At 38.6% G+C, this 144,179-nt stretch overlaps 2 protein-coding genes across 2 annotated transcripts; both read left to right on the top strand.

Annotated features, from left to right (window-relative positions):
• Nucleotides 1-37,242: 37,242 nt before the first annotated feature.
• On the top strand, nucleotides 37,243-39,405 carry PIG-V (phosphatidylinositol glycan anchor biosynthesis class V). The gene has a single exon (XM_067148763.2). The coding sequence runs from the start codon at nucleotides 37,243-37,245 to the stop codon at nucleotides 38,773-38,775; it is 1,533 nt and encodes a 510-aa protein (XP_067004864.2). The 3' UTR covers nucleotides 38,776-39,405.
• Nucleotides 39,406-60,692: 21,287 nt separating this feature from the next.
• LOC136875041 (dual oxidase maturation factor 1) lies at nucleotides 60,693-141,196 on the top strand. The gene is made up of 10 exons (XM_068227963.1): nucleotides 60,693-60,863; nucleotides 64,233-64,290; nucleotides 81,471-81,614; nucleotides 81,688-81,777; nucleotides 92,102-92,255; nucleotides 99,453-99,664; nucleotides 121,498-121,614; nucleotides 121,700-121,818; nucleotides 123,050-123,168; nucleotides 140,964-141,196. Exons 1-10 carry the CDS (start codon nucleotides 60,699-60,701, stop codon nucleotides 141,010-141,012), a joined length of 1,227 nt encoding a protein of 408 aa, XP_068084064.1. The 5' UTR covers nucleotides 60,693-60,698; the 3' UTR covers nucleotides 141,013-141,196.
• Nucleotides 141,197-144,179: the final 2,983 nt, after the last annotated feature.

Below are 144,179 nucleotides of genomic sequence, written 5' to 3'. Positions count from 1 at the left end.
TTGAAGATTTTGAAAATGTAACCAAAAAACTTTTAAGTCATATTTTTGCCATATTTTAATACATTTTTAGGTCATAAATGCTTGCATATTTCTAAAATTTTAGGTCATAAACATCCGGGCCTTAGTCATTACGAACTCTTGAATTCAGGACAACAAATGTATGTATCTTTGACAAATTTGATGAAGTTGCTCTCACGCTCCTTGCCAAGAACATGCTTCAGTCATTTGGTGTGGAAACAAGCACGGAGCCAGCCTAACATTTTGTCATGCTCAACCTGTGACACTAATGCGGGCTTCTGAAATGGGATGCATTATTCATAAGTCACCTCAATCTCTTTGTAATTGCCATGCCGTCAGCCAAAACTATGCCTTCATCCAGAAAATTATTCTGAAGGAGTTAGGAACATTGCAGAAAACCTGAAACTTCTTTTACTAATCAGCTGGATTTTGGAAATTATGTTTGGGTGTGCTGATGCACAGTTCCTTCAACACTTTTCTTTTTTAATTTTTTTCCCCCATCTATATTTTGGAGATTACCATAGAAGTCTTAAAAGATGAGGTCCATAGAAAGAAGACGAAGGATGAAGAAGCTAGTGAAAATGAAAACCTACAACCTGTTTTCCAGTCAGTGACTGGGTCTGGGATGGGATGAATGAATCCCCCATCTTGTGGCGAGGATAAGAATTGTGCCAGTTGCCGAAGCCTGTCGCACTCCTCTGGGGCAATGATTAATGACTGACAGATGAAATGAAATGATAGTGGAGAGTGTTGCTGGAATGAAAGTTGGCAGGGAAAACCTGAGCACCCGGAGAAAAACCTGTCCCGCCTCCGCTTTGTCCAGCACAAAGCTCACATGGAGTGACTGGGATTTGAACCATGGTATCCAGCGGTGAGAGGCAGATGCGCTGCCACCTGAGCCATGGAGGTTTTAAGAAGCTAGTAATGGTGTAAACAAATGAAATAGGATGGAAGTAGTTCAAAGAAGTAATACGCAAAGACGCCGTCTTAAAGTAGTGCAGACAGAAACTTCTCAGAAAAAGGAATATGTGAAAGGAACCAACAAGACTAAAACCTGCAGAAAAGAGTGCATGGCTTTTATGTTGCAAAACTAAGTCAGGATACTATTAGAGATGATGTAGTAGGAAAATGGAGTGGAAGGAAGGATTGACTGCGATATGGTGAATGAGAAAAATTGGAAGTTGAGTCTTCAAGTAGGCATACCTATTGAGAAACATGAATTAGTTTACAACTGCAATTTTTGGCAATCTGACATTCATTATAATCATTTTTGGCGATCTGACATTTATTATAATCATTTTTGACGACCATGGAAATACAAAGGCCCACATTAGCAGGACAATAACAATACTAACATGGAATGTGGAAGGGCTACGAAGTGTACTGAACCTTCTATCTTCTTCAATGACTATGGTCTTTGCATTCATTTCATCATTTAAGAAAAGGCTACGAAAACAACAGATAGGGAACCTGCCACCTGGGCAACTGCCCTAAATGCAGATCAGTAGTGACTGATTGATTCTCACAAAAACTATGGTTAGAGAGAAATTGAGATTTGATGTCCCATAATTCTACAAACTTTATGCGTATGTAAGGCAATACACAAATACAGGAAGGCCATCCAGAGGCATTGCCTGTATAAGTAAGTCATACTTGGCCTCAATAATCCTATTATGGAAGGAAGAGGACATGCTAGCTGTAGAAACAAAACTCTATGTGCTAGTAACAGCCTATTTTAATACTGAACAAATTGCTACAGACATAATAAGTTATACTGCCTTGGAAAAGCTTTGAATACTTCCTAAGGAACAAGAAAGGCTGTTTTTTTTTTTTTTTTTTGTGCTAGTGGCTTTACGTCGCACCGACACAGATAGGTCTTATAGTGGCGATGTGATGATGGGATAGGAAAGCCTGGGAGTTGGAAGGAAGCGGCCGTGGCCTTAATTAAGGTACAGGCCCAGCATTTGCCTGGTGTGAAAATGGGAAACCACAGAAAACCAATTTCAGGGCTGCCGACAGTGGGATTTGAACCCACTATCTCCTGGATGCAAGCTCGCAGCCATGAGCCCCTAACCGCATTGCTAACTCGCCCGGTAAAGGCTGTTCTAGCTGGTGACCTATTGTAGAATGGATATAACAAATGCAAAGAGTGATGAAGTAATCAACTACCTAAGAATGCAAGGCTTTGAAATCCATAACCAAAGTCAAGACTGGATGTATGGAAGTCACAATGGGGCTAGTACAAAAGACCTCATATGCACCAGAGGAATGTCTGGGAAAATGAGTGCCCTGCCAATACAATATTATCAAAAGGAGCTGCTATCTACGAACATATCCCAACAACAATAACTAACATAACAAATAAGAAAATAAACAGAATTAAAAGTGAGAGAAAAGATGGAAGATATACCCAAGGTAGTGAAATGCATCAAAGAAGGAGATACTGATGACACTGCAATGTGGAACCTAGACTGCGTCAATAGTGCAGCAGCCTCGTGTGTAAAAGGGAGAAAAGCAAAACCATGGTTAGATGAATCATGTAATGTTCAGAGGAAGGAGACCATGAAAAATCTTCACAGCACGAGGGATAAGAAAGACAAAACATTGGAAGAACACCAGCAACAGAGGAAAAGCTATAAAGACATGCTTAAAAAAAAGGAGGGGGAAAGGAAGGAGGGAAAGGGGGTGGGGGGAGGTGGAATACATAGAAGAGTGACAAAGAACGATCATTAAAGTAACCTGTGCAGAAGAATCAAGACCTAAAACCAGACCCCCAGAAGACCTGGATATGATGGAATCCATCACAGGAGAGATTTTAAAGAGGAAACACTGGGGCAAATACTTGATTATAGGAAGGGAAGTTAAGGATTGGAATAACTTACCACGGGAGATCTTCAATACATTTCCAATGTCTTTGGCTTCATTTAAGAAAAGGCTCAGAAAACAACAGATAGGGAATCTGCCACCTGGGCGACTGCCCTAAATGCAGATCAGTAGTGATTGATTGATTGATTGATTGATTGATTGATTGATTGATTGATTGATTGATTGATTGATTGATTGATTGATTGATTGATTGATTGATTCATTCATTCATTCATTCATTCATTGACTGATTGACTGACTGATTAAAGGCTATCCAGAAAATAAGGAATAATAATCTCCTTTGCTAGTTGCTTTACGTCGCACCGACACAGATAGGTCTTATGGCGACGATGGGACAGGGAAGGGCTAGGAGTGGGAAGGAAGCGGCCGTGGCCTTAATTAAGGTACAGCCCCAGCATTTGCCTGGTGTGAAAATGGGAAACCACGGAAAACCATTTTCAGGGCTGCCGACAGTGGGGTTCGAACCTACTATCTCCCGAATACTGGATACTGGCCGCACTTAAGCGACTGCAGCTATCGAGCTCGGTAATAGATCTCCTGGCCTGGATGAAATCGGGACTGAACATCTAAAGCAAACTACAGAAGAACTATTACCAGTATGGACAGGGGTATCAAACAGATGTTTAGAACTTTGACAAATACCAAGTGAATGGAAGAAATCCAAAATTAAGCTATTGTATAAGGAAAAGTGGAGTAGTGATGACTCTAATTTGTCCCAGGGAATTGCATTGGAATCAGTTGCCCTGAAGCTATTAACAGGGATACTGACATTCAGGATAAAAGTAAATATAAACCCACCACTGCCAGAAGAGCAATATGGCTTCCGTAAACAAAGATCAACACTCATGAAAGCAGAGAATCTACTACGACATGTAATACTGATGCTAGAAAACCTAATCGTAAACTTTATGTACTCTTTGTCAATGACAGAGTGATCAATGCATTGACAAGTATCCTGAGCAAGATTTGGGAAGAGGAGAAGCTGCCAGATGGATGGACATCAGCGTTGATACATCCACGTCACAAGAAAGGAAACAAGACATATGTTAACAATTACAGGGGAATATCGCTACTTCCAAAGCCATACAGTATAAGATCTTTTCAAAGGCACTGCTACACAGAGCAGAACAACAATTGGAGGCACAAATTGGCAAGTATCAAGGAGGTTTTAGAAAGGGCAGGTCATGTGCGTAACAAATCTTGAACCTAAAACTGATCATTGCATACCAGAAACAGAGAAACAAAAAAATTGTGCTCACATTTGTGGACTTCAAACAGGCCTATGATTCCATAGAAAGGGAAACATTGATTCATATCCTAGAAGAAATGGATCCAGATAGGAATACAAGAGAACTCATTAAACAGACAGTGACTGGCACAACATCCAAAGTCAAGTTCAGAGGGATCCTATTGGAATCTTTTTGAATTCAAATAGGGGTCAGACAGGGAGATAGACTATCTCCCCTTCTATTCAAGTGCATTCTTGACAAAGAGATTAGAGAGTGGTGCCGCAAAATGCAAGGAACAGGCAGTATACGAAAGGATACAAGAATAAAGGAATTGGAGTTGATTGCTTAGCCTTTGCGGATGACATTGTGGTTCTGTCAAGTCAATAGAGAAGGCACGGAACCAAATTGCCCAACTCCAGGAAGAAGCAAGCGAGGCAGGCCTACGAGTCTCCTTTGAGAAAACACAATACACGACCAACATCAAAACAGCAACCAGATGGATGACAGTTGAGAGAGAAAGGATTCAGAAAGTGGAGAAATTCAAATATCTGGGGGAGTGGATAGACAATAATCTGTCAGAAAATGAGGCACTGTTATCGAGAAACAACAAGATGAACTTGGAATATAAACTAACTATAAACAATTACAACAAGAATATCTCGATCAATGCAAAACTCAGACACTACCAGACAGTGATCTGCTCTGAGGCTTTATTTGCAGCTGAATGTTTGAACCTGATAATAACAGCATTGGTCAAGAAGTTGGAACTGAAAGATACTGGGACCCCAAAGAACAGAGGATGGATCATACAGAAAGAAAGGAAACCAAGAATTATATCTCAAAATGGAAAAGATCTCAGATACCATCCAGAGAGGAGAGCCGCCATGTTCTTCGGACATATCTACACAATGATCCCAGGAAGATTGACCAATTAGATAATAAGATTGTTTGAGATCAGGAAAACTATGGTGCGCTGGAATCAGGTGAAGAAGGACCTGGAAGAAATGGGAATACAAGGAATGGAAATCAACAACAGGAATGCTTACAAGTCGAGGATTAAGGCCATGAAGAGGTTTCAAGAAAAAGTTAGATCCTGTACCCAAGTGCCATGGACAGAACAAAGGAGGAGATTGCAGAGTGAAAGGATGAAGGAGTACTGGGCGAGGATCAGAGCCAGAAACAGATGAAGCTGAATTCGAATTAATGTGGCTCATAGTCGGATAAAATGTAAGAAGTCTGATGATTACTCAGGCTATACTTTACGAACAAGTTAGAAATGCTAATAGGCAGAACAAGAACAGTGTCCCTCATATCAAACATATTAGCAGAAATCTACATATAAGTCTATGACGGAGTTGGGATATCAAGCTGGATAATGCAAATGAATGAAGTACTTCAAGTGCATCATCTTAGCCCTGTCCTATTTAATGTGTCTCACATATGATGTTGGTGACAGAATCCAAGAAACAACAAAAGCTAAATTTTACATATATGCAGATGATAGCTGCAATTGTTACAGAGAAGATAAATGACTTGCAAAAGGCAGTAGACATAATACGTGACTGGACCAAGAAAAATGAAGTTACGATCAATGAGGACAAGATGGAAATGACAACTTTTCAAAACGGTGGTAGGCCAGAAGGTTCAGACCAAGTGATATGCAATGGCTAGGAACTGAAAACAGTCAACAATTTCAAATACCTAGACAGTATTGTGCCGTTTCACAATTCTTTATAAGAGCTAGAGCAACAAAGATGGAGTCTCTGCGGTCAAAATCTCAAATAAAATACATTTAACGTCAGTACGGGCCAAATTATAAGTCCTTTCGTCAGTCGGTTACAGTAATAACCACGTTTAGAAGGCGCAGAAAAAAATGACAGATGGACATTATTTGAAACCATTATTCAAGAAAAAAGATGCTCATCTTTTACTATCTAATCTGACTTCGGTGTATTAATAGGACGAAAAACTCAATTTTAAAGGAATTATTCAGCGGAGCGATATATTGGAGATTTGAAAACGAAGATTAGTTCCCGACTACACTCTATTTGGCAGAGATCAAGATTCAAACGCCGCGCGAGAGATTTAATACAAGAAACAATAAGAGATAAGATATACTACTGTGGAACTACGTCACGCAGTGACGCAAGCCCTTGATGAAATTTGCCCGACACCGGTTAACATTGAAAGACACTTACGGACCAGTAAATTAAATGCATTTAAGCTGATAAAAGACGGCGGAAAGAAATTTATTTTCGAATCAGAACATACTGAATATAAGTCTTAGACAATTCTGGACTATTTATTGATCTAACTGTTTTCCAGTAAAAACCTGTACAATCTGAGCAACGCAAGAGCTATAGTACTTGAAAAAATGTCAGCAATGAGTCAAACATTCTATCATTGTTCTGTTCCATACGCACGAGTCTTCATCATGGGTCTGTAAGGAAGCAAGGCGATGCTGCTTGGATCCTGACGAGGCGAGACGATGTTGGCTATCCCGGATGACCAGTGAGCGATGATGAGAAGCCACGATGTACCCAACCACTGGTGGAGGAACCAGATGACCAGTTCCTAGTCTCAGATGATCGGAGAGGAGGAAACGCCTAGACCATCTTGAGCAAAGTTAAGTCCAATGTCCAAGTCGTTTTCGTAAGTAAGAAGATATTGTTTTCTTTATTTTGCTTTGTAATATTTATTGGTGCGAACACAGTGCGTAAACAAACATCTAGCTAAATTCATTGGAAGTAGGTATTCATCTGTACGAAACGTCAATTCCATTTGTAGGCGTGGTCACCAAGTGATGTTCGTTCGTAATGTTTTCCAGAGACATGCGTGAAGAGATCGCTAAAATTATTATTATTATTATTATCAGTGATGTGTAAGAATGAAGTAGGCATTTATATCTGCGTGTCATAAACTTGAGCAACGTCAAATTGTACGAGATCATGCATAGGATTTGTGTTATGAAGGAATGGCAGTAGACTATTCCAAGTTACGTTAAATTTGGTACTATGACTGTAGTAAATAAAGTAGGCATTTTAGTAATGTCGCGGCACGTTCATGTGCAAGCCAAGGTAATGAATTGCGTGATAAAGTGATAGTGTGGTTATATGAAATAAGAATAATAATTATCGCGTCACGAATATGATATAGAGTTGTTGATGATGTATAATGGTTGTAGTTATTGTTTCTTCGAGAGAGAGTCATAGTTGCATGAAATAAGGTCTCGTGATTTCAAATGTTATAATGGAGAAGATCACTGATTTCTCGCCAATTCCACGCAATGATTTTAAGCCTACGCATTTTATCTAGCTCAGGACATGATCTCAGGACGTCGAGTGCAATGTTTCTTTTATCCATATTAAGTTACTTGGAGAAGCAAATGTTTACTCTGGATAGTTTGGAGCCTTCACTGATTCGATTAGGAAGATCTCGAGAACTCACTGAATAATTACACTTCTGTATGAATTTCAATCTATAGGCCGATCGCTGGTGACCTAGGGTTTCGAAGGAGAATCAATTTCTTTTAGCTGGAGATATTGTCATCCGATTAAGTAGATTTTCCATTGGTAGCATGTGTTATTATAACCTTGTAGAACCAGAGTGATGACGTTTCTTACTATTTCGTACGCACGTAGTCTATATCAATAAGATAAGGTCATATTACCTTACATTCATGAATTAAATCTTGTGAGGATGTTACTTATTGGATGATTACGACTTACAATGGACGTAGCTTAGCTCATGATGTGTAACATAAGGAAATATGAGTGTCTAAAAAAGCAACTAAATAGGCAGAGAACAATATTTAAGACGTAAACCTTATATGTGTGTACTTGTCAGAACAACGCAAGAAGAGTTTAGAATACCCTCGTTGATAGTCTTAAAACTACGGACAGTCAATCAGACAGTTGAATTTTAAGTACTGTGATAGTTTTTTTAGAATAAATATCAAGTGTTAGTTAACATAATCTGATGCGATGTCCAAGGACGGTTGACTTAAACAAATAGAACTCCATTTCTTGACTGAATAATGGCTCAGAAACCCCACATGTGTTTCTTTATTTCTCAAAATAATACAACTAGAAGGACTATAAATAGTAGTTGATAGGAGTTTTCTTTTCTTTTCTGTGGATGCATCCTATATTTTTAATGTAAATAATTTTCATGTTTTATTTTCTTGCCAAGAAGGCACTTGTAAATACTAGTAGCTGTATCCAATTTAATTTATTTAATCATCACCCGACTCGCTAGGTGAATTGAAAGAGAAGGATAGGGCATTCTATTTTTAAGAATCTTCCCACATGTGTCATGTCGTTTACAATATTAATTGATGATTTCGGAGATGAATGAGTACTGTACTAAGAAAGGAAGCTATGTAAGCCGAGAAGACATTCAATCACTTAGGGTGAAGTGAAAAGACGTAATTTTTCCAACGTTATCGACGGATATGGATTACTAGGTCGACGATGAGTCAGTCAATACTAAGGTTACTTCATTAGTAAAATTTTGAACTAATTTCTTGAATATCTGATTTAATATTTAAATAAATTTTGAATGGTGAAACCTAAAAACTCTTTCTCTGTGTTCTTAGCATAAGGTTTAGTTGTAAGATTGTAGTAGTAACGATCGACGACGATTTTCTTAAGAATTAATGAGAATGGTACCTAGCTAAATACGAGTAAGAGACGTCTTTCTACGTTAGTTAAGGAATACCGTTGTTTGACCTGGTTGTTTTTCCGTTGCGGAACTCACACCCGTTGAACTCAGTCACCCGATTTATTGAAGTTAGAGCTAGTCTGGATCTTTTGTGTCCTTGCCTGGACGCAGGATCGGCGCAAGTAGAAAATGTCGCCCAACGTGGGGCAATTCGAGAAAGACACCGTGGTCAAGAACCGTTGGTCGCCATAGAAAAGGGCACCTCAATGTGATGCGAATGGAGGAAAACGCCATGGGAACTGTTGGTTGCAAACCAAACAGAATTTTTTTTTGAGATACTCATGTATGTGGAAATTCAAGAGAAAGTCGTCGTGGGAAGTCAAGAGAAAGATTACGACACAGAACTGTGAAGAGGTCGATTCCCATAGGTAACAATAAGAATGAGGAAAACATCGGGAAACCTAGTAAGAAGATGACAGAGATGATAGTCGAATGACGGGTCTTCGGTGCAATATTAGAGTAAAACGGGAGAATTTACTCAAGAAGTGGGTAAGACGAAGGAGATATTTTAGAAACTAATGGATGAGGAATTATTGATGATAACAGCAGATTGATTGCATGGAAATGGAAATGTTGTACGGTAATTTCTTTACTGGACTGTTAGGCGTTATAATCTTATGGGATCGAAGTTGACACAGCAAGATATTAGACTGTGAGAACAAGTAGATGCCCAGTATAGATAATGGAACAGGAGAAAGAAGAAATGGATGGTTGCTCTGAAGAGGATGACAGAAAATAGTTGGTAGCAGTCAGAACTAGGAAAGAAGGATAAATTATTGCTAATATGTCAATTTATTTAGATGTAACTTAGATATAAGAGATAGATTGTAAGAGGTTATTTGAGTTATTTTCAGTTAAGAATTGGAGTCATAAGTACATGAACAAGTACCTCATATTTCCTAGTGTGATTGGGTCAACATCGTGAGCTGAATCAGATCCAAGTAGTCTAGCCTGCCTGTGTATTCGCTGAATATATATATTGTTGATTGGAGTAGTGGGAGAGACATTGTTGGAGAACTTGAGTTGTGGAGAATTTAGGGAAACCATAGAGTTTATTAGGATTTTTAGAATTTAGAATACTAATTGAATATCGATATGACGACGTTAAGCCATTTGAAAGCTCAATTTGAGGAGTATCAAAGGGAACAACGAGAAGAACAAGAACAGTATCGGAAAGACCAAGAAGAGAAACAAGAGAAATATCAAAAAGAGCAGGAAGAGAAAGAAAGAAGACAGAAAGAAGAGCGCCAGGGATTGTTGCAGGCTATAAAGGAAATGATGGAAGAAAACAGAAAGCGCGATGAAGAAGCTAAAAAAGAGAGATTAGAAGAGAATAGAAAGCGTGATGAAGAAGCTAGAAAGCGCGATGAAGAAGCTAGAAAGGAGAGGTTGGAAGAGAACAGGAAGCGCGATGAAGAAGCTAGAATGCGTGATGAAAAACGCGAGGAAGAAGCTAGAAGACGCGACGAGGAAGCTAAGAAAGAGAGGCAGGAAGAGATGAGAAAGCAGGAAGAGACGTTGAAGAAGATGATGGAAGAAATGAATAAGAAGCAGATGGAAGAAATGGCTAAGAAGCAGGAAGAAGAGAAGAATAAAGAGAGACAAGAACGAGAGGAGAAGGAGAAGAAGCAGGAAGAAGAGAAGAATAAAGAGAGACAAGAACGAGAGGAGAAGGAGAAGAAGCAGGAAGAAGAGAGGAAGAGAGAGAAGCAAGAACAAGAGGAACGATACCAAAGATTTATGGAAGAAAAACATAAAGAAATGATGGAGGAAATAAGGAGAGGTCATCAAGAACAAAAGGAAGAAATGAATAAATATCAGGAGAAGATGGAGGAGATGAAAGAAGAGATCATAAACAAAATAGATGAAAATTGTAAAATGATTCTGAAAGAATTGAGAGGAGTGAGAAGTGAGGGAAAACAAGAAGTCACTCAGGAAATGAGAATGGAAAGTGAAGAACATGAAAGACAACAAGAACTATCACAAGAAGAAGCTGAGAAACCGGAGGAGAAGAAAGAAGAAACCGCACAAAGGAAAGAAGAAACCACGGAGAAGAGCGAAGGAAAGGTACAGAGCATAAATGTACAACCAGAGAAGAATCAACGAGAGCTACTCCGAGAAGAAAGCAGAAGTGGAAGACCAAGAGAACCAGGTATACGAGAAGAATGGCAGCGAGAGCAGCTGAAGAAGATAGTAGGAATGGAGGAGAGACAAATAAAGAGAAGAAGAATGCAAACCAAGGCAAACTCTGTAGGAACCTTGCGAATGCAGAGCTACATAAATATGCATCAAGCAGATATGCATGAAGAAGACAAAGAAATGCATTTACTTGAGACTAACATGGTACTCACCAGACGAACTTCAGAAAAAAATAAGGTTATTTCAGAGGATTACTACACAAACAATTCTGAGAAGAACGAACCATTTTCGAAGGAGAAGACGAAGGCAAGAAGAAAAGAAGATGAACGAAAATGGACGTCAAGATTACCCGGAAGAAGAAAAGGAATGTTAGCCTGTCTGTAGAAAAACTTTGAGAATATAAAGAACGCATTGGATACCAAAATTCACAGTTATACCTTGTATTAATAAAGAAACCCGCAATTTCCAGTGTAACGAACAAAGTCTTTGCGAAATTCCTGCATTTATTTGAAGGACCATTTAGGATTAACCGTTCATTCAGAAATAATGCATACGAAATTCACGACTTAAATGGAAACAGTAAAGGAGTACATAACAGTGCAAACATCAAGTTATATTTCAAAGAATAGGAAAGGGGCAAACCATCTCAAGTGATGACGAGTCAAAGAAGTACAGATTGAAGCCACTTACAGCATGAATAAACAAATTGTTCCAAAGAAAGGAGTAATAATGCAAGAAAAGAACTCATAAAGAATAGTGAAAAGTCCCATTATAAAAAGGAAGACGAATATAATAAATATATAGCAAGCCATATATTTCTTTCAACGTAGGGGAAGTTAATGTGCCGTTTCACAATTCTTTATAAGAGCTAGAGCAACAAAGATGGAGTCTCTGCGGTCAAAATCTCAAATAAAATACATTTAACGTCAGTACGGGCCAAATTATAAGTCCTTTCGTCAGTCGGTTACAGTAATAACCACGTTTAGAAGGCGCAGAAAAAAATGACAGATGGACATTATTTGAAACCATTATTCAAGAAAAAAGATGCTCATCTTTTACTATCTAATCTGACTTCGGTGTATTAATAGGACGAAAAACTCAATTTTAAAGGAATTATTCAGCGGAGCGATATATTGGAGATTTGAAAACGAAGATTAGTTCCCGACTACACTCTATTTGGCAGAGATCAAGATTCAAACGCCGCGCGAGAGATTTAATACAAGAAACAATAAGAGATAAGATATACTACTGTGGAACTACGTCACGCAGTGACGCAAGCCCTTGATGAAATTTGCCCGACACCGGTTAACATTGAAAGACACTTACGGACCAGTAAATTAAATGCATTTAAGCTGATAAAAGACGGCGGAAAGAAATTTATTTTCGAATCAGAACATACTGAATATAAGTCTTAGACAATTCTGGACTATTTATTGATCTAACTGTTTTCCAGTAAAAACCTGTACAATCTGAGCAACGCAAGAGCTATAGTACTTGAAAAAATGTCAGCAATGAGTCAAACATTCTATCATTGTTCTGTTCCATACGCACGAGTCTTCATCATGGGTCTGTAAGGAAGCAAGGCGATGCTGCTTGGATCCTGACGAGGCGAGACGATGTTGGCTATCCCGGATGACCAGTGAGCGATGATGAGAAGCCACGATGTACCCAACCACTGGTGGAGGAACCAGATGACCAGTTCCTAGTCTCAGATGATCGGAGAGGAGGAAACGCCTAGACCATCTTGAGCAAAGTTAAGTCCAATGTCCAAGTCGTTTTCGTAAGTAAGAAGATATTGTTTTCTTTATTTTGCTTTGTAATATTTATTGGTGCGAACACAGTGCGTAAACAAACATCTAGCTAAATTCATTGGAAGTAGGTATTCATCTGTACGAAACGTCAATTCCATTTGTAGGCGTGGTCACCAAGTGATGTTCGTTCGTAATGTTTTCCAGAGACATGCGTGAAGAGATCGCTAAAATTATTATTATTATTATTATCAGTGATGTGTAAGAATGAAGTAGGCATTTATATCTGCGTGTCATAAACTTGAGCAACGTCAAATTGTACGAGATCATGCATAGGATTTGTGTTATGAAGGAATGGCAGTAGACTATTCCAAGTTACGTTAAATTTGGTACTATGACTGTAGTAAATAAAGTAGGCATTTTAGTAATGTCGCGGCACGTTCATGTGCAAGCCAAGGTAATGAATTGCGTGATAAAGTGATAGTGTGGTTATATGAAATAAGAATAATAATTATCGCGTCACGAATATGATATAGAGTTGTTGATGATGTATAATGGTTGTAGTTATTGTTTCTTCGAGAGAGAGTCATAGTTGCATGAAATAAGGTCTCGTGATTTCAAATGTTATAATGGAGAAGATCACTGATTTCTCGCCAATTCCACGCAATGATTTTAAGCCTACGCATTTTATCTAGCTCAGGACATGATCTCAGGACGTCGAGTGCAATGTTTCTTTTATCCATATTAAGTTACTTGGAGAAGCAAATGTTTACTCTGGATAGTTTGGAGCCTTCACTGATTCGATTAGGAAGATCTCGAGAACTCACTGAATAATTACACTTCTGTATGAATTTCAATCTATAGGCCGATCGCTGGTGACCTAGGGTTTCGAAGGAGAATCAATTTCTTTTAGCTGGAGATATTGTCATCCGATTAAGTAGATTTTCCATTGGTAGCATGTGTTATTATAACCTTGTAGAACCAGAGTGATGACGTTTCTTACTATTTCGTACGCACGTAGTCTATATCAATAAGATAAGGTCATATTACCTTACATTCATGAATTAAATCTTGTGAGGATGTTACTTATTGGATGATTACGACTTACAATGGACGTAGCTTAGCTCATGATGTGTAACATAAGGAAATATGAGTGTCTAAAAAAGCAACTAAATAGGCAGAGAACAATATTTAAGACGTAAACCTTATATGTGTGTACTTGTCAGAACAACGCAAGAAGAGTTTAGAATACCCTCGTTGATAGTCTTAAAACTACGGACAGTCAATCAGACAGTTGAATTTTAAGTACTGTGATAGTTTTTTTAGAATAAATATCAAGTGTTAGTTAACATAATCTGATGCGATGTCCAAGGACGGTTGACTTAAACAAATAGAACTCCATTTCTTGACTGAATAATGGCTCAGAAACCCCACATGTGTTTCTTTATTTCTCAAAATAATACAACTAGAAGGACTATAAATAGTAATTGATAGGAGTTTTCTTTTCTTTTCTGTGGATGCATCCTATATTTTTAATGTAAATAATTTTCATGTTTTATTTTCTTGCCAAGAAGGCACTTGTAAATACTAGTAGCTGTATCCAATTTAATTTATTTAATCATCACCCGACTCGCTAGGTGAATTGAAAGAGAAGGATAGGGCATTCTATTTTTAAGAATCTTCCCACATGTGTCATGTCGTTTACAATATTAATTGATGATTTCGGAGATGAATGAGTACTGTACTAAGAAAGGAAGCTATGTAAGCCGAGAAGACATTCAATCACTTAGGGTGAAGTGAAAAGACGTAATTTTTCCAACGTTATCGACGGATATGGATTACTAGGTCGACGATGAGTCAGTCAATACTAAGGTTACTTCATTAGTAAAATTTTGAACTAATTTCTTGAATATCTGATTTAATATTTAAATAAATTTTGAATGGTGAAACCTAAAAACTCTTTCTCTGTGTTCTTAGCATAAGGTTTAGTTGTAAGATTGTAGTAGTAACGATCGACGACGATTTTCTTAAGAATTAATGAGAATGGTACCTAGCTAAATACGAGTAAGAGACGTCTTTCTACGTTAGTTAAGGAATACCGTTGTTTGACCTGGTTGTTTTTCCGTTGCGGAACTCACACCCGTTGAACTCAGTCACCCGATTTATTGAAGTTAGAGCTAGTCTGGATCTCTTGTGTCCTTGCCTGGACGCGGGAACGGCGCAGTATCTTACAGGTTGTCTTTGACTATGTCATAAATAATAGTGTAATACCAAAGGAATGGAAGGAATCTATAATAATACCAATTTATAAAGGAAAGGGTGATAAAAGGAAACCAGAGAACTACAGACCAATCAGCCTGGCCAGTATAGTTTGTAAAATACTGGAGAGTTTAATATCAAAGTACATCAGAGGGATATGTGATGATAAAAATTGGTTCATGAGGAGCCAGTATGGATTTAGAAAGAAATATTCTTGTGAGGCACAACTGGTAGGATTTCAGCAGGACATATCAGATCAGTTGGATTCAGGAGGTCAGTTAGATTGCATAGCCATAGATCTTTCCAAAGCCTTTGATAGAGTGGAACATGGAATATTATTAAAGGAATTGGAGGGAATAGGATTGGACATAAGGGTTACACGTTGGATAAAATCATTTCTAAATTCAAGGGTTCAGAAAGTCAAAGTAGGAAATAATGTATCACGGGAAGAGAAAGTTTGGAAGGGAATTGCACAGGGTAGTATAATCAGTCCGTTACTTTTCTTAATATACATAAATGATTTAGGGAACAATATAACATCAAAAATAAGATTGTATGCAGATGACATAATTGTTTATAGGGCAATAAATAATATTGAGGATTGTTCAGAATTACAAAGGGACCTTGAGTGTATCCAGCAATGGATTGAAGAGAATAATATGAAGGTTAATGGAGGCAAATCGACTGTTACAACATTTACAAACAGGAGTTTTAAAACTGAATTTGAGTATACTTTGGATGAGGCAGTTTTCCCAAAAGATGGCAAGTGCAAATACTTAGATGTGAGATTTGAAAGTAATTTGCACTGGAAGGGCCATGTGGATGACATTGTTGGAAAAGCATACAGATCGTTGCATGTCATAATGAGGCTACTTAAAGGATGCAACAAAGAATTAAAAGAGAAAAGTTACTTAAGTATGGTTCGTCCATTATTGGAATATGCAAACAGTGTTTGGGATCCTCACCAAGAATGCCTAATAAAAGAAATACAGTAGATAGTGTGCAGAGGAAAGCAGCAAGATTTTTAACAGGGGATTTCAGGAGAAAGAGTAGTGTATCAGGAATGTTAAAGGAACTTGGGTGGGAAACTTTAAGTAAGAGAAGGGAGAAAACTAGACTTATAGGATTATTTAGAGCTTATACAGGAGAAGAAGCATGGGGAGATATCCGTGAGAGGCTTCAGTTGGAAAATAATTATATCGGCAGGACTGACCACAAATATAAAATTAGAAGGAATTTTAGCAGAAGCGACTGGGGTAAATTTTCATTCATTGGGAAGGGTGTGAAGGAGTGGAACAGTTTACCAGGGGTAGTGTTTGATCCTTTTCCAAAATCTGTACAAATATTCAAGAAGAGAATAAACAGCAACAGAGAAAATAAATGAAATGTTAGAGGGCATTCGACCAGTGCAGGTTAATGTAAATAAAAAAATATGTGTGAATAAATTAATTCCATCTCCTGGTCTAAGGAGTTTGGACAGCCAAAGTAGGGGACTGCCTGTAGGGGTGAAGTACAGTGGGGACTTCAAGGGCCCTGGGACCGCTACGGTAGCTGTGAAGGCCCTTCAGGAACTCTGAAAAGTGGTGCCAAAAGGGGCTCTGGTTAAGACGCAGCAGGTTGTTATGCTACTTGGGTTCCAGAATGGGTAAAAAAATAAATAAGTAAACAAATGCAATGTAAATTTTAATCTTATACCAGTTGTATAGTATCATTTGAAGTAATTCCACATACTGTAAATCAGTTGACTATATTTTTAAGTAGTACAGGAGATATTATAAGTAGAATTTTGTAAACAATATAAATTTATTAAGGATGAACTGTGTGTTTAATAGAAAAAATTGTTAGCATAAATTGTATAATATTGTATTTTGGAAAAATATTCTTCTCTTGTTAATTTAATATCTAGTGCTTGACAATAATGTATTTTAGTGTACCATTTGCCACCGAGGTAGACACCTCATTTGCAAATAAAGATATTTTGATTTGATTTTGAAGAGGCTTTAGACTACACATAAGATCAAAAACAGCTGCTGCAATGTCCGGCTCCATGGCTAAATGGTTAGCGTGCTAGCCTTTGGTCACAGGGGTCACGGGTTCGATTCCTGGCAGGGTCAGGACTTTTAATCATCATTGGTTAATTTCCCTGGCACGGGGGCTGGGTGTATGTGTTGTCTTAATCATCATTTCATCCTCATCATGATGCACAGGTCGCCTACAGGCGTCAAATCAAAAGATCTGCACCTGGCGAGCCGAACCCATCCTGGGATCTCATGGCACTAAAAGCCACACACCATTATTAGCTGCTGCAATAAAAGCTATAAATGATACTGGACATATAAATATCACATCACTTGAAACAGCAATGACACTTTTCTCAAACAGAGGTACTGCCTGTTCTGACATATGGACTTGTACTAATACGGTAATTTCATAACTACAGGCAACTGAAAGAAATAGAAAAGATGAAATCCAGATTTCTCAAAAGAGCCCACAGAGTATCGAAGACAACCAAATTCAGAATGGCATACGAACTTGCAAGAGAAACATTCCTAATTGTTCATCTATGGATAACTCTGCTATTATCACTGACTACGGAAAGTTACAACAAGCTGCTCTAAGATCTACAAAATAAAAAACGAAACATACCGATGGAATTTTGTACAACAAATACAATGCTAGACAGAAGATGGACACAGCCACTCTGTGAAATGCGATGTCATGACCAGGCTTTCAGTTCGTTGTTTTCACCATAGGATCTGTTCCTGAAAAGTGTTTCATGACCCCGATGAAAATTGTGTGTGTAAACTACTGTATGTTATCAGGTAGAGATTACAATGTATGTGGAATTTATCACATTCCCAAACCGAACCATGCTAACAGTGGAATATAGCAAGGAAAATAATTTCCTAAGATTGCCATAAGCTACAATTATTATTATTATTATTATTATTATTATTATTATTATTATTATTATTATTATTATTATTATTATTATTATTATTATTATTATTATTATTAAATAATATGACGCTCATTGTTAAGAAATTGTTAAGAGATTTATAACTTGAACTCATTGTTAATCGAAATTCAGTCTTCGTATAATAATATATAAGTACGATTCATTTCGTCGTTTGAGAAGCCGCGATTCTTGAAACGTCTGAGAATAATTGGAATACTCCTATCATTGGCTGGAGAGGTCTTGATAACTACGAAATTACAAGATATTAGAAATAGTAAATTATTAACGTTAAGACGTATTTTTACTGTATTTTCCACGTGGCTAACGTATCTGACAGCTGACCTGCCATTGTCGTTGTTACCATAGCAACAACGCGTATTGAAAACTGATTGAAAATGCAGTTATCCAACTTTTGAAAACGTATTACTTTCATGCATCCTATCACTACAGTATAAACAGACACAGTAAGGTGCAATTAAATTTCATTTTATATTCTAAAATACATTAATATTAATCAGAAGTTCTGTTATCACAGAATTTCTGGATTACAACGAGTCCAAGTACAGAACTTCCCTTTCTATAATATTGGACTGCATGGTTGGTTAGCTTGTTATGCCATGTTGTTTGGTTGCGTAGCATCAGCACATGTCCAATACGAGAAATATTCGTACAGGAATTAAAGAAAACTTAATTAATTATTGCAAAAAAGTCCATAATAAAAATAATGGTAGATAGTATTACGACCCTACGGCTCTCTTTAGTGCAGTGTCTTGCAATTGTTCGACGGCAGTTCCTGGAGAAAGGAGTGAGTTTCAGGTTATGTTTTCTTATTATCGTCTTAGTAGTGATTATCTTCAATTTTCACCGGTCGTGGAGATGAAGACGAATCCCGAAAATGATTCTATAAATGCAAAGGGAAAGAAATATTTAGGGCCTATATGAAATCCAAGGGGTATAATTTTATTAACGTGTTAAAAAATTGAGAATAAGAAATATAACCCTCATGAAATGAGTAGGTTATCTGGAAGAATTACATAGGGAGGTACTCGTGAATAAAAAAAAAAAAAAAGAAAACCCATACTGCCAATAATAGCAAAGTTTTGCTAATAGTTCATTCGTGAGAAAGTTCTGGAGTAGGCCTACCTGTATAACTGCCTCACCTCCTTATAATAGTAATAGGTATATCGTCGTTGCGCCTCGAAATATCGTTATGCGACAATGTTGAAGGGAGAAATACTCAACCGCAGCACATGTGTCACTTATAACGAAAATTCGTTTATATAGGTCATGCAATACTGAACCTTTCTGGTCATAGTTCTAAGCTGAAATATTATGACATAATAGTTTTTCTAGGCATAACGACGATATTACCTTTTCTCCCACATTGCACTGTCACAGTAGATTTGCTGTTCTCAACAGCTTCTTCATGAGCTAAGAGATTAATTTTATGGTTTGTTCATGTTTTCCTCATTCTTTCCTCGTCAGTAGTGTCGATTAGACTTCACTTCTTGTAATGTCTATCGGCAGACTAAGAGATTAATTTTATGGTTTGTTCATGTTTTCCTCATTCTTTCCTCATCAGTAGTGTCGATTAGACTTCACTTCTTGTAATGTCTATCGGCAGACTTGTAATGTCTATCGGCAGAGCGATATTCTGGTGCTTATTTGTTCTAGTGGTCCAAGCAAGGTCGGTTTTTTACACGACTATCAATCTTGATCCGGTGCGCAGTAAATACTTTACTTTATCATTGCCCCACTGTTGACTTACAATAATCATTACCTCTCAGTGTACATTGATTGAAATTTTCTTGAAATAATTCATATGAATATTAATATAATAACAACCGAGTAAGTTGGGCGCACGGTTAGGGCCATGTAGCTACAAGATTGCATTTAGAAGATGGTGTGTTTCTTAACCCACTGTCAGCAGCCCTGAAGATTGTTTTCCGTGGTTTGCCATTTATACACCAGGGAATTGCTGGGGCTGTAGGCTACTTTCATTAAGGCCAAGGTTGCTACCTTCCCAATCGTAGTCCTATCCCAACCTTGCATAATCAAAATTCCCACCATCCACAGCCCTGAAGATTGTTTTCCACAGTTTTCCATTTTCACACCATGAAAATGCTGGGACTGTATCTTACTTAAGGCCACGGTTGCTACCGTCCCATTCCTAGCCCTTTCCTATCCTTGCATCACTAAAAAAAGCTTTGATGTGTTAGTGCAACATTAAACCACTTGAAAAGAATCCAAAAATACTGGTAAATGAGCACAATGGGGTCTCCAAAGAATTTGTCAAATTTTGTTGATAATAATAATAATAATAATAATAATAATAATAATAATAATAATAATAATAAAACCAGTGGTAGAAAATTAAACATCTATCTCAGGCCACATAGCCTACATATGCTGCAAATCTGGTATTCTGTTGCCTGTGCCTTACCTGAACCCCCTTTAGAACAATAGTGAAATAGATAGGAGCATATAATCAGGCCACTATAAAATAATTTACATGACAGATTAGTTAACAATATTTATATGAAAATAAATAGGCCTAATACAATAAAAAGAATTAAGACATCGATATTTTAAAAGTGGACAACAATCATTTCTTTTCTTTACTCACAATTCGTCACCATATCTCCTAGCAATTTCTACACCAAAAGCCCAGATAATTGTATCTCATGGCCTTTCTTCTGTGGGTCTCATTCGGTCGTCCTGTCTCTCCAGCTAAGCTTTTCTCATTCACACTACCAGATTTATTCATTCCATTAATTCATTCAAACATTGCAAATCCACTTCCTTGTAGCAATAAGCAGGCTCCCATTCATAAGCACAAAACAGATGGTCATGACCTTCTTATGCAGAGTACTCTAGACATTTAAATCAATGCAATACTCAAAATTTCTTCTTCTTCTCCTTCTTCTACCTGCTTATGCAGGTCGTTCACAGAGCTTTTAACAATCTTCTCTTTTTTCCTACAGTCTGTTGTTCATCACTGTCTCCCATTGTAGTCCTTTCTGATTTATGTCAGCCTCCACCTGATCCCTACATGTTGTTTGTGGTCTTCAAATTGTTCTTCTTCCAGATTCTGTCCATTCGAGAGCTCTTTTTAGTAATCTTTCTTGTCCTATTCTTTTGATGTGGCCGAACCATTTCAGTCTCTCTCTCTCCATAGTTTCTTTTAAGGGGTTGATCTGTAGCATGTTTCGAATTGTTTCATTTCTTATCTTGTCCCTCCTTGTTTTACTCAAGATCCCTCACAGAAAGCGCATCTCTGTTGCATAATCTTTCTTTGTCCAAGTCCACATTCCCATCCATAGGTCAGTATTGGCAAACAATATGATTCGTATATCATGATTTTTGCTTTGGTATGTCATTTCCAATTTCTTTCTGATACATAGTAATACAATTTTGAGCAATTTCCTATCATCTCTGAAATTTCTTCCTTGATGTTTCCCTTCCTAGTTATTTAAAAGCAGGTGGCAGATTCCCTATCTGTTATTTTCCTAGCCTATTCTTAAATGATTGCAAAGAAATTGAAAATTTATTGAACATCTCCCTTGGTAAGTTATTCCAATCCCTAACTCCTTTTCCTGTAAACAGACATTTGCCCCAATTTGTCCTCTTGAATTCCAACTTTATCTTCATATTGTGATCGTTCCTACTTTTAAAGACACCACTCAAATGTGTTTGTGTACTAATGTCATTCCACGTCATCTCTCCACTGACAGCTCAGAACATACCACTTATATATTTCTAAAATAATGTTTTTGAGAGTCCATCTCTTTAATACATTATGTTTTTTTATTGATTTACATAAATATTTTTACATTATTGTTATGTCTTAAGCGGGACATGTTTCGCCTATTTTTTAGGCATCTTCAGCTGCTGCTCCTACTACCTAAGATCAAAATAGCTAGGATCCTAAGTTTTGTTTAATAATAAAATACTAAAAATGGTAAAGCTGACATGAATTGTTTTTACTAACATATATGTTTATTATATATTCTGTATAAACATCTGGCTGATGTAAAAATATTTATGTAAATCAATAAAATAAAAAACATAATGTATTGAAAAGGTGGACTCAAACATTCTTTTAGAAAGATATCATCATCATCATTGTACAGTTCCAGTTTTCTGGGTACTATTAATGAGCCTCAAGCACTTCTTCCTGTCTATATACAACTTGTCATGGAGAACATCATCCACTGTCCATCCTCTGGTAACTAGATCAACCTTGATCATGTCCATCCATCGGGTTTTATGTCTTCCTGCAAGTCTTTTACCCTCCATCTGTCTTTCCAAATTTATTCTGGCTATTCTTGTAGGCTCCATTCTCGTCACATGGCCGTACCACCGTAGTCTGGATGTGCCGATTCGGTCTGATAGAGATGTTTTTATTCCGGCTTCTTTCCTCACCTCTTCATTTCTTAACTTGTCCATCTTGGTCTTCTGGATGGATCTAAGAAATTTCATCTCTGATGCTTGCAGTCTTTTTGTGAGGGTGGACGCTTCAATACCATAGGTCGGTATTGGTATGAAATAGCTGTTAAACATCATCAGTTTGGCTGGTTTTGGAATCATGTCATCCCATAAAAGTGTTCTTACTTGTTGGTAGAATTCTGATATCTTTTGCACTCTGTTTGTAATTTCCTTTCTGACCAAATTATCACTGCAGATTACACTTCCAAGGTAAGGAAAACTACCCACACACTCTAGCTGATGGTCTAGTTTTACACTTGCTGGATGCCCTTCTCTGTTGACTGCTATCACCACTGTCTTGGTCTCGCTGATGTTGAGGTTATATTCCTAGAATTGGGATTTCCATATGTTGAGTCTGGTCTGTACTTCCCCTTCTGTTTCACCCCAAATCATGATATTATCAGCAAAGGCCACTGCATTCAGTTCACCTAACTTTTCCTTGACGTTCTTCTTTATATTGTCCATAACGGTGATGAACAGTAGTGGGGACAGTGCAGTTCCTTGCTGAACTCCACTCTTGGTCTCAAACCATGATGATCGACGTTCCCCAATTTGTACACACCTAGTACAGTCTTTGTACAACATCTGAATTTTCCTTACCAGTCCTTCAGGCACATTTCTTTTCCTCAGACATTCCCAGATCTTATCTCTTATGAAACTATCATAGGCCTTTTCTATATCCAGGAATACAATGACCAGGTTCTTGCCTTTCTCCCAATACTTTTTCATCAGCATGCAGGTGCTAAAAATTAGATCCATTGTTGATCTGTTTCTTCTGAATCCATATTGCTCCTCCTCTAACTGTGGTTCAATGATGGTTCCAAATCTCCTTTCAATGATCTTCTCTAGAATTTTTAGTTCATGAGACAGCAGTATTATTCGTCTATAGTTGGTGGGTTTCCTTCTGCTGCCTTTCTTAAACAGGGGAATTATAACGCCCTTGCTCCAATCTGCAGGTATTTTGTTGTCTGTCCATATGGCATTTAGTACTCTGTGCAACCATTGTAAACCCTGCATGCCTGCTGCCTTTATCACGTCCGCATTCACTTCATCTGCACCTGAAGATTTTCCTTTAGGCATAGATTTTAAGGCTGTCTCAGTTTCTGTCCTGGTGATGGGGGGGTTCTTCATTGTAGGCTTGGATTTCTGGTTCTGTATTTTGCTCTTGAACTGGTCTGTACAGTAGGTGGTCGAAATGGTTCTTCAGGACTTCTCTCATGTCACTTTCTCTCCTAACCAGATTTACATTTTCATCTTCAAGTGCCTTTATGGTATTCATTGGTTTCCTTTTACTTCTGATAACACTATACAGTAGTTTCTTATTGCCTCTGCTGTCTTCCTCCAGTTTCTGAGTGAATATATTCCATGCTTTGGTGTTGTCTTCTATAATTGTTCTTTTAACGTCCAGTTTCTTGTTTCGGTATAAGTGTTCAGGTTTCTGATCTTTGCCTGGTCTCTAGTGAGATCCAGTTTATTTTTCGATCCCTTTCTTTCCGCAAGAAATTTCTTTCCCTGATTGCTACTCTCACCCTTTCATTCCACCCTTATTTTCATACTTGTCTTTCCACAAACTTCAGTTGCTTCCTTAACCAATGTGTCCCTTAGTCTGGTCCATTCTGCCTCTCCATTTTTCCTTTCATCTCTAGGTAACAGGTTTATTATCCGGTTCTGATATCGGTTCTCTTATCTGTTTTCTGGAGTTCCCATACTTTGATTTTTGGCATTTTCTTGTTCTGTACTTCTGGCGCACAGAAGTTTCTCAGGTCTGCTACTAATAGACGGTGGTCTTGCTGGGTATTACTCGACATCTGTTACTATTCTGCTCCTTTCTTCATCATTGATGACATAATCAGTTAGTCTTTTGTAGTCCATCCCAACTGTATCGTGTTATCCTATGGCTCTCTCTCTTCGAACCAACTATTTTTCACCACCAACCCATTCCTCACACAGAAGTCAAGGAGATGTTCACCTTCCATATTTCGTCCACCATATCCATGAGGTCCCATTATGTTCTCATATCCTGTTCTATCCGTCCCAATCTGCGCATTCAGATCTCCTATAATGATTACTCTCTCTTTACTAATAACTTTTCCAAATCATCAAGAAACTGGTTCTTATCCTCTTGACAACATCCAGTTTGAGGTGCATACACCTGTACCAAAGTTAGGTTTTCTTTCCCTAAATGCACAGGCACCTTTATTATTCTCTCACGAACATACTGAATGTCAGCGATTCATTCTAGATCTTTAGTCATGATGAAACCAACATCATTCCTCATCTCTTTGTCATTTCCATGCCAATACAGAGTATACTGATTTCTTAATTTCTTCATTCTTTTCCCTCTCCATTTGGTTTCACTCATCCCCAGTATCATTAATTTCCTCCTTTCCATGAGGTCCACTAGTTCTTCACATTTTCCTGTGAGACTAAGTTGATGGTCCCAATCTGTGTTAGTCTCCTCAGGGGTTTTTGCATTTTTGCAGGACCCTGTCTATCATCAGGCCATAAACCATCATCCCTGACATGAGTTTGCTCATGCTGGCATCTTTAGTTGATAAATGCATTCCGAGGCTCTTATGTGTTTTGAAACCAACTACAAATAAGCTCTTTTTACTGGCTTGCTAGGCCTAATGTAATTGAGGATTTTCTTTTGGGGTTTACTCCTTTGAGGATCCCTCCTCATCCTACAAGGCAGTGGGTTCCATCTGTACTACCCCCAGAGGAATGGGTTGCCTCCTCCACCAGCTCCACTGTACTGATTCATATTCTCCGCTTTTGCTGCCGTTGAGGTCTTCACTCGTTACCCTGAGCTGGGACCCTCTACCAGATGTTACACACCAGGTCAGTGTACTCTGGGACTCACATAGGCAGGGGCACCAGTTCCTGGGCAGGGCTGCCTCTAGGAGGGTCCCTGCCTGTTAGAATTGCACATTTCAGACCCAACGATGAGATTTATATTTTGTAACATACAACTTAGTCAAGCAGCTCGTCTCCTTTCTCCCAAGTCTTCTTAACCCAAACTTCGCAACATTTTTGCAATGCTATTCTTTTGTCGTAGATCACCCAAAACAAATCTAGCTGCTTTTCTTAGGAATTTTTTTTTTTTTTTCCAGTTCTTGAATCAAGTAATCGTGGTGAAGGTCCCATACACTGGAACCATACTCCAGTTGGGATCTTACCAGAGACTTACATGCCCTCTTCTTTACATCCTTACTACATCCCCTAAACACCCTTTTAACCATGTGCGGAGATCCGTGTACTCTTTATTTACAATCCCATTTATGTGATTACCGCAATGAAGATCTTTCCTTACATTAACACCTAGGTACTTACAGTGATCCCCATAAGGAGCTTCTACCCCGTCAATGCAGTAATTAAGACTGAGAGGGCTTTTTCTATTAGTGAAACTCACAACCTGACTTTTAACCCCGTTTATCACCATATCATTGCCTGCTGTCCATCTCACATTATCAAGTTCATTTTGTAATTGCTCACAAGCTTGTAACTTATTTATTACTCTATCCAGAATAACATCATCCTTATCTCTGATTCCACTTCTTTACTCATTCCATTTATACATATAAGGAATCGTAAAGGTCCAATACTGCCTTGAGGAATTCCCGTCTTAGTTATTATAGAGTTAGATAAAGCTTTGCCTACTCTAATTCTCTGAGTTCTGTTTTCTAGAAATATAGCCACCGGGTGAGTTGGCCGTGTGGTTAGTGGCGTGTGGCGTTGAGCTTGCATCCAGGAGATAGTGGGTTCGAATCCCACTGTCGGTAGCCCTGAAGATGGTTTTCTGTTGTTTCCCATTTTCACACCAGGCAAATTAAGGCCACAGCTACTTCCATCTCCTAGGCTGTTCCTATCCCATCGTCACCATAAGACTTATCTGTGTCAGTGCGATGTAAAGCCACTAGCAAAAGAATAAATGTAGCCATCCATTCAGTCACTCTTTTGTCTAGTCCAATTGCACTCACTGGTGCCATTAGCCTCCCATGATCTACTCTAACAAATGCCTTAGATAGGTCAGTTGTGATACAGTCCATTTAACCTCCTGAATCCTAGATATCTGCTATATCTTGCTAGAATCCTACAAGTTGAGCTTCGGTTGAATAACCTTTCCAAAACCCAAACTGCCGTCTATTGAACCAGTTATTAATTTTGCAAACGTGTCAGATATAGACATGATACTGTATAGGCTTTTGGGCTTATGCCGTGTCAAGAAAATAAGGTGAAATTTTTAATGTTTCGCAGAGAACTGTGCTCTGCGTCCTCAGAAGAAATCTCGACTGATTTCTTGTCCAATTCAGCTTGATTATACTTCATTATGAAGTACGAAGGTCGATCAAATAGAAACGGGATTTTTGTTCCTGATCATCAACAGTTGGTAGGACTGGCCCTGCGCTTCTGCTATGCTTAGGCAGGGCCATTAGGAGTGGGGAGAGTGTGCTGTTAGATATTTCCTACCGTTTCGTCAGTAACGCTTACAATGTCCGAGCAAGAGGTGTACACCTCCACTGCGCAACGTATAATTATAAAATTTCTTCCTCGTGAAGGAGTTACAGGGGCAGAAATTTGCCAGAGATTGACGGCACAGTTTGGTGTAATCAAACATTGTCAAGGACGCGTGCGTTTGCCTGGCATAAAAGGTTCAAGGAAGGACGAGAATGAGTGGAAAATCAGCAACACGATCGCCGTCCTCGGAGCAGCATTACAGACCAAAAACATTTGTGCTGTTAAAGACATTATTGATGACGATTGATGGGCGAGAGTATCAGAAATTGCAGAACAAGTTGGAATCAGTTATGGGAGCTGTCAACCAATCATCACAAATGACCTACAGTTCCGTAAAGTGTGTTCCAGATGGGTTCCTCGACTTTTGCCCAAACATCTGAAGTTGAGACGTTTGGAGGTCTGTCAGAGGCTTACAGCAAGGTTTGCGGAAGAAGGTGATGCATTTTTGAGTTGGATTGTAACTTGTGACGAAATATGGGTCCACCACTATACTCCCGAATCCAAACAAGCCAATAAGGAGTGGCGGATGAAAGGAAAGGCAGCACCAGTGAAAGCCAAGACTTGACTGTCAGCTAGCAAGGTTCTTGCAACTGTTTTTTTGCCTTCGGCGAGGCATTTCGCTGATTGATTTTTTGCATGAGCGACACACAATCAATGCTGCTTACTCTTGCAAACTTTTGAGCAAGGTGAGGGTTGCATATCACTGCAAAAGACGAGATCAACCGATTCGACAGGTCATCCTCCTCCACGGCAATGCGCGGCCCTACAGGAAATGCACTGGACTACACTTGATCATCCTCCTTACAGCCTGGACTTGTCACCCTGCAATTTCCATTTGTTTGGACTGCTTAAAGAAGCCTTTTTCTAGTGGATTTACGTCGCACCGACACAGGTAGGTCTTATGGTGACGATGGGATAGGAAAGGGCAAGGAGTGGGAAGGAAGCGGCCATGGCCTTAATTAAGACATTGCCTAGCGTGAAAATGGGAAACCACGGAAAACCATCTTCAAGGCTGCCGACAGTGGGATTCGAACTCACTATCTCCCATATGCAAGCTCACAGCTGCACGCCCCTAACTGCATGGCCAACTCGCCCGGTAAAGAAACTCTAGGAGGGCAACGATTTGAAGATGATGAGAGTGTGGAAGACTTCGTGCGCAACTGGCTGGTGACACAACCCTGTTCTTTTTACGATGAGGGCATCAAAAAGCTGCCCATATACTGGGACAAATGCATTTCCAAACCAGGAAGCTATGTGGGAAAAAATTGTTATTGCCATGTGTTTTTCGATAATTTAAATAAAAAATTAAATCCCATTTATGTTTGATTCCCCCTCGTACTATAGACTTCAAGGACTACACTGTCTGTTATGACACCTTTAAAAAATAACAGCTGTTAGTTCGTGTCTGTCTGGAGAGCGAGAAGGCATTCACTGTCCTGGTACATTATAATAAGAAGAACATTTGCCAGGCACTCATTTCAAGGACACAACGGAATTATTTGATCCACTCTGTTGACATTTGGACAAGTACCTTCATAGGATGAGTTTGTTCAATAAGCTATGTATCATGGGGCAACTCATTCTAAATATGTCTTAAGAGGTAGAAAGCCCATAACTTTGTGGAGGATAAGATCTTTTTAGCAGGATTTTTAACAGCAAGACCATACATGTTAATTGTTTTCATTTTAACTTCATCCAGGAGATCAACGGTGCTTTTTAATATAAACTCTTAAAGTGCTTCCTCAACATTAAGGACAGGCATAACAGCTATTAATGCAATTTAGACAAGCATTATAAAGCAAACATTTTAGTGTATGTGTATGTTAATTTTTTTATGTTTTTAACTATTTGTGCTTTTAATGTAAGTTAGGTTAATTCATCTTAGAATATAAGGAATTTTGGCTTATGATGTCAAATTTGCTGATGAAGAGAGTGGCCATTTCTCGAAACGTGTATGAATAATAAGTGTGTGAACTAAAGAGTTTATAATAAATATTGATAGGACAGACTTAAAAACCATCCAAGGCTTTTTTCCAGCAGCAGTGCATGTCATCTGCAAAACCAAAGTCATTGAGCTGCATGTGGTCATTCCACAAGATCCCAGGACTTGGTCCATTCAGCACCTTCTGTACAACAAAATTGATGTTTAGGAGAAACAGAAAGGATGATAAAAGACATCCATGTCTGATACCTGTATCGTTGATGAAGAAGTTCATTGCCCCACTATCGGCCCTCACACAACAGCTGCTGTTACGGTACAGGCTTTTGAAGAGATTGATGAATTTATCTGAGATACCATAGCTTCTTAGTATGTTCCACGAGTCCTGATGTATGCTATAAAAGATTTCTGGAAATCGATAAAATTGGAAGTAATTGGTTTTTGTAACTCAATACACTGCTTAATAATGTTACGCAGCATGAAGATTTGTTCTGGACATGAGTGGCTTCTTGCAGCAGTTTATCTACTGCTTTTTCCAAATGCCTAAGTAGAATTTTCGAGAATACTTTACCAGGTACTGAAAGAAGAGTGATTCCTCACCAGTTATTGCAGACACTGAGATTGCCTTTCTTGGTTATCTTTACAATAACACTTTTCCACCAATCGTCAGGTACGCATTGTGTGTGCCAGAACTCATTATAAATCTAATTAGCTGTATTACTAGATCTTCTCCACCAACCTTCAAGAATTCTGCTGGGATCTGGTCTGGGCCAGCAGCTTTATTGTCCTTCAGAGCTTTGATCATGCGCCTGACTTCATCGGTTTCAATCATTCCCAGCTTAGTGTTCAGTGGAGCAGTGTTGAAGTCATGAGTCACACCTGGGGCTGGTTGGTTCAGAGTCTCCTTGAAATGCTGCACTCATCTTACCTCCTATTCTTTGACAAGAAGGATACCTTCACAAAATTGATGAACCCCATGTCACCTATACGTCCATGTGAAGAAAAAACTCGGACGAGTTTTTCTTCTCAACCGTTGCAAACAGCTAGTCGTAAATAGGCCCATGAACCTCCAACAACAAAGTGTTCATCTGTGCAAAGTGATTTCCTAACGCAGGACAATTAAATTTATGAATGAAAAATACCAGACCCTGAAGTCAGTGAGTTAAATCAGACCAACTCAACAACTGTAATTATGTATATTCTCGATACTAAATATGCTGCAATATACCCAAAGGATGAAACACGGCTTGGAATTGTAGTTGAAATATTTTAAGAAATCAGGTTAAAGTCAATAAAATTTGTGTTCAGTTATTAGAATCTCTGCAGAATGTTAGATGTACGGGCCAAATGGCTGATGACAAAGGATTTTACTGTGTCTCCACATGTACTTTGTAAGTTAAACAAAGGCAGAAGAATGACTGATTCTTCATTTAATGAAGAAACTCACCTGTATTTAGAGAACTTGTTGTTGTTTTTGTTGTTGTCATTGTTGTTGTTGTCATCTTTAGAGCTGGTGGTTCTTCCCTTTTATTTATATTTTTCTTTGATGCACAGCAGGTTCCTGTTTGCATGTTTATCTGCAGTAGTATAGTCAGTATGCAGAAGTGAAGAAACTTCATCTGTAAACATAAATGTACACTTAAAACATGAACGTTATTTATTAGTACTCTCCGCTACACTAAAAACGAATGGACTCTCGTACAATGTCAAACTGTATACATCATCCCATGCAGAGTTTTATTATGTTAGGAAAGTGATTAGCAGAATTTAAGGCAATTTGTGGTGTATGTTATCATTAAACAGAAGACATTAAGGCATTTAAAATGCTGAAATCTGGAACTTATCATAGGTGTTTGGACGGAAATAAACATAAATATTTCCAAATATTGAATGTGACTTAATACATTCTGATGTTCTTTTAAGAATGGAACATATCATTTTGTTTAATAGCCTGTATTTTTATTCTTTGTTTAATGTGTTTTTTTTTTTTTACAGGTATGTTGTAGTGTAATATTTATATTTAACTTGTGTGTTTGACAGACTGGAAAACTTTTAAATTACATTTAACTGAGGTGACACTGGAAAGTATAGCTTCCTTCTTAAACAAAATATTCTTCCTCTTTCGGTCGCTCTTCTTTTCAAATGTTCCTTGCCTGCAGTTTGTCATTCCGGACCCATTTTCTTCCTCATGAGGAATGCAGACAGGAAGAGATGGCGAGCACTTGTACACCGCACCCGGAAAATAATGATGATGATGATGATGATGATGATGATGATGATGATGATGATGATGAAGATGAAGATGATAGAATGCTGAATATGATGTTAGGTGTTGGTGTTATTGACATCGTATTGATATAATTGCCATCAACAGGAGAAAATCAAAACAGAAATCATTGACCCTATGATAATTTTTGAAGACTCTCTTTCCCAGCCAGATTATGTAGATAAAGGAAAACAGGACACTGATATGTACACCAACAATACCCTATTTTTTTTATCCATGTCCGAAATCACTACCATATATTTACAACTACTCTATTTACACTTTGTTTTTCCAGTATTCAACTGTCGAGATGGCACATTCATTGGCTTCCACCAAATCCTTGATACTACATGGTTTAGGCAGATTTCTACAGATGAGAAGGTGTCCATGATCTTGCTTTTCACCACACACACACAAATCTTGATCACCATACCCCCACCTCTTCAGGTTGGTTTTACGTGTCACTCCAGATCTTAATCTGTTAAGTGTCTTCCAATGTCCATATTGAAGATGATGTCCTTGCAGCTGGCTTCTCTTTCACGTCCCATAATCCTACAGGTGACTTCCTTCTCCAGAGTTCCTTTCGCCGAGATTCGGCTGATGATGGGAATGATTCTAATATCTTGTAATAGAAAAAGATTCCACTCATAAAGAAACGTTTTCCACATTCAATTTCAATAATAGCAGCATTTACCAAATTTCTAATATCTTTAAAAAACACAACATCAAAATAGCATATAGAACCTCCCACACCAACTCCAAACTCATTTTCAATCCACACACTATCAACAATAATAATAACAACATTAATAACAAATATTTGAACTCCAGAGTTTACAAATTAGAATGCCAATCCTGTAATTCCAGCTATATTGGTCAAACAGGCCACAATTTTGTCATAAGATACGCCGAACATCGCAACGTTCTCAAATATAATCGTTTTTCAGCTATGAGTGAACATCATAAAGCATCCAGCCACGAATACACTTCAATAGATAAAGATCTTAAGATCTTGCATTATGAGCAAAAAGGCACCTTGCTCAACATTCTCAAGAGCATCCACATCGATTTAGATCAGTTTATGAACCCCTCTCACAATTTAAATGAAATCAACGAGAAAAAGAACATTCTACTGGAAACATTCATTCCATATATTTGTCAGAACTTCCATAATACAAACAAACCCCACCTCCATCTCTCCAACTCATCACCACCCCCCCTCCCCACACCAACCCTGCATCCCCTTCCCCCTCCGCTCCTTCCATCCTCGCAAACACAGCTGAACCAACAATAGACTCAATTACGCAAACATGACCGTTACTTTGAGAAGGCCAGACCATTCGAGAGAACAACCACCTACTAAACACCGTAAGTTTAAGTTTTCTACACACCCATTCCACACTTTTTACTTATCAGCGCACATTTCTCACACAACCTCATTTTTTTCCATTACAGATTGGAACTTCATTGACGGTTTCCACTAGGTCACTCACAGTTTACCATACATCTGTCATCTCCCTAACACAGCTTCTCAATTTTATGTCGCGGTCCTTCCGACCCTTTATAATAACGCAAACCAACCAGCCAACATTATGAAACAATAATTCAAGAAAGGGACCGCTAGATTAAGAAGATATTGAGAATGCTGCTGTTTCTAAAGCTTTAAATTTCATCGGTGTTTTTTCCTTGTCACAGGCTTTTCGCCTGCACGTTATATCAGGTTTGGTTTCTCAAATTTTTTTGCTCCCACTCCCCTCCTAGCCAATTTGATGTGATGGGTTTCTACAAAGATAGATTTTTTGCCTGAATTTTCGACAGTGATTTCAACCTGATTTTTGTTATTGTTACAAAACTAATATTTTGCAAACTAAGAGGTCCGCAACCTCACCATGTGCACCTACTGTTCATTTCCATGTATCATTTGTTTTCATTTCTTTTCTTCTTAGGTTAACACAGTGTTTAGTTTCAATTATTATTTTTAACACCTGTTTCACTGAATTTTTGTTGCAGCGAGTTGTTTTTTGCTCCACATAATGACGTAAATATTGTATATTTGTGCTAATTTTGTTTCTGTCTAGGCTCTCTCTTGTTTTTTATTTGTTACTTCATTATGTTTTTTTGGCATTTTTTAACTTGTATTATGTAAATTATTTCAACCACCCTCATTTTTCATTGAAGTTAGCTCAAATGAGCCAAAACATGTTTGAATTTCTTTACTCCGTCTAATGATGGAATATATGATGTATTGAATTAGGATACACTTATTTTTTCATCTTTGTAAAGTAACGGGATTGACGTTGTTATTTGTAGGAAGCTCTTCTTCGATTTCAGTCTTGATGGGTGGGCGTGAAGTCCAAACATTCGATGTCTTGGATCTGTTTCTTGCTTCTTCTTCTCAATCTCTGCTGCAACTTGTCTCCTAACATCTGGAGATGCTACTCCCATAAGTGGAAAGATCTTATTAATAGGAGTTGGTCGTAAGCAGCCTGTAACAATGCGACCTGTCTCATGGAGGGCAACATCCACTTGATTTGTATGAGCGGAATTCCTCCAGACTGGAGCAGCATACTCTGCAGCAGAGACACACAGGGCAAGGGCAGATGTACGGAGGACATTAGGCTGTGCTCCCCATGTTGTGTGTGTGAGTTTGCGAATGAGATTATTCCTGCTGCATACCTTCTGTTTGGTATCTATACAGTGCTGTTTATAAGTTAGGGCACAGTCCAACTTTACCCCTAGATATTTGGGTTGATCACAATGATTTAATTTGTGTCCTTACCTTTCAAATGGAAACCGAACTTTATTACTCTCAGAGGTCCGATGCTTGCTTATAATATTCTGAGCTCACCGAGCTCGATAGCTGCAGTCACTTAAATGTGGCCTGTATCCAGTATTTGGGAAATAGTGGGTTCGAACCCCACTGTCGGCAGCCCAGAAGATGGTTTTCCATGGTTTCCCATTTTCACACCAGGTAAATGCTGGAGTTGTACCTTAATTAAGACCATGGCCGCTTCCTTCCCAATTGTACCCTTTTCCTGTCCCATCGTTGCCATTAGACCTGTCTGTGTCGGTGCAACATAAAGCAACTTGTAAAAATATTTTAAAACATTCTGAGCTCAGATTTCTGTAAAGTAGGATGCTACCCTACTAGCTTATAGTCAAAGTGAAAATTTCTCCTTGAATGGATTAGGGGCCTCCAGAGGATTGTATAATCCTAGCAGCCTGAGTATAAGGAGGGCCATGACTCAGAATATGTTAGAGATGTCCACTTCTATTTCATTACAACGTCCCCTGTGAACTATGTAACCTTGCCGTGGTGGGGAGGCTTGCGTGTCCCAATGAAGCAGGTAGCCAAGCCATAGGTGCAACCATATCAGAGGGGTATCTGTTTAAAGACCAGACTAACGAATGGTTCATCAAAATACTTAACATGGCTTAGTTGTGTTGATACAACTACACAGCTGGAAACAACGGGGAAACTACAGCCATAACTAACTCCCGAGGACATGCAGCTCCTTCTGTATGAATGATGTACCGATAATGGCTTCCTCCTGATTAAAATATTCCAGAGGTAAAATCGTCCCCTATTCGGATCTCCGGGTAGGGACTACATGAGAGAAGGTAATCATCAGGAAGATGGATACTGACATTCTGCGAGTCGGAGTGTGGAATGTTAGAACTTTGTGTCCTTGTGGTAGGTTAGAGAATCTGAAAAGGGAAATGGATAGCCTAAAGTTAGATGTAGTTGGTATAAGTGAAGAACGTTGGAAGGATTTGTGGTCAGGCGACTACAGAATTATCACCACAAAATCAAACAGGGGTAATGCAGGAGTTGGTTTAATAATGAACAAGAAAATAGGGCAGTAGTGAAGCTACTATGACCAGCATAGTGAAAGGATTATTTGTTGTCAAGATAGACACCAAGCCAATGACCACCACAGTAGTGCAAGTCTGTATGCCTACTAGTTTAGCGGATGATGAAGACACTGAAAGAATATATGAAGAGATAGAAGATTTAATACAATAGGCTATGTAAAAGATGACGAGAATCTAATTGTGATGGGAGACTGGAATTCAGTGGTAGGCCAAGGAAGAGAAGGTAATACAGTAGGAGAATTTGGATTGGGACAAAGGCATGAAAGAGGAAGCTGGCTGGTTGAATTCTGCATTGATCATAATTTATTCTTCGCTAATACTTGGTTCAAACACCACAGACGACGGCTGTGTACGTTGGTGAGACCTGGAGACACTGGAAGGTATCAAATATACTTCATTATGATTAGGCAGATATTCAGAAACCAGGTGTTGGATTGCAAGACTTTCCCAGGAGCAGATGTGGACTCTGACCACAACCTGTTGGTCATGAAATGCCATCTGAAGATGAAGAAATTGAAGAAAGGAAGGAATGCAAGGAAAATTATCCACAATCTGTAAAAAAATTAGTCTGCAGTTATAAGAATCGAGGGCTTTGAAAAAGAGGCAGCAGTCCAGAAAGGAGTGAGGCATGGCTGCAGTTTGTCCTGACTCCTTTTCAATGTTTACATACAACAGGCAATAAAGGAAATCAAAGAGGAATTTATAAAGGGAATCGAAGTCCAAGGAAAGGAAATCAAAACTCTGAGATTTGCCAATGATATTGTTATTTTATCTGGCTCTGCAAAAGATCTGGAGAAATTGCTGAATGGTATGGACAGAGTCTTGCAGAAGGAATACAAGATGAAAATAAATAAGTCCAAAACAAAAGTAATGGAGTGCAGTCGAACAATTTCAGCTGATGCAGGAAATATTAGATTAGGAAATGAAGTATTATTGGAAGTAGATGAGTATTTATACTTGGTTAGTAAAATAACTAATGATGGTAGAAGGAAGGAGGACATAAAATGCTTACCAACACAAGCAAGGAAGACCTTTCTTAAGGAAATAAATTTGTTCACCTCGGAAGTTGATATAGGAATTAGAAAGATGTTTTCTGGAGAGTGGCATTGTATGGAAGTGAAACATGGAAGATAACTAGCTTAGAAAGAAAGAGAATAGAAACTTTGAAATGTGGTGTTACAGAAGAATGCTGAATGTGAGATGGATAAATCGAATCACGAATGAAGAGATACTGATTCAGATTGGTGAAAGGATATTGATTTGACTAAATTTGATGAGAAGAAGAGATAGAATGATAGAACACATCTTAAGATACCCCGGACTTGTACAGCTGGTTTTGTAGGGAAGTGTAGGCAGTAAGAACACTAGGAGTAGACCAAGGTATGAAATATGACAAGCAGATTAGAGCAGATGTAGCAGTTATGTAGAAATGAAAAGGTTAGCACAGGATAGGGTGTTATGAAGAGCTGCATCAAACCAGTCTCTGGACTGATGGCTGAAACATACAGCCTGCTTAGCTGTTTCAAGGTTCATGAACTAGGACGTGACTACAATAACCCATACCATGAACCACATATCATAAGATATTGAAAATCATATTTTGGACAACTTTTATTAAGTACAATTTTTGGATACAGCTAATAGTAATGAAAAATTTGAAATTATCTGTTTTATTTCCCTTAGTGCACAACTTGGCTCTGCCTGAACTTGCATACTGAGTTTGAAGAAATTCAGTTATGCAGTTTTCACGTAATGCCGTTACAAACAGACAGACAAAAATTGAATTTGACATACTTTCAACTTTTGTATACCTAATCCGAGATGAAATCAAAATATGAGGCAGAAAGTTCAGAGACAAAATTATAATTTTGTTTATAAAGATACTGACCATTTTCCCTTGTTTTCTTCAGTTCGCTGTAGTTCAAACACTCAGGAAAAGAACAATTAATTTATCAAGTGTTGAAGTGTTTTATTGTAGGATATTCTCTGCACCTGCAATGTGATATTATAAAAGTATGTAAACTTACCTTGTGTTACCTCTCACAGATGGCTTCTAAATTATGCTTTTGACTTGTTTGTTTCAGGAAGTCCAGCCACTACAAACAAGGAAGGGATGAGGAAGTAATGACTTAATTAATCACACCACAACTTCCTCAGGTTATCTTCCTGTATGTTGCTCTTCCTCATGTACAAACATGTTGACCTTGAGAGACAAAGTCTGGTGGTTTGCTCTCTCATCACGACTGTTTGTAGTCACTGCCTCATCTGCATTTAATTTCCTCCTACCGGATCATGCTGCTGATGCTTTCGTTAGTCCACATAGCATCGACAAGCAAGAGGAAAGTTTTGGTGATGTCGTTGTAAGACTTCTGTTTGGCGGCTTGATTCGCTGGGATGCACAGTATTTCATGCACATTGCGCTATATGGGTACACTTATGAAAACTGTCTAGCTTTCTTTCCTCTTTTCCCACTGGTTGTTAGATTACTGGCTGGTATATTGTCCTTCATTCTGTATATATTTTTCAGTCAGTATTCTATCTATGTTCTCAGTGCAGTTCTCATCAATGTTGTTTGCTTTGTCAAATCAGCTGTTGTCTTACATGATTTAAGCCTTCAAGTCTTGAAAGACTCACACCTAGCTTATATAGCTGCATTATTCTACTGTATCAACCCTGCAAGTATATTTTTCACTGCACCTTATTCAGAAACATTGTTTGCCTTACTCTCTTTTTATGGTATGCTCATGTGTTCCAAAGGTCTTATCATGAATTGTGGGATACCTTTTGGACTTGCAGCTACAGCGAGATCAAACGGAATTGTTAATATTGGATTCATATGTTATTATGAAGTGAAACGGATTATCAATTTTGTTGTGCCACGTTTACTTAAAGAAACTGGTGAGTTAAGGGTTCCCTTCCTATTGATGATACCTATGTTAGTAGTAGCTGTAGTGGTTAATCTCTTTCCATGTGTGGTAGCTGTTGTCCTTGCTCTGATGCCATTTATTGGCTTCCAGGCATACAGCTACTACAAGTTTTGTGTCCCTCATTCCCACAATCTACCAACATTCCTTGTGACATATGCTGACACTCATGGTCTGATACTCCCTGGATCAAACTTGTCTACTCCTAAAACACACTGGTGCAAGGCGCAGCTGCCGCTGTCATACTCTTACATCCAAGACCATTACTGGGATGTAGGCTTTCTCAAATATTATGAATGGAAACAGATCCCCAACTTCTTACTGGCTTTTCCAGTAATTTTCATAGTGTTTGTCTATTCATACAGGTTCCTAAAATATAATTTGAATGTTTGTTTGACTCTTGGGCTCACAAATCAAAAGTTGGACAAAAGAAGAATTGAGGATTTCATATTTTCAACAGATACTTTTGTATATGTAGCCCATGTTGTATTTTTAACCATTTTTTCTGTTCTCTTCATTAACATTCAAGTGACAACACGCTTGATCTCATCTGCCTCTCCAGTTCTCTATTGGTTTGTAGCATCCTTATACACTGTAGAGAATTCAGGTGCATCACAAAGCTTGAGGAAACACTTGACCAAAAGAGAATATGTTGAGCATCTGGACAATATGTACATTCCTTGGAAAACTGTTGTTATTACTCATTTGGCAGAGCAAAAAAAGGCTAGACTTGTGCAGTATTATTTTCTGACGTACTTCCTGCTTGGAACAGCAATGTTCAGCAACTTTTATCCGTGGACTTGATGTGAGGTTTTTATTATATGTGACAGTTACCTGGAAATTATATTCTAAACTGGAAAAGTAATTTTTTAAAAATCTTATTATTTGATTAATAATATAACAGTTGTTTGCTTGAAAATCAAAAGTCTTTAGCTTGAAAATTGAGCATTTGTCATAAGTTTAATGTTTAGACAGAATTTACAGAATTACTTGTAAAGTGTGCATAACCTATATCGAGGTTTTTTTTAGAAGCTTTACCTGTGCACTGACAGTGCTGTTTGTGCTGCCATTGTGTAGTGTATTGATCAGGCTAACAAACAGCACTGAATAAAGAATAGATATTTCTTACTCATATTTTTTCCCTTGTCCTGTAAAATCTTGCTGTGTGACTAAAGATACGGCTTCCTCAAGAGATGGTCTGTGAAAGGTCATCTGAACCGTCAACATGTGACAAATATGAGGAGGGTATTAACATTCCATTTTCATTAACCGGTCATGTCACCTGTTGACTCGTAAAGTATTTACCAGGATATTTTTTTACATTGTGATTTGAATTTCATGGCATGCTGTGGATTTTCGTATGTCTAGAATTCTATTAACTGTAATCGAGATCAAACTTACAATATTGGATAAAAAAGAGTTAACATGGGACCACTTGACCACCAGTGTTAATAATAATAATAATAATAATAATAATAATAATAATAATAATAATAATAATAATAATAATAATAATAATCTTTCTTTCTTATTCTGTTTACTCCCCCAGGGTTGGTTTGTCTCTAGGACTTAGCGAGGGATCCCACCTCTACTGCCTCAAGGGCAGTGTCCTGGAGTGTGAGACTTTGACTTTGGGTTGGGAGATACAACTAGGCAGAAGGATCAGTACCTCGCCCAGGTGGCCTCACCTGCTATGCTGAACTGGGGCCTTATGAGGGGATGGGAAGATTGGAAGGGATAGGCAAGGAGGAGAGAAGGAAGCGGCTGTGGCCTTAAGTTAGGTACCATCCTGGCATTTGCCTGGAGGAGATGTGGGAAACCACTAAAAACCACTTTCAGGATGGCTGAGGTGGGAATCAAACCCCTCTCTACTCAGTTGACCTCCCGAGGCTGAGTAGACCCCGTTCCAACCCTTGTACCACTTTTCAAATTTTGTGGCAGAGACGGGAATCGAAACCGGGCCTCTGGGAGTGGGGCAGCTAATCACACTAACCACTGCACCACAGAGTCAGACAATATTTATTATTTACATATTTTACGCCCACATTGGAGCACTGAAATCAATACATTTGAGTTAATTTCTTCTTCTTCTTCTCCCAGAACTTTTTCATCCTCTCCGACCTGAAAGCCCTTTGTGTGTCCGATATAGTATATTGTTTCCGTTCAACTGCTTTTAGTTTGAGACTTATGCTTTTGTTCTTCAAAATCCTCTTCTCTTTTCTGTCTTTGATTTGTTGCCGAGTTATACCCAATTCTTCCAAATCGTCCTGAACTTCTTTGAACCAATTATTATTGATTTTATTCTTCAAAAAGTAATCGAATAGTTGTTTCAATATCCTGGTGTCTGCTAATCTTGATATGTGACAGAAAAAGGAAATTCTTCTTTTACGCATTGTAGATATTATTGATTCACATTCACGATAGACAATGTTGTTAGGCAACAATCTCCACTGTCCATCAACTTGGTGTTTTTTATTAATAATTGTTCTAAGAATTCTTCTCTCAGTTTTCTGTAATTTGTCTGTTGTAGATTTTACATTTAATTTGAATAAAGTTTCACTAGCATAGGTTGCCTCTGGTTTAACTATGGAATTATAGTGTTTCAGCTTAGCGTTTATCGAAAGAGATTTTTTTTTATAGGTTGGCCAGGTAAGTCTTTGTGCTTGTTTAAATTTAGTTGTTCTGTGTTCTATTGCTTCTTTTTCATTTGTGTTCCATGTTATTATTTCCCCAAGATATTTGAATTTCTGAACAATTTTAATCTCTTTATTACTGTTCAGCTGAATAACTGGTAAATCAACTTTAAAAGTTGGCATCATTTCTGTTTTTTCAAATGAAATTTGTAATCCCATTTTTTTAGCTATAATTTCTAGTTGTTCAATTTGAAATTTAGCCTCTTCTATTGTATTTGCAAGTAATGCTAAATCGTCCGCAAAAGCAAGGCAGTTGAGTTTAATATTTCTACCGATCTTGATAGTTGGTTGGCATTTCTTGTTCCATTCACGCATAACCTTCTCCAATGCACAATTAAATAACAATGGTGAAAGTCCGTCTCCTTGTCGAAGTCCAGTTCTTATAGTGAATGATTCTGATAATTCACCTCTAAATTTAACTTTTGCCTTCGTATTCTTAAAAGTCATATTAATGAGGTTAACAAGTTTTTGATGTAAGCCAAATTCTTTAAGGCTTTTTAATAATGAGTCACGATGAATACTGTCGTATGCTTTTTTAAAATCTACAAACGTGATGACCAGACCCTTACTTCGAACTCTTTGGTGCTTCATTATCCATTTTAAACTAATGATTTGATCTGGACAGCTTCTACCTGGTCGAAATCCTCCCTGATATTCTCCAAGTTCTTGGTCGAGTTGTTCTTGGATTCTTGTGTATATAATCTTGGATAAAATCTTGTATGTAATATCAAGTAAGGATATCCCCCGATAATTATTTGGATCGGAGCGATCACCTTTCTTGTGCAGCGGGTGGATTATCGCTGTATTCCATTCCTCAGGAAGCTTCTCCGTGTTCCAAATATCAATGATGTATTTGTGTAGGTTTTGAATAGTCTGATCATTAGCATTCTTCCATATTTCTGCTACTATTTGATTCTCTCCTGCTGCTTTGTAGTTTTTAAGTGCATTAATTGCCGTTTTCACTTCATTGTAAACTGGTGGTATAATCTTTTGTAATGGAGTTTTATTTTTTGGGTTAGGATCAAATTCTAAATGTTCCACAGGATCCTCACAATTAAGTAACTCTTTAAAGTATTCTGCAAGAATGTTAGCATTATCCTGATTATTGTGTGCCATTTTACCATTTTTATTTCTTAACATAAGTGTGGGAGGGGTAAATTTAGATTGATATTGCTTGAATGTTTTGTAATAGTCTCTTGTTTTATGCTGATTGAATGTTTCTTCTATAGTGCTAAGCATTTCCTTTTGATAATTCCTTTTAATTGTCCTAATTTCTTTAGCTGTTTGTCTTCTGGCATTAATTAGTTCTTCTCGAGATTTTTCCGTTTTCCTCTGTTGATCATTTATCCATGCCTTGTGTCTTGCTTGAATTGCTTTGTCACATTCCTCGTTCCACCACGCATGTTTCTTTCTCCTTTTGATTGGGGCAATTTCTTCAGCTATGGTTTTAAGTTTGTTGATCATTGTCTCTAATTTGTCATTTAAAGGTGTTTTGGATCTCTCTAAATATATTTTATTATTTATTAAGTAACTGGGATCATAATTTCTCCTTGCTTTGAGATGATTATGTTTGTGTTTCCTTTTTGGTGTTAACTTGATTTTTATTTTTGAGATATAATGATCCGAGTCAATGTCTACCCCACGGAGGACTCTGACATTATAAATTTCTTTATGATAATCTTTATCCATGGCAACATGATCAATCTGAAACTCTCCCAATTTTACGTTAGGGCATTTCCATGTCAGACAATAATAATAATAATAATAATAATAATAATAATAATAATAATAATAATAATAATAATAATAATAATAATAATAATAATAATAATAATAATAATAATACTATCTAGGCCATAAAAGCATAATCTTATCATTAGAAACCTCTATGGGGAAGATACTTTTAGAAAGGCTCCGTTCCTTTCTTTCTTCTTTTCTTTCTTTCTTTCTTTCTTTCTTTCTTTCTTTCTTTCTTTCTTTCTTTCTTTCTTTCTTTCGCTTCCTTTTGAGATGACTCATTCCCAACTGTGCTGAGCTGAAGTAAACTTCAAATACTTCTAAAGCCAGGAGAATATAACAGCATGCTAGAAAGGTGCTGGCAATTAGGAGAGTACATGGCACTTGTAACTCAGTCTCCCAGTAGTTTTTTACACTTGCAAGAATTCTAGTTATGTTTCTTTTATCACCTATCTACTAAAAAAACTGAAGGCAAATTCAATGAAGTGACAGGCAAGCAGAAGCTAAATTTCTTAGATTGTCTCAGAAACAGGCAGACCCTTGCAGGAAACCCGGTGTTAGTAAAGCCGTAATCAGTATCTCGAAGAAATCTAAGGATGAGAATCAGACAGCAGTTTGCCTGGCTGAGTATCTCACATATTAGAGCATTGGCCTTCTGAGCACATCTTGGCAGGTTCAATCCTGGCTCAGTCCGGTGGTATTTGAAGGTGCTCAAATTCGTTAGCCTCGTATCATTAGATTTACTGGCAAATAGAACTCCTCTGGGATAAAGTTCCAGCACTTCGGCATCTTCGCAAAGCATAAAAGTTGTTATTGGGACATAAAACAAATAATAAAATAAAAAGTAGCAGCTCTAAACAGAGTCATAATTTTGCTGTCACTCTCTCCAAAATTCTGACTGAAGAACCTACCTCCAGACAAGGCTGGGAAGGCATGTCGGGAATGTGTGAGGGTTCTGAGATCTATTGAGCTAACAAGAGACAAAAGAAGAGTTTTAAAGGAATTCAAAGACAATTCTGCACTGGCCATTCTCCCAGCTATCGTCGCCATAAGACCTATAGAAAAAAAAATTCTCCCAGCTGACGAAGGTCGTTTGTCAGTGGTAGTGGATGCTGACAAGTACAAGAACAAGATCTTGCCTATGATGTCGGAGCTTGTTTACAGATTGCTCTCACGTGACCTTACTACTCATGTGCCCAATATCCCTGTGAAGCACACAATTCTACCAGAAGAAAATTTTGACATCAGATTTACGGAATATTGCATGTTCTGACTGTTTACAGTGCCATATTTTTGCCTGGTGGCACAACTTGGAACTAATAATTTTTTTGGCATAATTCGTGAGCGCATTTCTTAGTTAGCATATCTACGAAATTTCAGACTCCTACGATCATTATAGACCGTGCTGTACCACGCTGAATATCACAACTTTAATTGTGGACACCTGGTTGATGCACTTTTCTCCAGTTTTTATAACAAAAATCTAAGTTGCATATTTTATGCAAGGAAAAATATGTAACAACAAATTGGATGTATTAAAACAAACACTCTCTAAAGTGTGAAATAACTGATAGCATCAATAGCAATATAGCAAACCACTAGCGACCTATATTGATGTATGGCTCGTAAGCAACAACACTTACTGGACCAACAAAGAGTTGTCTTCAGGCAACAGAAATGAAGTTCCTCCATTCTTGTCTACAAGAAGCAAAAATGGATAAAATAAGGAATGTGGATATCCGGCAACAGCTTAGATTGGAAAGAAGTTTGCTGGAGACTCTAGAAGTGAAGAGATTGCAATGGTATGGTCACATGAAAAGAATGGACCGTCGCAGGACTCTTCGAACATACTTTGACCACAGTGTTCCTGGGAAGAGACCAAGAGGAAGACCTAGTGATGTTTGAGAAAAACAGATATTGAAGGACCTCGAAATTAGAGGTGTGAACTGGCGTCGCATATATGAGCAGCATCTGTGGATGGATAGGACAAACTGGAGGAGGCTCGTACACAACTGCACCAGTATCCAGTATTCGGGAGATAGTAGGTTCGAACCCCACTGTCGGCAGTCCTGAACATGGTTTTCCATGGTTTCCCATTTTCACACCAGGCAAATGCTGGGGCTGTACCTTAATTAAGGCCACGGCCGCTTCCTTCTCACTCCTAGCCCTTTCCTGTCCCATCGTCACCATAAGACATATCTGTGTCGGTGCGACGTAAAGCAACTAGCAAAAAAAAAAATTCAAAACTGGCGGAAGGAAAGATAAATATTGCCAATCCACAACTGAATGAACGAAATTTAGTAAAGAACAAACTTATGAATACAAAATTTCTTCAAATAAAGTTCCTTCACTTTGCACCAGGGTGCATGATCATAGTTTTTTAGTAGAGACATCTATGAGAGAGTATCCACACTTCTTGAGGAACAGAAAACAAAACAAGTTGAAATTCACACAGTACTGGCAACTTCATAATCACAAAATTAAGGTAGTGACATCATCTGAGAAAATTTATGATTTGGTCCAGTTTTAAGTTCCGAGTTTCTCCTGTAGAGGAGATTTTATTGGCGCAAGATTTAAAAGTGCGGCGTAGGGGTGTACCTCCCGGTACAATTATTATTATTATTATTATTATTATTGAATTTTACAGCGATTGTACCCATCATTCACTGGTTAATTAGCCTCCTCGAGAGATCAGTGGTGGTGTCCGGCCTATGATCACAGGTTCGATTCCAACCAAGAAAAGAGAACATTTTAACAGATCTACTAATAAAAAGAAAACTATATTGCTCCTATAACATCAGCCCTGCAGTGTCTTCCTACAAGGATGTGGAAGTAAATGGGAGTGAAATACCAGCACTCTGTTATCTATGTAATTAAGTCAGAAGTATGAGGTGAGGAAGTACGATGAGTAACGCATGGTTGAAAGTTAGCAGTGGCGATCTGATGGACGGAAGCCTAGCACACCTATCACCCCGTGCCCGCTCCTATCTGATGTACAGCAGCAAATCACATGAGGCGAGTCGAGAGGAGAGGGACGAGAATCTGGGCTTCAATATCAGTCTCCAATGCCTTGCTCTCAGGAATACGTGCAACGTTTTTTCTCACCGCTTTCATGTTTTGTAAATGGAACCGTGTGTCAGATGCTTACATTATAATGTGCTTTAGACTTGCATCATTCTCAGCTGAGGTTTGGGCTTTACTGTTAGCCTTGGTAGCCCTCAGCATACTCTACAGATTGGAACTCTTTATCTCCCCTGTGGGTGGAGTGAAAGGATGCATTATATGTACCCCCTGAACGTCATGAGAGGCTACTAAGAGGGGAGCAACCAAAGAATCTGTACTCACTCTCTGGACTTCTAAGCCCCATATCCAGGATTTTCTGCTTTTGCATATAGCGGAGAAATGTACTTATAGTTTTTTTTTATTATGAAGTTGTAGAATGTTCAGCTTTCAGGAACAGATATGGTGTGCAAAGAATCACTTATCAAGTTGTGAGGTGATATGAAAAAGACTGTTTTCACTAATGGTTGTTGTCATCACGCATAGCTCACACAAAATGCAAAATACATGATCACACCCAAATAGTTGAGAAAATTATATGTTCTGTGTGCATATTTATAATTGTGTTTAAAACGTATGGTGAGAATTAACCATTCAGTCTGTTAACACTTTCAACACTATGCCAGAACGAGATATGGGCGAACTGCTTTCCTGGTTGTGGACGGCGCCCGTATCCCATACGGGCGTGATTTTCGTGCGTGTTTATAAACAGCTGTGTGTATCACATATGGTCCCTGTCCGTTGCTTGGTGGTAATAGTCTGACTAGTATCCACAAAAATGCAGCAGTTGTTGGGAAGTTCAAACTAAAATGGTAAAAAGGGTAGTTTCTCCTTCCCGTGCCCTCTACTGAAGCACTCGATGTGCCGGGTGCTGCACGCGCCGAATGTGTTGTGCAGTCAGCTAGCTGTGTTACTGTACAAACATGTCCTCACACCGGCTCAATGATAGTGTTAACTTGGATATTTTATCGCAATCTTACATATCAAATGATTTTTATTTGTTACGTCACTTTCCAATGCACGTTTTTAGCTGCATTATTTTACTCTGAATACAAACATCAGAAATACTTCACCTCTCCAGATATTTGGGCTTATTTTTTTGTTCAGACAAAGAGACAACAGGCTGATGATTTACCTGTACCATGAATAGAAATTAGATGGTGGTGCAAGGAGTAAAAGTTGGACTGTGCATTGCCCAATGTTTCCAGGGCTACTATACCAAAACAAACTATTTCTAAATAGGTAAATTTTGTATTTCAAATATATTTGTGTTTGTTTGTGGCTTCCCCACTGTCGGTAGCCCTGAAGATGGTTTTCCGTGGTTTTCCATTTTCACACCAGGCAAATGCTGGGGCTGTACCTTAATTAAGGCCACGGCCGCTTCCTTCCCAGTCCTAGCCCCTTCCTGTCCCATCGTCGCTGTCAGACCTATTTGTGTCAATAGCAAAAAAAAAAAAATTGTGGCTTAAGTAGCCATAGTAAATAATTCATTTTTATTGTTTGAGCAGGCTTATTGGTGAAACTTGAATGTAAAAGTTTTTTCTGTACATTTTTTATGTTTTATGTCTTATGAAAAACAAGACTAGTACAATTAAATTACATTAGATATGTACTTCCTGATCAACATCATTTTGGATGGCTGACACCTTCATATGATACCAAAATTATGTATGTACTGTTTTTTACTGATGTGTAATAATGTATTAAAAGTCAAGAAGAAGATCCAGTTCACTGGCAGTGTCCATGTTAAAATTTGGTAGTAAGTGTTAATGATTTAGGATCAAGTATTTGTAAGACCAAACCATGTTATTACTGTAAAATGTTACAAAATATAGAATATAAAACAGTTTTCAATAATCTTGTAGTCTTCATTTATTATTCCATATACTGCAGTGGTGTAAAATACATTTTTTCCTGGTGTCATGTTAAAGAAAACTGCTGAATACATTTTTTTGTTATTAATGCATTAATTTTGACATAATTTGTTGTTTAGAAATTAATCGTCATCATCAGCAATCACTCGCGAGTGGGTCCTCATATGTGACTGTTGCAATGGAAGTTTCACAGCAGAGCTGAACAAAAGTGTCTGGGGTATAAAAATTACATTTCTATGTTTTGACTTCTTGTGCTACCTATGGGTCTTCTTGAAACACTAAGTTACACAGCAGTTCAAGTCTTAGCCACTCGATGTCATGAACACTGTACAACTGGTAAGAAAATTAGTGAAAGCTGTAACTGCGGTTTTCTCAAAATACATCAGTAATTAATATCTTCTGAAGTATTACGTCTAGAAGCATGAACTCGTTTTTTTTATTTTTTATTTTATTTTTAATGCTCAGTATTTTATGTCAATCGTAGAACCAAAGAAATCTCAAAAAAGAAAAAATCTGACTTTCAGGTCCTCTTTGCACAACAGGTCACATATTGATGTCTCTTCAGATGGCTGATCAATCCAATCCATGAGTTACATACTCTACGACAATGATGACAAACACATGCTGAGGAGCTTGCTGATAATTGGCCATTTCTCCTCAGGACATCCCTATGTTTTCTCCAAGTGTGCTGCTCCATTGCAATACAACACTTCTGTTCTTCAAAAACCTCTACTCCTTGATGGACAGTGTTTCTTCAGGCTGAACGTTCTACAGTGCACACTTCCCAGTTGTCAGTATCAATGTTACCTTTCTTTAGCGTGTCTTTGATGCAGTCTTTATACAACTTTCGCTGGCCTCTACTATCACAGTGATCCTTACTTAATTCAGAGTAAAGTACTCGTTTTGGGATACAATGATTGGTCATTCAAGCTATGTGTCCAACCCACCGTAGCTGATGTCGGACTAGGATCACCTCTATGCTCATATTCCAGCTTCCTCCAGAATGCTAATATTTGTGCATTTATCCTGCAGGTAATTTTTCAAGATACTTCTGAGACTGTTTGATAGAACTTTTCAAGTATTTTTATGTGGCACCTGTATGTTATCCACATCTTATATTCCCTATACAAGAGTCGGTTCTTCAACAGATTTGTACACAAGTAGCATGGTAGAACAACTCAATTCATGATTATTGAAGACTCTGTGATGCAGTCTGCCAAAAGCTGCCTCAGCACATTTAAGACAGTGATGAACTTCTACATCAACATTGGCTTTTATAGAGAGATGGTTTTCAAGATATGGAAAGCATTCAACGTTCTGAAGTGACTGCCTGTTGATTGTGATCACTGCAGCTGTCATGTTGTCATGGAGTAGTCTTAAGATTATTATGAGTTTTTCTGGACAACTGTGGAGAGCAATAATTTTCCAGGGAGTACCACAATGAAGAGAGTCAAATGACTCCATTAGGTCTATAAAGGTTGTACTGTTCACAATATTTCTCATGCAGTTGTTGTGCTATGAAGATCATATCTGATGTACCTGTGTTGGGTCTAAATCCACACTGGGTTTTCTGCCAGTGGTGAGAGATGGTTGGATAGAATCCGGGCTATGATCTTTCCAGCAGCTGATAAAAGTGAGATTCCACACTTGATCATAAGGTTCTACAAATGGCTGATTAGAATGTTGCCAACTTCCTAAACCCATTTATGCCAGAATTCAATTTTTCTGAGATTATTATTTATATTGTGTTTTACCACATGTTTGAGACCAAAATAAATAAATGAATGAAAGAAGTTTCAGAATTTTGGGAGTGCTAGGTCATAAGATATTTGATGTTGCCATATGGCAATGTTAGGTGCTTGTTCTACCTACACTTTAACAATTAATTTTGGAAGAAGAATTTAGGTTACAAAGTAGTTTTTTGTTAGTTGTGCAGTAACAGTGTTGAAAAATCATAGCATTATTTATTGTAAGAATATGGAATTTCACTTTTAGTCACATCACAGCTAAAACAACAGAATCATTGAACAAAGGACAAAATATTTGTTTGCAGTACAGAGAGATATATGTATAGTTTGTTGCCTGTCAAAAAAAAAAAAAAAAAAAAAAAACATTCGCTGGAACAATGAATAAAATAAAAAATATAAATACGATGAACGAAAGAACTTCTCGCTATAGAGGAACTCCAGTAGTCAATATTTTCTGAGGCAGATAAAAGCCTACCCTCAATACTTGCATGTTAGGCAAGGGATAGAGAATGACAATCCTTTTCTGTCGTCATTATCATCCATTGCAGATTATGAATCTCATGTTAAATCCATATTGATGGTTGAACTTATTACAAAATAAAACAAAACTATTTTAATTCTCCTAGTAAATACTATATATTTTATGCCCAATTAAGTCAAAACTTTACATATTAATAGACATGTTTCTACCCGGCATTGGGTTATCCTCAATAAGACATGTAAATTGAATTAAAAACCTAGCAAACACACAAAATGAAATGTTAATTAAAAAGTTTTTAAAAAACATGGTGAAAGTTAAAAAACTGTGAAATGTTGATCGTTAAAACAGTCTTGAGCTGGAGGTCTTTCTGTTTCAATATTTTGTTGTCCTTTGGTGTGGTTCAACTGGTATCTGTGTAACTGTTGGCTTAGTTGTTTGTGTTTCAGCATGGGCTGATATACATAGGCATTATTGAAGTTGAACCATCTGATTTTAGTCTGTAAAATGGATAATACAAATCGAATTAAGGTTGAAAAATGGTGACTTAACAGGAACAATATTTAGATAAAGTTATGAAGAACGAAAAATGAACTTGCGTTATGAGACCCGCTTGTATCACTCATGTTCTCTGACTGCGGAGTCCAGCTCTCGACTGACTTGCTCCCGCAGTCGAGATGCAAGCCATGTTGCTACAAGGAAGTGCAGTGGGGAAATTGGGGGGGGGGCTTACGGGAGAAAGGGAGTGTGTGGAATAATGGGGGCAGTGACTGAAACCGAGTGTAATAATTGTGAGTTGTTATGTTCCTGTTTTTACTACAAATGATTGGAATAAAAATTTCTCATATTATGTTCTTTATCTCATTTAAGTTGATGGCTGGGTTCTTACATTGATCCATGCTGATGTAAAAATTCTCTAAAATGTTGAGTAGTGAACCTTTTTGTTCACGTTGTAAAATTTTTAAATCTTGATCTATTGTAGTGTGATTGTGATTATAGTCTTTGTGATGGTTACTCATGGCGGAGAAACGATTATATTTTAAAGCGTTGCGATGTTCTGTATATCTTATGAGGAAATTTCTACCAGTTTGTCCAATGTAACTTGACCCACATCTCTGACATTCCAGTTCGTATATCCCAGAATTTGTGTATTTCAATCGCAACGCTTTAAAATATAACAATTTCCCGCAGTACAGGTGTCAAGGAGCTGTTCCCTGGAAGACGGAAGATTCACACCCTCCTATTGGCATTATGAAGAAGGTAAGTTATTGGAATTCAACAGACCATGCAATGCTCTGCCACTGCGCCAATGTCCAGTGACGATGGTTGTGCCAAACACCCCGGCCCTCATAACTATCCCTAGAATATATCAGTGATTCATACATCATCGACGTTAATACATTCATAGGGAATAATTCGAGGCATAAATTTTCGATTAGGAAAGGCGCAAACACGGCCCTGAGCTGGAAACGCACCTCGTAGTTGGTGAACAAGGGATAAGACTATAACTACTAACAATGAACGAAAAATGACTTAAAACTAAGGTTTATTAATAAAATTCAGAACAAACATTAAGACAAGGAACCCGTAAGTGAAATCAATAGGGCAAAAATAATGGTAATAAACATGGACGTACCTTGCATAAATAAACATCTCTGTGTCGTGGCGTGAGCTCAAGACTAACACTCATATGAATACATTACCACACATTTTTAAATGCTCAGCGCCTCTCAATTTCCATTTTTGTTACATCATTGCAGTGTAATGACTGTACTCACCTCACAATCAGATCACCCGTTTTATGATAAACCCATTCATTCACAACATGGATTTTCATACACCATTATGTAATCAACAATGTCGAAAGCTCTCTCAACAATCCGCCCATCGCAAAGAACAAAGCAGATAAGAAGAATGGAGATATCGGCATGCGGCTAAGACCAGCCTCCATGGACCAAAAGCAAATAATGATAGATCAAAGAATACTACAGGTACACAAACGCCTGAAAATCCTTACATCTGATATGTTTTTGACATGCCCTATTGGTGAAAAATATCTAATTCCTTCCATGGGAATTTAGAATTTTCTATTCGGAATTGCTAGGCGGGCAATAATTCCATTGTGGAGATATATCTCCCGTATGCAGTTATCAAACTGTGCCTCATATATAGGCTTCTGATAAGCTCACCTGCATACACCCAGCATCAGTGGGTAGGGTCTGACACATCCCACTCTGATGAGTCTAGTGTCAGACCTAAGACGAAACGCTGGTTAATAGAGCAAACGCCTGAAAAGCCTTACATCTGAAATGTTTTTGACATGCTCTATTGGTGAAAAATATCTAATTCCCTCCATGGGAATTTAGAATTTTCCATAAGAAAAGATAAGACGTTAAATTAATATTTATGACACAAAAACGCTACTTCAAACATTGTGGCTTCCATTGTTGTTATCTGCCACATATACACAGAGAAGATGAGCTCCAAAGAGAAAAAATTGCCGCTCTCGCAAAACAAACGACCTTTCATTTTAAACACAGTAGGTGCTGCGCTCTACTGTACAATACTTGACATACATAGGTAAATATGGGAAAATGAGGGTGATAGAAGCCATTTGCATAAAGAAGTGTCAAATAAATGAACTTGCAACAAACATGGTTCATGGTCATGTGCCCATTTCAGTCGTAGTTGCCGATGTCGTGGTGTTAACATTGGCACATACATGGATCGTCAGCTGCGAAGGTTCATCCGTAGGAGTGTTCGGTGCACTGTGTGTTCAGACACATTTGCAAACTTTCCAGCATTAAAGTCTGAAGTTATTCCACCACAGTTTGCCGCCTGTCCTGTTTTACCCGTTTGCCCAGCCTGCGACGTCCGACATCTGTAACGAGGGGTGGCCGCCCAACCCCTCGGCGTTTGAAAGTGGTTTCACCTTGGTTTCACCACTTGTTGAAGACACTCACCACAGCACTCCTCGAACACACAAGAAGTTGTGCAGTTTCTGAAATGCTCGTGCCGAGCCCCCAGGGCATCACAATCTGCCCTTGGTCAAACTCAAATAGATCGCGTGCCTTCCCCATTCTACACACGGACAGCACGCTCGCTGATACTACATGCACCGTGTGTGTGTCTGATTAGCAGTCATTCCTCGTCAGGTGATGCTGCTATCGCCTAGGTGGGTTTATATTGATAGTAGGTAGGTAGTCGTAATGTTCTGGCTGATCAGTGGCTGATCAGTGGTCCAAGAAGGACACTGGTGAATTATTACAAAAAAAATTGAGATCTTCCTGGAAATTTGGGACATTCACAGCAGTGAATTCAAAGACAGAATTAAGAACACTGCTTTCAGTACCAATACGAAGGAAAATACTGAGAAAATGGCACGAACTGAAAAAAAGAAAAAAGAACAGCTTTCCTAGGAAGTGAAGAAACTTGTCAAAATAAAAAGATGCTCCTCATGGATAACAGCCAAGTCTCGGTGGTCATATTTTTCAAGGTATGAAATTCATAATGAGTAGCTCAGCATTGATTCAGACAAAGTATATTCCTTTTTTTTTTTTTTTTTTTTTTTTTTTTTTTGCATCTGACTAGGGAATATCGGCAATGGTTAAGTCTCTGATCACGATGAAACTTGGAAAACACATTGAGGTACTCGTAAAAAGATGTCAACATCAATTTTGTGTGCCGACATTCATTAGGGTTTTAACTAAGGGGCCTAAAAGTTGCAACATTTCAAGTTCCACGCGAACAGTGATGAATACCTGCTGACCAATGCTAAGCCGGCACACTGCCTGCCTCCTGCCAGACCTCTGCACTTCCTCCCCTCCCTCCTGCTATTGATCCACCGCCACACGTTTCCCTTCTCCCCGCGCCTGCCCGTCTGCGGGACTGGCGCTATACTTTGCTTCTTTTCATAATATAATATTGAAATCCTTTAAATAATGTTCCTTTTCACACGTAATTATAATAAATAACCTAAAATAATATACCCATATTTTATTCAAATTTTATACTTTCATTCCAGTTAATTCCGGTGAGTTGTCACATTCTGGGTACAATCCCGAGTTAAGCACCATCAGGCGTGGTCAAACGTGGGATGGGGTTCTGCGTCCGACCTATGCTTAAATGATTATTTACTTCTACAACCGCCATCTAATTTTTGATCTGATTTTTGATATGCTCTATTGGTGGAAAAGAATCTAATTCCCTCCATGGGAACTTAGAATTTCCATTTGGAATTGCTAGGCGGGCATTAATTCCATTCTGGAGTTTTATCTCCCGTATGCAGTTATCAGACTGTGCTTCATAAATAAGCTTCTGATAAGTTCACCTGCATACACCCCAGCGTCAGTGGATGGGGTCTGACACATCCCACTCTGAAGAGTCTGGTGTCAGACCTAAGACGAGGCGCTGGTTGATAGAGCAGACGCCGGAAAAGCCATCCATCTAATTTTTGATCCGCCTTAAAGCTGTCGGTAGTGTCCTTTAGAGTGGACATGCACATGAAATTAATTAAATTAAACCACCCATCATTAATTAAATCACCCATCTTTAAACAACGTTAAATATCTTTTTATTTAAAGAAATTACGTGCCAGGTAGAGGATTTCAATTAATGTAATGAGATTTGGAACCTCGGGACACCAAAACCTGGTTAAAGATCCAGACCGTCTTCTTATGCCTGCTCCCCCCCACACACACACTTTGTGTACGCTATCAGTTGTGTCATAACAAAATCACGGACAACAACAATGATAAACACTGAGTTTGAAACCACTGGTATTTTCCATATTGCTTACTCTGGTATAAGGAATCTAGGTAGAATGTTTTTATTTGTGCTTGTACTAAATGATTTATTTATGTTTTGCAGTGACAGACACAACACATTTCAATTGCAGCAACGGTTGCCGAATATAAATCAATTTAATGCATAGACAACTTTGATACAAGTATGACATGGAATGTAGTAAAGTTTGATGTAATAAGAAAAGCCTTGAAAAATAAAAAAAAGATGTGCATTCATATATGCAGTAGACATACAGTAATCACAGGCAGACTTGTAGTTTTACTTTACCGATACTTTTGCTTTATTGCTGACGAAGGTCTATGTATTCAACAAGTACTGATATTAAACTATCACACTACAGTCTTCTGGGTACAGTGGCAGTTACACATGTAAAAATTAAAATGGCTATTGTAGAAACTGGTAAAACAACTGGAATGAAAGTATAAAATTTGAATAAAATACGGGTATATTAGTTTAGGTTATTTAGTATCATTATGTGTGAAAAGGAACGTTATTTAAAGGACTTCAATAATTATAATACGAAAAGAAACTAAGTATAGCGCCGGTCCCGTTCAATGGCTAAGGAGACGGGCAGGCATGTGGAGAAGGGAAATGTGTGGCGGCGAACCAATAGGAAGGGTGGTGGGAGGAGGTGCAGAGGTGTGGCAAGAGGCAGGCAGTGTGCCGGCTTAGCATTGGCCAGCAGGTATTCATCACTGTTCATGCAGAACTTAAAATGTCACAACTTTTAGGCCCCTTAGTTAATGCCCTAATAAATGTTGGCACCCAAAATTGATGCTGACATCTTTTTACGTGTTTTCCAAGTTTCATCGCGATCGGAGACAATCATTGCCGATGTTCCCTCATGAGAGCAAGATTGTGGGTTCTGTGTTCCCTTTACAGAATATATATTACTGTAGCTGCTTGTTGAGATGCCAATGTACTGTGCATTGGGTTTTGGACTGTGATTATATGAAATTTTGCACCTGTCTTATTTAGGAGATGAGGTGAGTTTTGTTAGGGTAGGTCCCCAACTACGTTACGTTTAAACTATCACGTAACATAGCAGTATTTCAATGGGATTTCTCATAAGCCGCTTGACCAAAGCAGCAGCTGCATTTTCGGATAAGGAAAATTCCAGGTACTGGGTGCTGGAGTATTTTAGGCCAAGGGTAGTAATACCACATGACGTAAAATGTGCCCAAATGCAACTGATGTAAAGTTGCCAAAATGTAGGAAATTTAAATACTTCAATTAGTAAAATAATATTTTCTAGCCATGTTTTCCAAACAGATTAGTATCTCTTTGTCGTTTACCGCGGGTATGAAGTGGCTGGGACTGTTTATTATGTGAGGAGAAAATCATACACAAACTTCGTCAGGTAGCACATTTCCATGTTCTAATTAATTTCAATAAACACTCCAGATCATTTGTAGACATTCTACAAAAAATTTGAAAGCTAGCTGCATTCTCTACTCTCAGTTCGTGCAGCAGATTATTGTGGTCTTCTGAGTACTCAGTCCCAAACCCAAGCCTTCCTAACTCTCCTCTTTTTCCCTCCTTCGTAAAAATTAAGAGAGCTGTAGCCCATCTGATCTGCCTGTATGTCACCATTTTGGATGACTGGTGCTGCAAGCACATGTAACCAGTATCTGCAAGTTATTGCTGCATGTTACTTGTGAGAAACTTATACGAGGAAGTTGATTAGTTTTCTTGTATGAAGTGTAAACTTGGCAGTAAGTGCCTTGCAACAAATTGCAGAAGTTACTTGCTAGTGTAAACCTAGCCTTAGTCTCAGCATCATGAGTTGTTTGTTAATACCTGTAGGGATTTCAGGGAGACAATGTAGTAAAGCATTCTTGAAGGCAAATCTCGTACCATATACGAAGGGGGAACAAATATAAATGGGATTTCATTTTTTATTTAAATTCATTTATTAAAACACAAGGCAGTTACCATTTATTTTTCCACATAGTTTCCTGCTTTGGAAATGCATTTGTCCCAGCATATGGGCAGCTTTTTTATGCCCTCATCATAAAAAGAACAGGGTCGTGTCACCAGCCAGTTGCGCACGAAGTCTTCCACACTCTTGTCATCTTCAAATTGTTGCCCTCCTAGAGCTTCTTTAAGCGGTCCGAACAAATGGAAATCACGGCGATAAATCCGGGCTGTAAGGAGGATGATCAAGTGTAGTCCAGTGCATTTCCTGTAGCTTGGGGACAGTTAGAGCTGCAGTATGGGGCTGCACATTGTCGTGGAGAAGGATGACCTGTCGAATCAGTTGGTCATGTCTTTTTGAGGCAATATGCAACCCTCGCCTTGTTCAACAGCTCACAGTAATAAGCAGTATTGATTGTGTGTTGCTCATGCACATTGATCGTCGTCGATAATGTCTTTAACCACACAAATATTTTCATCTGTAATGCTGGTCCGAGGGCGGCGATCGTGTTGCTAATTTTCCACACGTTCTTGTCCTTCCTCGAACTTTTTATGCCAGGTAAACACATGCGTCCTTGACAGTGATTGATAATTGAACTGTGCAGTCAATCTCTGGCAAATTCCCGCTGCTGTAACTTCTTCACGAGCAAGAAATTTCATAATTATGCATTGTGCAGTGGAGAGGTGCACCTGTTGCTCTGACACTGTGAGTGTTACTGACGAAACGGTGGGAAATATCTAACAGCATGCTCTTCCCACTCCTAACAGTCCCGCCTAAGCATAGCAGAAGCACGGGGCCAGTCCTGCCAACTGTTGTTGTTCAGGAACAAAATTCCCATTTATATTTGATCGACATTCGTAAGCAAGACTCATCTGACGGTTTTCCTTTCCAAAAAATTTATATCCTCCACCTATTTCTGTTCTCTGTCCTTCATCTGCATATTGGATTTCAGAGAGCGCAGCTACATTGCTGTTGTACCTTTTGAGTTAACAAGCAATTATGGCTGTATGTCAGTCATTGTTTGGGCTGTCTAGTAATGTCCTTATATTCCATGTTGTAAAATACGTTTTTCAACCGCAAAACGGTGAAAATCACTGGATGCGGTTTTTTCTAGTCAGTCAAATAGATGAGACTGGCTATGTTTAAGGCACCTTTCCTAGCCCCCTCCCCACTCGGGGTGAGCAGAGTGAATCCTAAATAGGAGTGCTCAGTCATGAATGCAGCAGCCGAGTTGCTCTCCAGTCTCAAATTCGCAGAACAAAGCAGCTGGTCACACATCTGCCACCTATGTATCAGTTCGTAGCTAGGAGCTTCCACACTTCACAATCCTATCCCCATCGCCATTCCCTGAATGCCGGAGGACTTGGAAGATACCTGTGTGTGTATCAGTTTAATGTGAATATGCTGCTGCATAGCAACAAATGCATAGTGCTTAACGGAGTAAGGATGTTTCTAATGGCCTGCTGGACCATGACGATCAGGCAATCCTTAAATTGCTGCAGCCTTCTGCATTTAGTGAGCCTATTGTTTTGAGGGACAGTTCTTCTACCTCTTGTGTCATTGGGTAACTATAAACCTCTTCCACCTTCAGAGCCATTGACCGTCCTGGTATAGAAAGTAGGAATGAAGAATTTCTAGCTCACTTAAGTTATACATATTCAAATTAGTTTGTCCTATTTAAAATTAGCGCTTTGAACAATGAAAAAATATCAATGAGTGGAGACTGAGCAATTAAAAGAATGTTGCACAAACTAATGTTGACCATGTTAAGTTTGTTCATTAACTTCACTAACAGAATCTTCATTGAGAAATAAATCTACAGTGCTTTGTGCTCTCCTTCTGTGGTGGATGATACAACATAAATGCGGAACTGGAATGATGAAGATTCCAACTGTTGGTGAAGTCAAGGAGCCTAATAAAATAATGTAATATTGCCAACATTAGTTTGAGCAACATTCTTGTAATTCTTCAAGAAATTAATTTTATAGAGAGCAAATTAATTTTAATATTTATCTTATAACATAGTTTAGCTACAAATTCTTCAGTCTGTTTCATATCTTGGTGAACTGTGAAGTTTCTTGGTTGCTGATAGCTCAAGGAAGTGAAACATGTACCAATTATGTAAAATAATCTGAGATTTTATTTTTACAATTTGCTTTACGTCGCACCAACACAGATAAGTCTTATAGTGACGATGGTAGGAAAGGGCTATGAGTGGGTAGGAAGTAACCGTGGCCTCAATTAAGGTACAACCCCAGCATTTGCCAGGTGTGAAAATGGGAAACCATGCAACACCATGTTCAGGGCTGCCAACAGTGGGATTCGAACCCACTATCTCCCGAATGCAAGTTGATAGCTATGTGACTCAAACCACGCAGCCCCACTTGCTGTGTATGTATTGAATAGGTGGGCACATAGATTCTTCTTTTGATATTGAGGAAGTGTTATGTTGATTGATATTGTTTACTGTCACTTACATTACAGGATACTGACTTCCTCTTCCTGGATATGAATCTAGTTCCTGTTACATGTTCATGTATCTAAGGCACAAATTCAACAGCACATTCACCAAACTGGAAACTATCGGGAAGGCTTAAAATTTCAATGTAAAATATGTAATTAATATACATGTCCTTTGTCAGTAATGAAATTTATTTGTGGTTGACTGATACTGTTTGTAAATAATTAGTACTGGTTATTTATATGATTGTAACAGAAATATATACAAATTTGTGAAGACCAGGGGAAAAGGAAGGTAAGTCACAAGACTCTATTTAAAGTAATATTTATTTACTAGTAAACTTATTTTCCAGAAAGATAACATATTTGTTTGCCTTGAAACAAAATATGAAACCAACTTACAATGAAAGAATATGTCATATTTTACAGCAGTAAGAGGAGGTAACATCATGATTTACATTTTGCTCCCGTCATTCTTGATCGTTTCTTAGGCATATATGGTAGAATATTATTACTGTCAACAATCTGTAAACTAAATGTTCAAAAAATAGACAACAATCACCTTCATACAGGGTTGCCAAAAGTAACATTATCCTTATAAACATGATAATGTAGCTTTCGCTACAAAATGTAAATAATTTTTCCTTGTCTTCTTGACATGGCACAAGCCCAAAAGCTGCACTACCATAAGCTCTGAAAGCATCAATCTAAATAATTATTCATATAACCAATAGACTTTAATTCATATTACTTTTAAAGTACGTACATGGAATCTGTGAGGAACAAGCCTTCTGGACAAACAGAGTCATAGACAGCTCCAATGAGCAGTTAGCACAAAAGGAATAAGGTGGGAGAAGTAGCATAATACGTTGAAGCAGAGAACATGTAAAAATGCAAAAATGAAACCTGTTTCATATTGAAAATAAAAACCACATACTCATCATCATCATTTCCCTTTATCCAGCTGTAGCCAGATAGGGGCAAATATGGTTCTTCTCCACTTTTCTCGGTCTTTTCACCACTCCTCCTCCAACACTGTGTCCCAGTCCAGGTTTTTTTTCTATAATACTGCAAGGATTGTGTCCTTCCATCTCAATCGTGGTCGTCCACGGCCTCTCCTTCCTTGCATTTGCATTTCCATCACCTTTTTTGGCATTCCTTCATCACTCATTCGCTTTATGTGCCCAAACCATCTTAGTTGGCTCTTCTCTATTATATCATTCATTTTTTCCACTCCAATTTCTTTCCCATTTTCTCATTCCTTATTTTGTCTCTTCTACTCTTCTGTATCATACTCCTCAAGAACTTCCTTTCGGCTGCCTGTATTCGACTCTCAAGTCTCCAAGTTTCTGCTCCGTAAGTTGTTATGGGAACGTAATACATCTTGTACATAGTTTCCTTTGCTTCCATTGGCACATCATTGTCCCATAACATGTTTCTTACACTATGATAGAAACTGCTTCCAGCTTGAATCCTCTTACTAATCTCAGCTACATACTAATATTTTTAAATGACGATAGTCTAAGAGAACTTAGGTGCATTGCACCAGAGTTTTGGTGCTTTTCAGATCTGCATCATGCAGGAACCGGAATGTGGGGCCTTCAGTGTGATCTGAATTCACCAGCTTCCTCCTCGAGACTCACTGTGCGAAAGTAAAGAGGCTCCGTACTCCCCCGAGTGATGTTATGTGTGACCGTACTACACAGATTCTCTGTACAGTCTTTATAGTTGGAGTTGACCATATTTTTTTCACTGTTCACTACAGACCTGCCTCCTCCTTCCCCTCCAATGGGTATAATCTCCCCTCCCATTTACTCTGCAGTTTAGGCCATGTTAACCACATCACTCAGGTTATTGTGTAAGTGTTCTGTGTGATTGATGTAATACTCTTGTAATATACAAATCAAAATATCTCTTTTTGCTGTATTTTTCTAACCTTGGAGACAGTCAATCATGGAAGGTCTGTTCAGTTACTCACGCAAGGAAGGTTTCCCAACCTCGTACGATGAGAAGAAGACTGCTGTCACTGTAGATGTACTGGAGGCAGGATGGATCCTGGCGTTCGTGTTCCTTGCCTTCAGTTTCTACCTCGTAGTCCCTGGCTCCCGAGGAATGGCAGTAAGTAGTGTATTATGTGTACAGGTTGACTTCTTTCCTCATTTAACTTATTGGCATATACTCACATCTCTTAACTGTGCAATAGTATACAAGACACGGCGTATATACACAGCTGGCAGCCGTGTGAGTTCGATCACGTTTGAGCATGTATTTCAAGTGTTCTGCCAGGAGACGGCATGACTTGTTATATGCCATTTTGATTTGAAAGAGGAGAATTGCTGTTTCTCATGAGAATGATATTTTCAGATTATGTTATACTGTATAGAGTAATAAATAAGTTACAAGATTGTTAGCAACTGCAAAAAGACCTCGACAGTTGTGAGATGGACATCAGCAAATGGTATGATGATAAACAAGGTTAACAGTCAGCATGTAAGTCTCACTATTAGGAAAAGTCATTTCAGTATTAATTACTGCACTGGTGGGCTGAAATTTCCTTACGGGAATCACTTTAAGTTCCTAGGTGTTAATATAAGGAAAGATTTTCATTAGGGTAATCACATAAACAGGACTGAATATAAAGGGTACAGATTCTGCACATGGTTATGAAGGTATTTAAGGGTTGTAGTAAGGATATAAAAGAGAAGGCATATGTCTCCGGTAAGACCCCACCTAGAGTTTGCTTCCAGTGTTTGGGACCCTCACCAGGATTACTTGATTTGAGAAATGGAAAAAATCCAAAGAAAAGCAGCTTGATTTGTTCTGGGTGATTTCCGACAAAAGAGTGGCATTACAAAAATGTTGCAAACTTTGGGCTGGGAAGACTTGGGAGAAAGGAGACGAGGTGCTCGACTAAGTGGTATGTTACAATTTACAAACTTCATCATATAGATCCGTATTTATACAGTTTAAATTAAGAACTAATGTTAGGTTTAATGGTCTACCCAATCAATACACTTCACGTTACAAGTGAAAACTATTTAATATTAAAATATATTAAACATACTTTGGAACATGTTTTGTCTTATTTTAAGACTTCTTCAGCCATAACGTCTCGTAACAAATTACGATACACATTGTTGCTGTCTAATAATTTAAAAAATGGAAGAACCCATGTCGTTTAAGAACTGTTTGAGAATACACTAAAGACAATAAATTATATTTACATAAAATTGTCCATCACTTCTTGTAAAAAAATTCTCTTCAATGTTAAAATTTGAATGACTTTCTTGAAAATATGACATGCAATGCTGGTAACTGGTAGCTTCAATGTACTGACTGAGGGAGATTTGAATTCTGGTCTTAGAATAGGAAAATTGGACCATATCCCCATCAGAATACTTGAGAAAATTCCTTTCAAAAAATAAGCTATTTCTGGTAGAAGGAATCTAATGCTTCTGAGATAGTCTATCGTATTATAACACACGCAGTAGCGTGGCAAGAAGCAAGTCAGAGCAAGGCTCAGATGTGAGCCAGCTGTAGAGAGTTTCACCAACTTGAATGGTAAGCTTTTACGTCATGCATTTGTGATAGAAACTCATTTCTTAAATTTCCGAGGGTTTTAAACCCATTAATCTCTTTCTTTCCAGACAGTGCCTTTTGAAAGGAATATTCATAACAATTAAGCTATCAATATGGTGGTCATGCAGTGCAGATCTTTGTCATATGATTTTTTATACAGACTATTTCTATCAAAATATGACTACAATATTCATGGGCTACATATGATTCAAGTTTTTCTATTGATTTTAAAGGAACTCTCTGCCATTCATATATATTATACTACTACTGAATCATAGCCTCAACACGCTATATTCACCAAATTACTTGTATTCATAACACTCAACATTGGTTTTATGGTTAATTGTTTAATATATGACTTCCAAGTTTTTAAACGTGGAAAACAGTCAGTACACGCCACTCAAATTTATACTTGTTAAAAAATAGTGCTTGTTGTAATATGGATATCCATTTTTAAGCTATTTAGTATATTTTAGCCAAAGGGCCTACTATGTTTATATCCACTTTATATCTTTGTAAAATTCCCTATTAGGCTGATGATGTCATTCACTATGCCAAAACCTGGTACCATGTAATGAATAAATAATAATGTGGTGATTTAAAAAATTCTCACATTATTTGTATTGAATAGGTGGATCCCATATTTTAATTTACTACTTTGTGAATCTCGATTCAATACGGACCTAACATGAAATTCTTAACGTTGAATATATCTTTACCAAGCTCTATAGCTGCAGTCGCTTAATTGCGGCCAGTACCCAGTATTCGGGAGATAGTGGGTTCGAACCCCACTGTCGGCAGCCCTGAAGATGGTTTTCCGTGGTTTCCCATTTTCACACCAGGCAAATTAAGGCCACGGCCGCTTCCTTCCCATTCCTAGCTCCTTCCTGTCCCATCAACGCCATAAGACCTGTCTGTGTCGGTGCGACGTAAAGCAATTTAAAAAAAATTAATATGTCTTTATGACAATGTCAGAAATTAATGCGAGTTATGTGTGGGGATTTTTTTTCCTGCAATTCAAATGTTAAAAATGGAGTGCGAGATATATGCGGTGGCGAGTTATATGTGAGCAAATATGGTATTACTAAGATCATTCATTAGTGTTCTTTGAAGACATCAGTGTACCAGATGGTGTCACTCTGTTTATAGTGAGTAGGTCTTGTCGCTGCCACCAGCATTCAGTCATCAGATGCCTAATTTAACTGAGCGAATGAAGTACCAAGCTGGCCGCATGGTGTAAGGGTGTGTCTTACCCGGAGACCCTGGGTTCAATACCTGGCGAGGTCAGGGATTTTTATCTGTATCTGTGGGCTGGTTCGAAGTCCAATCAGCCTTTGTGTCAGCAAATGAGGAGTTATCTGAAGGTGAGATAGCGGTCCTGCTCTAGAAACCTAAGAATAATGGCTGAGAGGATTCATCGCACTGACCAAGCATCACCTTATAATCTGAAGGTCTTCGGGATGACCAACAGTCATGTGGTAGGTCAAAGCGTGTCAGGCTGTAGTCTGATTAACTCATGAGCAGCAGGTTTCTCATTTTAATTTTCTATACTAATTATTATAACTACTGAGCATATAGCTGTACAGTTTGGTCATATAGCTGTCAATTTGCCATCGGGAGATAGCGGGTTTGAACCCCACTGTCATCAGCCCTGAAGATGGTTTTCCATGGTTTCCCATTTTCACACCAGGTAAATGCTAGTGCTGTACCTTAATTAAGGGTATGGTCGCTCCCTTTCCACTTCTAGCTCTCCTAGCCCTTTCCTATCCTATTGTTGCCATAAGACCTGTCTGTCGGGACGACGGGGAACCAAATTATATATATATTTTTTTAAATGCCAAGTTAACACATGAGCACCCCTGGTCTCTCATTTTGTCGTGCACTTAAATATTTTCCCCTTCATTCCAGCGCCTCTTCTACTCCATTTGGATCACCATGAGTCTCTTCTTTGGTGCAGCAGTCATAAGTAAGTTTTTATTTATGTATTTATTGGATCTAGAATGTCCCAGTCTTAAGTCAGTTTTTAAGTTTATTTTTATTTTATTTTTTATATATATATTGGATCTAGAAGATCCCAGTGATCTAGTGGCTCAAGGAGAGATTGACCTTTACAACCATGGCTCGGCAGCTTTCAATTTCAGTAATTAATATTTTTTTGACTATTTAACAAGTCAAGTCAAGTCAAGTCAAGTCAAGGTTTGCATAATTATTACAAGGCAAATTTTAAAAATAAAACAATTGATTTACATCATTATAGATGTAAAAGACAGAAGACATTTAAAATAAACTTAGGTGGTAAAATGGATATGCAATGGTTATGCATATAATTTTCAGCATACTGTTCAAGGTACTTCCTTTTGATTTGTTTCAGTTTGAGAGGTAGATTGTTATAGGAGATTCTTGCTGAATAACAAATGCTTTTTAACACCATATCAAGTAGTATTAGTGGAATCTATGTAATACTGGTTAGTTTTAATATTAATACCGGTTCTAAATATTTCAACTAAGCCAGTGTGATTTTCTTATTCTTGTGCATAACAAGTAAATGACTTTTATGAGTTATATTTTTCAGTTAGTTTCAAGTAGTGGAATACGATATATATTTTGGCATGTATAACTCTGATGCTTATTGAGATATGCCATTACCATTGTCTTAAGAAATTGGTTAAGGTATGACTGAAGAATTGACAGAGGATTTTTAATCAGGAATTTGTATGATGACTCATTCTTCTAAGCTGGAGAGTTCACACTGCATCCAAAGGGCGACATGAGATCATGTTCGCACTTGTTCACTCAAACTATCCCTGGTCCAGGTCTCAAACTCCACTCTTTGTGACTTATTGAGCCTTAGTACTTGACTACCCCAAAGTTAATGTTATTGAGAGCATCTTGAAATAGGAAATGTGGCTTTACGAACTCCCTGTCCCCGAATATAATGTTATTTCTCGCACTGGTAGGGATATCGCGATTGTCCTCCAGTGACTAAACTTTCTAGACTGACTGCCCGCACCTATGCTATAGCCCTGACAAACTGATTTACATGGTACACCTAACTGAACAGATTGGTGACCACTGCATTGTCCACGAACCTACAGGGTCTTTTCTTAGCATGCTCGGCAGTACCACTCAGAGCACAGCACGGCTGGTGCAATGACACTCGGTCGCTAGCCGGTATAATGTGCGCTTCTCCTCCCCATTACTCACAGCAATTCACACTTATTGAAATCCATTTCTAGAGAAACTATTAGTCTAAAACCTACCTGGCATTACATTTGATGTTCAAAATGTTGTCCCTCAGCTGTCAAAAACACCTCGTAAATAGGTTTGCAGACACTCGACAAATCTCAGCTTGTGTGATGTTCGAAATAACTTGTGTAATATTCTCTATTAGTTCTTCTCTTGTGTGAGGATTGTTCACATACACTTTTCCCTTCAGCATTCCCCACAGGTAATAATCACAGGGATTTAAATCAGGAGATCTAGGGGGATAATTAACCACATGATCTTCGAAAACTTCCCGTATTACCTCCATAGACCGATTAGCAGTGTGCGCCGTCGCATTATCTTGCATAAAGTAACCATTACTCCTTTCTTCTTCCGTCAGCTCTTGAAAGAATGGTCTGAGAATGAGGTCTATATATCGATCAGCATTTATTGTTTCGTGGAAAAATATAGGCCCCATAATTCTGCAAGCACTTATTGCGCACCAAACTCCTATTTTTACATCATGAAGTGGATGGACATGCAGCTGGGGGGATTTTCTGCACACCAGTAGCGATTGTTTTGACTATTTACATAACCACTTAAGTGTAGCCATGCTTCATCACTATAAAATAAAAGTTCTGGGTCAACCTACCCATCGTGAACTGACTGAAGCAACCAGTTACAATATCAAACCCTAGCGAAACTGTCAGGTCTTCTTAAATATTGGGCAGGGGTGGGTTGGTACGGTTTTGCTTTTAACAGTTTTGTTGCTTTGTGGGCAGAATATAATGACACATTAGCTTGTACGGTGAGACACGACAGGGAATTTGTTGGAGTTCTTTCCAAGAGAGCTCCTATTTCGTCAAGCTTTTCCTCTGTTAAAACGGTTCGTCTCCTGCGTGATTTCTTGTTAAAATTGGACCCGGTGGTGCGGAACTTCTTTACTAATCTACGTACCGTACTCCTATGGGAAGGGAGGATTCCAAGAAATTTACAAATGAATCGAAAGTGGCATTCTGTATAAGAAGAATGCTTTGCATAGCACAACACAATGAATACATGCTGTTCTACTGTATACATCACTCGTTAAACACATGATTAGTATTCCTACAGAAACTACGCTATTTTAAAGCGAACACATTGAACACGCTACCAATGCTGCAGGTGAACTGAACTATTGCTGTGTGTGAAGCAATGATTATCGCTGCCGTACTGCATTAGATCATCTTAGCCGGTCATGAAGCAATATATCTCTCGGCAAATGAGTCACCCGGCCATGCTATTGCCTTCCGTGCGTGTTCTCCTGACACACGGAGCAGGCCATAAAAAAGACCCTGTACTATGCTGGCATAGTAGGGGGAGAGGTGGTAGTCCCACATGGCACGTCCCAGGTGGCAGATAGGGAGGTCCTAACCGGCTTGCCAGCGGACTTGAGCGAAATAAAATAGCTTTCATGGACCAAACACACATCCCCCTGTGGGTGGGGGACACAGGTGAAGAATACACCCATGATATCCCCTGCCTGCCGTAAGAGGCAACTAAAAGTGGTGACCAAGTGATGATCGAATTAGAACCATGAGAGTACTTGAATTTGGTACCACCATGCGGGGAACACCATTGGTTGCTTTTACTTGCACGTAGTATCACTATGTTAGATACACAATAAGTTTGTGATAGTAATGACAGTATGCGAATGAGGGTGAGTTTTACAGTACCTGTGATTAGTAACATTCTATGAGTGACACCATGGGTCTGCCTTGCCTATGATTAGTACCCACTATATGAGGAACACCACAGGATAGTATGAGTCAGTCAGTCAAATCAATCAATCAATCACTACTGATCTGCATTTAGGGCAGTCGCCCAGGTGGCAGATTCCCTATCTGTTGTTTTCATAGCCTTTTCCTAAGTGATTTCAAAGAAATTGGAAATTTATTGAACATCTCCCTTGGTAAGTTATTCCAATCCCTAACTCCCCTTCCTATAAATGAATATTTGCACCAGTTTGTCCTCTTGAATTCCAACTTTATCTTCATATTGTGATCTTTCCTACTTTTATAAACACCACTCAAACTTATTCGTCTACTAATGTCACTCCATGCCATCTCTCCGCTGACAGCTCGGAACATACCACTTACAAGTTATAAATCTCATGTTTAGGTCCATATTGAAATGTACAATGAAGTCAAATAAATATTAAAGTTTATTGATTCCACCTGTTCAATACATAAGAAGAGATAATGAATTAAATAAAATTAAAGGAACATGTTTTGCCCTTTAATTAAGGGCATCTTCAGCCTTAAATCTCAAACTGAAAGTTGATTAATCAGGTACCTGATGGTGGAAATGAGCGAAATGGTCTTAATATCAGGCCTTACCTTCAAACACTCTCCCTCACTCTTACATGCTCTGGAAGGTCTAAACTTACCTAAAATAAAAAATTAAAATAAAATAAAATTTAAAAAAAAAATTGCTTTACCAAATTATTAATGCTACAATTTGATTTTTATACCATCAACCCTTTACAGAACATCTTTTAATGAAATTAACCGAGTCCTTATTGAACTTTATAATTTTGGATGTTTACTGTCACACTTTCCCTCACTCCCTCATTATAATTCAAGACTAAGGCTAATTTTTCTCCTCACAAAAGATTGACTATAGACTGCTTATAACTTTTATTTGAATTCCACTTGATACTGATGATATCGTTTCTCTTTATTTTATTCTTAGAATTGAACTCATTTCCCGTTACCCGCCACGGCCAATAACATATAAACTGAACACACCGCTTCGACTCTCTCCTCCTTTAATCTCACATCATCTGTAACACTAGTAACTTAAATATCAGTCATTTCAACGCTACCATAGCAACTATTTAATATTATTACAATTAAAAATAAAAGAAATTACACACAACGTTTTCTCACCGAATCTTCTTTACGTCAACCAATTTCAACGTTAATAAAAAGGTATGTGGTTTTTCACACTTTGATTTCTCTTTAAACTCTCCTTTCATTCAAATTAATTCTTTAACACATAAATGTCCTATTGTTACAGACTTCAGTCCATTCTTCCCTTACAACTCTACACAAGAGACTACAGCCGTTCCTTCCTGCTAACATTTTACACAGCAACTTACCTTCAAGCACCCTTCTTCTCTCATGCTTCTAGAAGACTACAGTTTTATCACTTCAAATTTATTATAAACCCCACTTGATATGAACAGAAGAAACGTCTCTTTACCAATTTTTTAATATTGTGTTTAAACTCCATTCTAAGTTATTAACTACATTCTTCTTCGTTATCCTAAGTTTGAACTGTTTAACACCCGATAAAATTTCCTCTACGTCTCTTTACCAGCTTTAGTATGTATTAATACTCCTTTTGGAATCACCAACTACATTTTATTATTATTGTGACATTCATTCTGTTTAAGATCCAAAAGTTTCCTCAAGTGTATAAACTCACGGCTATTTATATTTTAAACTTTATTAAGGCCTCATTTCAAGAATTCTTAACTACATTCAAGATAGTGTATAAATTTACGTCTCTTTACCGGCCTTAATATATATTAATACTCCTTTTGGATTCAACTACATTTTATTATTATTGTGACATTCGATCTGTTTAAGATCCAAAAGTTTCCTCTAGTGTATAAACTCATGACTATTTGTATTTTAAACTTCATTAAGGCCTCATTTCAAGAATTTCTTAACTACATTCTAGATAATGTATTAATTTACGAATATTTGTATTTTAGAATTCATTAAGGCCTGATATTAAGACCATTTCGCTCATTTCCACAATCAAGTCCCTGATTAATCAACTTTCAGTTTGAGATTTAAGGCTGAACATGCCCTTAATTAAAGGGCGAAACATGTTCCTTTAATTTTATTTAATTCATTATCTCTTCTTATGTATTGAACAGGTGGAATCAATAAACTTGAATATTTATTTGATTTCAACATACCACTTAGTCGAGCAGCTCTTCTTCTTTCTCTCAATTCTTCCCAGCCCAAACTTTGCAACATTTTTGTAACGCCCAGAACAAATCAAGCTGCTTTTCTTTGGATTTTTTCCAGTTCTTGAATCAGGTAATCCTGGTGAGGGTCCCATACACTGGAACCATACTCTAGTTGGGGTTTTACCGGAGACTTATATGCCCTCTCCTTTACATCCTTACTACAACCCCTAAACACCCTCATAACCATGTGCAGAGATCTGTACCCTTTTTTTACAATCCCATTTATGTGATTACCCCAATGAAGATCTTTCCGTTTATTAACACCCAGATACCTACAATGATCCCCAAAAGGAACTTTCACCCCATCAATGCAGTAATTAAAACTGAGAGGATTTTTCCTATTTGTGAAACTCACAACCTGACTTTTAACCCCGTTTATCAACATACCTCCTGTCCATCTCACAACATTTTCGAGGTCACATTGCAGTTGCTTACAATCTTGTAACTTATTTATTACTCCATAGAGAATAACACCATCCGCAAAAAGCCTTGCCTCTGACTCCATTCCTTTACTCATATCATTTATAGCCTATATATAAGAAAATATAAAGGTCTGATAATACTGCCTTGAGGAATTCCCCTCTTAATTATTACAGGGTCAGGGTCAGATAAAGCTTCACCTACTCTAATTCTGTGAGATCTATTTTCTAGAAATATAGCAACCCATTCAGTCACTCTTTTGTCTAGTCCAATTGCACTCATTTTTTCCAGTAGTCTCCCATGATCCACCCTATCAAATGCTTTAGACAGGTCAATCACGATACAGTCCATTTGACCTCCTGAATCCAAGATATCTGCTATATCTTGCTGGAATCCTACAAGTTGAGGTTCAGTGGAATAACCTTTCCTGAAACCGAACTGCCTTCTATCGAACCAGTTATTAATTTCATAAACATGTTTAATATAATCAGAAAGAATGCCTTCCCAAAGCTTAAATACAATGCATGTCAAACTTACTGGCCTGTAATTTTCAGCTTTATGTCTATCACCCTTTCCTTTATACACAGGGGCTATTATAGCAACTCTCCATTCATCTGGTATAGCTCCTCCGACCAAACAATAATCAAATAAGTACCTCAGATATGGTACTATATCCCAACCCATTGTCTTTAGTATATCCCCAGAAATCTGATCAATTCCAGCCGCTTTTCTAGTTTTAAACTTTTGTATCTTATTGTAAATGTCATTGTTATCATATGTAAATTTTAATACTTCTTTAACCTTCCTGCTGACTGAACTGCCTTTTGAAGATCCTCCCCTTGTTCATTAATTATTCCTGGAATGTCCTTCTTGGAACCTGTTTCTGTCTTAAAATACCTATACATACCCTCCCATTTTTCACTAAAATTTGTATGACTGCCAATTATGCTTGCCATCATGTTACCCTTAGCTGCCTTCTTTGCTAGATTCAATTTTCTAGTAAGTTCTTTCAATTTCTCCTTAATTCCACAGCCATTTCTAACTCTATTTCTTTCCAGTCTGCACCTCCTTCTTAGTCTCTTTGTTTCTCTATTATAATAAGGACCGAGCTCGATAGCTGCAGTCGCTTAAATGCGGCCAGTATCCAGTATTCGGGAGATAGTAGGTTCGAATCCCACTGTCGGCAGCCCTGAAAATGGTTTTCCGTGGTTTTCCATTTTCACACCAGGCAAATGCTGGGGCTGTACCTTAATTAAGGCCACGGCTGCTTCCTTCCCACTCCTAGCACTTTCCTGCCCCATCGTCGCCATAAGACCTATCTGTGTCGGTGCGACGTAAAGCAACTAGCAAAAAAAAAAAAAAATTATAATAAGTTGGGTCTTTACCATTCCTTACCTCCCTTAAAGGTACAAACCTGTTTTCGCATTCCTCAATAATTTCTTTAAATCCATCCCAGAGTCTGTTTACATTTTTATTTACCGTTTTCCACCGATCATAGTTACTTTTTAGAAACTGCCTCATGCCTGCTTTATCAGCCATATGGTACTGCCTAATAGTTCTACTTTTAAGACCTTCCTTTCTATCACATTTATTTTTAACTACGATAAAAACAGCTTCATGATCACTAATACCATATATTACTTCAGTTTCTCTATAGAGCTCATCTGGTTTTATCAGCACCACATCCAGGATATTTTTCCCTCTGTTTGTTTCCATCACTTTCTGAATCAGCTGTCCTTCCCATATTAACTTATTTGCCATTTGTTGGTCATGCTTCCTGTCGTTCGCATTTCCTTCCCAATTGACATCTGGTAAATTCAGATCTCCCGCTACAATCACATTTCTTTCCTTGTCGTTTCCTATATAGCTGATTATCTTATCAAATAATTCATAATCCGTGTCAGTGCTACCCTTTCCCGGTCTGTACACTCCAAATATATCAAGTTACCTATTATCTTTAGAAATGAGCCTTACCCCTAGAATTTCGTGCTTGTCATCTTTAACTTTTTCGTAGCTTACAAATTCTTCTTTCACCAGAATGAATACTCCCCCTCCCGCCATTCCTATCCTATCTCTATGATACACACTCCAGTTCCGTGAGAAAATTTCTGCAGCCATCATTCAACTCCTATTACAACATCTGGTAAATATATACCTATTAAATTACTCAATTCTATTCCTTTCTTTACAATACTTCTGCAATTCAACACTAACAATTTTATGTCATCCCTACTTGATTTCCAGTTTCCTGTTCCCTTATCACCGCTCCCTAGGCCACCCCATTTCCCTGAATGTACCTCCCTATTACCCTTCCAAACAAATTTCCTAACTTATACGTATCACTGCGGTTAAGTGAAGGCCATCTGAGCGTAGATCCCTATCTTCTACCCACCCATTAAGATCTAGAAATTTCACTCCCAGTTTCCCACATACCCACTCCATAGTCTCATTTAAATCCCTAATCACCCTCCAGTCAGTATCCCTCCTACACAGTATTCCACTAATAACAATCTCCGCTTTCTTAAACTTCAACCGTGCTGCATTTACCACATCCCACACATCTCCAACTATGTTGGTACTTATATCAGCTTGCCTTACGTTGTTGGTACCAACGTGAAACACTACCACTTTCTCCTTCCCCTCCTCCCTCTCTTCCTGTCCCTGTGATTAGTACACCTATGCGTTGCCTGTAAATGGCATCGCAATGCTAGAAACACCATAGGTATGTGTTACATGTGTGCATTACATTACCTGTGAGTAGTACCATAATGTGTGGAATACCGCGAGTCTACGTTACTTTTGATTAGTACCGCAACGTGACAAATGATATGGTTCTACTTTCCTAGTGATAAGTACCATTATGAGGGGCCAATGACCTGGATTTTGGACCCCTTTAGACTACAAGAATCATTGATTCAGTATTTGTGCTTTAGAAGCAGTCCCTTGGTCAGTAATACTATTGTTTAATGCTAGTTTCTGGGAATGTAGGGCATTATGGATCAGATCCACTGATTGTTTTAAATTCACATCACATCACATCACATCACATCACATCACATCACATCACATCACATCACATCACATCACATCACATCACATCACATCACATCACATCACATCACATCACATCACATCACATCACATCACATCACATCACATCACATCACATCACATCACATCACATCACATCACATCACATCACATCACATCACATCACATCACATCACATCACATCACATCACATCACATCACATCACATCACATCACATCACATCACATCACATCACATCACATCACATCACATCACATCACATCACATCACATCACATCACATCACATCACATCACATCACATCACATCACATCACATCACATCACATCACATCACATCACATCACATCACATCACATCACATCACATCACATCACATCACATCACATCACATCACATCACATCACATCACATCACATCACATCACATCACATCACATCACATCACATCACATCACATCACATCACATCACATCACATCACATCACATCACATCACATCACATCACATCACATCACATCACATCACATCACATCACATCACATCACATCACATCACATCACATCCAATCCAATCCAATCCAATCCAATCCAATCCAATCCAATCCAATCCAATCCAATCCAATCCAATCCAATTTTGCGTTCTGGTCAGTGGATGATTTTAGACTTTAAGTTGTCATTACATTTTGTCTCATTTCATTCCATTTCATCTCATTTCATACCATTAGGGGCAGATGAAACAGATGTTAGGCCCCTTTAAACAACAATCATCATCATCATCATCATCATCATCATCATCATCATCATCATCATCATCACTGCTGCATTGTGTAGAGGGATGACAGTTAAAGAGGTAGTTACAGGGGGACTGAAGTGTAACCATTTGTGGTGGGTCATAGTGACCCACCGTGACCATTTTCGGTTTAATATCATGAGCCTCGCAACTGAAAATATGTTCATATAATTTTGCACTGTTATTTGTTCAAGCTGCAAATCCAATATCACCTTACTGTACTGTATTGTAGGAATGTATGTTTGTAATCTTTATTCTGGTTATTTAATAGGTGGCAGATTATTGATACATTTTAAATCAAAATACACACACAGACATCCATCATACACAAACTGACATACTATGAAGCAATTTATGCTTCAAGTAATGCAAAACAATGTCTTTAGATTATACTGTTCAAAGTTTGTGCTCATCAATGTGATCCCTTTTTGCTCTGATTACTGCTTGACAGATACTTGACATTCTTCTGGTTAGTTTTTCCAACATCTCTATGGTTATAGTTCCCCGTGCTTGCAAAAGGCATTACCAGAGATCTTCACAACTCTTGACAGAAGATTTTTTTGCTTTACTGTCGAGTTTATCCCACAACAATGTGATGGGTGATAAATCGAATGACTGAGCGGGCCAGGTCATTACTTGTAGAACAAACCCTCTTCCAATAAGTTGAATTCTGGAGGGTAATGCGTTATTCGATAGAATACCTTCCACTCTCTGTAAGTCTCCCACCTTACTGTTATGAAAATAACTCCAAACCATAAAGCTTCCACCCCTGTGCTTCATGGTTGGTGTTAGTCAGTCTACTAAGCATTCTTTCTTTTGGTTGATGGCAGATATACCAATAACGATTTTACCCAACCTTCTTAAATTTTGACTTATCAGTCCACAGCACATGTTTCTTGGCCCAATGAAGTCTCTGAGATTTCTGTCTGCATGTTAAAAGTGGCTTTTCAACAAATACACATCCACACAACCCAACATCACGTAAATGATATTTCATACTCAACACTGACACAGGTTGTTCTCTAGATCTGTTGATTTCAGCACAGACGTCCTCAGCTGTAAGCCTTCTGTAATGCTTTCTTAAGATCGCAATATGTTCATCTTCAGCAGCAGATGTTCTTCTAGGGCATCCACTATATAGGTACTCAATCTCTGTGAGTTTTGACTCTTTGTCTTCTCTTCAAACCTCAGACCAACCACATACCATAGCACACTTTATTTTTTTTAACTTATGCTAGCTTTTCTTCCCCGATTTCTGCAGTGAGTCTCTATCCTGCAAAAATTAGAGCAGTACAGGAGAGAAGTCAATGTTTGAAAAAAGTCTAAACTAACAAAGACGTTCAAAATGGAGGGAAAATATTTTGTATTATAGTTAACAATAATTAACAATAGATTATTGCAACAACAATGACAACAGAGTCTATTAAAGTTTATAAATTCTTTGGTATAGCAATATAACAGGATCTGACTACAACAATGACAGAGAGAGAAAAGGAATGGAGGGGTAAGAAACCTAGACCAGTTACATTGTGTAATGCCAGTTCCGGCAGAAGACTAGGAGTAAAACGGTGCTACATACAAATACAATGTAATATAACAGCATGGAATAAGAAGAGTAAAACAGGCAACTACACTTCCCAGTATAATTTTTGTCATAATCATAACTTATTCTTTAAAAGTCAATCTTGGAAATATTCACAGTCTGTCCAAATAAGGTAAACTCTTCTTAATACTATTACACCCAGAGCTTACATGTCAAGCTGACTGTCCTGTAATTATCCACTTTTCCTTTGTACACAGGGGCTACTATAGCAACTCCCCATAGCTCCTTCATGCAATTACTTCACAGAACACAAATCTCTAGGAAAACACTGATTTTTTTTTTTCACATGAGGATGGAATGATACCTACCAAATTTTTCAAGAGACATTAAGTAGCTATCATCACTAAATGAGATTAAACAAACTTTCAAAATGACTGCTCCCAAGCAAAGTTTGCGTCACATTCGTGTTTTCATTATTAGCAGGATAATTAATTAATTCAAAATTTTTACTCAAATAGGGTTTGAAAATTCCTTAACCCCTTTGCCAACACATGTTCATTTCAGCTGCATTCCAAACCTCAACCAGTAACCACAACAAGCTGCAAGTAAATGAACAAGTGCACGTTTATACCCTTGGTGCGATGCCTTGCAAGTGCTGGGGCGGCAATGTTGCTAAGCTCTTGATACAATGTATATTGATCACTGAAATTTAACAATTACAATTTTATTACAGAAGTAAATTACAAGTGAAAAATTACATTTTATGAAAAGTAACGATTATGAGTAAAAGTTACTAAAAATCGAATTAATGCAAGTACGGTAATTCATTTACTGTTACTCAATTACTTCCCAACTCTGAGTAAAAGTGATTGTCAAAATTGACTTGCAGGCAGCCAAAATGGGGTAAAATCAAAATGCCAACACACAATCGCAGAAGACATCTATGTATTAAAAGAGTTCACTAAAAACGGCTTTGGCAAATCCGTGTGTCCGTTCTACTCGACCAGTTTGCTTCATTTTTGTTTTATTCTCTCCGGAATTACCTGCCGGTGAATCATGAGATACTGATGGGTCTCTATGTTCAGAAATCTTTGAGTAATCATAAAATCAAATCATTAAATGATCACTCCAATAATTGCAGGTGAAGGCTTACCGTGACCTGTAAGACATTTCGTATTTAGCAGGTTGCTAAGAGACCAACACTTTCATTAATATTCTGATATATGTGATTTTCATCCTTAGTATTGCCACTGAATGCAGTGTTGTTTGATTACTACCTGCCAAGCCAGAGAGTATACACTTCCTCTGATCACGGAAGAATACTATTCCCTGCTAGATACTCTTTGATTCTCTAACATTTCCCAGCAACAGATGGCACAGTGTTCCTAATAACTTCCATGCTGATGAGAGAAAAAAGTCTATGTATAAACAAACCCCATCATCTGGGAGCACCTATCGAAAGATAACCTAGCTACACTAGAAAGAGTGAAGGCCACGTATCTTAAAACAGCTCTCTGCCTGGCAAAAAATGTTCCTTCAAGACTAACCCACGAACTCACAAAGCAACCGTTCTATGTAAAAGAACTGCGATTAAAAATATCATTGTCTTCTACATCACAATACCAAGCTTTACATCAAGAACTGCAGGATAAAAAAGCAAATATATGGATAGATTTTTATCAGACAGATGGCATGATGCTGTTAGAATGGGTGAATTCTGACTACAAACTGCAACATTCCATAATGCGCTTCTTTTTAAATGTTCATGGGTCCTCTATTATTATTATTATTATTATTATTATTATTATTATTATTATTATTATTATTATTATTAAAATGGAGCGATATTTTGGAAGCTCTAGAAGAAACTTTCAAGCTACCAGAATATCTCGTGTATATACTGCGATACTATTTGAAAGACCGTACATTGTTATACGACACGGAAGACGGTCAGAGAAGGAAACGGCTCACAGCTGGTGCAGCGCAAGGCTCAATTCTCGGACCACACCTTTGGAACATCATGTATGATGATTTGTTACGGCTGGAGATGCCAGAAGATGTAAAACTTGTGGGTTATGCTGATGATGTGGCTGCTGTGATAGTAACCCGTAACCTAGAGCTGGCTCAATTTAAACAGAATCAGGTGATGTGACGTGTCAAAGAATGGATGATAAATCACAAGTTAGAACTCGCAGATCATAAAACGGAAATTGTCCTCCTGACGAGGAAAAGGATTAATACTGTTGTACCGATGCAGATCGGACAGATAGCCATCGAAACAACTAGGAGCACAAAATATCTTGGTGTAACGCTTGATACTAAGCTTACATATTGGGACCACATCCAACGGGTAACAGATAAGGCAGCGAAAACCATGACTGCACTGAGTAGACTCGTGGGAAATATCAAGGGACCGATATCTAGTAAAAGGCGGCTTCTCATGTCGATTGTTCAATCGATACTGCTATACGGTTCAGAAATTTGGGCTGAATCGTTAAAAATTGTGAAATATCGGTCAAGAATTGCGGCTGTACAACGGAGAGCAGCTTTACGAATTGCTTGCGCATATCGCACAGTATCAGAACCTGCGATTCTAGTAGTAGCAGCAGTAGCTCCCATTGACTTGTTGGCCTTCGAAAGACAAGAAATTTGGCTCACACAAGAAGAGCTAGGAAGGAAAAGAGCAAAGGCTTTGGCTCATAGTCGCAGAATGCAACGATGGCAAACAAGATGGGAAGATGATTCTAGAGGGAAATGGACGAAAAGACTGATACCTTCTCTGGGCGTATGGGTTGCCCGAAATCATGGTGAAGTGAACTACTATCTCACACAGTTCTTGACAGGTCATGGATACTTCCGAAAATTTCTTCATAGGCTAGGGCTAGCAACTAGTCCGGTGTGCATATACTGCGGTGATATCGATGACGTATCACATACTTTCTTTGTGTGTGTTCATTGGCTGCCACAAAGAAGATGTTTAGATGTTATGCACGGAGAATTGACGCCAGAAGGGATCGTGTCAGTAATGCTACGAAGTCGAGAATCTTGGGACCAGGTGGCAGTCTACGTAGAAAATATTCTGCGTCAGAAGAAGAAGGATCTGGACGATTACGACAGACAGTAAAGCAGAAGAAGGAAGATGAAGCACAAGATGCATTAAGCACGACATCCGCCCTGAAGTAATGCGAGAGTGGTTTCCGGGGCGGAGATAAACGTCGTGGGAAAAGGGAGTGTGGTTTTTAGTGGGTAAGAATCTCCACACACTTGTTGAGTGCGGACCCTCGCAAGCGTCTTATGAAAGATTTTCCACACTCCCTCGCAAAAAAAAAAAAAAAAAAAAATTATTATTATTATTATTATTATTATTATTATTGCTCAGATGTTTAGGAAAAGTCGTATTTTTTCTTTGTCTCTATTTTCTTGTCTGATTGGATTTCGGTGCAAATCAGGTGATTATCGTCACAATTAAGTGATTTTAATTTGTCATTTAAATGCATATTTTGGCAATTTTTTGCCATAAAGGTCATATTTTGAGCTATTTTAGTAGAAACGTCATATTTCGGTGGTTTGATGACAGCTGTAGGTGTGCAAAATCATCTTCAACTTACCGAATGCGAACTAGTGTTTACAAAACTGCTTCTCGATATCACGCTGTTGATACAAGTCGAATAGTCGAATAACCAACCCGCTGTACTCGGCAACCCGGTCTCCCAGGTAGAGACAGAAATAATCTGGAAAATCCCGTCCCAGCAGTGAGCTAATTACTTCTGGTAATCGCTCACTTGTCTTTGTTCAGATATTAGAACTTCAACCTCCTTTCACTTACACAGCCGTTAGTTTACATTAAATTGTATGCCAGCACACATTCCAGTATGCCTAAGGAAAAGTCTTCTACTAGTGTTTAGTTAGAAAGCTTTGTTAAGGAATTTGGAGAAGAATATTTCTGTACAGACGGTTTAGTTCTATTTTGAAAGTTGTGTGAAGTGAAAGACGTGGCTGAAAAACGTTTTAATGTGCAACAACATTGTAACACGGCGAAACACAGCAACAAGTCAAACGACAACATGTCGATAAGAAGAGGCAGCAATTGATATTCGATAAGGCTGTTACATCTTCAGCGATAGACTGATGTTCGGATTTTTCAAAGGAACTTTGTTAGATGATGGTGTCTGCAAACATTTCTCTAAACAAGATGAACAATACCCATTTCAAGAATTTTCTGGAGAAATACACTAAAAAATCTGTTCCTACAGAATCAACACTGCGAAAAACTATTTATCGTGTTGCTATGAAGATACTCTAAATCGAATACGACACAGTGTAGCAGACAATAAGATTTGGATATCTAATGATGAGACGACGGACACTGCAGGCAGACATATAGGGAATGTAATTATTGGAACACTCCGTGCTGATCGTCCTGGGAATATTTTTCTACTAACCTCAGAAGTTTTAGAGAGAGCAAATCATTCAACGATTGCAATTCTTTTTGACAATGCACTAAATATTTTGTGGAAGGATGAAATTAAGCGGGAAAACGTTCTTCTCTTTGTTACCGATGCTGCTCCATATATGGTGAAAGCTGCTGAAGGCCTCAAGCTGTTTTATCCAAGAATGATTCACGTCACTTGCCTTGCGCATGCTCTGCATAGGGTGACAGAAGAAATTCGTGGACATTTTCCTGAAGTCAATAAATTAATACCTAGTGACAAAAATTTTTTTTTGAAAGCACCACTGCGGGTTGCAACTTTCAAGGAGTTAGCTCCTTCGACGACACTCCCTCCACAGCCAGTTCTTACTAGGTGGGGGACGTGGCTTGATGCTGCCGCGTGTTATTGCGTAAACTACTCCACTATCAAAAACATTGTTAACGGCTTCAACAAAGATGATGCCTCTTCTATCAAGATTGCCCAGGAATTGTTTTCCAACAGTTTGTCAGATAGTTTGGCATATATTAAATTGAACAACTTTGGAATTATATTGAGTGCAATTACTCGTTTAGAATCTGCTGGCTTAGAAATTCATGCAAGTATTGACATTGTGAGAAGTGTTGAACTTTCAGTACAACAATCGCATGGAATAGTTGGTGACAGTGTAAAACGGAAACTTCAAAATGTGCTTAATCGAAATGATAGTTTTCACCATGTGTGCAAGATAAATGATGTTCTTAGAGGAGAAGGTACCAGTACAATTCAAGATGAGTGCATACTCGACAGCAGTGATTTAACATTATTTAAATATGCACCAGTAACGTCTTGTGATGTAGAAAGGAGCTTCTCCTCTTACAAGAATGTGTTAAGTGATAATCGGAGGTCTTTCGCGCCTGATGCTTTGAAGATGAATCTTGTCATACACTTCAGTTCCTCCCGCGGAGAAAAGGTATGTAAGTTTGCACTATAGGCTCTGATGCCCTACCATAATGTACTGAAAGACATCTATTTAATTCGTTTCTTGGTGCTCAGTTTAAACTTTAATGCATTTGAATGATGTTAATGAAATATGGGCTTAAACGTTCCAGAATATATTTTTCAAATATATTGATTTCTAGTTTTTTCGTATTTCAAACCACCAATGCAGGGTGCAAACTTGGACTTTTACAATGTTGTGTGATCTGATAATCTTAGCGAACTTAGTTCACAAAAGTTTGATAAGTGAATCAAGGATAATAGACTGTGAATAATTGCTGCACATGTATATTCAGAAAACTAATATTAAAGTAAGAATAAAGAATTTAGTTAACAAATATGTATCAGAGGAATTACTGTTCCGATTTATAATTTATTTTAAAATGCCCATATTTTGATTAATCATTTTCGGGTCATATTTTGTCATTTTTACATCATATTTCATCACTTTTGAGGTCATATTTCCTCATTTTTGAGGTCATATTTGCTTGCTTATTTGGGCTATTATTATTATTATTATTAATTGCTTTGGTTGATTGGCTTGTAGTTTATCTCACCAGCCCACCTGTTTTCCTATCTTTGCTTCCACAATTAATTATCAATAATTTAATTACATATACATTTGAACATGTTTTCAGCCGAGTCTTTTCATTGATTCGCAAGTTTGTTTGGAATTCTCTGAATAGTGCTCTCTTTCTCTCACCAGTTGGCAACTTTGGTCAAGAATGGGAGGTAGGCCAGATCTCTACTGTTACACCATATAAGGCTGGCAGTCCTTCTGAGATCAATGCTACCATTGGCATGAAGCTGGGTCTTCGTTCTGTGAACATCACTTTGAAGAGGATAGGCAGTGAGTTTTGTCCAATGTTTACTCTCTGCTGTGACATTTCTTCCACTTTTTCATTATTGTGTGTATTTTTTAGGTGCTTTGATCCTGCCAGATGAAATCATTGATTACAACGAAAGGTTCACGTGGGCTTGGGATCAGGGAAGATTTGGTTTTGGTCCTTACGGTATGTTAAAAACGTTTGTTCATTGAACTGTCTCCTTTCTATGTTCGCTACTACATGATGTTCAGAAATATTTGCTATGAGGCTGTGAAATTCCTACTCGTAATCTACTCCTTTCTCTACCATCTACTGTCAGATCTCTCCTGGTTATCTCTTGATCTCTTCTTATTAGAGCTTTAAAAATAAATCCTATGCTTCCTGCTTCTGAAATCTCCCATATTCCATTACAGTATGATACTATTCTTATCAACATAAACTGGCTGATAAAGAGATGAATAGAAATAAAAACAGAAAATAAAAGTGTTCGATGGCAGATATTTGAACTATTAAATTTATCCTCACAGTTTTTACATTATTGTGTTCAATAGTTCCAGTATGATTTTTATAACGTCAGGTCAGAATCATCCTGCTACTGTATGTGACAGTAGACAGTACTACCTGCGACTGTCTGGCCAAGGGTTAAGCGGCCATTACCAAACTTCACAACACTGAAATGGAGGACTAATGGCTACAAGCGGAAGAGTCCTCTCTTTGGAGGCCAGGTGAAGCCTTTGTGTAGGAAATGACACAAAAATTCACCAGAAAGGAGAACATGTTCAACGGTCTAGATGGCAGAAAATGGAAGAACTTTCTGCTGTCAGCAACATTTGCACCTCAGAGAAGCAGTTGCAAAAGGCGTCTGTACACCGGAGGAGCACCTGGCAGTAGGTATAAAATGCCTTTGGGAGTGGTGACCCCACTGTAATAATAGCCTATACATGATATGGCATTTTGGAACCTGTCTCTGCCAACTGTGAAAAATGGGCAATCAGTAACCACGTCGTGAAGGTGGGCATCATCAACCTTATGACCCTGACAGGAAAGGCAGAAGAAGTGGTGAATTTTATGGAGAAAGAGGGAATAGAAATGATAGGGTTGAATGAATAGAAGGAGAAAAGAAAGAGGAGAATGAGGAAACGATATACACTATACTGGAGTGGCCAAAAGGCAAAAGATGGTGTGGGCTTGATTATCTCAAAACAGCTGGAGAAGTATGTGGATATGGTAGAGTACATCAGCGACAGGATAATGAAAATTAGACTGAGAATGAGGAATGAAGCGAAGGACTTCATACATGTGTATGGACCACAGAGAGGAAACAAAGAGGAGCATATTGAGAAATCATTGCAGAAACTAGAAAAAGAGATAACTGATGTGGAAGTGATTATCATGAGAGAAATGCACAGGTGGAAAATGAAAGACAAAGAAACAAAAAAGTAATCCGACCATGTGGATGTGGGAAAAGGAATGAAGAAACCAGTTGGATTTTGTGAGAGGAATGGAATGATTGTGGGCAACACATGGTTTCGAAAGAAAAGCAGCAGGAAAATTACAAGATATGGCTAGGGTGACAGAAGAATAAAATCAGTAATTGATTATTTTCTGGTGGAATGCACAAATTGCAGACAGTTGATGGATGTAGCAGCTTCATCAGGAGAAGCTTTCGATGGAGATCATAGAGTTGTGATAGCGAAACCGAGAGTGGAGAAAACGGAAAAAATTAAAAGAGATAAGAGATAGTAAAATGTGAAAACTAAAAGATAAGCATGTACAGGAAGAATTTCTGGAAAGACTGAAACAACTATTCCATTTACTGAGGTAGAAAATGTGGAAGATGAATGTTCCAACTTCAAAAGGGCATTTGTAAGTGGGGCAGAGAGTGTCTGTGGCAGAACATTGACAAGAGTGAAAGAAAAGAAGACGTCATGGTGGAACGAGGAGGTGAGAGAAGCGGTGAAAGAAAAGAAGAAAGCAAAAGGAAGTATCTTGATAACAAAAGGAAAAGTAAGAAACTGGTGAGAGAAGAAAAGTTGGAAAGAATTTACACAAAAGATGGAAATAGATGGAGCTGGCAGTAAAAGAATGATGTATGGATGGAATTAAATGAGATAATAGGAAAGAAAGAGTATATACAAAGCTGATGAAAGAGGAAGGTGGTGATATAATAACACATCCAGAAGAAATAAAGAGAAGATCGAAGGAGTATTTTAATAAACTGCTGTATGTGAGAAACTGTGCAGAGGAGACGGTAGTAATACGATGTGATGACTTAATAGTAGAAGATGATATAAAGAGGTGGAATTCATAGTCTCTAAAATGAAAATGGGGAAGACACCAGGAATGGATGAAATTAGTGTGGAAATGATAAAGACTGCTGGACCTGTGTGCAAATCATGGGTGTACAGATTGTTAAAGTCAATAGAGAAACATGTGCCAGAAGACTGGGAAAAGTGAATAATAATACCAGTTTTTAAGAAGGGGGACCAAAATGTGTGTTTTAACTATAGCAGAATCGCACACTTTTCACAAGTGGCAAAAATACTGGAAAGAATATTAGAAAGGAGAAGAAAGGTAGAAGGAGAGTTGCAAGAGGAACAGTATGGCTTTAGAAGTGGAAGATCTACAGTGGACCCAATCTTCAGCATGAGGAAATTAATGGAAAAGAGTTGGGAATATAGCACATCTCAGCAAACTTTTAACAGTAAACTCATGTCCCCATCTTGAGGTGGTGCAGCTCATTTGAGACCGACCCCCTATGGAGGTGAGCTGCATGTCCTATTTTAACAACATACCAGCCCCACTCCCCCTGCCACTCTTAAACATCTGGGAATCAAACCTGAGCCTCTGAGGACAGCACCTAACAGCACTAACCGTTTCACTATGGAGGCATACACTTTTGATAGTAAACTCAGTCTTTCACATATCATGATGTCTCGGTGAAACAGTGGTAGAGTGTGCTTGGTTCCATGGCTACATGGTTAGCTTGCTGGCCGGATCCCTGGTTTGATTCCCGATCATGTGGGGGATTTTAATTTTCATTAGTGCATAGAATATAAATTTCATGGTTTTGATTCATATTGAATTGTGATCACAATAATAATTAAACTTATGTTGTAATGGTCCCTGGCACATTCTTAATTTGTAGCTGGTAGACATTCGGAATTCAGTGTAGTGTCCATGAAGTTAACCTGAATAAATGATAGATAAAATTAATGAACTGAAGGAGAGAGAGTGCTAATCAAATGGCACAGGTTATGTAAGACTTGCCTTTCGTTGCAGCATGTGTTGCATGGCCTACTATTGTGTGCCTCATAGCAACGGTTGTAAGATTCAAAGAAAAGAGAGAGGGGAAGGGGGATTAAGGCAGGGCCGAAGGATGTGGGAAAACAGATGGCTGTTGACGAAAGGTGCTGTGAATAGTATGAAAAACTGAATTACGACTTCTTGGTTTGACGTTTCTAAAAATGGGAATTAGAAGGTCAAACAGGATACAGTATTTGGGTTTTCTGAAATGTCATTAAGATTATAATTTGGGGTTGAAATTTTGATCTATATGTATGAAGCAGCTTTCCATAAAGTTAAGGAAGGGTCCTTTATTGATGATTTTGAGAATTTCCATATCTTGTTTTATGTCTGTGAATTTGTGATTATAGTGATGCATATGCTGTCCTACAGCTGAAAATATACTGTACTTCAGGGCATTAACGTGTTCCGTGTACCTTATATTAAAGCTCCTCCCAGTCTGTCCGATGTAAGAAGAATTACAACTGTTGCAAATAATCCTGTACACTCCTGATTGTGAAAAACTATTGAACTTGTTTACGGATGTCACATTATGTAAAGACTTCTGCATTCCTATTATTGAATTGAAAAAGTGGACCATTACGACATAAGTTTAATTATTATTTCATCCGTGCATCTGGGATTCAATGCAACACCGGATAATACATGTAACGGTGCTAACAGAGGAAATTTTGAACATTTCATGTAAGAAAGAGTTTCATGTGCTGATACTGTGTAGATTTGTAGAAAATTAGTTCTAACATGAAAAAAAAAAAAGTTTGTAGACTCTCATGATACAACATTTTTATCTTCTTCATTAATGATTTTGGTACATTCCTTTTCAGTAGGCATTCCTATGCATGTTTTCTCTTAACTGTATCATAAGCTTTTTCCAAATCCAAAAATACGAAGATGATTTCCTTATTCCTTTCATTGCTTTTCCATTATCGTTCGCACTGTAAATATCAAGTCTATTGTTGATCTATTTGGTCTGAAGCCATATTGTTCTTCCTCTAACTGTGTTTCTATTATATCCCTCTGTCTTTTGTCTATGACTTTCTCCAATATTTTTAGCCCCTGTGATAATAGGGTATTACCTCTATAATTTTATTTCTTCCTATTTCCTTTTTTGAACAGTGGTATAATGCTTCCTTGTTGCCAATCATCAGATATCCTTTCATCCTTCCATATGGCATTCAGGGCTCTGTATAACCACTGTAGTCCAATGCTTCCTGCTGCCTTAATCATATCAGAGTTGAATTCATCTTTTCCACCTGCTTTACCTTTGGTCATTGCTTTCACTGCCCTTTCAAGTTCCAACAGTGTTATTGGGTTCTCTTCCTTTTCTCCATCTATTATATCCATTTTCTTATCTCAAAGTTTTTCAAAATACTTCGCCATCACCTCCTGAAGACCCTTTTCGTCATGTACTATCGATCTATCTTCTCTCTCTAATGTCTTGATTGTTTCTTGATTTATTCTTTTTGATTTTATTTCTCTGTATAATAGTTTCTGATTTCCTCGACTATCTTGCTCAATTTTATTGGTAAACTCTCCCCAACATTTCTCCTTTTCTTCTTTGATCCTCCTCTTTACTTGTAGTTTCAATCTTCTGTATTCCACATCTAACCTTTCTATCTTATTCTCATCTCTCTGATATGTTTTTCGATTTTCCTTATCCAACTTTATCTTGCTCCTTTCTTTTATTTTATTTTCTATTTTGTCTGTCCACCACTGTGTCCACCTCTGCTTTTGTTTTCCTCGTACACCTCAATTGCTGCTTCCACAAATGTCTGTCTTAAATTGTCCCACTCTTCTTCTCCACTTCATATTTCCATGTTAGGCAACTTGCTTTTTATACAATCTTGGAATACCATTCTTTTATCCTCCTATTTCAATTCCCAAATCTTCAGTCAGTCACTACTGATCTGCATTTAGGGCAGTCGCCCAGGTGGCAGATTCCCTATCTGTTGTTTTCCTAGCCTTTTCTTAAATGATTGCTAAGAAATTGGAAATTTATTGAACATCTCCCTTGGTAAGTTATTCCAATCCCTAACTCCCCGTCCTATAAAGAAATATTTGCCCCAATTTGTCCTCTTGAATTCCAACTTTATCTTCATATTGTGATCTTTCCTACTTTTAAAGACACCATCCAAACTTATTCGTCTACTGATGTCCTCCCACGCCATCTCTCCACTGACAGCTCAGAACATACCACTTAGTCCAGCAGCTCGTATCCTTTCTCCCAAGTCTTCCCAACCCAAACTTTGCAACATTTTTGTAATGCTACTCTTTTGTTGGAAATCGCCCAGAACAAATCGAGCTGCTTACCTTTGGATTTTTTCCAGTTCCTGAATCAAGTAATCCTGGTAAGGGTCCCATGCACCGGAACCATACTCTAGTTGGGGTCTCACCAGAGATAAATATGCTCTCTCCTTTACATCCTTACTACAACCCCTAAATACTCTCATAACTATGTGCAGAGATCTGTACCCTTTATTTACAATCATATTTAGGTGATTACCCCAATGAAGATCTTTCCTTATATTAATACCTAGGTATTTACAATGATCCCCAAAGGGAACTTTCACCCCATCAACGCAGTAATTAAAACTGAGAGGACTTTTCCTATTTGTGAAACTCACAACCTGACTTTTATCCCCGTTTATCATCATACCATTGCCTACTGTCCATCTCACAACATTATCGAGGTCATTTTTCAGTTGCTCACAATCTTGTAATTTATTACTCTGTACAGAATAACATCATCTGCGAAAAGCCTTATCTCTGATTCCACTTCTTTACACATATCATTGATATATATATATATATATAAGAAAACACAAAAGTCCAATAATACTGCCTTGAGGAATTCCCCTCTTAATTTTTACAAGGACAGATAAAGCTTCACCTACTCTAATTCTCTGAGTTCTATTTTCTAGAAACAGAGCCACCCATTCAGTCACTCTTTTGTCAAGTCCAATTGCACTCATTTTTGCCAGTAGTCTCCCATGATCTACCTTATCAAATGCCTTAGACAGGTCAATCGCGATACAGTCCAATTGACCTCCTGAATCCAGGATATCTGCTATACTGTATCTTACTGGAATCCTACAACTTGGGCTTCAGTGGAATAACCTTTCCTAACCCCAAACCACCTTCTATCAAACCAGTTATTAATTTTGGAAACATGTCTTATATAATCAGAAAGAATGCTTTCGCAAAGCGTACATACAATGCATGTCAAACTGACTGGCCTGTAATTTTCAGCTTTATGTCTATCACCCTTTCCTTTATATACAGGGGCTAGTATAGCAACTCTCCATTTATTTGGTAAAGTTCCTTCATGGAAACAATAATCAAATAAGTACTTCAGATATGGTACTATATCTCAACCCATTGCCTTTAGTATATCCTCTGAAACCTTATCACTTCCAGCTGCTTTTCTAGTTTTCAACTTTTGTATCTTATTGTAAATGTCATTGCTGTCATAGGTAAATTTTAATACTTCTTTAGTATTAGTCACCTCCTCTATTTGGACATTATCCTTGTAACCAACAATATTTACATACTGCTGACTGAATACTTCTGCCTTTTGAAGATCCTAACATACACACTCCCCTTGTTCATTAATGATTCCTGGAATGTCCTTCCTGGAACCTGTTTCTGCCTTAAAGTACCTATACATACTCTTCCATTTTTCACTAAAATTAGTGTGACCACCAATTATGCTTGCCATCATGTTATCCTTAGCTGACTTCTTTGCTAGATTCAATTTCCTAGTAAGTTCCTTCAATTTCTCCTTACTTCCACAGCCATTTCTAACTCTATTTCTTTCCAACCTGCACCTCCTTCTTAGTCTCTTTACTTCCCTGTTATAATATAGTGGATCTTTACCATTCCTTACCACCTTTAAAGGTACAAACCTATTTTCACATTCCTCAATAATTGCTTTAAACCCATCCCAGAGTCTGTTTACATTTTTATTTACCATTTTCCATTGACCATAGTTACTTATTAAATACTCCCTCATGCCTGTTTTATCAGCCATATGGTACTGCCTAACAGTCCTAATTTTAATCTCTTCCTTTCTTTCACATTTCTCTTCAATTACCACAAAAACAGCTTCGTGATCGCTAATACCATCTATGACTTTGGTTTCTCTATACAGCTCACCTGGTTTTACCAGCACCACATCCAGAATATTCTTCCCTCTAGTTGGTTCCATCACTTTCTGAATCAGGTGCCCTTCCCATATCAACTTATTTGCCATTTGTTGGTCATGTTTCCTGTCATTCGCATTACCTTCCCAATTGACATTTGGTAAAATGAGAATGCCCGCTATGATCACGTTCCTTTCCTTATTGTTTCCCACATAGCTGATTATCTTATCAAATAATTCTGAATCAGCATCTGCGCTACCCTTTCCTGGTCTGTACACTCCAAAGACATCAAGTTGCCTATTATCTTTAGAAATGAGCCTTATCCCTAGAATTTTGTGCTTGTCATCTTTAACTTTTTCGTAGCTTACAAATTCTTCTTTCACGAGAATTAATACTCCCCCTCCTACCATTCCTATTCTATCTCTACGATACACCCTCCAGTTCCATGAGAAAATTTCTGCATCCTTTATATCATTTCTCAGCCATGATTCAACTCCTATTACAATATCTGGTAAGTATATCTCTATTAAATTACTTAATTCTATTCCTTTCTTTACAATACTTCTACAGTTGAGCACTAACATTTTTATGTCATCCCTACTTGATTTCCAGTTCCCTGTTCCCTTAACACTGCTCCCTAGGCCACCCTGTTTCCCTGAATGTACCTCCCTATAACCCTTATAAACAAATTTTCTAACTTATATGTACCACTGATCTTTGGTTTTTCCTTCAATACAATTTTAGGGATTTTTACCTGTTTTAATTCCACAATTAATAATCTATGATCACCTTCCATACTTTCACAGGGGATTATCTTCATATTCATGATGTATCTTCCCCATTCTTGGTCTGTTATGATAAAATCGATGAGTGTTCCATACTGTCCATCCCAACTATATCGGCTGATCTTATGGCTATTCCTCTTCATAAACCATGTGTTCACCGAGCTCGATAGCTGCAGTCGCTTAAGTGCGGTTAGTATCCAGTATTCGAGAGATAGTAGGTTCGAATCCCACTGTCGGCAGCCCTGAAAATGGTTTTCCGTGGTTTCCCATTTTCACACCAGGCAAATGCTTGGGCTGTAACTTAATTAAGGCCACGGCCACTTCCTTCCCACTTCTAGCCCTTCCCTGTCCCATCGTCGCCACAAGACCTATCTGTGTCGGTGCGATGTAAAGCAACTAGCAAAAAAAACCATGTGTTCTTTATTATCAGGTTATTTCTGATACAAAAGTCCAACAGTTTCTCCCCATATTCATTTCTATCGCCATACCCATGTGAGCCCAGAACATTCTCATACCCCATTCTATCAGTTCCCACATGAGCATTCAGATCTCCCATTATCATGATCCCATCTCCAACAATATGTGCTTCCAGTTCATTGAGGAACTCTTCATTTTCTTCCATGCTACATCTTGTCTGTGGAACATACACCTGTATTATCTTCAGTAGTTCCTTGTTTACATGTATGTGCATTATTACAATTCTTTCATTTACATACTCGACTTCAGCTATTGGTTCAACATTCTTTTTCACTACAAATTCCACTCCATTTCTTTTTTCTTTACTGTTACCCATCCAGTACAAGGTCTACCCCTTTCTTAGTTTCTTCATTCCTTTCCCTTTCCATTTTACTTCACTTAATCCCAGGATGTTGAATTTTTGTCTCTCCATTAGGTCAGTCAATTCATTTTCCTTCCCATTCATTGTTAAAATATTTATTGTTCCAAATCGGGTTTTGTTCTCTGTTCTAACACTTGCACGAACATCAGCCAGCATTACCATCATACTGTGCAACTGTAGTGAGAGACTTGTCAATTCCATTTCCATTTTTAAACTTCCATCAGAGGATTGTATTATAGTTGAAAGCAAGTACTAATTTACTAATCTGCTGAACTGCTAATCCTAACGCATCTGAGGATTTTTTTGGGGGGTTTACTCCCTTAGACTTTGAAGATCCTTCTTCTCCACAAGGCAGTGGTTTCCTCTTCTAATTTTCCACAGAGAGGATGGGTTGCCTCATTCACCATCTTCACCATTCCAAAGGTCTCCTTCTCTACCAAGATGCTGTTAAAGTCTTCACCCGTAACCCTGGGCATGGGTTCCACGTTATACTCCGTGAGACTGGGTCCCTGCCTGAACTTAGCTCTCCTTCACACTGACCTACTGATGTGGAGGGTACCCACCCCTGCAACGTGGATGCGCCAGACAAGAATTAGATTCACAATTAAGTATTTATTTATTTTCCACCTAGTCTATACAATGATTGCTTAAGGCAATTTTTAATGGTCAAAAGTGGTACATGTTTCGTATATTATCAACATCTTCAGCCACATAACACTGTTTAGATGAAAAATATATAAAATTGACAAAGTAATGCTTTAGAGGAAGTGACCTTAAAATTAATTAATTTTATATATTTTTCATCTAAACAGTGTTATGTGGCTGAAGATGTTGATAATATACGAAACATGTACCACTTTTGACCATTAAAAATTGCCTTAAGCAATCATTGTATCGACTAGGTGGAAAATAAATAAATACTTAATTGTGAATCTATTGAAGTGCGATACGGACCATGAAGCTGATTTTATGTAAGACAAGAATTACTCAAGTGAACAATATGGAAGATGGCTCTATCTCCCTTGAGCCAACCAATGGCTTGGTATAACCTTTAATTTTTTCTGGTTAGTCCAAACTAATTTAAAGAAATATACTCTGCATGGTTATGCATTACTTTTAGAAAATAATATTTTAAAGGAAATGTGTTATAAATTGTGCATTTTAAGAGTTACATATTTTGGAATGTGAGGAAGTGGCATGCCATTTATTGTGTACTTCTAATAATAATTTTGCTCATCTGTGACAGTGTGTTGCCATTATTATTTTCTTGATAACTCTCAAAACAGTTTGTGAAAATTATACCGTCATATAGTGTCGGTATTTTTCACTAGACTTATTGTCTTACGTTCTGGGTGCCTCCTGGTATATCAGCATACTGTGTGACAGAGAACATTCAGAGTTGTATAACAGTTTGCAAATAATTTCATTTATTCCTGTAGCTGGACGACTGCAGCAAGAATTTCGTGAAGCTCAGATGAAAGGACTTCCTCTTCCAATTTTGTGGGTTGCTGATTATTTTGTATGGGACGGTGAAGGGCTGCGATTTGGACGTTATTACAGGACAGCAGGATGGTATGCTCATATAGCCCTGTGGTAAGTTTGCAGTACTAAATGCTTTGCTTATTTAGAACAAGTTTGATTGAAAGAGAACTATGTTATTGTTGTTGTTATTATTATTATTATTATTATTATTATTAAAAAGATCACAATACAAAAAGGTATGAGACAAGGTTGTATCCTCTTTTCAATCCTTTTTTAACTTATGATCTCTCTATATTTTGAATTGTCTTTGATTAAATTGATAAAGGAATCACAATACTGAGCGAGTCAGCTGTGTGTTTAAGGGCAAGCAAGCTTGCATTCAGGAGATAGTGGGTTCAAACCACACAGTTGGCAACCCTGAATGTGGTTTTCCATTTTTACACCAGGCAAATGCTGGGGCTGCACCTTAATTAAGGCCACAGCCGCTTCCTTCCCACTCCCAGCCCTTTCCCATCCCAGCATTGCCATAAGACCTATCGGTGTCATTGTGACATAAAGCAACTAGTAAAAAAAACCACACATTCAACAGGATGCAAATAAACACCATCCGCTATTAGATTACATCGTGATGCTTGCTGAAAATTTACAAGACCTGCCATTCGTTCTGAACAGCATCTACAAAGGAAGCAAGCAGTTCGGCCTTAAAATTATACCCATTCAGAAAATGATTGGTAATCAGCAAACAGAAAATCACCAGCACAGATTTACTCTGAACAGGTGTCACATTTCAAATATCTAGAAATGGGATCCAGATGTAGAAATCAAAAACCAGAGTCAGCATTAAAACATCTTGTGTACAACTGTGATCTCTGATTCGACTAGGTGTTACCATTGGTACTTCACGGTCGCAAAGTGGCTTTGTCAATGACAGGTAAAATTTCTTTTAAACCACAAAAGCTTGACCCACCAATTCACTATGATACAAATGACATTCAATAATACAGGGTGGGCAGAATAAAACTAGCCTGGAAAATATTTACTATAGGACTGATCCTTGTTAATGAACATCACAGAAGATGCTGGAAATGGCCTCATCTGAAGAAATGAAAAACTGACGATCCAAAAGTCCTGACTCCACATCATCGACCATCTCCAGTTGCCCGGGTGTGGTATACGAACCCCCTCCATCTTCGTCTGTCCATGAATCACTGTTCTCTTGTAATCTTCTCCAAATCTTGTCCTCTCTCCTTGACATCTTTCTTCACCAGATCAGTCCATTTTCCTCTGGGTCTGCCCACTGGTCTGTTTCCTTTTACTTCTCTTTCATATTCTCTTCGTGCAGTTCTGCTTGCACTCATCCTTCTTAAATGGCCAAACCATTTCAGTCTTGCTTTCTGGACCCTCTGAGTAGGGAGTCTCCTATTCCCACCTCCTCTCGGACTTTTTCATTCCTGAACTTGTCTTTCCTGGTCTTCTTTATCATGGTGCGTAGGAATTTCATTTCTGCAGCTTGGAGTTTTGAGTTGTCTTGTCTCATTAACGTGGTAGTTTCCAAGCTATACGTGAGGATAATATGATTTATATAATACCCTCTTAGCTTTCAATGGTACTTGTTCATCCCACAGCAGTTGTCTTACTTGGTGGTAAAATTGAGTTGCCTTGCTTATTCGACTGTCCACTTCATATTTTGCAAGGTTGTCTCTTGAATCTATACCACCCAAGTGCTTCAACACTGAAACACTGCCAGTTTGGTGTCATTTAGTCTGATTTGTAGTGTGTCATCTCCCCTCTCCACAGCAGTGCCAACTCCAAATAACTGGGAGAAGGTCATGAAATAAAGAAAGTTAAGGAGTTTACAATCAGAGTCATCAGAAAGAATTTTCACCATAAGTATGTTGCTGGTAGGTTAGGAGAGGTGGTGGTATACAGGGTCTCTCTTATGAACCCAGACCGTCCAGAGGCATTTCTACTCTCCGAGACCTAAGCAATTGTACGGGAGGTGCGTACATAGTTCTTGCCCTTGCAAGGAGCGTGCACGTGTTTGACCTAGCATCAATAACCAGGCCGAATCTCAGCTGTTAACATGGTGAGAAAGTTATCATAGCAATACTGTAGTTTTGTATGTAAAAGTTACTTTAATTACGAGTTTGCTCAACAGATATGCAATTGTTCAGCAATTTCGTGAGCTCAGATTCACATCATTGTAAATAAATTTGAAACTACTGGCTCAGTGCTCAATAAAAAAAGCATGTGCGCACACAAAGAGTTTTTAACAGAGGCAAAGCTAGATGACATTGGTGCAAATCTTGAAATGTCACCGATTAAATCACTCACAAAATTAGCACAAGTAGGGGTTTCGGTTTCCTCTGCACACAGAGCTATCAAGCTGTTAAACATCAAATTGTTTACACGGGCCCATTGTTTAAAACGTGTTCATCCATCCACAAGAGTGAGATATTGTGAGTGATATCTTGCATCTTGAATGATCATTTATTTGACCCACAGCTTGTGTTCTTTTCGGATGAGGCCTGGTTTCATCGTATGGTTGTGTGAACAGTCATAACTCTCTCTATTGGTGTGTGGAAGATCCTAATGGTGTTTATGAAGTCTCTCATTATTAAAGATGACACTCCCAGCATCTTGTATAAGGTAAGATTTCATATACACATGCTTAAAGCAGTGTGGCCACACGTGATGTAAGTTGGGCTGAGGCAGGTGCTGAAGCACAGAATACAAACACTGTGTGCTCAGTCTGGGTTCATAAGAGAAACCATGTATAATTTCTAATCACTAGGTTATGTACCAAAAGCCTGGATTCATTTCCAAAACTCTTCACAGTGCTCATATGGAGGGAGGGCATATGACACTGCTGATGGTGATTCATCCGTTGGATGGAGACTTAAAGCCATGAGCAGACCCCATGGTGTTATTCAGCAGGAGTAGGCTATGTGCCAGCACTGGGTTTCATCCTCCCCCCTTCCTACAACCCTATATCACGTCCTTCATTTCATCTCATTAACTCCTCTGATGAGTGTGACATCACGGAGGGCATCCGGTCATAAAACTTGCTACAAAAATTAATCTCACCCGCACATAAACAGGAGAAGTGTTGAACATACAATGACTTTACAGTCGGTTCTTTGCAATGTCTCCGATCGATTTATTGGCTCTTGAGGATTGGGTTTTTGTGCTGTCCCCAACATTTCTGAACTCACACAGCACACACAATACTATCCTTCATCACACCAATGCACAGTTTTCAATAGACGGCAGATGCCGCTCACCCTTATCGGAGGGCCTGCCTTACAAGAGTTGCGCCAGGCTGCAATAGCCACAAAAATTATGATAATTATCACTATTATTAGTATTATTATTATTAAAGATAGGCTCATTGTTATTTAACTCCTGAAACACACGGCCCTCTTGTGCAAGGGGCTCAAGTCATTGACATGAACCTTTAGAGTATCATTTCTCTAGGTGTGGGTGGGGGCAGTGGAATAACACACATGGTATCCCCTGCCTGTCTTAACCCTCTTGGAGTCAGGAGCCGATCTGATCGGCCGCTCACCATCAGCTGGAAGAGGCCAGAGCTCCGCCTCCACTCTACTACTGTAAAGTGCCAGGCTGTTTTTAGTGGAAATACACGCATTTTAACATTCATGTATATCTATCGGTGGATGTGAAATACCGGCAAGAAATTTTTTACGTGTCGATAAAATAAACAACTGATTTATAGTGATATAAAGAATTAGAAAGTATTTTTATTGCTATTATGGTTGTCGATAATGTTTATTTTTAGGAAGAGAAAAACATTTTCGCACTTTCTCTCTCAACATCTACTTTGAAAATATCATCTACGATGCAAAAGAATATACTTGATACTGTAGAATTTATTTCTAAACATAATGCTATAAAATAATTAACTTGAACGGGAGAAACAAATATATAAAAAATTAAAATTCAAACGTATGTCACTAATAAAAATAAGACAATTTTACTCACCAATAAAATTCATGTATATATCGATGTATGGCAAATACCGAAAAGAAATTTTATATGTGTGGACGAGATTGTATAAAAATAGTTCTGAGTTATTAAAAAGTAAAAAAAAATAGTTGAGATTATAGTTTTTATTTTCACGGAAATCCCTTTTTCTAGTTTTTGGTTCCAGTATTATTTTTAAAAAAATTTTTCAATACAATACAATATGCATAATTAAAACATCTATGGAACTAAAGCCCTGATGGGCCTTGGTCTACCACGCAGCTGCTGCTCAGTCCGAAGACCTGCAGTTTACGAGGTGACGCATTGTCTGAGACGAATTCTCTCGTTCATTATTCTTGGTTTTCTAGACCAAGGTAGCTCTCTCAGCTTCAGATATTTCCTCGATTGTAATCACTTAGGGTCACTTAGTTTGAGTGGACCTCAAACCAACACTCAGACCCAGGTAAAAATCGTTCACCTATCCGGGAATCAAACCCATGACCTCCGGGTAAGAGGTAGGCACATTACACTTGACCCGCGGGGACAGGCATTCATGTAATAATAGAGAATTTATTTCTGAACAGAATTATAATAATGGCTCTGAACGAGAAAAAGAAAACAATAAAAATGCAAATTCAAATTTATTATGTCACTAGTAAGAAGGAAAATGACAAAATAAATTTACGCACCGAAAATTATTGAGAAGAAGTCTCATCACCAGCTATATAACATTGTTCAAAGTTTGAGACCACTGTTGAAGCACTTAAGGGCATTTACACTAACACTAATCACTTATCACTAACACTAATAGGAACAATGAAAAGCGTAATGCAACGTTGTAAAAAATCTCTGTTTTTTGTTCAAATACAACTTTAAATATATTTTGTTTATTTAGGGAACTTATGAAGAGCTGCACATTAGTATGCAGGCCTTTATTACACTTGATGCATACAGTTCGCGACCTCTTCCTCCGTTGCGGGGAACTTCATACAACGCACCATCTTTCTAATTTACCTGACAAAAGTTTTACACCACACACAGGAATATTCGTGATAATTTTTTGTCTATTCTCAAACCATTCAGCGCTCAGAGATTCAATTATACTGGAGTAGAACTGGAGCCTAGTCATTTTCTTTCCATTACAGTTTTCTAAATACATCAAATAAGCATTTAAGGCCATTCTCGAAATTATATTGAATGCAACTTTTTTCCAGAATATCAAAGTTCTATGTTCATCTAAACAAAAATACACCATCATGTCATTTGTATCAATGCCCCCCATACAACGATTATAGTCTAAGACATTAGGTTTCCTCTTGGGTTGATTAATGTTTCTAGCAGTTGCAGGCACTTCTGTTTCTATTGCAGCTCCGCGTGTACCACCTGATTTTTCTGTTTGGATCCCACTAGTAAAATTGACCCCTGTCTGAAATATTTATTATAAACCAATTTAAATAGCTTTTTCACAGCATCTGGTAGTCCCTTCCTGTTTCTTCGTATAGTGCCGGTAATAAATGTTCCAACTGAATATAAATGTTTTGCAAGGGGATTGACATAAAATAATTATCTGCATAAACATGAAAACCTTTCATAAAAGAATTCCCTAGAGACAGAAGTTTCGTCACTACAGTGTAGGCCAGTCCATTAATTCTGATTTTGTTTCCGTCTTCAGTGGATCTTGCTCCTCGGTAGGTATAAAAACCAACACAATACTTACTAACTGCATCACACAACATCCAAAAGTTGACTGACTGGTCAGCGTACTGGCCTTCGGTTCAGAGGATCCCGCGTTCGATTCCCTGCCGGGTCGGGGATTTTAACCTTAATTGGTTAATTCCAATGGCACGGGGGCTGGGTGTATGTGTTGTCTTCATCATCATTTCATCCTCATCACGACGAGCAGGTCGCCTACGGCCGTCAACTCGAAAGACCTGCACCTGGCGAGCCGAACATGTCTTCGGACACTCCCGGCACTAAAAGCCATACGCCATTTCATTTTTCATCAATTGTAGTGCAACTCCAACATCAAGAGTGGGAACTGGGTGACAGTTCATTACAAGTAAGGAGTTGGTCAGCGTAGCGATCGGTCTCTGTCTCGGTCTCTGTGACTATAAGTTTTAGCAGAGAAAGAGTGAAAAATAAATTGAAGTTTGAGTGGAGAATCAGGCGGAGGGGCATGTTTAGGTCCAGGAAGTTCCATGAATGAAATAGGAGGCTGAGGAATGTTGTCAGGTTCATTGGGAGAAATTTCCACAAAATGTTCTCCAGAGACATCATCATCATCATCATCATCATCATCATCATCATCGTCACTAGTTTCATCAACTACAGTATTCACAGTAGCTTCACTGCCAAAACCAAACCAAACCCCATGGCACTACAGCCCTTGAAGGGCCTTGGCCTACTGCCATTAGAAACAAATAAACACCTCTTCTTTATGGTGATCCCAGGGACATGTCTGGTATAATTTCATCACTACTCTCTGAACTAAATTCACTATCGCTATCCGATAAATCATCCGCGTTCACTTCGCATTGTTCCAAATATTCCATTCATTTATCATCATCAATACCTGCTGAAAATATATCACATGAACCACTTGCTATCTTGCTGCCACAAATCCACTTACTGCAAGGAGCAATCTCGTACTGACCGGTTAGCGGTATTTCTAAACACAGGAAACAACTCTTGTGAAAGCTAGAACACCCTCTTAGAAATTCCAAAGCAAGGTCAGGCACACAAGAACTTGTAGTCCCTTTACTATAGGTTGTCACAAAAGTATGCACGTCACTATAGGCTGCCACAAAATTATGTATATCATAGAATTTTAAGCCGGCCGATGTAATCGGCTCTGGCAACCTCCGACCGGATATTTAAAGGCCGACCTGATTGGCTCTGGCAATTTAAAGGGCAGGTGCTCGCAGTACCACCTGGCTCCAAGAGAGTTAAAAAGCGACTAAAAGAGGCCCCAGAGGTTCTTACCTTGGGAATGTGGGTTGGTGACCACAGGGCCCTTAGCTGAGTCCTGGCATTGCTTCCACTTACTTGTGCCAGGCTCCTCATTTCCATCTATGTATCCTATTCAACCTCCCTTGATCAACTTTAATTCTTTTCTGCCCTAACGGTATCAAGGCCTAGGGAGTCTTTCATTTTCTGACCTTTTGTGGCCCTTGCCTTTCTTTGGCTGACACTTTCAAGTGTCAGATCCCTTCAGTTTTCTCTTTCTGAATTAGTGTTAATAGAGGATGGTTGCCCAGTTGTACTTCTTCTTAAAACAAAAATCACTATTTCTGTTTCTACATGTTCTCTTCCACGTTGTTTCAGGTCTGCATTTCCATGCTGGCTGTTGGCAAACATTTTGTTCATATTAGAACCTCGATATGGAGGATATTTCACAGCACTGGTTGGTAGTTTGCAGTTACTAGCCTGCATTCTGTGGGCTGTTATCAGAAATCCACTGCCTCTCAGCATACCATTTGATGGCAAGGAGTTGACAACTGTCTATGGAAGTAGCTTCTGGCTGACAATAGTGTCAGGTAAAGAGCTTCTTCCTTAACCATTTAAGTGATGATTTACCAATTTATTCTTTGCTACTTAAGTGCTCAGATTTTTCATTGGTATGAAAGGAGAAGGAGAAAAAGAAGAAGAAGAAGGAGAAGAAGAAGAAGAAGACGAAGAAGAAGAAGAAGAAGACGATGTTGCAACTTTTAACTTATCAAGGGAGTAAAAGGCTTAAAATGTCAAGAAATATTAATTCTTTATTAATCCAAGTGAAAAATACCTATACCGTTGTTGAATTTTTTATAGACATATTAAAATATAATTTCTTGTATTCTTACCTACATTATATTTATACAAATATATTATTTCTGTAGGACAGACCCCTTCTGCAGCCCTCACAGCCAACTAATCTTAACAAATGAAGTGTAAAATGAAGGAGAATTTCCTGCACTTTCACTTTATAAATATTAACTATTTGTTTAAAAATTGTCTCATTTTTGCAAGAAATAGATAGGTGTGCAGGTTACTTTCTCTGCCATCTACTGCTTCCCAAGGAACTACATGTAATATATTGTTGATTTGTCATAAAGGCCTTCTTTTAGTACCAAATTTGTCTGCTTTTATTTGTCATTGGTATGTTTCTCATCCCATTAAAATTGCCTGTGCTATGACCATTAATATATCACAAGGACAAACATTGCAAACAGCAGGGTTGTACTTGTTCAATCCAATATTCTTGTATGGACAATTTCATGTAGCTTTCTATGGAGTAAAAAGGTTTTCCTAATATTTTTGTATTAAGGAAAGCAAAAACCAAACTGTCAAGGAAGACTGTATCATTACTTCCAATGCTTTTTTTTAAGGAAGTGTTATAAACTATTATCCCCAAGAAATTTTGTAAATACACTGCACTCCCAATAATTCGCATGCGGATAATTTGCTTTGCGGTTAATTCGCAGGTCTCGGAGAGTTATTTTTTAAAGTACAATATTAATTCTTCCACCCACTAATCATCACGCTGAGTAAAATTATCTCTGCCTAGTTTAAAAGAATTTTAATGCGATTCGTGGAGACGAAATCTTTGATATTTGAGGAGACTGGACTTCATTTCACTACAATGTAGCAGTAGGCCTATATGCACACTGCTGCCAGAATGCTGCAAACTTGGAAACATTCGAGCATGTTGCTACCCGAGGTACAGCACAGATTACCGTAATCTTGGAAGCAGAGACAACGAAAGGGGAATGCACTTGCAATTTACCCTCCCTTTTCCCACAGCCCAAGGTCGCTGAACTGTAAGCCAAGTGAAGGGTAGGTGCGCCGGCAGCAAGTGTATTATAGGCTACTGTACTTGAGAAGTGTGAACGGAGTGCAGAAGTCTTTTCAAAGTTTCGAATAAGTCAGTAGTAAGAGTTTTCAATATGAGTGGTCAAAAAATGAAATATAAAAGGTTAACCATCAGTGAAAAACTGAAAATTATAGAAAGACTGGAGAAAGGCGAGGTGTTATCAAAGTTAGCCTGCGAGTTTGGTGTGAGTGAAACAACAGTGAGAGACATGAAGAAGCAAAAGGAAACCATCGTCAAATTTTCTGCTAATTGTGATCGTTCATCATCCCGGAAATCAATGAGAACATCGGACTATGCAAATCTAGACGAAGACGGTGGTTTAATCAAAAACGAGCGGAAGGTATTCCTGTGTCCAGCCCAATGTGTGCTGAGCAAGCAAAACATTTTCATGATGCTCTTGGCTTAGAAGGCTATTTTAAAGCATCTTCTGGCTGGCTTATGCGGTTTAAGAAACGCTATGGAATACGAGAAATTGCTATTCACGGAGCGTCTCAGCGCAGACACGGGTGCTGCTGAAAAGTTTGCTCAGGAATTTCGATTATTCATTGAAAAAGAACAGCTTGACCTTAGACAACTTTACAATGCAGACGAAACAGGGTTTTATTGGAAATGTTTACCGTCCTGAACATTAGTGATGCAACAAGAACAGTAAGCCCCAGGCCGCAAAACATCCAAGGAAAGAATAACCATTATGGCGTGTGCTAACGCAAGTGGTGATCATAAATTAAAATTATTAGTGATAGAGAAATCCAGAAAACCCCGTTGTTTTAAACGAGAGAATGTACCTTTGCAGTACTACCATCAAAAGGCAGTGTGGATGGACACACAGATATTTAATTTTGTGAAACAAGTGACGGCCTACCTAATTAAGCAGTCACTGCCAATCAAAGCAGGTGCTCTTGATTGACACCTTTCAACACGAAAGTGAACTTAAAGAAGGTGATATTTATGTGAAATACCTACTCCCTAATGTAACTTCTATTCTCCAACCTATGGACCAATGTGTTATTGCTGCTTTAAAGAAGAACTACAGGTCATCTCTGTTACAGCAATTGGTTGAGGAAGGCATCGATATTACAACATTTTGGAAGGACTTCAATTTGTTGGATGCTCTTCATGCAGTCAATATGTCATGGGACAAAATTACCGCTACTACGCTCGCACAATCATGGAAATCTATTGTAGGTGAAGAGTAAGCATTTGCCGGCTTCAGTGACAATGATATTTCGAACAGGCAATGTAGTCTCACTACGATGATATCATTACTGAAAAACCTGGATTAATGCCAAGATGCAGAAGAAAGCAACATTATTGGGTGGTTAGACGTCGATAACGACGATTATAGTTTCAGACGTGAAAGTGAGGAGGATATTGTACGGAATTTGATGGTTGGCGAGGAAGACAGAGATTCAGATGATATAGAGTGTGGGAGAGATGCAACGGAAACTCTGAAAGTTTCTCACAGCCAAGCCAGTGTCTCTATAGACACACTTACCTCTTATATAGAAAATAGAGATAAATTTTCATTTTCAGATATTGTTTTCTTGAGAAATGTACAATCCAAAATTAGAAAAAGTGAACAATCGTCTATGAAACAAAAAGTGATGACCGATTTTTTTCGTTAGATACAAAGTTTGGCATAATCCACGTGGCATTTTGTAATTTTTCTCTAGTGTGTCTTACAATACAATGTGAAGTGTTATAATTATTTTCTGCTTGTTCATAAAATACATTTAATTATTTTAACCTATGGTTTTGCTTTTACCAGGCTTAAAAATGACTGCAGATAATTTGCGGTTTTCGATAATTCGCGGAAGTGCGTGCATTAATTACTGCGAATTATCGGGAGTGCACTGTAGTATCGAATAAACATTTGTGAAAAATTGTTTTCAGTAAATTATAATATAAATATCATATATGAGATCAGCAACCTCAAAAAAATTGCCCTAAAAATAGGATTACAAATATCCTGCAAGAAAACTGAGATAATGCCCATGAAACCCCTGAGCATAAATAAAGTTTTCATAAATGATCAAAAAATGAACATAGTTCTACAATTTAAATATCTTGGAGAAATCACCACACATAACTTAAAATGAGAAAGAGATATGGATAAACAGAACTAACAAAATGTAAACGGCCCAATTTCTGACCTGGTCAATGTATAATAAGAAATGCCTGTCAATAGACACTAAGATCCAACACTATAAAACTGTAACTCTGCTGAAGCCACTTATGATTGTAAAACCCTGTTCCAAATTAAAAACTGCTAAAAACTGAAAGAAGAATCATCAGAACTTGCATAAATAGAAAAGACCAGGTCAAAGGAGTCTGGAGAATCCTTCCCAATGAACCTATCAAGAGACTGACCCAATCACCAGCACAATGAAGAAGAACTCATATTTCTTTCACATCTTGCGACTGCCAGGAAACAGTATTTTATGATAACTGATGATGAGGAGTCTTGGAAAAAGGACAGGAGGACAATAGATCCATGAAATTCAGTAAGATCTCAAAGAAGTTGAACTTGAGATAGTGGATGCAGATAAAATTAACACCCTTCTTAAGAATCACAAGAACCAAACAGTACAGCCTTCCAAGAGAAAGCGAATGTGGAACAACGCAAGTGGAACAATGTAGCCAATTAAGTTGTTGTTAATAATAATAATAATAATAATAATAATAATAATAATAATAATAATAATAATAATAATAATAATAATAATAATCATCATCATCATCATCATCTTACCGGGCGAGCTGGCTGTGCGGTTAGGAGCGCGCGGCTGTAAGCTTGTATCTTGGAGATAGTGGGTTCAAATCCCACTGTCGGCAGCCCTGAAGATGGTTTTCCGTGGTTTCCCCATTTTCACACCAGGCAAATGCTGGGGCTGTACCTTAATTAAGGCCACGGCCACTTCCTTCCAACTCCTAGGCCTTTCCTATCCCATCGCTGCCTATCTGTGTTGGTGCGACGTAAAGCCACTAGCAAAAAAATGTATATATATTTTAAAAACCCTGAAAGAACAGGGACTAGACTCTAAACTTGACCAAACAGACCCTTACCGACACGAAGTTAAGAGTGAAATTCACGGGAGAAATCTCAGACGAATTCCTGATAAAAACTGGTGTCTGGCAAGGAGATGGATTGTCACCTCTCCTCTTCAACCTCATCCTAGATAAGGTGATGAGGGAATGGGAAAAAGAACTGAAAGCACAAAATAGCTGGAACCCAGTAAACATTCGGACACAAAGTAACAAGCTTGAAATTCCATGCTTAGCATTCGCGGATGACCTGGCCCTTTTGTCCAGCGATGAAGTCACAGCGATAACACAAGTTGAAATTCTCCAAGAATGTGCCAAAAAGGTTGGACTTCATATCTCCTTCCAGAAAACTGAATTTTTCTGTTCGAAACTAGACATCCATAATCTCAATACAAAATACAGACAAATCAACAGAGTCCCTCACTTGAAATACCTGGGCAAAATCCTCGAACCAACCGGACAAGAAAAAATAGCCCAAAACAACCGTGTCCAAAAACTCAGAAGAGCATATGGGAGAACAAAAGAAAACTACAACAAAAAATGTAATCAAACTGTAATCAAACCTAAGGCTTTATATTTAGGGGAAACTCTAATGCTTCATAAAGAGGGCGAGCTCGAAAATATCCTAAAGGAAGAGCGAAAATTCATGAGGAAAATTTTAGGACCAAGACATGCAGAAGAATGGTACCGCCTCCAATCCTGGAAATTCACAGAAAAATGAATATTGCAGCAGACTTCAGGAAAAGAAGGGTAAAATTTTATGGGCATGTTAAGAGGTTTCCAGAAACTAGACTAACCCACCAAATTATTTGAAGAGTTGATAAACTGAAGAATTTCCCTTGGACACAACAAACAGTAGCAGACATGAAGAATGCACAAATTCAACCTGAAGAAATTTTGAATCGAAATATATATAGAAAGAAAATTGACAAGTGGGGAGTTACTCCAGAGAATGAAGTACCAAAAAGAGCAGGTACCAAGCAGATGGAAGAAGGAAAGAGGATCTTTAGGGAACAGGTGAAAGCTTCCTGGATCCTCCACAAACGAAATCATAAATAAACCTTTGTGTGTTCCAAAAGGAACCATTCACCATTGAATTGAGTAGGGGTTAGGCATAACCCTACGCGAGACACTGGGGCGGGGGCCCTCAACCCCGACACGGCGCGTCCCAATGGCTGATAGGGAAAGTTCCTGCAGATATGCAGGACAGGTGTGAATAAGGCCTAGCCAAATAAGCACCCGCGGATCAACTGAGGGAATGCGAATATGGTCAACGGCCTCGACGGCAGAAGAGGATATATCCCAATGGCAGAGAGGGCGGATGAACTTACTGAACACAAACCATCTAGCAGCGTCTGTACCTCATGTTAGAGGCAGCTGTGAAAGGTGTCTGTACCCGATGTTAGGGGCGGCCTCATTAAAATCCTGGCAGTAGGTATAAAATGCAACCCATCATTGATGGAGGAAATGAATAATAGAAATGAGCCTCGGAAAAGGACGCTACCCGAGGGTCGTCGGGGCACGCTTGGAGCTGGTGCTGAGCGTGACAGCAGGCAAGCCACCAGTGACATGATGCTGATCAGGCGGGCACATGTCGGGTCACCCGAAAATTCTACAGCCGACAATTCAGCTAGGAGAACTCAACAGCTACCTACTCCTCCTGCCGAAGATGTTTCAGAAGTTCAGCTGACCACCAAGGCAGGTAAACCGAGGCAGCACTTGAAATGGACAGATGATATGAATAAATTCATAATGCGCTCCTACTTTATAACTACGAACTTAGAGAAAGACCTTACAACGTACAGGAAAGATATGCACAGGTTGTTTGTGGACAAATTCCCCCAGTACTCTTTTGTCACAGAACAAAGAGTTGCAGACCAAAGACGTGCAATAGTAACCAACAACAGACTTCCTGCCACAATAATTCAAAACCTTAAGGAAGAAGCTGCTAAAATTCTAGCTACGAGGCCGAGCAGTGAAGGCAACTCTATCTCAATGCCTCAAATTCGTCAGGATGATTCTGGAAGAAAAGAACCACAGGAAGACAAATCTGTGGAAATAAGAGAAACTGGTGATTTCTCAGGTGCTGATGAAGCACGTCGTGCTGAAGACATGTTTAAAGAGGCGATGGCGGAGTTCGTGGGTCTCAAAGTGAACTATAGACCAAAACTGCCCAAAATTCGAGAAACACCACTGAGCAAAAACCTTGTAAGTACTGTAAATAACATCCTACAGCAGTATATAGAAGAATCCAGTAGCATAGAGGAAACAAACACCCTCGTTTATTGCGCAGCAGTAACTGTGGTTAGGATGAACAACCAAAATCTAATACCCATCTCCAGAAGCTCTTGTAAGAATGCAGATTCAGAATACATTCCACCATGGCAACGTCGATTACAAATTGATATCCAAGAGCTAAGAAAAACCATTGGTCAACTTTCCGCATACCTCTGTAACAAAACTAAAACAAAAACTAACAGAAACTTGAGGAATGTGTTCAGGAAAATCAACACCCACACAAATGAACCCGAGCACAGAGAAAAGGTCAAAGAATACATTGACACCCAAAAACAAAAGTTGTGTGCAAAAGCAGCAAGGCTCAGGAGGTACAAAGAGTCTCGAGCTAGGAAAATGCAAAACAAACTTTTCTCCAAGAATGAGGGCCAATTCTACAGAACGCTCAAGAAAAATCGGCAAACTAAGGCAGAAGAACCTCCAAGTATGCAGGACACGGAGGACTTTTGGAAACGTATTTGGTGTACCAACACAGTCCACAATACAAACAAAACATGGATTAAGGAAGAGAAAAACAACAATGGTTATGCAGAAATGAGTTTTGATACCATAAAAGAAAGCCATGTGAGTAATGCTGTCAGGAGAACTCAAAGTTGGAAAGCACCAGGTACAGACAAAATACAAAATTTTTGGTATAAACATTTCACTTGCGTCCACAAGAAAATAGCCCAACAATTCACTTATCTAATGCATCATCCTGAAGAGTGTCCTGAATTTCTTACATCAGGAATTACATACCTCCTACCTAAGGAAGGTGGAAATGCTAAAGATCCATCATCTTACAGACCAATAACTTGTCTACAAACGATCTACAAACTTTTTACATCCATACTCACAGAAGAAATGTATAAACATATCAGCAACCATAACATTCTCACTGAGGAGCAGAAAGGATGCAAAAAGTCATCACTAGGGTGCAAAGAACAGATAATCATAGACTCCGTTGCAACACAACAGGCAATACACTCACAAAGAAACCTGTACACAGCGTATATAGATTATCAGAAAGCATTTGACTCAGTTCCCCACTCATGGTTAAAAGAGGTACTTCATGTGTACAAGATCAGTCCTGCCATAATTCATTTTCTTGAAGTTACTATGAACAATTGGAAGACAATGCTCTGCACTAAGACAGAAAATAAATGTATCATGTCCGACACAATTAAAATTGAACGTGGTATATTTCAAGGAGATTCATTAAGTCCTCTGTGGTTTTGCCTTGCAATGAATCCACTATCCAATCTTCTAAAAGCTACTGGTTTTGGATTTGATATTAAATATAACAATGGGAAACACAGAATATCTCATTTGTTTTATATGGATGATCTGAAAGTGTATGCCCACAATGAAACACAAATGAACGCCCTACTGAATTTAATAGACTCTTACTCATCTGATGTGGGAATGACGTTGGGAGTAAAGAAATGTAAGCTGCTAACAATTGAACGTGGTCGGTACACAAACTCCCAACCATATGAGCTCCATACCGGATCTTTAATTGAGGAAATGACACAAACAGAGACATACAAGTACCTTGGATTTGCTCAGAATACAACTCTGGAGCACAAGAAAATCAAACAGGAACTCACTGATAAATATACATCGAGGTTGCATCAGATTTTGCGCAGCTACCTAAATGCCAAGAACAAAATTAAAGCAATAAACACGTACGCTATTCCAACACTTGTTTATTCATTCGGAATTCTGAAATGGTCTGCTACAGAAATAGACAGCATAGAAAGAAAAACGAGAACTTTGCTCACCACCTATAGATTACATCATCCCAATTCATGCATGGAAAGGGTCACTCTCCCACGAAAATTGGGAGGCCGAGGAGTACTGAATCTTCAAGTCATGCTCCTGAATCAGATAAAGAACCTACGGAGATACTTCCATAAAAAGCAAGAAAACAGCCTTCTCCATAAAGCTGTAGTACTTGCTGACAAGTACACTGTTCTGTATCCATACAATGCCTCTGACCCACATGCAAATCACCAAGTATCCCTGCAGGAGAAAGAAAGGACATGGCGAGAGAAGACCCTCCATGGAAAATACTACAGCAATCTAAACCAACAGAGCATAGACAAGAATGCGTCGTGTATGTGGTTACAAAGTGGGCGCTTATTTGGGGAGACAGAGGGATTTGCAGTTGCTATACAAGACCAAGTAATAGCTACAAACAATTACAAAAAGTGTCCGACTCGTTGGCTGAATGGTCAGCGTACTGGCCTTCGGTTCAGAGGGTCCCGGGTTCGATTCCCGGCCGGGTCGGGGATTTTAACCTTAATTGGTTAATTCCATTGGCCCGGGGGCTGGGTGTTTGTGCTGTCCCCAACATCCCTGCAACTCACACACCACACATAACACTATCCTCCACCACAATGACACGCAGTTACCTAAATATGGCAGATGCCGCCCACCCTCATCGGAGGGTCTGCCTTACAAGGGCTGCAATCGGCTAGTAATAGCCACACGAAATTATTATTACAAAAAGTACATCATCGAAGACACCAGCGTACTCTCCGACAAATGCAGACGATGCTCCGTTCATCTCGAGACCATCGACCATATCACTGCGGGCTGCCCAATACTTGCCCCCGTAGAATACACGAGACGACACAATCTTGTCTCGGGAATCATACACCAGGCACTTGCTCAGGAAAACCAATTAATTCAGGAGCGTATCCCTTATTACAAGTACCATCCAACACCATTCCTGGAGAACGAGTCGATTAAGCTTTATTGGGACACTGCTGTAGTGACAGATAAAACAGTCAACCATAACAGGCCAGACATAATACTGGTAAACAAGAAAACTGGGACGACTTTCATTATTGACATCGCTATCCCCAATGACACCAATATTGACAGGAAGTACAGTGAAAAAATCTCCAAGTACAAAGAACTTGCAGAAGAGATAAAGAGGATCTGGAAGATGAAACTGGTACGAATAGTTCCTGTGATTCTGTCAGTCAACGGCCTCATTCCACATACACTTCACAAGAGTCTGCGAGAACTGGGTCTTCCACCGAACATCTACAGAATTATGCAACATTCTGTCCTCCTGTCAACATGCAACATTGTGCGATCGTTCCTCTCGCAAGAATGAAGATCCCGTGATCTACAGTTTTGTATATACCTGTACATCAACGTTTGTATTATAATGTGTAAATACTTTAATTATGTAAGGCACTTGGTGCATCCCGTGCCCCATTACTACCCATATTTCTTTGTGGAGAAGTGTATGAATAATAATAATAATATTTTTTGTGAAGAATAAATGTTTGCCATATATGAAATGTATTGCATTTGATTTTGATTTTATATTCCATAAGTAAATTAAGGTAAGGCTAATATTAACTTTTTATGAAAATAAATATGCTTTGCAAACTCTTTTACCTGTTATATGGATGTGGGATGAAAGGGAAGGGGGTGGGAGAGGGCCGGATTTCCACATGGGAGAATTTTCACACGAGTATGCTAGTGACAACTGACTAATGGTTATTTCACTCCCCCTCATTGAGGAGCAGGCCTACAGTCCAAAAAGGTGACACTTTAGCCAATTGTATTAGGAACTGTTTCTTTGAATAGTTTTTTAAAAGAGATTAAGTGTGCTAATTTCACTTGTTTTATTGTTCAGAGGGTCCAGGGCTCGATTCCCGGCCGGGTCGGGGATTTTAACCTTAATTGGTTAATTCCAATGGCACGGGGGCTGGGTGTATGTGTAGTCTTCATCATCATTTCATCCTCATCACGACGCGCAGGTCCCTACGGGAGTCAAATAGAAAGACCTGCACCTGGCGAGCCAAACCCGTCCTGGGATATCCCGGCACTAAAAGCCATACGACATTTCATTACTTGTTTTATTTAAGGTTTAGTCTGTTCTGGCATAAAGGCTCCTCCCCAGGGCCTACTCGCACCACACCCACTCAGGTTTTCCTCTGCTGTCCCCTTTTTATTGATCATTGTATATTTTTTTGCAATTCTTATGACAATGTTCTGTGCACTTAAAATTATCATATTTTTAAAGTTAACATAAATCTATATATTAAAAACTGCTTTTTCAGTCTGTGCAGCCATTCTTCGACCTTCCCCAGCTTCTAAATATACTCAACAGGTGGCAGACCGTTCCTAATAACTTACATGCTACTAACAGAAAACAGTTGACGTATGCACAGGCGGGAAAGTATCAAGTTGACTAGCCTTTAGTATGTCCATGAATATGGAACAGGGACAAACTCTTGAAAAAGTGGGTGTTTACTTACCCAAACCAGTATTCATTTTTTTTTTTTTGCTAGTTGTTTTACGTCGCACCGCCACAGGTAGGTCTTACGGCGACGATGGGACAGGAAAGGGCTAGGAGTGGGAAGGAAGCGGCCGTGGCCTTAATAAACCAGTATTCAAACATGGCCAATTGTGTGTTGTATTATCTTAGGCAAGATCATTTGAAAATACGCCCAAATGATCAATGAACAGTGAATATTGTTTGGAAAGAAGTATTATAAACTACATCATGAATGAATAAATTATTATGTTCATAAAACTATTGAAAAGTGCAGGCAAAACAATACGACTACAACAGGCATATCAAGACAAGTTATCTGACCTATTTATAACAAATGCTGTGGAGCAGCGCGGGTCGACTTTGAAATACATTATCATAACTTAAATGTATTTATCTTGAAGTGACTTAACAGACTGTTTTTTATTACAAGTGGTCAGCAAGCATTGCTTTGAATGAAATTAATTGATATTCCTAATCTGTTAAGATTCTTAGTTGTGATAATATAAATTAAATAAAAACATACTGTTAAGACAAAAAAAAAAAAAAAAAAGCAATTGTCTAATTCTTCTCGAAACACTTTACAGTGATTTTTCAATAGATGGGGGTGGTACCACTGGGAATGTGCTCTAAGGTGGCGGAGGAAATTAATAACCTTGCTGAGGGATGTGCAATCTGTAGTGGTATGTTACTTGATAACTTAAAGTGTTTAGATTTACCTGAAGGCAGATGATGTGGGTGGGAAGAGGTGTTTAGTGGTAGGTGTTGGTTGATTTATAAGGATACAGTTGGTGAGAAGCCTGCCTAGTGGCCATGTTAATTAAAGTGTTCAAGTCTAAAGGATCTGACACCGTGGTTAGCAGGTTCGAGTCCTGTTGGTTGAAAACAATTTTTCCATCAGAATGTTGGCTGGCAAGGTAGGAGAGGTGGTGCTGTACAATGTCTAATCATTAGAGTGAATGCCAAAAGCCTGCATTAAATCCCAAAGCTCTCCACAGTGCTCATATGGAGTGAGAGCATATGATGCTATTGACAATGATTCGTCCATCGTATGATGATGTTAAGCCTTGAGCAGACTCCTTGGTGTTATTCAACAGGAGTAGGCTATGTGCCAGAACTGGGTTTCACCCTCTCCCTTCCCACTATCATATACCACGTCATCGATAGCTTGTGTCGTGCTTTAAATATAGATATCGGTGGTTGTCTTGAACAAACTTTTAGCAAGGTAATGTGTGGTTAGTTCCGCGACTAGAAATACATTTAGATCTGCTCCGTGGACCCAAGGCGAACAGGGATTGCTCCGTTTATCAGGAGGTATTTCCAGGACTTCGTTCACCAATAGCCGGCTGCGAGACATATCTTCACGGATGGTTCTAAAATCAGAGAAAATATTGGTTGCTCTTTCGTCACTGATGATATCAGCATGAAGATCTTGCTTGCTAGTGTATCTAGTGTGTATACTGTGAAGCTTTACACCATCTTAGACGCTTTGCACTGGGTGATAAAAGAAGCCACTTTCTTATGTGTACCAATTCGTTAAGCTCTCTGCAGTCTATTGAAACCTGTTCCTCGCAACATCCACTGGTGCAGCAGAGTCATGACCTTCTAGCCATGTTAAGTGATTCTGGCACCAGAATCACTTTCGTGTGGCTTCCAAGCCACGTTGGGATTGTGGAAAACGAACTTGCGGATGAAGCTGCAAAGGAAGCTGTACTTTTACCTTTAAGACCTATCAGTGTACCTGCTCAAGATATTTGTTCTCAGCTACATCGAACCATCGTGGCGTCCCGGGAATCGGAGTCGCTAGCTATCCGAACTCTCAACAAGCTGAGAGCAATTAAGAAGACAACTACCATGTGGCAGTCCTCTTTTTGGCCTTCATGGAGAGAGACCATAGTATTGTGTAGGTCATGGACGAAGTACGCAATCTTATATCCTAAATAGGGAAAGACCCCCCAGTGTGTTCTTGTAGTGTCGACTTCACCGTGGAGCACACCCTCACAGAGTGCACCAATCTCTCTGGCCTAAGACGGAGCCTCGGCCTGCATGAAACACTCAAACGCATACTAGCCGATGATGCGACTACTACTGATCTCGTCATCCGCTTTATGTGCGACAGTGGATTAATCAAGGGTATGTAAATAATAAGTGTACTGTTACTTAGGGAACACACATTCCCTTGTGATTCATTAGTAATTTTTCGGCCTAATTCAATAATTTTTTATTTTGTACTGTTTTTTTCCAAATTCCTTCGTTGAATAAATAATTTTCTTTTATTTTAATTTTCTTTTCCACTAATTTGTTCAGAGAGGATGATTACATTGATTACCTACTTGTACTTCCTCTTAAAACAAAAATCACCACCACCACTACCACCACTTTGACCTGCCAACCAACAGAGGAGGTGAAACCTGTGGTATTGCCTTTTTATAAATTTTGTCGAAATTTACATTCCACTTTGAGTTATTTTGAAACATGATACCTAGGTAGGTGAGGGTGGAGATTTCAGTTAGGGATTGGTTATTTAGGTTAGATGGATTTGGTATCAGATGGCATCTATTTTTACAATTACAAAAGTTTATAATTTGTGTTCCAGAACATTAATTCTGATTTGCAAAATATTTAGCGATTGTTGAAGCTTATTTAAGTAGGATTGTAGGCTGGTTTGTAGGGATTGATTATTTGTTTCTAGAGCCAGGGGTATGCTAGTAAAAAATGAAACAAAAGAGTTACTTATTTCTACCCCTACTGTAGGATGGCAGGTGGTCCACCAGCTGAACAAGTAACTTTTGGGCCAGTGAAAAGTTCGATATTACTATTCAGGTATGTACAAAACATACACAATAACTTCAATGTTACAGACTGCAGACCTCACCACAACTGTCAGAGCCTGGTCCGACTATTACTGTTTACTTTCAGCAATTTTACAGGTTTTATATTTGTTTTACAGTATATTGATCATTTTTTTGTGTCCAAATCATTAATGCTTGCTGTTTACTTATCACTAGAAATGTTTTTGCACTTGGTCACAATAATAAAATACATAGTAGCATCGTTTCATTGGTTCATCTGTTGGTAGAAAATAGATCCTTGGCACTGTTCAAGAACAAAAAATATCAAACTAGCATAAAATAAAATTTTACAATTATAATCGAACACTGGCGTAGTATCCAAGATGTATATAAAATTAAAGTATTTCCTTGTACCATTTTATCTTGACACTATTATATTTTACTGAATTTGTTACAAGAATAATGATGAGCAATAAAACACAGCTGGTGGAGAATATTTTCACACCTTTTTTTAAGGTCATGCTTCTGTCACCGATCATTTCAAATTTCACCATTTTAAGTTTTTGACAATGAGCTAATAAGCTGATGTCCACAATACACATGGCCCAGAAAAAAGGTCTAATGGTTTTTGAAATTAAAAACAAGAAGATGTACTTAAATATATGTTGATATATTTATTCATTCATTCATTCATTGAAAAAAAAAGAATTTTGCCATTTAATAATGACCAGAAAGAAATGTCTTGGAACAACAATTAAGTTTTTAAAATAACACCCTCCTAACGATGTCCATTGTTTCTCATGCACTCCTCAAACCAGCTTCTGAAGTTCTCCATAACGCGCTGTTACCATATCTACCGGTATCACCAAAATTTCATGAAAAATTGCTTCCTGGAGATCATTTGTTGTGCAGGGTTTGGCCTTATAAACCCTCCCTTTAAGGTAGCCCCAAAGAAAATAATCACATGCCTGGAGATCGGGCAAACGATCAGGCCACAGAACATCACTACAATGGAAAATGACATGTCCAGGGAACATGTGGCTTAAAACTGCCTTTGAAGCCCTAGATGTGTATGTTGTCACACCATCGTTCTGGAACCAAAGTTGACATGAATCAATATGGCGTTTGTGTAGTTCTGGTGCCAGAAAGTTACTTAACATTGCAATATAGTGATCTGAATTCACTGTAACAGTATGATCACATTCATGAAAAAAATATGGTCCAATTATCCCAAACCTGCTCACACCATAAGGTCACACGTTCACTGTGAAGGGGATGCTCATACAGGATGTGTGGATTCTTATCTGATCAGTATCAAAAGTTCTGCTTATTTACATAACCAAACAGATGGAAATGAGCCTCATCACTCATCATTTCCAGCATTTTCGCTGAGAAAGCTCTTTGATCTTCGCAATCACAAGGACTCAACTTCTGTGTAGCCACCAGTTTGTAGGGGTGAACTAGGTTGTTCACCGAGCCTTCAGCATACCTAAGTCCAAGAAAGATCTAAAGAACGAACTTAACACAATTCGCGGAATTGCAAAATACAACGGCTTCAGCAATCATTTTATAGAAAGGATAATCAATAAACACAAACATCGCCCTACAACTACCCTCAAAAAAGAAGTGACTAAACCTCTAACATTTTCCACCTTCACGTTCAACAATGATATCTACAAGTTAACCAATATCTTCAAGAAACAAGGCGTTAAAATAACCTTCAAAACCAACAATAAGAACACGAACGTCTTACACAATACTTCACACATCAACAAGACCAGCAGTTTTTTAAAATCAGGAGTTTACAGGATCAAATGCAACACCTGTGAAAAATCCTACATCGGACAGACCGGTAGAAACTTCAATACCAGATACCACAAACACACTAATGCAATAAAATACAACAGGTTTTCAGCCATCGGCCAACACATGCATGATTATAACCATTATTTCACCAATATCGAACAGGACATGGACATCCTCGAATTAGCAAACAAAGGCCCTTTACTCAACATAATGGAAAATTACTACATACACCTAGACCAATACTTCAACGCCAGTCACAGTCTCAATGAAATCTCAGAGAAACCCAACATACTCTTTGATCTATTCATCACTTTCCTCAGAAACAATAATGCAGCCAACCAAAACTCAATCCTAAGTCTAATCAAAGGTACTTTTCCGAGACAATTACCCTTTCTCCCGCACCCTTCAGCCCCGCCTTAAAAGCTCCCCACCCCCACCTCACCCCAAGCCACCCCCACTCTTCCTAACCCCCTCCTAACCCGCACGCGCCTGTCCTCCTCTCTGCCCACACTTCTCTCCCCGCCACCAATCGCACACCATCAGCTACACTACACACACTGCAGCGTGAGGTAAGCATCCTTTCACTTTATGTTAACCTTTTCCTATCTCCATTTTTTGTTTTTACCGACTTTCTCCATTTAAACAGGTCCAATTTGGTTTCCGCTAAGAACTGAGAATCAATATATCCACACGCAGTTTCCACCTTCTTCTCAACCAGAAATTCAAAAATAACTTCACGTCCAACAATCAACAACGCAACCGATCAACACAGCTTTAATACACCAAATGCCTAATTTCTCCGCTTAAGTGATCAGTGTCAAGCCGACTCGACATAAAAAGAGTATCACTCTTTACTCTCCAGACTTTGTACATACTTGTATATATGTTTATATGTGTTATTTTACATTGATTCTTTAGTATGAGGACTACTGACATCCAAGAGGTTATATTTTTACAACTCTAAGCACCCCACTTGTACTTTGTTCCAAACTTGTTTGTATATATATTATTATTTACTACTCACCTGTACCATACTAACATTTCTCATCTCATTACCACACTTCACTTTATAAATTATAAATCCATACGAATATTACAGTTAAAAATAACATGTTTTAGGATTCGACAAAAACTTATGTATGCTTTAATATGGCTGATGATGACCCCTAGGTGGGTTGAAACTAGTTCCATGTAATTTATAACATTGTAAATACATATTAGTACTGAATAGGTGGAAACATTTACTGTGTTACTATTCATATGTCATTCTCAGTTCAGTACGGACCAACAACATGAAATTCATAACCCTTGATTCTATTTGGATGTCGATGCAGTTGTTCTAAAATTGTTAACCCACAACATTAATGTTTCTCGGCTGGGAATTCAGCCATGTGGACCCACACTGAAATGTTGCTGGAATCTTTGCTGTATAACATAAAAATTGTCTCTATAGCAAATGCCAAATGTGTAGTGTTCCACAGCTTCATCATGGATAAAATGATGTGGAAAGTGGAGTGAATACCCTCTCTCCCATCTGTATGTGCCTCTCCTAATCGAAGCTACAGACAGTCTAAAAATGACAGATCTTTTTACCGGACCCTGCAGAACTTCACAAGCTGGTTTTTAATCAAGAGATGTGACAATACTTATTATGTGAAATATATATAACTCCAAACATAATAAACTTTCTACTAGATTCCTACAATATATTATGGGACTTTTTAAAATTCTAAGGACTACAAATCCAATTTCAATATGCATACATCATCATTATAGACTGTTATGCCTTTCAGCGTTCAGTCTGCAAGCCCTTGTGTATTTACTAAAACGTTGCCACAATCCTGTACTTGCAACTAGTGCTGTAGCCTCATTTACTTCTATACCTCTTATCTTCAAATTGCTAAAAACCGAGTCTAACCATCGTCGTCTTGGTCTCCCTCTACTTCTCTTACCTTCCATAACAGAATCCATTAATCTTCTAGATAACCTATCCTCCTCCATTCGCCTCACATGACCTCACCACCGAAACCAGTTTATGCGTACAGCTTCATCCATTGAGTTCATTCCTAACTTAGCCTATATCTCCTCATTCCAAGTACCCTCCTGCCATTGTTCCTACATGCTTCTACCAGCATTCACTCTCACTACTTTCATGTCCGTTACTTCTAAATTATGAATAAGATATCCTGAGTCCACCCAGCTTTCACTCCCAAAAAGCAAAATTGGTCTGAAAACAGACTGATGTAAAGATAGTTTTGTCCAGGAACCGACTTCCTTCTTACAGAATACTGTTGATTGCAACTGCGAGCTCACTGCATTAGCTTTACTGCACCTTGATTCAAGCTCACTTACTATATTACCATCATGGGAGAGCACACAACCTAAATACTGGAAATTATCTACCTGTTCCAGCTTTGTATCACCAATCGGACATTCAATTCTCTTGGCTCTCTTACCTACTGACATCAACTTGGTCTTCGAAAGGCTAATTTTCGTACCATACTCATTGCACCTATTTTCAAGTTCCAAGATTTTAGACTGAAGGCTTTCGGCACAATCTGCCATTAAGACCAAGTCGTCAGCATAGGCCAGACTGCTTACTACATTTCCACCTAACTGAATCCCTCCCTGCCACTTTATACTTTTCAGCAGATGATCTATGTAAACTACGAACAGCAAAGGTGAAAGATTACAGCATTGTCTAACCCCTGTAAGTACCCTGAACAAAGAACTCATCCTACCATCAATACTCACTGCAGCCCAATTGTCAACATAAATGCCTTTGATTGATTTTAATAATCTACAGTTAATCGCTTAGTCCCCCAGTATGGCAAACATCTTTTCCCTCAATATCCTGTCATATGCTTTCTCTAGATCTACGAAACATAACTGTCTATTCCTCTCATAGCATTTTTCAATTACTTGGCGCATACTGAAAATCTGAACCTGACAGCTCCTCTGTGGTCTGAAACTACACTGGTTTTCATCCAACTTACTCTCAACCACTGATCGCACCCTCCCTTCCAAGATGCCAATGAATACTTTGCCTAGTATACTAATCAATGAGATACCTCGATAGCTGTTGCAATCCTTGCTGTTTACTTGCTTATAGATAGGTGCAATTACTGCTTTTGTCCAATCTGAAGGTACCTTACCAACACTCCATGCTAATCTTATTATTCTATGAAACCATTTCATCCCTGCCTTCCCACTACAGTATACTTCATCATTTCAGGTCTAATTTAATCTATTCCTGTTGCTTTATGACAATGGAGTTTATTTACCATCCTTTCCACTTCCTCAAGCGTAATTTCACCAACATCATTTTCCTCCTCCCCATGAGCTTGGTTGTTTGCGACATCACCAGGAAGATTTCCGCTTATATCGAGGAGATTTTCAAAATATTCCCTCCACCTGTCCAGTGGTTCTCTGGGATCTATTATGAGTTCACCTGAATTACTCAAAACACTGTTAATTTCCTTTTTCCCTCCCTTCCTAAGATTCTTTATTACTGTCCAGAAAGGTTTCCCTGCTGCTTAACCTAGCCTTTCCAGGTTATTACAAAATCTTCCCATGACTTCCTTTTGGATTCAACAACTATTTGTTTCGCTCTGTTTCTTTTATCTACGTACAAATCCCTGTCTGCCTCAGCCCTTGTTTGGAGCCATTTCTGATAAGCCTTCTCTTTATGTTTACAAGCTGCTCTCACTTCATTATTCCACCGAGATGTTCATCTTTTCCCAACTTTACACACAATTGTTCCTAGGCATTTCCTTGCTGTTTCTACTACAGCATCACTGTATGCCACCCATTGTCTTTCTATATCCTGAACCTGCTACTGTCCATTGTGTGGAACTTCTAATTAATCGTATCCATGTACTTCTGTCTAACTTCCTTGTCCTGGAGATTTTCTGCCCTTATTCATTTGCAGACAGATTTAACTTCCTCTATCCTAGGCCTAGAGATAATTAGTGCACTAAAGATCAGATAGTGGTCTGTATCATTGAAAAATCCCAGGAAAACTCGTACATTCCTAACAGATTTTCTGAATTCAAAGTTGGTTAAGATATAGTCAATCATGGACCTTGTACCCCTACCCTCCCATGTGTAGCAGTGAATAGCCTTAAGCTTGAAGAATGTATTCATAACTGGTAAACCCATACTAGCACAGAAATCCAGCAAACACTTCCCATTCCTATTAGCTTCCATATCTTCCCCACATTTACCAATCACCCTTTCGTATCCTTCAGTTCTATTCCCAACTCTCGAATTGAAATCACCCATTAGCACTATCCTATCCTTGCTGCTGACCCTGACTACGATGTCACTCAATGCTTCATAAAACTTGTCAAATTCATCCTCATCTGGATCCTGACATTGTGAATACACTGAGACATTTCTCGTCCTAATTCCTCCGACTGCCGAATGTACCCACATCACTCGCTCATTTACGTGTCTTAACAGAAATAATGTTGCGTTCAAGAGTATTCCTGATGAACAGCCCTGTCCCACACTCTGCCCTTCCCTTTTTAACACCCGTCAGATACACTTTATAATCTCCTATTTTAACATTTTATTATTATTTTTTTTCATTTTACAACATTTTGACTCATTTCTCACAATGTTTTTTAAAAACCGTTATAACAAACTATATTAAAAATGAACCTTTTTATCACATCTGAATGTAACATTCTGATGTTTAGATAATATGTACATTTCATCTCATATCATCCAATGTAGCTGAAGATGGCCGAAGAAGGCTGAAACTTGTCCTAATTATGTAACGATTTTTTGCAATTTAAAAAATGGTATATAAATGTAGGTGGACAATTACATAACTATATTCTATTCCATTGTCAATTTTCAATATAGAATTATGATCAAGTTGATCATTTGGAAAAGTATGGTAGGATGGAGTGAAATGAAGTAATTCAAGTTTTGAATAAATTAGATGAAAATTAACTAAAATCTGGAAGAATGGGGAAATTACTAATAATACAAAAATCCATCTTGTTGAAACTCATGTATTCTCTGTTTTCTCATATGACTATGAGACCTAGACCATAAAAGCTTTGGACAAAACATGTGTTGATGTCTTTGAAATGTGGTACTGGCTTAGAATCCAATGCCAGAAGCTTAAGATTTTAAAACACCTTTCTTCTCATATCAGTGAAAGAATACTGCAGTTATCTGGACAATTGCGAGAAGACCTGGAGAAAATCTAGAGAAATTAGACATGATATAGGCTTTCGGGCTTATGCCATGTCAAGAAAATAAGGTGAAATTAGGGTGAAATTAAAATAAGAGAAATTATTCGTGGAAAGGAAGGTTGAGGGCAGTAGACTGCAACCGAATGTATAGGACAAGTGAAGACTATCACCGGTTTATCTTTCCAATGTGCCCTTAGTAAAACCAAAAATCGTCTGGGATGGCGAAGCTACGGCAGTAACCAGCAATGTCAGTGTAGTCATGACACCCAGAAATGAATAAATCAGTTCTTTTCTTTTCCTTTTTACAATTCGCTTTTATGTCGCACTGATACAGATAGGTCTTATGGCAGCAAAAATCTGTTTGTGATGATGATGATGAGGAGATGATAATTTCATCACACCAAACTACTACTACCGAGATGGTATTTATCTTCAATAAGTGAAGGGAAATCTGATGTACAGCAGAAGGAATGAGTGTGCACAGTGCATGTGTGACCAAGTACCTCGAAGTACATGGCCTCTTTCTCGTGAACTAATCAGCCCATTAACCTGGGATTTGTGCTAAATGAATCGTTGAACTACCGTCTCCTACTTTTCTAAATAAAATTTCTGAGGCAATGATAACATTAGTTTTTATTCCATCCTAAGACAACCCTTGCAAAAACAAGAATACCATTGTCATTCTGTCTAAAATATGTTTTTTTTTTTTTTTAAAAGAAAGAAGCCATACTTTTAGTGTCGTCTCAGTTAATACAACTTTAAAGCTTTTGTATCTGTTGAAACACTAATTATAACACATATAACATTATAACATACCTGTAAAAAGTATTTATTATTATTAGTGTGTCATTTTTGTTTTAAGTATGAGTAGTCCTAGTGGTGGAGAGTTCACCAATCTGTAATTTATTTGGAAGTGTAAACTTTTTAATCGGTTTGTGAAATACTATAAAGACTTTTGCCCAGTTTACAGGGGAGTTTATTCGTTCTTCCTCTTTGAATGATCAGAGTTCAATCTTTCGGTGTGAATGGTGCTTCTGCTCCAGCAGTCTTCATGAAGACAATTGATTTTGGTCATGGTTTTTTTCCCTAGGTATATTGGCAGTACTAATGGGCTTCCTTGTGATTCTAATGGACTTGCTCTTCCCAGATGAGACAACAATATTCTTTGGAAATGATCCTCTGATAGTTTATAATGAATCGTATAAAAGTAAGTATGGAATAAAAAGTAACTCTCGATGTTCATTGTTTGTTACTTGTCAGCTGTACTACACTTCTGTTGTTTTAATCCGTAGCCTCTGCGGAGATCCAGAATTTGATGGAGAAACAGAAAGATGATATGCCATCCGATGTAATGGAAATGAATCCAGAATACGAGGGTGTTAATTCTAACCGTCAACAAGAAGATACTCAGGTAATATAGCATAGACACATAATTTAGACTTGAACCAGAACTTGGTTAACTTAGGGTGCAGAAACATGCTTAAGGGAACAAAAGAATTCATCATCATTAGTCTTCAGTTCATTTCCCGGATACTGTTGATAAGCCTCTTCCCCTCTCTTTTACTCATGAATGTTGTGTTTCAGTGTCCTTTCCATAGCTGCAATATCAGTCTTGACCCTAGCCATCTAGCTGGCTCCGAGTGCACTTAGGCTATTCTTGTTGGCTTCATCCTCATCACGTGTCTGAACCATTATAGTCTGGATGTGCTGTAATTTTTCTTTTCGTCTTCTCTCCTAGCTGTAAATGCAGGTGAACTTCAACTGTTCCCCTCAGTTCGGGGTCGGTGAATATGGAGAGAGTACTCTCTTCGTTGGTGTACTATCTCTTCTGTAATATTTTGTTTCTTGAACAGCTCTTCACAAAATCTTTTCCACATAGCTCTTGATCTTCCTTCATCAGCTGTTGGTTCAATTCCCAAGACTCGATGAACCAGATGATTTTCATTTCTCCATTGGACATGACCATACTTCATTTGGTCAATCTCGGATTTCTTTAAGATATTAGTGACGTCCATTGACTCTCGAACATGTTTGTTCTTGACCCTATCTTTGACGGTTCCACCCATTGACCAGCAGGCATTGGCTGGTTTTGTCTAGCTAGCCTTGCCCATGTCATTATGGATCTCACCCTTGTCTTGTAGATCTTTCCTTTTAGTTTAGCCAGCATTCTTTTTGCATAAAACATCATTAGTTCTTTTAGATATAAGTAGCCTATCCTCATACAAATAGTTCAACTAATTTTTCAATTCTTTCATCCTCCTTACTGGATTTTTTGAAAACAAAAGAAGACGTGTTTCTTTATTTTTAAAGGAGATTCTAAATACCAATTTTCACATCCGTAACATCTTTAATTTTGACTGTACCTTTTGAAACAAACAGCATTCTTTTGTCGCACGGTACACCCTGATTCAATGTTTCACATCACTGCTGTCACTTGGGTGTTGATTACAGAACCCAGAACCTTTATCAGGGACTCGCCAGCAAGAAAAATTGCACATAGTGGGCCAAACTGCAATGAATTTTGGAAGTGCTGTCTAACTGTTGTTTAATTTTATCACACACACACACATCTGTTAAGAAGACTCCATATTTGCAGGTTCTTCACTGAAGAAAAATTATTATAACTAGTGATATATTTGCAGGTTGTGCTGATCAGACGTTCTACACTTCGTAAAGCTCAGAAGATGCTATTTCGAAAACCGGCTCCTCCAATTCCTCTTCCAGAATACGACTCTGAGTACTCAAAGGTTACTTTACCTGAGTAAGTACTGTTTTCCATAATTAACTAAAGATTATACATTTCCAAAAGAGCTTCATTTATATTCCTGAAGAAACTGAAGATTTTACTTTTATGAAACTAGTGATAATTATGATTATCTTAAGTAAAGGAAATTGAACCAATTTATATGAATGCACCATTGCATAGAAACTAACATGAACACAAGATTTTCCAAGGCTTTTTATACGTAATTGAGACAGAATTGCGTTCCTGCTTTCAACCAAATTACACTGTTGGTGTATGACAGCATTGTTGGTAACTAATTTGGTCAATGGTCGAATGTCTCATAGTGAGATTATTTACGTTTTCAGTATTGTGTTGTGTTAGTTGCCACCTCATAGAAACATTAAAAATTGATCAGTTCTATGACACAAACAAGTGATGTTGGCAATGCTACAGTGAAGTGAATCTGAGAAACTGGGTCCCTTTTATAGCTAAAGGAAAAGAAGAGAAGATACACCAAAAATTGAGATATAAGTTGGACTTACATTACAGCTGTTTGGACCGACCGACCGACTTAGAATTAGTTAAGTCACTATCACAGCCAAGCTGTTAGTTTTATATGTTCTATACCCACAGCTGTTTTCAAACAAAACAAGAATTTGTAAATGAGATTTTATGACTGTAATTATAGAATCCAATAGTACATTTTTGAACATAATCAGGATCCTGATTTGATTTTGAGGTGCAATTGATGGCTGATGATGCCTGACAAACGGGCGAAACATGTTCCAATTAGACAATTGTAATAAGGATTAGGTCCTAACTATAAGTAATTACATGTATTGAACAGGTGGTTTGTTCAAATAAACATTTGCATTTTCAGAATTATAATGAATTTCAATACGGACCCACAATGAAAATGATTACTTGTAATATTAAATCCAACCAGGCTAATATAAAGCAAATAAGTATCTCAACCTCAAAGTTAAAATCAGCAAAATTTTTAAAGACATAAGTTTCCGAAAATATTGTTTAAAAGTTAGATTAGTTCCAAAATTGTTAAAACCAGTTCAAAGAAAAAGCATTCCAACTACCATTCTAATTGGTACCCAAAATAAAGTCAATGAAATCTGGTTAAATAATGAGATCAAGTTGCTTTACAAAAAGAAGTCATTCCGTAATTTACAACTATACCGTTCACATTTATCTATCTCCTATTACTTATCCCCATTAGAATGGAATTCTTTCCAAATGTACGCTAATAATAAGTTGACATATTAAGCAAGAAACAAAAAATGTTAGACAGCAAACTCGCTCACCTTAAAGAAACCAAACCGAAATTATCTGAACAAAACACAGTAATAAAAAAACCCATTTCACCTTTAAATAACATTCCTACCATAGTTAATTTATCAAACATTTGTTTCTTAAAATCTTTTTGGTGTCAATACAGAACAGCATGTATGAGATTGATCAATTTGCTTTACATCGCACCGTTTTTCAGATAAAGAAATGTATCTTCTCAACAAAGGTTTAAAATTCAATTGGCCCAGTTCACGCAAGGAAAATGATGTTATCACTGCAATAGCGGAGGTTGAGTCCAATATAGCAAAACTTCCTTTGAAACAACAGAACGCCACTAGATAAGAAATAAAAAAGAAACTCCCCACCTTGGTCAAGGAAATACACTGACTGACAGAGCAAATGCAACACCAAGAAGGAGTGGTCAGAACTTTATGCCAATTGCAGGGTAGACTGACGTCACTGAGGTATGCTCATGATGTGAAATGCGCCGCTGTGCTGCGCACGTAGCGAGCGATAAATAGGACACGGCGTTGGCGAATGGCCCACTTCGTACCGTGATTTCTCAGCCGACAGTCATTGTAGAACATGTTGTCGTGTGCCACAGGACACGTGTATAGCTAAGAATGCCAGGCCGCCGTCAACAGAGGCATTTCCAGCAGACAGACGACTTTACGAGGGGTATGGTGATCGGGCTGAGAAGGGCAGGTTGGTCGCTTCGTCAAATCGCAGCCGATACCCATAGGGATGTGTCCACGGTGCAGCGCCTGTGGCGAAGATGGTTGGCGCAGGGACATGTGGCACGTGCGAGGGGTCCAGGCGCAGCCCGAGTGACGTCAGCACGCGAGGATCGGTGCATCCGCCGCCAAGCGGTGGCAGCCCCGCACGCCACGTCAACCGCCATTCTTCAGCATGTGCAAGACACCCTGGCTGTTCCAATATCGACCAGAACAATTTCCCGTCGATTGGTTGAAGGAGGCCTGCACTCCCGGCGTCAGCTCAGAAGACTACCATTGACTCCACAGCATAGACGTGCACGCCTGGCATGGTGCCGGGCTAGAGCGACTTGGATGAGGGAATGGCGGAACGTCGTGTTCTCCAATGAGTCACGCTTCTGTTCTGTCAGTGATAGTCACCGCAGACGAGTGTGGCGTCGGCGTGGAGCAAGGTCAAATCCGGCAGTAACTGTGGAGCGCCCTACCGCTAGACAACGCGGCATCATGGTTTGGGGCGCTATTGCGTATGATTCCACGTCACCTCTAGTGCGTATTCAAGGCACGTTAAATGCCCACCGCTACGTGCAGCATGTGCTGCGGCTGGTGGCACTCCCGTACCTTCAGGGGCTGCCCAATGCTCTGTTTCAGCAGGATAATGCCCGCCCACACACTGCTCGCATCTCCCAACAGGCTCTACGAGGTGTACAGATGCTTCTGTGGCCAGCGTACTCTCCGGATCTCTCACCAATCGAACACGTGTGGGATCTCATTGGACGCCGTTTGCAAACTCTGCCCCAGCCTCGTACGGACGACCAACTGTGGCAAATGGTTGACAGAGAATGGAGAACCATCCCTCAGGACACCATCCGCACTCTTATTGACTCTGTACCTCGACGTGTTTCTGCGTGCATCGCCGCTCGCGGTGGTCCTACATCCTACAGAGTCGATGCCGTGCGCATTGTGTAACCTGCATATCGGTTTGAAATAAACATCAATTATTCGTCCGTGCCATCTCTGTTTTTTCCCCAACTTTCATCCCTTTCGAACCACTCCTCCTTGGTGTTGCATTGTCACTGTCAGTCAGTGTAAATACCAACTCTGATCTCACCCTTTTAAAGTTAACCCATGAACTAAACACCAAAATAAACTATAATAATATCATTGTTACTAAAGCGGATAAAGGAGGGACCACCATTTTTATAAACAAGAAAGATTACAGTAGAAAAACTGAAGGATTTTTTTCATGTATGTCTTATTTAATTGTAAATTATAGTTAAAATTCAACAGAATTTAAAAACACTACATAAAAACTCAACGTTTCTGCTTAAGGAACAAGAGTATCAAAAGTTAATTAACATGAATCCAAATTTACCCACAGTAAAAGCATTGCCTAAAATTCATGAAAAAGAAATACCCATTCGACCAATCATCAATAGTAGAAATAGCCCTACATATTACACCCTTCCGGGCTTCGAATAGACGACCCATGCATAAGACTGCCTCTGCGTAACCTGGTACACAACCACAGATGAGACTATAGTGAAGAGCGGCTCGGAATTGCCTAACGAGCTTCGAACCGCTCCCCCTCCTACTTTCTGTGCTGGCCTCGGCAGCTCGAGCACTTGGGAAGTGGTACGTTCGCAAGAAAAAAAAAAAAAAACAACAAATAGTTAAGATGGAGCCTTATGTAATAACTAGCGATGTACCCGTGCTTCGCTACGGTATTCTACATTGTATTCGAATATCGAAGTAAATAGTGTACATGCAGTAAATAAGATTGTTTTAAAATTGCATGTCTCTTAGCATTATCCGAGAAAGAGCATGGGGTGGTCCCCGTACGTTGTTTCCAATGTAAAGTGTTTGTTACGGATTTGTGATATAATGGCAGGCTCACTTGCCTACTGCCATTCACAATCGAGTTGGGAAGTTTACATTATAATTGCAGGCCCCATTGCCTACTACGCGGACAGAATCGATTTGGGGAGTTTTTGTTAAAATGGCAACCCCCCTTTCCTACTTCCAGACAGATTACAGTTGAGGAGTTTCTATTATAATGGCAGGCAATTACCCTACTATCACTCGAAATTTAGTTGTGCAGTTATCATTATAATGCCAGGCCCATTTTCCCACTGCCAGCCAGCTTACTGCCAGTCTCACTAAGTTGGTGAGTTTCTATCAAAATAGCAGGCCACTATGCCTAATGCCAGTCACATTTTAGATGAGGACATTTCTTTATAATGGCGGGCACCCTTGCCTACTGCCAAACACAATCGGGTAGGGGAGTTAAAAAAAACTGCATGCTCACTTGCCTTCTGCAAGTCAAATCGAGAAGTGAACTATTCATTACAATTGTAGGCCTTCTTTACTAATGACAGTTACACAGGAGTTGGGGAAGGAACCCTTTCCTACTGCCAGTCAAAGTCGGTGTGTGGAGTACTGATTACAATAGCAGACCCACTCTTTCTCGATCGCTACAAATCGACATCACTGAATATATATAGATCGACATACGAAAGTATATGCGTGTTTAAAATATTGAAGACCTTCATTTACAGATTAACCGCTACTAAACGTACGTCATATCGACAAAGGATTATACCATAAGACACGCCGGATTTAGTGGCCTAAATGGCTGGTCCTATGATATGTCATCTATTCTTGGGTCAAATTGAGTTAGAAACGTGGAACAGGGTAAAGGTTTTGTAAGGTTATCTCACATTACATTACTTTTCGGATAATTATGTGACAGCTACATACATAGCATTTGGCTCACATATGGCTACTGGGTGGGCCAATTTTCGTGAAGAGTTTGATGATTCTGTATTTGATATAAGTAATTGAAAGTATGAATTATGCATGTGAAAATTCCAAATTGACTTAACATTGATTAATAGAGAAAAATCAAACGTAAAAGGGATACAGATACGGCAAAGGTCATAAGACCAAGGTTGTAGATCATTCCAAATTGAATGGAGATTGTGCAATCCGTTATGTGATAGGAATTTCCGAAGGTCTGCACTATCATTAAAATTGCCTGCATATTTCGATATTCTTCGCGGATAAAAAATGAAAAATTTAATGATCTTGGATGTTTTCCGTTCGTTACAGGCTAAAACGTATAATTTTGTCAAATTTCAATTATCTTCTTTTTCTTTTGGCAGATAATGCAGCAATCTGGATTTTGAGCGAGGCAGGTAAAAATTAGGACTTTCAGGAAACTAAACCAAAAATTATGGAGAATGTCATTATTACCCCTTAAACGGAAAGCTGTACGAAAATTTCGCCAAAATAGTCAGTGTAGAGGCACACAGTCGTTACGATTTAATTTATATAGATAAGGAATCTGCTCCATGTAAAACACCTTTTGGGCTATGTCCCCTGGACTTAACCTGCAAAAGTGACCATTCATGATATCTCCCTTATGAATCCTCCTGACGAAAAAATGCACACGAAAAAAAGGTTTAGAGGTGGAATTCCATCACGTTTGGTCGATTTCCAGTCAGGTTGGTCTTGTTCTGTATATATTGTGGAAGAGTAAAATCACCATTTTGGTTCCCTATAAACCGCCAGTCCATTCCGGAACATGAAATGTTATTTACGTTTAAAACCTACCTTTGGACAGGTGGATGCTAAATTTAAATTTTGGTTCGAATGTCTTCAGTAGTTTTCAAGTTGTAAGGAATACGCTTTACACGCACCCGCTCGTGAGTTAAGTCTGATGGGACTTGTACAGAAAAACGGTCCGTTAATGGTATCTCCCTTATTAATCCTCGTATCGAAATGATGCACATGAGAAAAAAAGGTTTAGAAATTAATTTCTACCAAGGCAGGTAGTTTTAAATTAACGTTGGTTGTGTATATTTTGTGGAAGTGCAAAATCACTGTTTCGGTTTCGTATAAACCCCCAGTCAGTTCACGGATTTAGAAACAATATTTGCCCTAAAACCTATCAAGGACAGGTGTATTCTAGATATGAGTCTTGGTGGAAATACATCCAGTAGTTTATAGCACTCGCGTACATACGGCGTAATTAAGGAAGAAAATAATACAGTTAAGAAAGTTGAAAGTAATAGAAAATGGATTATAACTGAGGACAGCCGGATAACGACAAATATGTAAATGCCAAGTTAATGTATTGGAAAATCAAATGCCCCTCAATAAATTATGCTAGTGTGAGTTATGGATATAATAAAGCGGTAACAGAGGAGAAATTTAGGTCCAGTGATTCCTAGCTAAACAAATAATAAGAAGATGACTAATGGTGTTATTACTTAATCTATTCGAGGGCGGTTATAACATCCAACGATATTCCGCCAATATCCCGCAGATAGGCCGATTGACGCCTCTCTTGCCTTCTACCCAAGGAACAACCACGAATTTAAAAGCATGATGAGGAAAATGGCAATACGTTACTTCCCTGCTGGCATGCAGTCAGAGACGTTGCTATGGTAACCTGTAGGTTCGTTGTCGGTCTGTCGGTCACTCAATGCAGAGCATGATACCAGCGGAAAATTGTAAATTTTCCGTCATTTGAAGAGTAAGGTAAATTATGAACATAACGAAAGTTGTTTATAATGAAGAGACGTTTCACGTACGGTAAACGAAGTTTACAGAAAATCAATAGTATAAGAGAAAATGGAGGAAAACCATTCTGGTTTTCCTATAAACCCCCCATCCATTCAAAGATTTTAAAATGATATGCATATTGAAACCTTCCCTGGGATGAGTATACTCTAAATATGAAGTTTGGTTGAGATCTATCCAGCCGTTTCGTAGTGATGGTGGAAAAACCATTCAGGTTTTCCTATAAACCCCCCGTGTATTCAAAGATTTTAAAATGATATGCATATCGAAACCTTCCCCGGGATGAGTATACTCTGAATATGAAGTTTGGTTGAGATCTATCCAGCCGTTTCGACGTGATGGTGGAACAGACAAACAGACAGACAAACAGACACGAAACGTAAAAACCACCGATTCGGCCTTGAGTTGACCTAAAACGGATAAATATCTGAAAAATCGGCAAAACAAAACAAATTACAGACAGCGGACCCCCTACAATTTTATTTATATAGATATGAAAGTAGGATTCTCTGGGTTCAACTGCCTACTGGATACTGCTTAGCACTGCTACAAATGACAAGAATCATATAATGGGGGTTACGAATACTAATTTATTCAAAAATGACATAATTAAAAAAAATACATCCCTATACAATGAACTCTCCGCATACGGGAGGAAAAGAAAATAACTAACACTTTAAATTCGACTTGCCTGAGGGCAAGAAGTAAGTATAAATAACCACCTAATCGATTAGGTGGTTATTTATACTTACTTCTTGATTAAACATCGATACGGTCATGAAATGGACAACTTGTAATTGCCTGAGGGCGTCGTCTGCACAAAGGTATAATTGAGGTTTTGCGACCACTATCATCTATCTTTCCCTCATTAGTTCATACCGTTGTCATTACATTTTAATATTCTGTTGATCACACTCGCACCGTGATATGAGCTGATGTCCCCCTACTTGATACATACTGTTCTTAGCACGTAATTAACCGGTTCCTGCACTACATGATTACCATATTAAAAGAGATATTTACATAATACATGGACAAAAACACACATCCCATTGAGCTAAACCCCGGACTTCCCTTATCTGCCACCAGGACAAACAACGTTGAACATTGGTTCTGCTTGAACTCAAACAAAGCACACATCATGCATAAATGGGGCCCTTCTTGTAAGAAAAAAACATGGTTATCACTGTCTTCTGCCCCGGCGCAACTTAATGGAAGCTTGCCCAAGGTGGCTCATTCTGACCCGGGGCTCGAACTGGACGACTCCCAACGGAGAGGTACACTCCTGAAATCCCTAAACTAGATATGGTCTCATACTACTGGATGTTGGGGGAGATCCATAATCATTTATTAATTACCTTCAAAATCGCCGTGATATTATCATTGCATAAGTGTTCTTAGCTGAACCATTTAAAACAAACAAACGAGCATGGTGTGGAGGCCTAGAGCCGAGTCTTACGACAATAGCCCGGCAGGGCCACTCTGTCGCGAAGGGAGAGGAGCAAACACGCACAAAAAAAGAAGGTCAGGTCATTCGCTTTCGTACTACCATCACTCATTCATTGGCCACGCCAGATTTTTCTCTCAATTACAATGTCCAGCCCTCCTTTCTCGGGTATGGCCCACTTCATTTGTTTATTCATCTTACCGCAGAATTCCCAAGAGATACTCATTTACTCTCTACCTTCTCATTCTTATCGTTGAGCGCCGAATGTGCGCAACATCACTTCCAAATTATCTCATCGTAACATTATCTGGGCGTTCGGACCTCTCATTACATCTCATATCGCGTATCTTCTTTCCTTGGGCATAGGACTCTCATGATTCCTCAGTTCCATGCTTCTCATCCTCTTCGCTCAGCGCCCAAAGTTATGCACATTTTATATTTTGACCACACATTAAAGACTCTGGCTTCCCTGGGTCTCATGCCGGTTACAGACAAAAACTCCAGACAATTCTGGTTAAATAATCAAGAACCACGGAAAACTTGCAAACACAATTTACACCATGAACCTCACAATTATACCTAAATAACACATTTATGTACCTCACTCGGTCAGGATCTCTTCTCTCTTGCTGCACATGCAATTATTATATGTATAAGCTCGCATGCATCGTCTGACTGACCCATGAGTTTCCCCAGCTTATACGATAGCCATCTTGGACATTAGCTAACAGCCTTCGGACATGGGTTTCCCTGCTCATCAACACTATTGTTCCAACCACCCCTAGGGGAACTCAAATATTCTCCTATCCTTGTTTCCCATACTTGCTAGGATATTCTACATATTACTAACGATAATCCCTCACGATAAACTAATCATTAAGAGAAAAATGGGTTGTCCAGGGAGTTAGCTCCCTTGAATTTACGTTAACATGATCAAGAACAATAAAATTTCCATATTAGGACATGCATTATTTTACAGCATTTAAGTATTACAAAGGAAAAGCTCATCATACGCCCCGGTTATACTATAACGTGCTAAGAAAATTATATTTGACATCAACTCATCTGTTTGGTGGCCGTGGTTTTTCCTTCCATGGGAGACCCATGGTGGAGCTTACTGCTGCATGGCCTCGGCGCTGGAGTCGAGCGTGCTGTCCTTCGATCCTCGTCCACACAAGTCCGTCATCCTGGTTAGCTCGTCCAATGCTGAAATCTTAGAGTAATCCAAAGGGTAACACTCCACAACTCGTCACACGGTCCTCTGTTTACCGTGACACACACACAGAATTCACACCATGAACAAGCAGGTCATTCTAATCACAGCGGGTGCGTTCACAGCATGAATCGGGTGGCTCACGAGACTCGAGAACCCTGATTCAGAGTAGCGATTTGGATGATACCAATTTATTGATATCACGTACTCATCTAGGCCGGCATTGTCCATAGCCAACTCCCGCTACTCCTTTATGAATTATGCTCGCGGCTTAATTAATTGACACGCGGCATAGAGACATTTGCCAAGGCTCGCTTGGCTTCCCATCTACACTTCACAAGGCTTTTGTATTTCACGGCCGCGACGGACACAATAACACTGTCTTAGTATGCAGTCAATAGGTTTCGGACTGTAAAAACTGGAACACAATGTAACACACTGTCCTCTCTCAGCGACCCGCTAGGAACTGTCTCCAGCCAGGGCCAGCCCGGCTTTAATTATCTTTACACCGGAAGACTGGGGGTGTAAACGTTTTACGGTTCATTAAGGATAACAGCTCCTTTCATCCCAGGAATTCAAGACATTTAAATGGTGCGTATTGTAACCCTCTCTTTCATCTCTTATTTGAACCAGGTGTGATCTACTGACGATCGGCAGTTCTTACGTAATTTGGTTCCCGCCTTTTAATTATTCCATTAGCGTCTTCTGGTAGGTAGAGTCATCTTTGAGCGTGATTCTTAGCTTGGGGGACGTTTTACATCCACACGTGTTTGCAATCTGTTAGCACTGGATATCTGGTGACCTCCTTTCATCCCTTGAATAAAGTATTCCATATTTTCAGTCTGGGATACGCAGAAAATTCAGCTCTATTCATTGGTGTGCCTCCCATAATTTTCCCATGTCTAGATCAAAATATCCTATAATTTTTACGTGCCAAAATTCGACGTTGGCACCCGTGAAACGTGCATAAAAAACAGAAATTCCTTCTGTTAGTTTGGAGCCCTGGGAAACTAGGCCACACCTCGGGGCGTGTTTGACTATCGTAGCGTCGCGTCATATCTCCAACTCTGTCTGCGAGTTGAGAGGGCTTTTTCACAAGGGCTTGGCTCCAGCCCAACTTTTGCTTTGTTTTCCAGGCGATCTTTCGCAGGTTCCGTTCTGGCCAGGCGCTGCTCGATCCCCGTCGCCCATCATCCTACCAATGACGCGACTTTTAGAAGTGATTTTAATAGGGTAGAAAGGCACCTATGATTTCAGTGAGCTGTAGAGGACACTGTACGGTTTCATTATAAAACTTCAAAATTCATACACAGTTTTCTTAAAAAGCATTATAAATTCAATAATGATTCCCCAATTAGAAACTCAATAGATTTTTGCAAAAGATTAAATAAATTCAACCTACAGTACAACCCAATCACATCACACGTTCTTTTGACATTACAAACATGTATTCAAATGTTCCAACCAGTGAAACCAAAAATATTATTAAAAGTAATATTTCTAGATACAGCAACCTCAATAAATTTGAAATAGAAGTATTCATTAAATTATTAAATTTTGTGTTAAATAACAATTATTTTACCTTCATCGGTAAGATTTACCATCAAAAAGGTTTAGCTATGGACGATCTCATTTCAGGAATTTTAGCAGATATATACATAGACAGTTTAGAACATAATACAATAGTGACAAAAATAAGAGGGCTCAGTTTATGGCTCTGGTATGTAAATGACACTTTTGTAATAATGAACAAACAACACAGCAATAGTGATGAAATTCTTGACTTTCTAAATTATATAGTTCACAACATAAAATTCACAAAAGAAGATGATAATAATGGCTTCAATTTTCAATATAATGCAGCAATAATAAGTTTGCGTTTCAAATATACAGAAAACCAACCCATGCCCCAATAACAATAAAAAATAACTTTCTACATTCAAATTCCCATAAACAGCCTAGTATACAGAGCATTTAAAATCCCCCTCTCGCCCAAAGATAGGTTTTATGGTGATGATGTTATAGTAAAGGGCTAGGAGTGGGAAGGAAGCAGCCATGGCCTTACTTAACCCCTCAAGCTGGCAGTGTAATCCCCAGCTGCTCACTTCGCAGGCGGTGTTTAGAAGCTCAATAGATGTTTAGAAACCAAGTTAAAGAATTCATAATGTTAAATATACGGGTACAAAACATAATGTAATGAAACTTTTAGGACTACCTACCAGTGTTTTTCAGTAAATATATGATGACAGCAGTTCAGTGTTGTCCGTAACCATTGGCAATATTAGCAATAAATATATAATTGGGATGAGTTTCACATTTGTTACCTAATTCTTTCGGGAATATTCACAAAGCAAGAAATATTTTCGTTGGCAGTCTGAAAATTTTTAAGCATAATTTCCAGGAAAGGATGATTTTTAAAAGCCTTTTGGGCTCCGTACATGTATCCCGTGTAAAAAAAAAAAAACCAAACTTAATATCACAAGATGAGTTCAAAGCTGTCCCATGCCATTGCTTGAAAAAATGCAGGAGCTTCTGAAAATCCACCCCTGGTGAAATGGCTTTTCAGCATGGGTTTCTGCATTATCCCCATCAACATTACAAGCCCTAAAACACATAAATGTCCTCCCCTGTCACTGGCTCACACTTCTTGGTGCACAACCTTCGTTTTAAGAGGGCGCCAAGTATGCATTTTGTCTCTCGAACAATTAGGGCAATCACTTTATTGCCAAAAACCTGCGGAAAAGCATCTAAAACAAACTCAAAAAGCTTTTTGGTAACCGGCACACCCGTGAGGGTGATCTTTTGTGTGCTCGCGACGAAATCTACCTCTTGCTGCAACCAGCGAACAGCGACAAAGTTATTACATTTGAAGCTGTTTCTTCTTCATCAGCGCTGTCTGCCACTTCTGCAGTAACCTCTTGCTTTGCATAGACACTGTCGTATCACTACTGAAAACATTTCTTCCTGTACATCACTTCCACTACCGTCATCTATCAAAGGAATAATCTCTGCGCGCATAAGAGAACGAGACAGCCTCGCCATTCTTCTGCAACTGAGTAGCCTATAGGCTGTGAAGCAAAAAGTGCCTGCTAAGTACTTTCGGTACTTCTCCTTTATAAGTGGCAAGAATTTTCAAGTTTGATATAGTTCACAAAGCATTCTCGAGATGGCAGGAAAGGACATGATATCTTCTAAAGCAATTTCCTTGAAACTGAACAGAGCACATTTCATGTTCTATCCCTGATTGATACGAGTTAAAAGCAACATATATTTATCAATTTTGTATCAGTTCTAACTATGGAACAGAGAAGGCAGGAAAGTACACAACTTCTTAATTCATAAGGTGAAAAAGGATCCCAGAAAGCAACAATGATGTGTGTGTAATAGGCATTCTAAATTCCGCCTCCGCTGGCTGTTTATGGAATGTCGAACTGACTGAATGAGTGTAGTCCACCAGATGTACAATGAACACTGAACCACCTTGAGTGGTTAAGGTACAGCCAAAGCATTTGCCTGGTGTGAAAATGGAAAACCATGGAAAACCATCTTCAGGGCTGCTGACAGTGGGGTTCAAACCCACTATCTGACGGCTACGTGACCCAAACCGAGCAGCCACTCACTCGGTCTAGAAAACAGAACTCAGAGTATAGGTAAAGCATGGGTGTTGAACCTTGCCTATGCTAGCAATACGTGTACACGCGGGCGCAAGGCTCTTCCACTCAGTCGGCTTTTACAACCCTATGTGGGTGACTTATGGCTGTGCACGTCTACAACTGACAGGCTCTACACGTAATGGTTGAAAAATTGAGGAAGCATACAGTAATGATAAATGGAAGACATCTTCCAAATACACTGAGGAATGATTATTCCTTGTCCTAAGCAGCACAGTTCCTTGTATATGGAAAAAATATATCATATAAAAGAAGTTAAATATCTGGAGGCACTATGAAGTGTATCTCGTGACTACAAGAGCATTACAGGAGAGGACAGGAAAGTCTTAAGAGCCGAATTATCAAATGATGTTTAGTCTGTGAGTGTACTGTATTATAGAATAGTTTATAAAAGCATGACGTTTTTCTACAGAAGAGATGTAATAGCAGCATAGTATTCGGTATTATTTTGCTTCACAATTATTCATAGCGGAGTTGAACATGTTGATCCCTGAAAAAAGCCTTTCATTTCGTATTTTGTTGTTTATGTGAACCTGCAAAGTAAAGTATATATTTTCCTGGTACTCGGTGATTACAAAGCATGTTGTTTTGTGCATTCTATGCAAATTTATTAACTTAACCATTGTCGTTTGCAAATGCCATGGTGAACACATTTAATTATGTATGCTGGACATTATCCTTATATACAACTATCTTTACACACTGCTGACTATATACTTCTGCAAGTCCTGATATCTATGCTCCCGTTGTTCATTGATGATCCCCAGAATGTCCTTTCTGGAAACTGTTTCTGCCTTAAAGCACCTGCACATTTCCATTTTTCCCTAAAATTCACATGACTGCTCCAGTGGCAGGGAGGGACTCTCCTCAGAGGCACCCCTACCCAGTGAGTGGTGCCCCTGCCTATTTGAGTCGCAAAGCACACTGACCCAGTGTGTAACATCTGGTAAGGGTCCCAGCTCAGGGTTACGAGTGAAGAACTCAATGGCATCTATGGCGGAGAAGGTGGACTTCAGTACGGTGGAGATAGTGGAAGAGGCAGCCTTGGACTCGGGAATAAATAAATGTACAATTTAGAGAGACCAATGGCTTTGGACAGATGAGGCTCTATAGGCGCGTTGATGTTGTTGTTGTTTGAGTCATCAGCCCATAGTCTGGTTTGATACTGCTCTCCATGCCACCCTATCCTGTGCTAACCTTTTAATTTCTACATAACTACTACACTATATCTGCTCTAATCTGTTTGTCATATTCCATTCTCTTTCTTTCTGACCTAGTTATCGTCCATGTTTCACTTCCATACACTGTCACGCTCCAGACAAAAGCATTCAAAAACATTTTTCTAATTCCTATATTAATGTTCGTGGTCCTACCCAAGTAACAATATTTGTCTCCTTCCTTTAAGACTTCATTTCCTAATCTAATATTGCCTGCATCACCTTACCTTGTTCGACCGCACTCCATTACTTTTGTTTTTAACTTATTAATTTTCATCTTGTATTCCTTCTCCAAGACTCTGTCCATACCATTCAGCAATTTCTCCAGATCTTTTGCACAATAAGATAAAATAACAATATCATCGGCAAATCTCAGGGTTTTGATTTCCTCTCCTAGAACTTTGATTCCCTTTCCAAATTCCTCTTTGATTTCCTTTATCACCTGTTCTATGTAAACATTGAAAAGGAGCGGGGACAAACTGCAGCCTTGCCTCATTCCTTTCTGGATTGCTGCCTCTTTTGCAGAGCCCTCGATTCTTATCACTGCAGACTGATTTTTGTATATATTGTAGATAATTCTCCTTTCTCGGTATCTGATCCCAATCACCTTCAGAATCTCAAACAGCTCGGTCCAATCAACATTATCGAATGCCTTCTCTAGATCTACGAAAGCCATGTACGTGGGCTTATCTTTCTTAATTCGGTCCTCTAAGATCAGATGTAAAGTCAGAATTGCTTCATGTGTTCCCACATTTCTTCTGAAGCCAAATTGATCTTCTCCCAACTCAGTTTCAACTTGTCTCTCCATTCTTCTGTAAATAATACGTGTTAAAATTATGCAGGGGTGAGATACTAAACTAATGGTACGGTAGTTTTCACACTTGTCAGCAGCAGCTTTCTTGGGAATAGGTATAACAACATTTTGCTGAAAATTGGACGTTACTTTTCCTATATCGTACATCTTACACATTAAACGGAATAGCCTCTCCATGCTGGTTTCTCTTAAGGCAGTCAGTCAGGGTATGTCATCAATACCCGGTGCCTTGTTCCTACTTAGGCCTCTCAAAGCTCTGTCGAATTCTGACCTCAAAATTGGGTCTCCCACGTCATCAGTATCAACCAACAGCCTCTTCTTGTTCCAGAACCCTATCATCGACTTCTTTACCTTCATACAATTGTTGGATATATTCCTGCCATCTTTCTGACTTGTCTTTTTTCCCAAGAAGTGGTTTTCCATCTGACCTTTCAATATTCACATACCTCGTTTTCCTTTCTCCAAAGGTTTCCTTGATTTTCCTGTATGCAGCATCTATTTTTCCTAGGACCATACAACCTTTAACATCCTTGCACTTCTCTTTCAGCCATTCTTCCTTAGCTGTCCTGCACTTTCTATCTACTTCATTCTTTATTTGCCCGTATTCTTTTCTGCCCTCCTCATCTTTTGCATTCTTGTACTTTTGTCGTTTGTCAATCAAGTCTAGTATCTCTTGAGTTATCCACTGTTTCTTAGTTGATCTTTCCTTTCTTCCTAACTTTTCTTCAGCAGCCTTACTGATCTCATTCTTCATGACTGTCCGTTCTTCCACTACTGTGTTTCCTTCAGCCTTTTCATTTTGTCCTTGTGTTACATGTTCCTTGAAACAATTCCTCACACTCTTTCAACTTGTCTAGATCCCAACGCCTTGCATTCCTTCCTTTCTTCAATTACAGATGGCATTTCATGACCAATAGGTTGTGGTCAGAGTCCACATCTGCGTCTGCTCCTGGGAAAGTTTTGCAATCCAACACCTGGTTTCTGAATCTCTGCCTAATCATAATGGAGTGAAAGAGAATCTTTCCGAATTTAAAGAAAGATCTACAGTTCACATGCATGACACAAGATACAAGCATCATCTGGATACACCTTACTCCAGGCTTAGTAAAAGCACAAACAGCCACTGTTATCAACAGCTTAAGATGTACAATAAGCCTCCACTGCCTATTCGAACATTAGACAATAGTGCATTTAACAGGGTACTGTCACAATTTTTAAGGAAAAAGGCATTTTATAGTGTAGAAGAGTATCTAGAATGTGGTATTCCAAAAACTGACCTAATATAGGTAGCTAAAATGATTTTTCTAATGACCTAGGCATTATGACTAAGATATTGTATATAGATTATTTTTATTAATACTGACAGTACCTAGTGTACATTTTCTGTACTTGATGGTGGAAGAATAAAATATCTAAAGTAAATTTGATACCTTCCAGTGTCTCCAGGTCTCGTCCATGTATACAGCCGTCGTTTGTGGTGTTTGAACCAAGTGTTAAAGATGAGCCTTACCCCTTAAATTTCATATTCCTCATGCTTAACTTTGTTGTAGCTTACAAATTCTTCTCTGACCAGTATGAATACTCCCTTTCCTACCATTCTTATCCTGCCTATGATAACCAATCCAGTTCTGTGAGAACATTTCTGCATCCATAATATGACTTCTCAGCTGAACAGTCCTCTTATCACAGCTCTTTAGTCTACCCTCTTTCCCTGAATGTACCTCTCTATTACTCTTCTAAGTACCCACTCTGTAATCATTTAAATCACTGATCACCCTCCAGTCAGTATCCTTCCCACTGATGACCACCTCAGCCCAGCTCCCATACCTGCATCCCCAACTATGTTAGTAACCCTACCTATTCCTGCTTGTCTTAGGTTGTTGGTACCAACATAGAAAATTACCACCTTCCCCTTACCCTCCTCCTTTCGTCTTACAACCCTTTTCCAACTCCCTCCTTCATCCTTTCCTCTACATTTCCCTTCCTTCTTGCCTTACCCCTCTTCTGTAATACTTCCCTGTTTCTACCTGCAGTGACTCATAATGATTCCTCTCCTGAACTCACTCCCTTAGCCCTGATTTTCCTTCCCTGTAAAACATTAGCCCACCTGTCTTCCTCAACTTCTCCCCTTTCTTTCCCTCCCTCTTGCCTGCCAACAATACCTTGTACATGGATTGAGGAAGACCTATCTTCATTCCTGTCCTTTGTTAAAAGCCTAATTATCTCCCTCAAATTCGCCCTCTCTTCCCTCATCATCCTTAATGCCCCCCACACCCACATTCTCTATACCTGCCTTCCTGAGCTATTCTTCTTCATACAAATATGAAATATTATAAAAATATAAACAGAAATAAAATAGGTAGCTTATTCTGTTAATAAAAAAAATATGTACCAGAAGAAAGAAATACTGTATACTAAGAAGATAGATAAGCACCCTGAAGATGTAATCAAGTTGATGGAAATTGGAAATAGTGTGATTTCAAAACAGTCTCAGCACTAGAGCCCCATAATGGAAAAAATTAAAATAAAAGTCTTTAACTCTGTGCACTCTCTTACTGGACCGATTACCTAGATTTTAGGGCCCCTTTAAATAACAAGCATTCACTTCTTTCTATCATCGGCCCAACACCCACATGACGTGTTCTCAGGCATAAAAACACCGTGTGGCTTCATCACAGCCCCTGCTCATTTTTTTTTTTTTCAGTTGAAGCAAACAATATTGGCTTAACAATTACCATCATCTCCCAAAATACAATGCTCCTCCTAACAAACATCCCAACATAATAACCATCTGTACCTTTCTTAATATATGTGTGTGTGTGATATATTTAAATTTCTGTTATTAAGCCTGATTTTGTTTTTCTGTTTAGGTATCCTGATCATTCACATGGCTCACGAACCAGGTTACATATCAACTGAGAGATCACTTTACACTGGTTCAATCAATCAATCAATACTGATCTACATTTAGGGCAGTTGCCCAGGTGGCAGCCATAAAGCCATTCTAATTTATTTGTACAAGATTTTATACATTTCTCAGCTTTATGGTTTGATTGTAAAAAATATCTGAGTAACATACAGTTTGATTCAATACTTGAAACAATACAACAGTATTCATTCTGATCATTTTATTACTGAGAGCAACTGATGTGTTAAAATACCTCCTTCCTGACCTATCTTTTCCTGTTCATAGAAAAGTATTTAAAATGTGCTATTGAAGTTGGGAAATGAAAAAAAAAAAAATACTCACCTATGCAAGACTACAGTTATTGCACACATTGTAGAATAATAATATTGGTTTTACGTCCCACATGTTTCAGAGACATCCAGGTGCTGGAATTTTGTCCCAAGAAGTTCTTTCATGTGCCAATAAATCTACTGACATGAGAGTAACCTATCTGAGCACATTTTGTTAATAAACATGGTCAACCAACAATGTTCTAACATTTTTTACTGTTAGTAAATAAAATAATGTGTTCGTAAACTATTTTGCCATGTTTATAAACACAATATCTTTAACTTTTGTGAATGAAACCTTTCGTGTTTTCACTAATATTTGGATTTGCACATGCACAAAGACGCAATTAGAACATGCAGATGATTCACAATAACTGAAATTGCTACTTTTGATACTCTAGACAAATATGAGGGCTGATCAACAAAGACTGAGACTGATTTCCCCCCCCCCCCCCACAGATTTACTCCATTTCAATGTTTCCATGATCTTTTTCAAAGTAGTCCCCTCCTACTTCAATACACTTTTTATAACGTCTCTGCCAGTCCTTGAACACATGCTGCAGACCATTCTTTGTCAAGTTCTTGAGAATCGCCTCACTTTTCTTGAGCAGTGCTTCAGAGTTCTCAAATCGAATCAAATCGCATCCCCTGCATCAGCAAAGAGACACAGCACCTCATTGCTTGTCTCCATTCGCACAGCCTTTTGTTCGGAGTCAACAGACGTGGCACCCAACGGACATAAACTCGCATCACATGGAGCTGATCGTGCATAATCGTAAAGACACTGCCATATGAAATTCTCAACACTTCACTGAGGTTATGTAATGTTATCCGCTGATCCTCATGGACAATCACAGCAGCTGTGTTGATGTTGACTTCAGTCAGCAGAAGTCGAAACACCAGGCCCACCTTGCTTAACACAGACAAGTCGGGCCTTCTTTGAAGTCCTTGAACCACCCAAACACTGTTGCACCTTCATCGTATGCTTGCTTCAGCTTTACGTAAGTTTCAGTGACTGTATGGTTTAAACGAAAACAGAATTTGATTGCTCCTCTCGCGTCACCTCCATTGTCTGGTATGCAAAATGCACGTAGCATCTACACAATAGAGCATTTCTACTAACCTACTGATACGAGAGTGCTGCTGCCTAGGGACATTATACATAAAAACCCGCTCTTTTCAAATATTTACGTTACAGATAGGGAACTATCACGGAAGCTACAGGAAATATCAGTCTCAGTCTTTGTTGATCAGCCTACGCACATAAGAGAAGTGAAGGAGTCACCAGTTGATAAGAATCTTAAAGTTATACCTAGCCTGTCAGTAATGGAAATGGCTTTGCATTTTTGGGCCCAATTACTTTCAACAAGAATTGAAAGTCGTGTGGGGACATTCTCAGAAAATTTTAAAAGGTTATGAATTTCATAATTTTAAAAGCCTGCTGCATCATGAATTAAAAGTTCTGACATAAGTGTTCCTTTCGACCTGAATTCTAAACGCCTTTCGCAAAGCTGAGCGGCTCAGACTGTTCAGGCACTGGCCTTCTGACCCCAACTTGGCAGGTTCGATCCTGGCTCAGTTTGTCCTCCCTCTTCTCCTCAGGCACACCATCTTCTTATTTTCTTCCTTGATGATGCAACTTCCTCAGCGTTGTTTCTCACTTTGGCTGTTGTGTCATCTGCCTTTTCTCGAAACCATTTCTTCATTTTCTCAAACTCCTTCGTTTACTCTTGTATCAAATTTTTAAGTTGCTCAAATGGGCACACCTCTTCAACTACCTCTTTTATAACTCTTCTGATTAGCTCCACGTCTTCCCAACTCATGCTTCCGCTGGAGTTCGGCCCGGGGTTCAATTCAACTCCTCCAATCCATAGCATTACTATAATCACAGCCGCTGTCAGCATCATCTCTCCCTTCATTCCCAATACCATTCTACTCCCTCCTAATTTCACTTCTTCTTTCTCCCCAGCCATCTTTCTATTACAGCCATGTACTGTTCAACACCAATCATCTTTAAACTCCTCGCTTCTTTCTTGCATTCCCCTCCAGCACTCCCCTCTCTCACTACCGGGACCGTCTACTCAACACGTCCTCGCTTGTTGACCGCTTAGGCTATACTGTGGAGAGGGAGTAAGTTTCAATGTTGATTTGTCTCCCCCTTTATCAGCTAACTTCAAACTGATCAATCTCATATAATGCACAAAAGATATCTTTGATTGTGATATATATTTATATAGAATGAAACCATTCATTATCACTAACATTGAGCCAAGAAAGAAAATAAGAAAGAAGATGGTGTGCCTCAGGAGAAGAGGGAGGACAAACTGTTTACAATTTATAAAGTGGTGGACCTAATTCAGAGGAAAATGAAAATTAATTTTAGTGAAGTAGACATAGACAATGTGGCGAGAATAGGGAAAGTAAAAGGAAATAGGCCGATTAAAGTGCAACTGTTTTCCACGTTGATGGCCGATATAGTGATGGGAAGTGCGGGGAATATACAGAGGGAAAAAATATGGATCAGGAGAGACATGGGAAGTGAAGGGATCAGGAATGCCAAAATTCTTAAGAAACATATGATTCGGGCTAGACACCAAGGTTTGAGAGCTTCTACCAGGGGACAGGAACTAGTAGTGACAAATGGCTGCTGGAAAAAGATTTGGACCGTGACCAAATTACTGGACCTAGAGGAAAAGATGACACAGGAGGAAGATAAGGAGATGAGTATGGGGAAGAGAGTTGAAGAAAGGCAAGTTATACATAGCAATGTTGGAGAAGACAGACAAGGTGATGAGGAGAATACCAAGGAAAACAGGAAGCGAATGAAGAAAGGCAAAGAGTGGAGCTTA

Source organism: Anabrus simplex, chromosome 5 (genome assembly GCF_040414725.1).
Source record: "Anabrus simplex isolate iqAnaSimp1 chromosome 5, ASM4041472v1, whole genome shotgun sequence".
Lineage (NCBI taxonomy): Eukaryota > Metazoa > Arthropoda > Insecta > Orthoptera > Tettigoniidae > Anabrus > Anabrus simplex.
This window is presented reverse-complemented; position numbering and strand designations above follow the sequence as displayed.

What these genes read in the sequence shown, in the direction of transcription:
- LOC136875041 (XM_068227963.1), top strand. Translation starts at nt 60,699, where the DNA reads ATGGAAGGTCTGTTCAGTTACTCACGCAAGGAAGGTTTCCCAACCTCG. An exon ending in CTTTGGTGCAGCAGTCATAA is followed by an intron (nt 64,291 to 81,470) that starts GTAAGTTTTTAT and finishes TTCTCTCACCAG; the next exon opens with TTGGCAACTTTGGTCAAGAA. An exon ending in GTCAACAAGAAGATACTCAG is followed by an intron (nt 121,819 to 123,049) that starts GTAATATAGCAT and finishes ATATATTTGCAG; the next exon opens with GTTGTGCTGATCAGACGTTC.
- PIG-V (XM_067148763.2), top strand. Translation starts at nt 37,243, where the DNA reads ATGTTGACCTTGAGAGACAAAGTCTGGTGGTTTGCTCTCTCATCACGA.